Below are 144179 nucleotides of genomic sequence, written 5' to 3' on the forward strand. Positions count from 1 at the left end.
TGCTGGTGAGTTATACCTTTCAGGCTGCTCCAGGCTCTCCCCTGCACCATCAATCCACCTTAGTGCTTCCTCTGTGCATCTGAGGGGAGCAGGCTGCCAAGTCCTTTCTCCCTGACTGGGGCCACCCATTGTACCAGGCAGACTATCATGCAGCTGTCACACTCTTCTGGCTGCCCTAGATAAAAGAGTTGCACATAGACGAGAGGCAGTGATAGCTCCATCTGAAGGATTACACCCAGATTAGGAAAAATTGGTCCTGTGTTTGATCAAATTAGCAAAAGTATGAGCTGGCAGCTGATAGGGGCACATACCACACACATGGGAACAAGTTATTGCCGGGGAATATCATGTGGGTTATAGTGCATCCGTTCCTGTGGCTGCCCAAGGCGGAGGACAGGATGCTGCCCATTTACCATGAGTAAGAAGAGGTGCACGTGGTACACCCTTCTGAGGGCTCGCCTGTGCTCTCCTGGCTGCTTTGATGCACTGCGTTAGCCACTTGTGGATTTACCCAGCTGTTAAACTGACTCTCCAGTTGTAATCCCACACTAAAAACCTCATCGTGTCATTATCTACATAGAACAGGAGGGAGAGAGAAACACAGCACAAGAGGGCCAGGGTTGAATTAGTGCTGTTTCCAAACTCACTAGAGAGCACCTCTCCAAAGAGCAAATCATTCTATTGACATCCGTCACTGATCCTAGAGTGAGGTGTCACTTTGGAAGACCCCAGGTTTCCCCACTAACTTTGGCCCTGTTCAAAGGCCTAAACTTTTCAGTAAGCTACAGTTAGGGGCAGTGAATTGAACAAAAACTTGTCTTGGCTCAGCTCTTTAGAAAGATCATGGTGAAGATCTGCCCATATTCTGATTAGGATCACACTGTTCCAGGCAAACCTGAAAGCCCAGCCGCTGTTTAGCGGGATATATCATCTGCTCTTCACCAGATGTTGATGGTTCTTTTCTGTGTTCTTCTGGCACTGGCTGCTTTTGGGCAAATGCAGATTTACTTTCATGATACACACATGTGTACCAGGACCTTAACGCTGTATTACCAGCACCTGAAATTGCGGTAAATCTGCTGACTTGGAGCTTGGGTTTTCCCCTGATGAAGTGCGAGATGTCTCTCCGTGCGCTTTGCTCCAGGCGCTCTCTTGTTGTCCTCTTTGTTCTTTCCCACAGGCTGCTGGAGAAGCAGCATTCCCTGGGGCCACAGCGTTAACATCTAGCGCTCCGAGAGGCAATTACAGTGGAGACGGCAGAGCGGGGGAGCAGCTCTGAGGAATCGCGTGTCCCAGGAGGACGTGCTTCGCTCCTCCAATGACACTGCTCCGCACAGCGCACAGGTATCTGCCAAGAACATGCAGTACAGCAGCCCAGTTCCCCATCCCCCGGTGTGGTTTTTTTAATGATTATATGGTATTTAGATACATTTAGACCTTGGCTTGCCGGCACATAGCTATTGTCTGCATGGGCATGTCCTCAAGAAACGATGCAAAAAGCCCATTATGGTTAGAGATAGACCTGGGCTGGATAATTGAGATCCACCCTTAAGCCTCAGGATCTTCTGATCTAGCGCTCAAATCCAGCAGATTCCTCTCTTGCAGATAAAGGAAAAAAAAAAAAAAAAACCAAACCCCCAACCACACCCAGCATTTTCTAAGCTGAATTTTCTCACTTCTAAAATGCCTGAGGAATTTATTTTCGTTTGAGGGCTGTGTCAGAGTTCAGATCTTGCTCCCATATATATGAATGTTCCGATGGACTGCTGGATGCACTATCTTGTTTCAAGCTTGGTCTCCACTCAAATTGAAAGTGCTTATGGGAGAGGATAATCATGAGTTCAGTGAATATCTGGGAAAATTAATTTTGAGGCATGTCTGTGACAGTCTTTTTTGTGCCAGAATAACAATATTGTTAAGGAACAGCTTTTTTTTTTTTTTACTTCATCTTTTTTTTTTTCCTTTGGCAGAGAAGTTGAAAATCCCATAATGACAAGAACCTTAGTGCAATGCAGTTGAATCCACTTAAAAGTCTTTTTGCCAATATGTAATTATTTTTGTTTCACTTATCGAAATCAGCTAAACCAAGAGAACTCTTGTTACAGCAAAAGCAGTACTCCCACAAGGAAGGAAGGTTTGCTTGGATAGCTCCTCTGGAATACCTACACCTGGAAATTTTAAGAGTAAGACATCATTGAAGTAAACACATAGAAATATATATATATATATATATATATTTTGCAGAGAGGTGGTGAAGAAAACAGCCTGAGTAATCTCCAGTCTATCCCAATGGACAGATACAAAAGCTTCCAGTTCCTACATAAACAGAGGGAGCTTCCTGTCTCTTATTTATGCCCCAGTGTGTAGGAAGACAACAGTAACAAGCACTGCCAGTCTTGTCTTCATTCTTTGAAGCTTATTACCCTTACACTGTGCACACAAACCTCTCCAAGGGCATTGCCTAACTCACCAGACAGCCTCCCCGAGGTATGTTCTGAAGAGCTAATGCATGTCACACCCATACAATCCTCTTTTCCTGCATCTCCAGGCAAGGGCACTCACCGCCCATAAATGTATGCAAATCATTCACTAAGTGTTGTACCAACTGGTAAAAGAAAGCATTTCCTTGCCCTGAGGAAGTCACCAGCCATAAAGAGATGGAAAAGAGTGGGGAAGAACTAGAGGGGGTCAGCTCTTCCCTAGCTGAAATAACAGGGGGCTGACCTTGAACAGTGTCTGCAGTTTTCGTCACTGCAATAAAGGAATACTGATCTCTTCTCTGTGGTGACAGGGCCCGAGGGAATGGCCTGAAGTTGTGTCAGGGGAGGTTTAGGTTGGATATTAGAAAAAGGTTCTTCCCTCAGAGGGTGGCTGGGCACTGGAACAGGCTCCCAGGGAAGTGGTCACAGCACCAAGCCTGACAGAGTTCAAAAAGCGTTTGGACAATGCTCTCAGGCTCAGGGTGTGACTCTTGGGGATGCTCCTGTGCAGGGCCAGGGGCTGGACTCGATGATCCCTGTGGGTCCCCTCCAACTCAGTATATCCTGTGATTCCATGAAGCTGTGTGATGGAGAAGCCAAAACCACCATGCTGGCCAGGAGGACCGGGCAATGGGGCAGAGGGCTCCCCTTGTGGCTCAGTCCACCCCCAGCTGAGCAGCTCTGGTGGCCTCTGGAGGAGCTCAGGGTGCTGCTGACTGGCAGGAGTGGGATGGCTCAGGCCCTGCACCTGCACAGCACCGGCCACCCAGCTTGAGCTCATCTGGTTCTCTTGGCCATCGTGGAGGGCTTAGAGAAATCTTTGACTTCTGGGGGCTGACGTAGTGCCCAGGGCACTGCAGAAAAATATTACTTCTGCTGACTGACCAAAGGAGCTGTGATGGACATGGAAGAGATTGCTTGCAAGTGGTTGGTGCTCTGCTGCTGGCCTCTATAGGCTGGAGCTATTGCGGAAAGGACCTCTCAAATGTTACAGGTATTTTTTAAATCTTGCTTAGCCGCTTGAAGAAATAGCCTTTATCCTCTTACTTAATTTTTGGGGCAACATTTTCCAGCTATAATTCCAAACTCAAAACAGGCTTCCTAATATAGGCTGCGCATATAGAGCAAGAAGCTGGCATTAAAAAAATTGGAGCAGTACCATCTCCCAGAGAACCAGAGTGGAGAAGTTTTTGCAAACCTAATCACCTAGTCCTGAAGGAAGTCACGCGACCAGCTCCTCTCAAGCCCAAGCACCGAATGCTTAAACAACAAATTGAGATGTTGACTGAAATAGAAAAAGCCTTTTAAATCTATATTGACCAATGCAGTTCAAAAGGGAGGTTTATTGTTGCAAGTGTATATACTATAAATAAGGGGGTTATTTGATGTTCTGAGAGTTGCGTAACAGATTGTTTTATGTGATCTTTCAAGAAATGGTTTTAGCATGAGTGAGGTGGGTGGTTCTCTGAGGTATAGGATTTCACCAGCATGCTGAGGCTTTTGGGAGAGCTTCCACCTTAAGAAAGATGGATTTGTCATGCTGGGGTTTTTACCTCTCCCAGGAGACAGAGAACAGACATGGTGATGAAAGGGCAGAACCCCCTGAGAAGTAGGAGGGGGAAAAAAAAAGGAAAAAAAATTGTGTGGGTAAAAGAGGAGGTGAGATTTGTTTTATTGCTCTTCCAATCAGGGAGTTGGCTCTGCATTTCAGTTTTGGAAATAACTTTTTGTTAATATTGCCAACACAGGCAGCAGTGGGGGGTCAGCTAGATTCTAGCAGCACTTCCAGAGTCCTTGACAGCAAAACACAGGTGCCTTCATGCTCCGTGGACATCTAGCAATCCTGAAATCAGCCTAAAATATGGCAAGGGAAAAAAAAATCACAGGACAAGGAAGGGTGTGTGATCAGATATGGGGACGGTGCCACCAGGCAGGGTGCCATGAGGCAGGTGTGGCAAGCTGGAGCACAGATAAAAGATGTCAGCTCCCTTTTTTCACCTGAAGGTCTTCAGGACTGCAGAGGGACCTGGCCATGACTTGTATTCAATCTTGTGCGGTTAACTCTTTCAATTTCCACTCTCCTGTTGCCATGTGGAGCCTCATTTCTCTGCTCAGGAACAGGGCAGTAGATTGCAAAGTGTCTCTTGCAGATGCAATGCCATTAGCAAATGTAATGATCAGGGAAGGCTGGGGTGGAAAACCACCATGCAAGTGGATGCAGGTTACACCTCTGGTTCCTGTTGGCATGTAGTGCTTGTGTCTCTGTTGATGTAGGATTGTTTTTTGTTTGTTTGATGTGGTTGGGGCAGGAAAGCCAAGCTCCTTGCTGTCAGTCCATCTGAGTTAATGAGTATGAACTGGGTTTGCCTCTATAAAAGGGAATGCCTTGAAGGAACATTGTAGTGTAATAAAAAAGATAATCCAAGTACTGCACCTAATTCTGTTCTTAGCACTTGTGTAGCTGCAACGTAGTAGCTTGCTCTTACTAGACCTTTACACCAGTCTGATTGCAAGACTAGATTTCTACCCGAAGTCTTGAAAGAAAAGTTTGATCCAAAGGGTAGGGTTTAGGCCTGAACCATGAAGGAGATCAAGCTGTAAACTTCATAGGCATTGCCCTGCTTCTAGCCATACTTAAGTCTCAAACACCATGTACTAATTGGTGAGGATTCATCACGGAGCCTAGGAAACTCCAGCTATATCCTAAGTGGAACACTGTAGTTCCCCACTGCACCATGCACTTGAATACAAGGTGCCCTCACATTTTCTCCTGCAGTTTAGCAGTGCGATCTCTGGCTCTTGTCACCCAGCCCCACCCAGCTGAATGAAGGGGATGCTGACTGAATGCATTCCTAAAAGCCTTCTTCCAAAAAGGCCACGGGCCATGCCCAGTTGCCTCACTGATCAGCTCATGGTGATCTAAGCCTCCTGTTGCTCTCGGACAGGATCCAGGATACCTCACCCTCCCCCAGCTGTGGAGACAGGTTTTTAAGGACCGATGGGTGGTAGCCCAGCAGCACTGTCTCTGGGTACTTGCTGGAAGACTAGCAATCCTTAAAACTTGAAAATATTCCCCCTATGCCTACCATAAATCATCCTTATTGTAAATCAAGTCAGGCCTGCCTTGCATCCATGGACATGGGGAATAATGCATTGCAACTTTTACAGTTGTTGTGTCTAGAAGAAAACACACCAGAGTCTACCACATCTTCCTCAGAGGCTGTGTTTTCTGAGCCCTCTGCCCAGCTTGCTGCTTTCTCTTAAAATTTTTGCTCACCTCTCCAAGCCTTTATCCTGATACAGTGCAAACATAAGTCTGAATCCTGGCCCCTACATAAAACTCACTGTGGCCCTAAGTGAACAATTTCCCTGATGAGAGAATAGAAACAAAATCAAAGAGGATACTTGTCATTGCGTCATTATTTCATAGAGTCTTTTTTTAAAAAAGACTGGGCCAAAATCCTGCTTTTAGCCATCTCTGAACCCTGAATAAGCTGACACTTGAAATGCACACATAGGCCCATAAACAGTGCCTGACCCACATTAATTCCTGAGCAAGATATTAATAATGCAGGAGAATTAGAAACTTGGGACAGTCAGCTTGATTTACCAAAAGGTCACATCCACAGATTGAGTTGCAGGTCTCAGCACCAAGGCCTGCGTGACTTCTCTATGACAGTAGAGGTGGAGGAGCCTTTCCAGGTGGCATTCCTTCTCCCTGTCCCACCAGCATGGACAGCAGAAGGCACGGTGTGCATTACTGCTCGGGGATTCAGCACATCTACCTGTGGTAACCAGAGAAGCCATGGCAGAGCCATGGGGAAGGCAAGCTGAAATCGATCCAAGAAACATGCAGTCCACCAGCCTATCCTGTTGCAAATTGCACTGAGAGGATGTCAGTACTGTTGCATCAGAGATTATTGAAGAACAGGCCTTTCACATTTTATAATTATAAATACCAAAATAAATGCAAATGAAATAAGTTTCCATATTCTGTGTCCCTGTCTTAGTCACTGAGAACCTGAGAGGGCATGTGTAAGAAAGTGACAGCAAGAGCTGAATCACACAGGTAGCAGCTTGACATCTGAAGTTTAGCATCCAGGAGGAGGACTGACACATCTGGAGTGCCAGGTAATACACAGAGGAGGCCACTCCTGTCAAGCAGCCAGTCTGGATCTCAGCTGCCAGGAGGCTTTGCCTGGGTGGAATGCATCTGTGCATTTATCTCTCGGGACAGGGAGGAGGGCGTTAACAGTCTTGTAGCTTCCTACCCCAGCCTGAAGGCACAGGAAGTGCCCAGGCAGAGAGGAGGGTGGATCGATGGGCCCTCAGGCTGCATACAGAAAGGGAGGGTTGCAGGGTGTCTGGGGTGACCTGGGGAAGCAAAGGGCTCTCAGGCTGCACACATTTTGTACCACTGCAGTAAAGCCACCCCGGGTGCGCAGGCAAGGCAGACTGGGCTGGCAATGTTTGGAGAAAGCAATACCTGCCAGGCATCCTGCTTGTCTGAGGTCTGTGTGTCCTTCCACCTCTGGCTGAGCTGGCTAAGGGCATGGAGCCACCAGGAACTTGTGATACCTTGCAACTGTGCACCTGCTCCAGGAGCTGGGGCACTTGGTGCTTCACCCAGCATGCAGGAAGATACTGAATCACTACCTTCGTCAGAGGACTTCTGGCCAGCCTGCCACATCCCCAGGTGCTCAGGGCTCAACTGCATCATCCAGAGCTGAGTGTGCCTCAGACCTTGTATAGGGCTTGTGAAATCCACATCTCTGCACTCATCTGTTTCTCCAACTGTGCTAGAGGGCTGTCAGAACTACTCCCAGTGCTGGAACTTATCTTTAATTCCCAGTGCCTCTCAGCTGGGTGCCCCTTAATCAGAAAAAGCCACAGGTGCTCAGAAAGAGTCTGCTGCCAGGGCTGATGTTGGGCCCATCCCACAGTGAACTCGCTGGAGGAGAGGGAAAGGTGGACCCTGAACAGTGATCTGACACAAGGTGATGGATTGAGGAGCTGCCCCTCATGCTTGCTAGCAATGAGGTTTCACTGAGGGGCTACTCTGCTTGTAAAATCCATCACTGGCAGAGCTGCTCTGGGAGCTCTGGTTTTCTAATTGCCTGTCATATGGGCTGCATCCTCTGAAAACATGCCTCCTGACTCCTTTGCAACACACCAAAGCAAGGAGGTGAGAAACAGATGAGGCTGAGACTCCTCAAGTCCCTCATCTGGGGTATCTGAAAAGCAGTACCTAGATGGCAAGTCCTGCTGCTGAGGTGGGAGTTTTCTGTCTGACTTCTGTATTTGCTCCCATTCTCCTCTGCTTTACCTGTTCTTTGCCTCTTCAAATGACAAGATTCAGTCTCCTTATTCTCCCTAAATCGGGCAAATGTCCAGCTGAGCATGGAGAGGGAGAAAGGAAAAGAGATTGTTAGCAGCCTTAGAATATAAGAAATAATGGGCTGTATCCATCGCTCCACTCCACCACGGGGATTTGGAATGGATTGACACTGTTCTACCACTTGTAAAAGAGAGATAGTCTTCCTAAAACTGTTGCTGGGAGAAAGTTTGGCTTTGCTCGTTATGCCCTTTGAGGTTGTTAAAGAGCAGGCTAGCCGGTCTATCACCCTGCTGGAAGGCACTCTGTGACTTGAAATACAACAGCTCTTTGCAGGGGGGAGGATCATAAATTCCACAGGGCACCAGATAAACTGGAGGAGGTGAAAAGACAAAGGGGCTGTTGAAGTTTCAAATCTCTTCCCTCCCCACATCCCCTTTCTCCTTCCTCCCACCTTTGCCATGCCAACACAACAATAACGTTGACAGCCCCCTCCATCACCGCTGGGGGCTAAAGCAGCTCTGCTGCACCAGGTCCTGCTGCCCATGGATCGTGTCTCTCCTTAATCCCTGTTCCTCCTCCTTGGTCAGCAGGTGGACAGCTTGAGCGGCCTCTCACCTGGGAAAAACAAAAGAGGAATGGTGATAGAGAGGAGGACAAGGTTGGAGGAAGGCAGGGGGAATGGAGGGTTGCTGCAGGGGGTGGGATGGAAATTCTGGAGCTGAACAGAAGGACAAAATGGAGGTCCTGAGGTAAAAGCTGGAAGGGGAGAAAGGAGCACAGACATGCTTGCAAAAGAAAGGCTACACGTGGAAGCATGGAGGAGGGCCTGTCAGTAGGAGCTGGTATTGCACACATTTCCTGGCAAGTGGGAAAAGATGAGAGGTCACAGAGAGCCTTTTTTCCAGCACACACATCTCCAGGCAAGTGCCTGGTAGCACTGATGCACACAGTTAGCAACCTTCTTCACCTGACACCACTGGAACAGTTTTGGGACCAGGCCAGAGATCCACAAGGGTAACACCACCTTCATTTGGTGCAAACAGTGCCCACTTTGCCCAGCTCCAGCCCCAGCTGTTTGTCTTCCCCACGGCAGGGTGGTGTTCAGTCACACAGTGGTCACCCAACTTGTTTTGCTGCTTTGGTTGGACAACAGGGAACAGTTACAGGAGAGTTCCTCCTCTGATGAAGACAAGGAAAACAAGGCTGTATTTAAAAGTGTTACCAGTGTAATCATTTTGGAAGGGGGTTGGGAAGGGGAGGGAAGACAGCACTCTGCCAGAGCAGTAACAACCCAAGTATGGGTACAGTTACACTGCAAAGGAGCACTTTTAATACGAAAGCTTATTTCACGTGGAAATTCCTGTAAACAACACCAACAACTGTCTTGTGTGGAAATGTATACAAGAGCCTAGATATGCACCCAGGTCACTGTGGTATGGCAAACTCCTGCTCATCAGCTGCATGTTGCCTGGGGTGGAACATCTGAGTTCACAACACACGCAGGGTCATTGCAGATAGACAAACAAGGTACAATCATTATTTATTAGTAGTGTGTTACCATACCTAGACAGTGTGTCTAAGCACTCAAACATGTGCTGTGCAAGGAAAATGAGGGGGGAGGCTATATGCAACTTTGGGAATAGCATGCAACTATTGACAAACCTCTTTGGGGGAGGACAGAACCTTCACTGGCTGTTTTTCACTGCACAGAGGAATAACTGCAGTAGCTACGCAGAATAAGACGTGTCCACGTCTCCCCACTGCTGGGAGACTTCTCTGCTACAAATTCCCAGGGCAGGTACAGCCACAGAAAGGGGACAAAGCCAGAGAGGCTACGACAGCAAGATTGACTAACTTCAGCCTGGCTCCTTATGCTCTTGGACTCACCTCCAAACTCTCCTTCATCCAGAAACATTAACCCCAAGCCCTCGCTGACTGCATCTATTTTTCAGCAGTGATGCACGCTCAGGCTTGGAAAAACACCGGTCATTAATGGATCCTGCACAGAAAGGGATTGCAGGGTACTTGCAGCCCTTAGGCTGAAAAACACATTCCCCCAAATGAAGGGTAAAAGAATTTGCCTCTTTGTTTTAGGGATTGTTCTCCCCAACCCTAAGCACAAGCTGAATATTCATGAACCTCCTATATGAATTGGTTATCTTCTAAAAGCAAATACAAAGTCCCCATTCTGCAGGAGGTGCCCAGGCACCGGACAAAGCCAAGTGTCTGCTCTAGCCATGGGTTTCCCAGGGACTCTGTGTGCTGCTTTAAACCAGTTACTCTTGCCTATTAAAACAGGATCAAAACTGAACAAAGAGAAAAAGATCCTTCCAGAGCTGTTTGAGGCAGCTGCAGCTAGTTCAGACTTCTACATCTCTTGACCTAACATGACTCCCAGGCTGCCACATTGTCTGGATGGGAAGCCAGAAGGGAAGGTAACGTGATTTTTATTGTAAGAGCTGCTCACCAGTGCAGTCAGCCTAATTTATGCTAAGAGTTCACGTTGCTAAGTAGCTTGCCAGCACAGAGGTTCAGCTTCACATCCGAGTTGTACTTGTGGTAGGAACAAATGGGTGTGGATGAGCACAGAGCTGTGTGATGGCCCATTTGCAGGTGTTTGTGGTAACATGCACAACAGCAATGGGTATTTGTGGATGGGAGTGCTCCTGAGGTTGTTGAGGATGTCAGAGGATGGTTCATTTCTTGAATAGATGATGGAGCTGACGTGATGGCATTTAAGAACTGGGTATCACTTGGGAAGCAGATCCAGGTCCAAGTGATATAGCAAGAGTGTGAAAAATTAAAAGGTGAGCAGTTGCAAGCGTGTGTACAAAAGAGACAAGACATGTCTACTGTCTGTGCTGGGTCTGTGAGGAATGGAGTTAGGAAATTAACTTTTTTCACAGCAGCCTGTGTAGTGCATCTGCCTCCCAAAGAGAGTGAATGAATTCCTCGTTTTGCTTTGCTTCTATTGCTTCTTTTTGGTAAACTGCAATTATTTTGACCACAAGGGGATTTTTTTCATCTAACTTTCTCCCCCTGACCTGTTGGGGTGGGGGGAATGAGAGTGGCTGAGTTGGCATCTGGCAGCTGGTCATGGTCAGCGCACCACTGACCTGTCGTTCAGGTGGCCTGTATCCTCCCCAAGACCCTGTGTGCAGACAGTGGAGATTTTTAGGGACTTGTTAGGGATTTTTTAGATTCTTTGGAGGCTGGTAAGCAATTCAGAGAGCCTGTGTGGGGAACTGCCTGGGGCTGGGCAATAGGAAGTAGTACCAGGGTCAGACTGACCTTGTGTCTGAGTGCCTGGGAACACAGCTGTCATTGCCCCTGAAAATACCACCCAGTACTGGTGCTATATCCCAGTACAGCAAGTGCCTTTGGGCTGGCCTTGAGAAAGATCCAGACTGGGATTTCTGAGTTGCCAGGAACCACTGCTTCTCTGTGTGGTGAGGAGAGGTGGCTGCTGAGAGGGGGACTTGGAGGTGCTGCTCCTGGCATGTAGTAAAGAGCAGACCTGGGGCGTGTGGAGACCTCCAGGGCAGCCTCTCCTGCACACATCAGTGCAGCTCAGAGCACCAGCCACGTGTGTCCCTTTGCCTATGCTCTGTGTTATCCCAGGACACCAGGGTGCCCAGGACTGTCTCTGCTACTGATTTGTTTCCAGCTCAGAGCAACCAGGTCTCCTGCAACCACCAAGGGGCAGAGGGGGGATGCCCTTGATCAGTCCCCACTGTGTATCCTCCACATCTTGTGTGCAGGTGGCAGAGAGACTCAAGTGCTCCAGAGAACAGTCCTGGCAGGTGTCACCAAAATTGGAGCTTTTCTGAGCTACGGGTGATTAGACTCCACTAGCTTCATTTTTCCAACCCCTAAGGGGAATAAACCCTTACCCTCAGAAGATGTTGAAGGACACCAGCGGGACTGATAGTTCCATGGGCCAACTTCACACCCCCAGAAGGAGCAGGCACAGGCATGGTCACAGCATGGTTTATGGGGTTCCTGGACACAAATCCCTTCTGCAGCATGAGAGAGAACCTGGCACACGTGCACCTGGCATGCCCCAGCACCTCTCCCATCTTCCCCAAGGGCTGAGTGTTTTTCTCACTGCCTTTCTACCAGCACCTTCTCCACCTCCAGGCCCACTATACCACAGGACCTTGGCAGCCTCCTCTTTGTCCTGGTCAGACTGACCACCTACAGCCCCAGGAGGAGGAGGATGAAGAGAGGGGACCATAGTGGCTGTTTCTCTCCCTGCACTTTGGATGCTTGTAGGGAGAGGTGGGCAGAAGTGGTGGGGTTCTGCTCTGTGTCCCCTCCTGGCTCCCTAGTCTTGCACTTTTAACCTCTGACCTTCACCCATTTTCTCCCAAGAATTGTTCCCATTTCTGTTGTTTTCCTTTATGCCCTCTCCCCGCTCCAAGAGCCATATATTTCAGCTAGGATCAGCTGACACCCAAACTAAGGGGTAGGGTTTTCCCCAGCAGTCCTTGGCTGGTGGCCACATAATTAAAAGCAGCAGGGGAGCGGCAGCAGGAACCCAATCTGGCATTAATGAGAGTGAGAGGTTGTTGCGTGACCGGCTGAGCTGCAGGAGCCTGGCCAAACAGCGGCACAACAAATGGCACCGTGTGTGCAGAGCTCTGTGCTAGCGTAACGTGGATCTCCATTACACCTGGGCTGCTCAGCCTCCCAGCTTTGCCCTTTCCTAATCATCCCTCTTGCATAAGCAAATGATAAAGACTGGAGTCTACTTGTTCGCTGCAGAAAAAAAGAGATGTCTGACATTTCTACTTTAGGTGTTTCTGTCTTGCCCATCTCCAGAGCTATCGGGATCCAGATGGGGCTGGTCAGGCTAAGTGACCTGGGACTGAGCAGGGTGGAAGAGGATTATCAATTCTCTTTGCTGGGAGCCTTCCCCCAGCAGGTAGTGAAGCTGGCAAGGTGTCCATAGGCAGGGAGGACCAGGCAGGATACAAAGAGTTGTTAGGCTTTGCTGTCATCACTGCATGGATCTGAGCACTGCTTGTATTCGTGGAATGCTGTTGCTTTGGGACCTACTGCCCTTCAGACCCCCAAACTCTTGTCCTTTGTTCATGCAGACTGATTACAGGCTGCCAGCTTCAAAATTCTCTTGGCTGGCCACTCTCTCGCCAAGTCTGTCCTAAGAAACTCCTTCTCAATGTAGCTCACTGCTGTGTTGTACAGCAAAACATGGGGGGCTTTACAGCAACTACCAGTTGCAGTTTATTTCAGCTCCTCCACGTACAGCACAGCAGGGGCTTGCTGACAGCTCAGTAACCAAAAGATCCTGCTTTTGCACAGCCCTAACTGGTAGCAGATGTAGCGAAGGTCCTGAAGTCCCGGAAGTGAATGCGATCAGATGTAATTATATAGTTTAGATATTACTGTACCCCTGCACACAGCAGTGGTCCCAAACTGGAAGTTTGGAGGCAGTCCATAACCTTTGTGCAATCTTGGGATTTGATTGCAGTCTGAGGAAGCCACAGTCTGTGCAGACCAGAGACATCAAAACAGGGTATTGCCCACAACGGGCAATCTTTGCATGGTATTAGCTAAGGAATGACATGTCATAGGTGGTCAGGTCTATCATCTGTTTAGCTACACCAGCATAATTCACGCAGTCAAAGAAGTTATGTCCCTAAAATTTCACAAGTGGGCAATCCTCATCATGGTTTTCTGACATCCACATAATACAACATTTTAATGCTGCTCAAAGCAGCTAAGCAAGCACCAAACCTGGCTTTCAGTGTAAGAAACCCTTTGAACAAAAGCAGCACCTTGAAGGCTAGGTCAGCATCCAAGAGTTTTTCAGCCTTTTCTGGAATAAGAGAATGCATGAACAGTTTCTGCCCTTTTAGAATATGAATTCAGAATAAATTCTGCCAGGAGCTTCAAAATCCATCATTTGGGGCTGGAAACCTAACAAGACAATGTTTGGTCTGTGTGCATCAGGAGAGTTTGTAGTAGCATTTGCATTTCTGCAGTAGAGGTGTGACTTACAAGATGTGGCTTTTTCCACCCCATGTAGAAAGCAAACCCAGTACAGACCCTATCTCTTTGCACTGATCTCCACTGGAAAACTCCCATATCAGGGACTCTGAGTCATGCCCTCGACAGAAGGAATATATGATCATTTATGATTTTGCACGTTTCCTTTGCATGCAGCCTGAGTGGGGACCTGTGAGTTTGACTTGACCAATCTCCAAGGTCAGTGAAAGAGCTGCTCTGGGGATAGTGGTGAAGCCATTCAGTGCTGAGCACAGTGAGGCTGAGCTGCCAGAGGCACTGCCGTGCTGGTTGGTGAGGTCATGGGGTGGTCCCCATGTCAGTGAACAACCAAAAACTCTCATTGGGAGATGGCTCCCAGCACCAACATGAAGTGCACCCTGGTCTGCAGCACTCACTTGTTGTGGTAGTGAAAAGTGCTCACCTGCTCTCGAAAGCCTCTATGAGCACATTCACTGGGGTGAATCACAAAGTTCTCCTGTGCAATGACATCTGTATCCCAGCAAAAGCTCCAGTGCAGGGACCTCATACTGGTGGAACCTCCCCGGCACCTAAAAATGCCCCAGGCTTCAGCTCTTAGGAGAGCTGTTGAAATATTACTTGCAAACATGATTTTGTCTTGCTGAATACAGCAAGACAATATTGCACTCCAGTGCAATATTGTTGAGGTGACCTGGGTTTTAAGTGTAAGAGAGTTAGACAATAACACTAAAGATAGGAAGTGTGCCCATGCAATAGGTTAGATATGGAGCAATGTCCTGTCATAAACAGTTTGGCCTCACCAACACAAAAGGGATCAGCCTAAGTTTACCATATCGCAGCCTCACAGAAATCATGGACCAAATCCTGATATTTCACTAGCTTCAAGAGTGGTGCTGAAGCAGAAAATAGTTAAATGCAGTTCTAGTTCTCTGTGGATGAAAAGGATTGATTTTCCAGTACCATGAGGGGAATACTGTACCTGGCTGCTTCAGAGCTGCGGTGTTTCCAACAGGGATGGGACTTGGGCAGGCCAAGGAGTAGGAGGCAAGAACAAGCCATGAACTGTATCTGTGAGGCCACAACAACAGATGGGGCTGGAGGAAAACCATCCAAATGAAAATAGTCCATGGGTGAAGCAAAGACTGGCTTGCAAAAACCTGCCTGTGAACTTGCTCACGCAGAATGGGTGTTTGGGTCTCAGTCCAAGCCTTCCCGGAAGCTCAGTGGTGCAAGAAGTTGAGTCAGAGCAGAAGAGATCCCAGGGTTCATATCAGCAGCGGGTTCAGGCCAGGTAACAGAGTCCAAATCCAGCAGCTCCTTTGTCCAGTGACTCATGAGAACAAGGGCAGTTTTGCAGAATGACAGCTTCAGGCCTTTGGGTGGTTCGAAGAAGGCACCTCAGTGCTGATGCACGAGAACTGCTCTCAGCTGAGCTCTGTGAGTACAGAGCACAGATGGCATTTGACCAGTCCGAATTTTATCCACTCCCTCTCTATCACCACCATCACAGACACTGAAAGAATTGCACAAAGGGTTGCTCAGTTGCCTCCCCCACTCTGACTGTGGCAGGAGGTGAGAAAGCATGGGCTGTGTTTTCATCCAGCCTGGAGGAGACTGTGAGGAGCCACTGCAACAGGCTTCAATCAGGTGGAAGGTCACTGCAAAAGCCAAGGGGAAAAAAAAGAACCTGTTCTCTTTTCCCACTGGGGAAAAATCAAACTTAGGTGCCTTAAACACAGTAAGAAGACCCACATCAATACCATCAACATTCTCTAAATAATAAGGTGAGTGAATCACTTCCTGAGTAGGCTGGAAGGTTGCAGGGCTGTTAAATACATGTCAAAAAGCATCTGTCAGGCATGGGCTAGGTTTAGTTAATCCTGCCTTGGAGAGGAGGATGGGTTAGCTGATCCCAAGGTCTTATTCTGCGTTCAGTGATTTCCCTGTTCCTCATGGTACCAAGGGACCAAATACAGCTATTAAAAGCTTTGTAAGATCCCTATTGGTTTGTGTTTCTTCCATTAAAAAAATCAACAACAACAACAAAACAAAAACTTTAAAAAACCCAAACAGACTCACGCATGGTTTATTTAGGAAGGAAATAGATATTCAGGGAAGGAAAACATCCTCTATTTATTCCGTAGTCAATGCTTAAGGAAGGACTGTAAGAGGAACCAGGTCCTGCAGTGCTTTCTAAATGCAGGCAAAACTTGTCCTGTGGGAACAAAAAGATAAACCACAGCCAGCACAGCAATCTCTCCTGTAAGTGCCTCCAGTTTCTTGGACTGGTGGCTTTCAACTTCTCTGACTATAGATCTTCCCATGATTTTCTCCCTTTGAAGATGCAGGCCCCATACAGTGAATTTAAAGTGGCCAGCAAAAGGCTTGCTCTCCCTAATTGCCTTTCAGAATAGAGGGTCTGCAGGCCACAGGTCAAAGGGCACTTTGCTGAAGAGAATTCCAATTTAGTCTCTTCAAAACCAAGTGCAAGGGATCAGGCATCTGAACATGATATTGCCTGGGGCTCTGCCTTGGATTATGCTCCCAGGGAGCATTTTGTATTTTGGAGCTCTTCTTTGGGACAGACCTGAAAACAAGCAGTTCCGTGTCAAGGGGGCTGTGGACAGGTGGAGAGAAAAAAAAATCTTTTTGATTAACAATGACAGACTGGTCTACAACCCTCCTGGGGCTTGTCAAAAACCTCATCACAGGCTGCCCTGCCATTCTCCACGCACTCAGGGAGGTAGCTGGGCCTTAGTTCAGACACGGGACATGGTGTCTTCCTAGGCCATTTGCAACCCTCAGAAAATTCCCTGACACATATCTCAGGACAGTGACACTGCACAGCTTTTGTGTCAGGGTAGGAGCCTTGTGGAGGTTATATGAGTTCCTCACTGCAGCATTTCCTGGGGGCTGCCAGGAGTTTCTCTTTCAGTTCATGCCCCAGAGGGCTGGGACACACCATAGTGCAGCACGGAGCATTGTCAGCAGAGACCGAAATGGGTTGTGCTTGGCAAGCACAGTGGAAAGGAAAAAGAGGGTGACCTGGGAGGATTGCTGTTCTCACTTCATTTTTCCATTGCATCTGCTGGCTTTTTTTTTTTTTTTTTCTATCAAGCCCAAAGAGAGAAACAGAATAGAAACAAAATATAAATGGGTTCTCTCACCATAAGTGCTACAGGAGGTGAGCACTGTTGAAAAGACAAAAGCAAGAAGGTCTGGGTTATAGCCTCCACCCTTCCACTCACCTTTTTCTCTGTCTTTTCCCTCTCTGCTTTCCCTCCAGCATCCCACCATCACTGCCTCTCAGGATGCTGGGCTGATGTTTGTGCTGGTGCTTTGACAGGGTACCGAGGAATTATATCACTCACAGGCTGGCCCTGAAGAGACATTTTTGGAAGCACCTCAGCTCTCCCCACAGCATATTGTCAACAGATACAATGGCTCAAATACAACAGCAATTGAAGGTGACAGGAATATTACTGTCATCTGAGCTGCTGGGAGCAGCCTCTGGCTGCTCAGAGGGGCCAAGTGTCCTGGTGAGGTATTGACCTCAAAGCTCAAACTGGGTAGAAGGTGTTGGCCTCCTGCAGTACCACCTCCAAACCACTTCTGGCAGAAGCTGAATCTTATTGGCACCTCCCTCCCCTAGAGAAACACAGCCCTTGCCACCCAGTCAAACGTAGCCCCTCTTCTGGCTGGCTCAGCTGAATGTCCAAGGAGTGAGTGGTCCAGACAGGTCCTGTCCTGCAAAGGAACTGGCACGGGGAAGGGTTGTTCTGCCACCCTCTGGGCTGTGCCCTACCTGCCCAAGGCAATGCATGCAGTGTTGGGCTCAGGGACACCATGTGCTTCACCCTTCCCTACTGGCATGTCTCCTGCAGCACCTGCCTCCATCCATCCCTGGGCAGCAGGAGAGCCAGAGGACAGGGGTTATCCGTGCTCCACACCAACAGTCTGGCAACTTCAATTGCCCATTTCCATGACAGTGTCACGGGCTGCAGAGAAAGGTTTACAGAGGGCAGAATGCCAGGAAAGTCCCTGGAGGTCTACGTAGAGAAGATTCCCTTTTAAACCACAATCTCACCCACAGGACCCATGACAACTGTTCTGGCCTAGAACTGAATACATGGAAGAGGTATTTATTTTTATACATTTGACTGGCAATGGGCACAAGGTAGACCTCTGAACCTGGCTCCCCCTTCACTGGCAGAGCTGCAAGGGCTGAGGGAATTGCAGCTCCCAAAGCCTCACAGCAATCATAAGCTTGCTTGCAAGAAAAGTTTTGAAGCTGAAGGACCCTTTACTCAGACGTGGAAACAGAAAAGCCAACATTTCTTCACTCCATAGCATGTCTCTGAGAACCACAGTTACCATGAACTGCCTTGAAACCAGGCTGCAGCCAAAAGCAGGCTCCCAAAGTTAGGATACTCTTCCTAGTGCCAGGGAGGAGGCTGTGTGTACACCCTGCCTCTGAGTGTAGCCTCAGGCAACTGCCTTGGTTGCCTGCACCTCAAACCTGCTAAAAGTAACCTTTCCTGGTCTTGCTGTAACTCTCCAAGAACACGAATTCCTCTGCAAGCCCAGCACATACCAGGCTCCACATTTAGCTGGCCAAGTAGACCCTCTGGAGCTGTGTCCTGGGCCCTTTAAATGCTGCTCCTGTATTTCAAATGGCTCTTGCAAACCTCCTGTAACCTGAGCAGACAAAATTGATGCTGGCACTGGAAAGCAGTTAAGCAATATGCAGGAGGTAAAACCCTTTTGGCAGGGGTATGTGAAAAGAGATACCAGTGGGAGGCTCCAATTGCTGAGGTGAACACCACATCCCACGAGAAGCCTGGGAGAGAGGAGATACAGGTGTCATAGAATCATAGAATGGTTTGGATTGGAAGGGACCTTGAAGATCATCTAGTTCCAACTCCTCACTCCCATCCATGACTGTCTCCCTCCTTGCTGTTGTTCTCCCAGACCATCTCTGCCATGAAGGGTGGACAGATCTGGACAACAAGGTGAAGACACTGCTGGAAAAAGAGACGAGCCAGACTGCCTTAATCTGAAAAGCCAATAGAAAGCAGGCCTGTGCAGATGCTGTTCACCCTTGTGAACATGTTTCAAGTATCACCCTTTTGTGTCCACAGCTGTCAAGTCAGCCAGGTGTTCACTGAATTGCATCCTGTCTTTCCTCTCCCAGTGCTACCCTGGAGCGTGCAAACACAGGAGGCTCCTGAGGCAGAGCTGGGAGGGTGCCAGGCACCCTCACAGGGTGCAGCCTGCCACTCGTGGCCCTGGTAAGTGTGCCATGTCATGCTGTGCCTGGTTAGTGTGCAGTGCCATGCCATGCCATGCCATGCCTGGCTCCTCCGCCAGCCGGGCCCCGCTGCTCCCCAAGGGCAGGGTTTGGCTGAGGCAGGCTGGCTCTGGCACATGTGAGCAGCAGGGCACGGATCCTGTTTCCTTGCACTGGCATGTGCTGCACTGTGTGGTGGGACTGTACAGCCTCGAGCCATCCTGTCTCCTCAGCTGAAGTCTGAGGCTGCTCCCACCCCGGCTGCCAGGGCAGCTGCTCCAACCTGTAAAGGCAGGATTTTGCCCACAGCATGTTTTTCTCCAGCCATGCAAATTATTTGCTGGTAACCAAGAAGTCTAACCAGTGCTCTGCACCACCTACCTGTGCTGGAGCTGCTGGTATTCCTGTCCTCCTTTTCTCCCTGCTGAAAACCCCCCAATTGGCAGGTCCATGTAGCTGCCCTGCCACCCTCAGACAGAGAGACCTGGCTTCCAACATTGCCAGTTCAGCTGTGAACAAATGTCCACCAGTTTCTTGCTGCATTCTCCTGCATGAGCCATGCAAAATATTTGGATCTTGGCTGCAGAAGGTCCTGCACCATGCTCCTTTCTAGCCCTTGCAAGAAGCTGTCTTGCTTTCCCCTGCCTGATTATGCACATTCCTTCCTCTCTTGCTTCTTCACTCTGCCCTGCAGCAATTTCCAAAGCATTTTTGTGGCATGCAAGACCTGGAGACAAATTCATGAGCTGTGGAGATGTGGTTTCTGTCATGTGCTCTTAGCTCTGAGTCCTGGCTAGTGCAGGGGCAGTGGGTCCACAAGTGCTCCTTTCCTGAGGGTCAAGGGGTACTTACTGTTTCATAGCTGGGTCCTTCTAAGTGAAATCAAATTGCTCACCATGAGCTGATTGGGAAAATACTGTGTCTGTGCATTCTCTCCCAGGTCCCTGACTCTCAAAATAATAGTAATTATATGGCCTGGAAAAAATTATTATTAACCATAAGCCTGGGAACTGCTTCTATTATTCAGCTTTATGGGAATCCATACAGCTCCCATGGAAAGGGATTATTTACCTAGGCCCTGAGAAAAAGTGGAGGAGCCTGCATGCTCCTTCTGGCTATTGTATTGCCAAATCCCACAGCAAGGCGTCCGGAGAGCGGTTTCCTCTAGCTGTCATTAATCCTTGTGGGCTTGGCGACCTCAGCACACGGCATCCTTTGGGTCAGTGACTGCTGGGAAGCCAGACTATTGTTTCAGGGCTTTGGTCCCAGACAGAGGAGCTGAGGAACCAGGCTTTTCAGGTGTCCCCATCACAAAGTGACTGGCTTGCATCCTGGCAGTTGCTCAGGCCTTTCCTAGCTCTGCTGTCAGGAAGCCAGCTGGATTTGGACTCATTTTGATGAGGCCAAGGGAAGGACTGGCCCTGGGATGTCCCAGTATGAGCCGTGCTCACCCTGCAGGAGGGAGCTTCCCTGCACACCTGTGGCTGCAAGGGGATGGCTCCACCACAGCCACCATGGATAGGATGGAACACCCAGGATCCCGCACTTCCTCCTGGTCCCTAACCCCCAGCCTGATCTTCTAGTCCCTGCAGGGGAGAAGAAGGAAGGCCCAGTTTCAATTCAGTGCATGAATTGAAGCAAAGGAAATGTTCTCTTTCTCTAAGAGCTAAAAGAAATCTTGTGGGGAGGCTTTCTAATAGGGATGTTGCCCATGGCATGTATGTGCACAAATGTGCATGGAAGGAACTGTGGCATGGAGGGAAATCCAAACAGGTCCTTCATTCTTGCCATGGGCTTGTGGAGCCCATGTGGTTCTTTCTATGGTGACAACCTTAGAGGAAGAAACAGAAATCTGGGTGTTTTTCAAGCCAGGGTTCGAAGGGGGCTTATAGTTCTGATGGGAAAGTCTCTGTTCAAGGTTGCATCTGTCTCAGCACAAACTACACTTTAGAGACAGCTCAGAAGGAAGCAAGCTGTGATTGCAGCTTGCTGGCAGCTTGGAAAGAGCTGCCTTTTCTTTCTCTAGGTGCGGCATATAGCAGTGCCTTCATGTGGGCATTGCTCCCCACTCCTGTCCCTCTCAGGGCTTCGGGAAGGCATAGAGCAAAGCAGCCAGCCCCTACTGCCACCACGTTGTGACTAAAAACTTTCCTTTCTGGCTTGCAGCTGGAGCTCCCTCTTCCTGCCCTCTTCAGGGGTGCTATGTGCCACCACAGCTTTGCCAGTGGCAGCAATATTGTTTTGATGCTGCAATCGCTCCTTTTTGATAACTCATTGCTTTGTGAGGTGCTGCTGATGGATTACAACAGGGATGAGAAAGTCACTTTTTACAGCAGCCCAGCAGTGGTGCCAGAAGTGCATCCAGAATCTGAAGGTCTGTCTGGTGGCCCCCAAAAGCAGAGCTGTGCTGCTTTCCCCTCCACTGCCACCTGGGCAAGGGACACAGGGATAGTCTGTGGGTCTTCCTAACCCACACAGCAGGGCGCTGCCTCAGAGACCCCTGAACTGGTGCATCTCATGGCCCTGTGTGCAGTGCTGGTCCGGGGCTTTGGGCACACCATGTGGCTCCATGCCTGGACTCCCAGCCCACGCCTCGAGCATGGAGCTGCAGGGACCCAGCTGTGCAGCTGGCCTGAGCAGCGTCCATGCCTTGCAGGGATCACAAAGCACCAGCATGGCCCAAAGGACCTGCCCAAGGTTCCCCTGAGGGGCTGCAGCAGAGCAAATGTCCGAGCTCTGTGTGACCCAGCCAGTGCCTGGCAAATGCAGAGCCACCCTATTCCCTGCATCAGCCTTCACACTGTGTGGGGGAGCGGGGTGACGCTGCTCTCAGGCATCAATCCCTCCATCTTCTCCCTGATTTTGCCCAGCAAGTGGCATGCAGGGGCACGGAGTGACACCCTTCCCCTCCCCTGTGCTCAGTGGATGCGGACCACGGTGGCAGCCGGACAGAGCTGCTTTCTCTGGCACAGTGCTGCCATTGTCCAGCTGGGCTCTGGGCCCTCTCATCCCCACAAGGCAGGCACAGCCAGGACCTCTGTAGCCCAGCAGCACAGACAACAAGGTGAAGGAGATGGGTGCAAGCCTCTGGAGCAGGCAGTCCACCTTCGTGTCCCCATGGTGCAGCCCCACTGCTTTTTGGACTTCTGTGCAAAAGATGGTATAAGGGAGTACAGTAAGGTGGTGGCTAAAAAAAGGAAAACTGAATGAATAGGAGGGGGAAGGGAGAGCAGATGACACTGAGATGCGAAGGGCAAGACAGAGCCAGTGAGACAGAGCTGGGCTGCGAGCCGGAGAGGAAAAGCCGTGAGCCCCGTGGGAGCTGGACTGTGGGAAGAGACAATGCGATGGAGGGGAAGGAGCCAGCTCCCACTCTGGGACACGCACAAGGCTGCAATTAGAGAGAGGAGACAGCGTGTCTGTCCAGGCTGGGAAGTCTCCTTCTGCCATGGACGCAGGGTCGTGCAAGGGCTGGGGCAGAAACCCACTGCCTGCTCTGTGCCCCTACACACAGCTCCCCTTTGACTTGCACCCCTGACAGGGGCAGAAGCCCCAAGGGCAGACACTGGCAGTACCGGTGCCTCCAAGGGGCAGGGGCTTTGCCCTCCAGTGCTGGCATGAGACGTCTGCGTTGCTTTGTGCTTGCATTGCAGCAGCACGGTCATACCAGGCCCCCTTTCCTGGGTCAGTCCTCCTCCCCTGGCTGCCCTGGGCAGCCCCCTCCTGCTTCTTCAACCAACTGATCAAATACCAATGTCCTCCAGGCAAGCAGGTTGCTTGACCGCCCACCTCTCACAGCTAGCACCCTTCAGTAGGCTTCTGGAATTTTCCTGGGTGAAGGATGCTATGGAAATATGCAACTCCAGAGCACAAGCTCTGGTTTTAGTGTCCTCCTCTGCACTGTGATTATCTAGCTCCCAATGGAAAATTCAAGTTTGTTTGGAAACAAAGTCTCTGGGTTTGGCTTGGAAAGGCTCAGAAAATACCATGCAAGGGTCACAAACTTTTAACACAAGCCATGTTTGGCTGGGACTGTAAAAGAGGAGGGAGGTAGAGAAGGATATGAGCACACACCATTTTTGCTACCGCAAACTTGGCTGGGAAACTCTGCGATTCGCTCTGTGTGGACATAAAGGTCCAAGAAAAGAGTTAGGTGCTCTAAAAAGAAAACAAACTAATCATGTAGCCAGAGAAACTGATTTCCAAATTTGCTTTTTATGGCTCATTTTCACTACCCAGCCAAGAGGCAGATGAAGCAGAGCTCCTGCAAACTTCTCCTGGAGTGACGGCAAAGGGAGATGCTTGAAAAAAGCCAGCAACTCCTGGCAGGGCCAGAAGAAAGAGGAGAGCCCTGGTGAACCAACAGTGGTTTTTTAAAAATATAAATAATATACTTCAGACTTGCAGTGGTTTTTGCTTCCTGATCAACAGTTTTAAGCCAACCCAACTGCTTTCCTCTTTTTCTGGTCATTTCAAGTTCTTTTCACTGAGGTGAAATTAAATACAAAGCGCGGGAGGAGACCTGACTGTTTTCCTGTCATTCTCACCTGCGTGGGAGCAGCAGGAGCTGGGAGTTAAGGCAGTCCCGTGTATTCACCGACCAGGCATTCACAGAGAAGTGTAGAAGATCACCACAGCGTATTTAGAGCTGTGCAGCAATAACAGCTAATTTGTTTTTGCCTAAAGAGCGGGTAGGGTTGGTGTTGTTTCATTTTAAATAAATACGTTTGGACTCCAAAGGTCATTTCCGTGGAATAACAATGCTCCTTTCAGAAAGGGGCACCGGCAGGGTCTCCGTTACTCCCAGTGCTCCCAGTCTGGTTTGAAAGCCCAGCTGCAGCTCAGCCGGGCGAGCATCCCCTGGGCTGCCCTCTACATGTTGCAGCAGCTGCTGGCCCAGTGCCCCTGCCATGGGAAGCGCAGGAGCTCAGGAAGGAGTGTCAGCTTCTCTGCTGGGGTGTGCACAAGTACCCAGTGCCTATTTGACAGTAAAATGAGGATGGTGTCCAGTCCCTCTCCCCCCTTGCCCCAACCTCAGCGGCACCCCTGCACCTTCTGGCAGAGGATGGTGCATCCCCAGCAGGCAACATATGGCAGTAGGTTTTCCTCATCCTCATCAGGTATGGCATGAGGATCAGATACGATCAAAAATTCTGATTTTAAAATAGGTCATTTACACTGTGGGAAGGTTTTCCACGAGCTGCTGCCTTTAAATGGCAGGTGAATGTGCCTTGCTGACTTCAGTGATATTGGTACCGTGATCTGTATCCATGCAAGTCCATCAAAGCTAGGTAATGCAGGAAGCATTCAGCAGAGCTGGGTGAAAAAGCAGGCAACTTGATTCCCAGATCCAGTTACATCATATACTTGTTTTCCTACACGCTTCCTAAATAGCTACTCTCTCAGGCTTTAAGAAGGCAGAAAGCATTGGAGCCGTGAAAAAGTAAACTTGAGGCTCAGGCTGTTCTCTGCCTTGCAGGCATGTATTTGCCAAAAATTTACTCTCTGCTTCAGTGCAGCCCCCAGCACCACTTCCTATCAGTCAGTCTTCAAGTTACGGGGCACTTTGTTTTAAAAGTACCTTATCTTTTATTCTGTGTGGGGAAAGGATCTTCAGAAAGAAAAAGCCCCTGAGTTAAAAAGAGCTCCCCTCCTTAGCGAGCACTGCTGTTTGTCACCCTCTCGGAAATTTGTAAACCCTTTTCTCTGTATTTATCTAACTCCTCTATTTTGGGATTTGCTGTAACTGTCTGAACCAATGAGGTGTGTGTGGAAGGGAGAGCGTCTGTGCTGCTTGGCTGATATTTTTGGCCAGTGCAGTGCTCGTTTCTGGGAACCTGGGCACCGCAGGAAGATGCAGTTCTGATCCCCTCATCTCTCTGCTTCCTCTTCCTCTTCTGAGAGCACTGATGTCCACAGTGGCTCAGCAGTCCCCAGCGCAGATCCCTCTGGGTGTGCTGAGGGCAGGTGAAGAGGGGAGAAGGAGACTGGGATGGATGGCGCAACTGGCTGCAGTTCGACCTCTTCTCCCATGCCAGTACTCTTGTAGCTGCAGGAAAATTCATGGAAGCTGAAGGAGGTCTGCACAATTTTGCCTCCCAGGGCATGGTGAGACTATGATGGTCCATAGAAGAAGGCAGTTTACTTCCTCTGCTCTTCCCAAAGCTGCACTGGCAACTCCCAGACAGCCAGCTCCTGTGTGGGAAAGAGCAGCATGGGCCAAACGTGGCCAACCATGAACAGAAAGGAAAGGACTTCATCAGCCCACACTCCTCCCCAGGGAGGTGTGAGTGCACACATATTGTATGTGTACAAATGTGTGTATGTACCTTAATACCCTACAGCTTACAAGACACTTGTAATTTTAATTTTCTTGTCAGGCAACAGCCTTTCCAAACCATCTCCAGACACAGTTAACCCTGTCTGCCCTATGCTGCTCTCTTGTGCTGTCAACAGAGAGATCTGTCCTAGCCTAACTGAAGTTGTGTTCAGAGCCATTGTACATCTACTGATCACACACAAAGGTCTTCCAGATTTCTTGGAAGCTTGCACAGAAATTTTTTTTCAGTTCCAGAATTTTGATTAGGGTTTGTCTTCCAGTAGCCAGGAGGTCACAGTGTCTGCAAAGATCACAACCTGAACATCTGCATCCTATTACACAGCATAGTGATTATTTTTCAACATTCCCCACATCTTCTAGCAGTGACAGTGGTGATTAAAGCCTGGAGTGGATTCCTGAGTAGCATTTCAGCTTCCTTTACTTTTGCATCCTCCATAAACAGGAGAAGAGGGCTTTCCTTGGGCACTAGGTCAGGAAGCCTGTGTGCCTTAGGGTGATGCTGACGCACTGATGAAAGCCCGGAGATGTCAACGGGTACAAAGCAGCTGAACAAACCTGCCAAGGGGTGCCAACAATAGCAGGATGTCACTGCAGCTTGAAGGGAGGAGATTTCCATTCACTGATTTGGCTCCCTTGCCAAAAGCCATCCAGTGGTCCAAGAAATAAAGCCATTGTCTCCAGGAAGTGACCTGCAGCAGACTCTGGTGGCTCAGAACGAGTGACAGGGATTTAGTTTCCCATCTGCAATGCCAGAGCAGCAAGAGGAGGAGGAGGAGGTGTGTGAGGCAGGCTCTGGGCAGGACATCTCTGGGGAGCCCCTCTCGCACCTCTCACATAGTCTGGAGCCCCTGCTACAAGGGGGCTCCATAAACCATCTTGTTGAAGACTGGGACTTTATTGTTCTCCTTGGTGGAGGGAGGGGAGACAGGTCAGGGAGATCAAGGAGCCAAGAGGAAAAGGATTATTCGTGTCAAGTCTGTATCAAGAGGCTGGAGCTGCCAAGCAAGTATTCCAGCCAGGAAACAGTCTCAAAATTTCCTGACGGAGAAAGGATTTTACTTTCTCTGCTCATTATGCACAGTGGCATTAATAAGCCCACATTTCTGGGCTGTTGGGTTTGGCCTTGTGCAGGTCAGCATTCAACATTCAAAAAACTTCCTTCACCATAATTTTCCCTACAAGTCTGTAAGGCAGCCAAGGGCATGCAACTGTCTATAAACGAGGATAACTGCTCCAGGTGGGGTCCCAGCAGTGAAAGCAGCTGCTGTCTACGGTCTGGATCCAGCCAGAGAGGAGAGAGAAGGCCAGATTCATCCAGCCGCTCACCCCTTCTCCTGGGAAGAGGGGCTGTGGCACACACTAGGGCGCACACCCCGCACAGCAGCTCCTGCTGCTTCCCCTCACCACAGGCCTCTGCAGCTCCTCCTGCCCTGCTCCCTCATTACCTGCCTGGTTTTTCTCTGCTTGTCTGTCTGTCCTTCTGTGTCATCCTCAGCCAGTGTGCCAGTGTCCCGTCCCCATGTGCCTGCCTGCACGTGAAGCCCTGTCTGCGTGTCTCCCGTAGCCCCAGTGCTGTCTTGCTCTCAGGAACGGCTCAGGTTGCCCGGGGCTGCCTGCACATCTACATCCATCTGTGTTTTTCTACTCAGTTACGCTCGTGTACCTCTCCCTGCGTCCGCCTTCCAGCGCCTGCCTTCGTCTTTGCTTGCATTTGCACATCTGCCTCCAGTGGCCCTTTTTATCCCGGTAAACAGGACAGGCACGTGCATCCAGGCCCCGTGCGCCCAAGTCGGCTTGAACTGCGCTGGTTGAGAGCCAAGACCAAGGACAGGGAAGAGGAGGAGGGGCGCGGGAAGTGAAGGGGGTCGAAAGGACTACTGGAAAAGGCCTAGGGGACAACCAAGCCTCTTGTTGCCTTTGCATTGCTCTCATGGAAAAGATCCTCAGATAAGCCTGCTTGTTAAGATAACGACCTAGTGCCTGCAAGCCACCAAGCTGGAGGTGAAGAGAAGCTCTCCTTCATTCTCCAAGACAAGAAAGGACAAGGATGAACCAAGGCAGCCTCTTGGGCTAACGGGGATCAAGGGTGGGGGCACAGATGCACATCAGAGCTCAGGCAAAAGGGGAGGGCTACAAGGGGGTTGGAAAATGCAGACTCAAAGCAAAAATCCTCCAATTTCTGAAAAATGCAGGTTGTGCAATTAAGCCTGTTTAAAATAGGAGTAACATTACACAGGCAGAGGGCAGCCAGCACAGCTTGGAAATACCTGCTGAGCCTTGTTTAAAAATCTGTCCCCTACACACTGGCCACCACATCACACACCAGATGAACTGCCACCTGCATGAGGAGCTTCTGTGCTGTGCCCACAGGTGTGGTGGTGCAGGGGGAGGATGCTGCAGCAAAGGCATTTTGGGACTTTCCAAAACAGTTTGCAAAGGGCAGGGGAGCTGTGGCTGCTGTGGGCTTTGAAGAGTGCAGAGGACCCTCATGGGCCAGATTGCAAGAAGCAGAGAGGTCAGGTGAGAAACCCTGAAGAGGAGGGACTGGCAAGGTTTCTGGAGATACAGCTGGGAGGAGGGATGGAGCAGGTTGGTTCTTGCTTCTTGCATGGCATGTGCCACACAAGTGGCCAGAGCCACCCTGGAGCACCAGCAATGCCGGCAGTGTACACATGTGCAGGGAGACAGGAAGAGGCACAGAGGCAGGCACACGATGAGTCAGCTGTACCACTAATGACTAGGGGAGGTCCTGGAAGATGTCAACATTTCTGTCTCACTTTCTGGAAAATACCCAGCCTCGATGGAAAACTACTGCAGCAGAAGTTACCACGCAAGTCCTGCTTTGAATACCGGGCCAAAACCAACACAGCAGTGCTTGCTTTCCGAAATTTTAATACTACTCCTTTAGTCCTATATGGAGCCAAAGAAGCCTTAATGAAGCAGTTGACACAATGGAAGCAAGGGATGCCATCCAGACAACCTGGGCAAACTTAAGAACGGGGCAAATCCAAGGTCAAGTTGTTGCGCCTTGGGCGATTGCGCTTATAAGTACTTAATCCAATTTCAATCTCAGCGATGTCTTCTGGGAGATCAGGACAGAAGACTGTAAGCGATTGAGGAGATGCCTGAAGCTTCCTTCTTCGCCTGGCCTGCCAGCAGATGACAGCAAGCACGACCAGGGCAACTACAGCGGTCCAAAACAGCCACCCAGAAAAGAGCCTGGCTTCCTCTGCATCCTTGCTATTCTCAATCTCCTGCAGCAGATGAACCAACTCCTGGTGCAGATGCAGCTCACGCTCCAGCATCTCTTTGGCTGTGGCTCTGCTGATGTGGTGATGCTGCTTCTGGCCAGGCTGGATGATGTTTCTGGCCAGCGAAGCTAGGAAGAGAGCAGATGCAGCCATGGCCTGGAGGAGGTAGGAGGAAAGGGGGCTCATCAGGTCTGAGTGGGAGAGAGTAGGGAGCTGGGGGCACCCAGTACATTCCCAAAGCCTCTCTGGGTACCTGCCATCTCTGGGAGCCCCGGGCCTCTCTCCCCCAGACCCAAGGGCAGGACTGTGCCCTCTCCTGAGGGGCTCAGCTCTCTCTCTGTTTCAGAACCCCCTGGCATCCACCCTGTCCTCCATCCAGCCTGGCCTTCCCCCTGCATGAGCACTCACCATCTCGTGAGTCCTACATGAGTCCAGCTGTGGTGGAATTGGGGCTGCCTACTGATGCCCCTGGTGACACATCCTCCATGACGTCACAGCCACCAGAGCCACATTACCCAGCCAGCAAGCCCAGGCTTTGTCCCCACCCCCCAGCTCAGCGAGGCCTGGCCACCACATCAAGAGCAAACCCCACAAGCAGAAGTGAGGTCCCAGGAATGCTCTTGACAAAGAGACTCCCCTCCAAAGCCATAACTGAAATGAAAATGGGGACTGCAGGTGGATGTCCCTGACATAGGGGTGTGATGTTTTCTGGGGCAGGTGGTCTGACTTCAGGTTACCTTGCAAAGAAGAGCTACGAGCCCTTGGGCAGAGACAGCTCTCCTCCCGCTCATCCTCTTGGCTTCCTTCTGCTGGGGCAGGGCATATGGATGCCAGTTAATTTAAGAGAAATTTTTTAAAAATCAGTGCAGCCACAGCTAAAGGTCTAGAGAGGGATGCCTGCAGCTGCCAGTGCTCTCAGGTACAGCAGCAAGAGGGGACATTTTCACTGCCCATGGGAGAAGGCTAAAAAAAAAAAACCAACCAACAAAACTCATCACTTTTCTTTCCTTCAACCACCCATTTAACTCCCGATGCCTTCCGCTTGTTCCTTGCTATCTAATTAAATTTCCTCAGATGACCATGTTTCAGGGCAGAAGGCTGGTGTGGGGGCTGTGCAGGTCTCCCAGTCCTTGGCCAGCTGCAGGGAAGGAGTGGGGGTGTGTGCTCCCTGTTTCCAGGCTCTGTCCCTGGCTGCTTTGTACAGTTGGATGGAGACATAAGAAAAGGGCACACTGCAATCGCCACTGCAGGTTAGGAGATAAGCAGCCCTCTCTTAATGAGGACATGATATACCTGGTAAGACTGTACCCCTTGTGGGGAACAACGGGCTCTTTCACTCCAGGCCCTGGCACAGCCAGGAGCAGCTGTGGGACACAGGGAACAACAGCTGATAAATCAGCTCAGCACCACCAGCCATAGGAAGCCCCAGCTAACGGCACAGCCCCACATCAGCTGTTGTTGGGAAGCCCTGGGATGTCCCATGTTGAATTCCACCAGCAATCACAGCAAGACAGCAATTCTGGAGGACTACAGCTTTGCTAAGATTGGCTTTTCCAGGAAGGCAGATGGGCATGGCAGCTCTCCAGTGCCAAGGGAAAGCTGCATTTCTGCTGCTGGTATCTGCTGAGGGAAGCCAATCCCAGAGGGAAAAGGGCAGCATTACACTGAGAGACCTCTGCTTGCTGCTTGGAAGGTAAAATCCCCACTGACAGGAGCTAAATTGTTACTGTGTATATCTAAGGACACTGAATTATTAAAGAGAAGAGAGCTCTTAAGGCTGCAGGTGAAGCAGAGCTTTACGAATGGATGATATTAAATGTAATGGACCTCTAATGGAAAACCACCTGATTGGTACAGAATGGTTTCTCAGCTGTGGAGCAAACCCAAGCAGCTGGAGTGAGTGTGGTACATTATTGCCCCAAGGAACGACTGGGTTTGGTAGTCCTTTGCAGCATTTTGGAGTATTACAGTGAGCCTGCAATGGAGAGATACTCCCTCCCACCCCATTCCATGAGAACACTCAAAACCCAGCCTTTGCTTTTTCTGGATAAGCCCAAAACAGCCTTTCCCTGTCTCACCACTGCATGCTTACATGTGATTAAGGTCATATAAGAGCTGGCTGTTGTTTCCAAGAGTCCTGAATTTGTCAAAATTAGGCTGGATTTGTGGAAACTGGCTTGGGCACTTCCTGCTTTGAATACCAGGCCAAACACAACACAGCAACACCTTCTCTCCCAAATTTTAATATGACTCTTTTAGTCTCACATGGAGCCACAAATTACAAAATTTGTTTATCTGAGTGTCAGAGAGGAACCATGAAACACCAACACTTTAGGTAAATCATCACCTGTAAATTAGGTAAATTTAGGTAAATTTACACCTGTAAATCATCCCAAGGGAGTTGGAGAAGGTTCTTCCCAAAAGGTAAGAAATGTGATAGCCCAGCTGAAGTGTCTCTACACCAATGCACACAGCATGGGAAACAAGCAAGAGGAGCTGGAAACCATGGTGCAGTCAGAAAACTATGACCTATTTGCTATCCCAGAAACCCAGTGGGATGAGTAGCACAACTGGAACACTACAGTTGAGGTCTACAAGCTTTCCAGAAGAGACAGGCTGGGAACGACGGAGGGTTGTTGTGCTCTAGATTAAGGAATGGATGGATTGTGGAGAGTTGCCTCTGAGAAACAGCCACAAACAGGTTGAGAACTTGTGGATGAAAATCAAGGATGGGACCACCAAAGGACAGCTTGTGGGTGGGGTCTGCTCCAGCTGCCTGATCAGTTGATAAGGCTTCTTGCTTCAGCTACAGAAGCCTCACACCCACATGATTTCATCCAGATGGAAGATTTCAACCATCCAGACTGGGAAAGCAGTACAGCTGGCTGAGAGCAATCCAGGAGACTCCTGGAGTAGCTAGAGGACAACCTACCGGTCCAGGTAGTGGACAAACCAGCCAGAGAACTGTTGCTGGACTTGGTGCTCACATGTGCTGATGAGCTCCTCAGAGAAGTTAAGTGGAGGCTGTCTGGGCTGTAGCAGTCAGGCCCTGGGTGAGTCCATGATCTTGAGGAGCACAGGTCAGGTGGGGAGCAAAGTGAACTTTGGAAGAGTGAACTTCTATCTGTTTAAAGAATTAGTGGATGAGATCCCCTGGGAAACTGCCCTGAGGGACAGAGGAGCTGACCAGAGCTGCTAAGTCTTTCAGGCCACTATTTTTAGCTCTCCATCAATGTGAGTCAGGAATCAAGCACTGAGTAGCTCTCTAAGTGACCTGGGGAGTAGAAAAGGCCATTACAGCTGCTTACTCTGCTCTGCTGCGACAAGGAAGCCTTTGCTCCAAGACCTCATAATCAAATGTAAGACAAACAAGAAAGGTGGAATAACCAGGGTGGAGAGGAAGTCAAGGGCTAGAGGAAAGTGTGATGTGTACCAGAGCTGCAGGGACTGAGGCTTTCTATTCCTAATTAACAGACTCACTTGTCTTATTTTCTGCTCTGACCATCATATGAGCCTTTTAAATATAGAAGGCTGCTCCCTGGCTATGTACACAGCCAGCCTGGCACCACCATCCATCTCAGCTACATGGCCACAGGTCACATTTTCAGAACCACTTGATGGGTGGATTAATGGCTGCCTTTTTATTGCCAGCTTTGGGGTGGGGTGGGGTAGAGGCAGGAAGGAGGAAAATAACTAATAAAAAACCCCCATATGTGAAGTTTGAAGTGTCATGAAGGTGGATAAAAAAAGTCGAGATTTTATTTTAAAATTAATCTGTAGGGGGTTTATTTGCTGCTTAGTATGAAAAATGTGAGGCTTGTAGGTTCATTTTTCACACTTTCCCCCACACACAGCCCAGGCCTGGAAAGTTACTTTATTATTTTTAAATGAAAATATGGAGCTTTACTGGAATAACTAGTAACTGTGGGTGTTCTTCAGTGCTGCCCAGTGCAGCCACCCACGCAGCAAAATCAAGGTTTCTATTAAATTTAAGATGAAGAGCAGGGTCTCTCATCTTCTCTTTCAGGCTTTGAGAGATAATATTTATTATGAAAACCCTAGAAGCAATTTACAAATAATTGTGATGGTTGATACAGGTTTGATGTACTAAACAGCTCAAATGGAAGAGTTTTGGGTTGGTTTGTCTTTTTAAACTATTACTATCAGAGGGAAACTACCCAGATTTAAAAGCTGCCCTGTATGTAATGCAAAGAAAACCCCAGCAGGATGCAGAAGAAGGTCTGGGTGCGGAGTAAGGGGAAGTCAGCAAATGGCATACACAGAGCCTGGGCTCAGAAGGGGGGGCTGGGAAATAAATCATCAATCATGACTCGCTCTCTCCATCGCCTATGGAACAGCGGCAAAGCAGCACTTCAGTCGGAAATCTCCTGTCCAAGCCGATGTTTCTCACAGGGGAATCAACCCCCCCGAAGGACAGGGAGGGATTGTTTTAACCTCTCGGGCAGAGCCAAGTCTCCAGCCGCGCTGCAACAGGCAGCACGCTGCTCCGATGCTGTTCCTGCTGTGGCGCAGCTGCAGCCCCTGCTCCTGCTCCCACCCAGCCCACGGCCGCAGGGATTTGACTGCAGCGGCACTCCTGCTGCGAACGGATCCGAGATGGCCTGGTGCACTTTGCATACAGCTGCTCTGGCCACAGTGATTCAGCCCCACCCTGGCTGGCCAATGCCGCCTGTTGTTCTTCAGAACACCAGGGGGACATGAGTCATCTGGTCACACCAGGATAAGGCCAAACACTTTGGGCTCCCCACAGCTGGCTCAGCTGCATGGACCATCCTCAGCCCGCTGGCTGCAATGGGGCCATGCTTATCCTCTGTGGTCCTCACGGCTGCAGCCAAAAGCACCTGCCCATGACATGAGGACAGAGACAATCATAAAATGGTTTGGTTTGGTTGCTGTTCCAACCCCCCTGCCATGGCTAGGGACACCTTCCACTAGACCAGTTTGCCCAAAACCCTGTCCAGCCTGGTTTTGAACATTCCAGGGATGGGGCATCCACAACTTCTCTGGGCAACCTGTTCCAGTGCCCCACCACCATCAGAGTAAAGAATTTCTTCCTAGTATCTAATCTCAACCTACCCTGTTTCAGATTGAAGCCATTTCCTCTTGTCCTATCACTATGTGCCCTTGCAAATAGTCTCTCTTCCTCTTTCCTGTAGGCCTCCTTTAGGTACTGGAAATCTGCCTTATGGGACAGAAGACGTGTGTACCAGCAGCACACCATCATGCTCACAAGAGGTCCTCTCTGAAGCAGGGGAACATGATTTTTACTGTGACTCTTTTCATTGGGAGGCACTTGGAGGGGCCAGACCCCCTTGGCATCCTATTTCCCACACCCCATCACCTTACACACTGGGCAGGGCTGGCTGCTGTGCTGCAAGGGTGCGCAGGAGCAGAGGTATCCCTGCAGGGACCACCCCTCTCCAGCTGCACCCAGGGGCTGCTGCAGGTTTGGGAATGGTGGCAGGATGAGGGATTGCTGACAGGGCACAGGTGCTGTCCCCAGGGCTGAGCCAAGCTGTGCTGACTGCCAGAAGGGAGTCACACCAACAGCCCAATGCTCTTTGTGCCCTGGCTGCCTGTCCCAGGAAGCACTATCTTCAAAAATCATGTAACCCAGGGTAGGGCTGACTTACTGACACAGGGCATGCCCTTGCCCAGCAATTTATTTGGATGCAAGTAGTATTTGCATGATAATTACTCTGCCTGAGTAACACCACATGTAGCAAAAAGTGTGAGTGCTTTTCCTCTACTCTGAAATAACTCCATTTAGAGACAAGCTTTTTGAGATGGATGAAGCTCAAAGCAGATCCAAGGTACTGCCTACAGTTTCCACACAACATCATCCTGACTTTGTTGGACTGCTCTGTGTGACCACGGGAGCCATGAGGTGCTCCAAATCAGAGCAGGAGGGTAGAAGCACCATGCTAAGCAATTAAAGGACACCCCCATCCCCCTACGCCAGCTACCTGTGTGCCTGGACTTTCCTTTGGACTGCACAGCACCCACTGCCTTCCTGAGCTGGTATCTGGGCGGGTGGGAAGGAATTTGGACCCAGTGGATCTGATTGCAAGCACTCTTAAGGAGGCACATACAGCCATCACAGGCTGAAAGTCTGGCTTTAGGACTAGCGACTGCATCCAAAGTGCCTGGCTGCATCTGGACCCCATGCTGCCTCAGGGCACCTTGATCCCAGCACGGGCAGCTGCTGTGCTCAGCAGCCTGGAGTCTGCACCATGGTCTGGTGAAGCAGGGGGCAGTGAGTGGTCTCAGTTCATCTGTGGGTTTAAAAGCCCTTCCAGAGAGAAGGAATGTGAGGGAGCTGTGTAAAGGACTGATGAGAAATATTTAAATGTTTCGGTTTCCAGTGTAACTCGAGTCATTTGGAATGGAAAGTTTCCATTACTCAATAAATCTAGTGCATTCATTTAAAAGGAAAAAAAAAAAAAAAGAAAGAAAAGAAAATGGACAACTTTTGGTGTTGGCTTGAGGAACATAACAGTGCAGCAGAATCACTGATGAGTACCACCCACCAGCAGGTACATGATGTTCTTGGCCCAGGCTAGGGCCAAGGAGGGACACGGGGCAGGCATGGAGCAATGGGCACATTTGCTGCCCAGGGAGGGCCTGCTCAGTCATCCTGGCAAAGCTAACGCAGAGAAAAATTTAGGCTTGGATCAGAGCAGGTGGGAAAAAAAAGCCCAAACCTGTGCACCTTCAGATGAAATTAAATTGTGCGAGAAACTGTTTAGGAAGATTCATGTGGAGGTACCCGTGTCTGAAGCAATGCTCTGCACTACCTGACTGTGTGAGCAAGGTCTGCCCAGGGGTGCAGACATGATCACCCCTGGCTTCTGCCCAGGAAGGGCAAGTGCCTACTGCCTTGCCAGGTGCTGGACTGTCCCAAATCCAGGACCCCCCTCCTTAAAACGGGATGGAGGATTAGCTCTACCTGCCCCAGCCCCTTCTGCCACTCCCCACGAGCGGGGCTTGTTCCTAAGGCACACTTCACAGAGGACCACTGTCCCCACATCATGTTTTGGGGTGAAAGGAGGAGGTTTATATGTGCCCGGACTGCTATTCTCAAGCAGCCCTCGGCCACCCCGATGCCTTCAGAGGGGAACCCGAGCCGGGAAGTGCCGCGGGCACTCGCGGCCCCAGGCGGTGCCGGAGCCCAGCCGCGGGCGGAGGGCGGATGGCGGGGCTGCACTGCACCCCAGCGGCCGCCGAGCTCCCGCAAACAGAATCCCCGCCGGGAAAAGGGATCCTCGGGGCTGCCCCCACATCCCCCAGACCGTCCTCAGCCTTCCCACTGCGACAGCTCCTGGCCCTCCCCAGCGCCTCTCTGTCACAAAGCCACTTTAGTGCCTCCCGTTATCGTGCTTCCCCCTCTGTCCCAGTCTTCCTCCAGTAACACTGCAGCCGGAGGAAAAGCTTGCACAAGGACTGCGGCACAGGGTTTGGGGAGCTGCTTGCAGCAGATACAGGAACACACGAGTAAAGTAAGGAAACAGAGCAGGACCCTTGGCGGCACCTTCTTCCCTACACACCAGAGAGACATGGAGCACACGGGAGGACACAACCAAGGCAACCTGCAGCGTCCCAGCCCCCTCTCCCCAGTGCCTGCAGCTCATCCGGGGGAAGAAGCGGGGGGATGGCACTGTGACACTCTAGACGGGACCAGCTGACATGCGTTCGATGTAGGGCATGACCTGCGCCCTCGCCAGCTCGCACACACCAGACCCTGCAAGCTCAGGAGCACGGAAGGAGAGCAAGAAGGGCTCTCCCTGGAAGGCTGTGAACAGAGCTTGAAGCTGCACACCTACTGTCACCCTGAGGGCACCAGAGCACCCAGCTGCCAGCAGCGGGGCCGGAGTGATGCCCTGCCCCAGATGGGGGAGAAATAAATACCCCCTTCACCTGGAGGTGTGGCTGCAGTGCAGAAACTGTCCCCAAATACAGCTGGTGTTTTTCTGGAGCTGAGACACAGACAACACATGGCAGGGTTCCCACCTGAGCTGGCTGGATCAGGCAGCAGAAGGGAGGGCAGAGAAGTGTCGCCTCCCCGCAGCAGGATAGTGTGATAGCATCCACTGACAACCTGCCCCTGTGTTTCTGGGCAGATAGTGACAGTAGTCCAGACACTTGCACAGCTTCCTGCCCAAGCCAGAGGAATAGAATTACTGCAAATACTGCTATTTCTGATCAGTCTGAGGAATACAACCTTGTCAGTCAGTACTGCCCTGTTGCAGGGACCATTTTTGAAACAGAGGCCGAGGCAGTGGCATAAAAAATGCTTTCCTCATGACACTCCTGCATTTACAGCCAGAAACTATTCTAAATAATATTTACATCCAAGGCACAAAAAATGTGCAGACAGAGCACTGCAATTTGGCAAGAGATGGCTCTATAATCACCAAGAAGGATTTAAACAAGCAAACAAACAGAAAGGAAACCATACCATTAACGGTATCAAATATCCACAGAGAGAAAAACAACACAGCCTCACAAGCAGCAGCAGCAGCTTTTCTGCCTACAGAGCAGCCAGGCAGTCACAGATGACTTTCACAGCTCAGCACACGTTAAGGAGTCAGGCCAGAAGGCTGGGAGAGCTGGGTCCAGGTCTGTGTACCACCTTTTTCCCTATGCGCCAATAAAAGTAAGGAGAAGCCTGGAATATGCAACACCACAATTACACCTCCCTCCCTCCTCCCAAAATGGTGCGCACTTCTACCTGTGCCAAATAGTCATGCTTGGAAGGAAGAACTACAGATCCCTCACCTTAAATCCAGCTCAAGTTTTACCCAGTTCTTCCAAGTTCTCAAGATGGGCTGATATGGGTTCAGTTCCTGTCTTGCCCAGGCCAGGGAGAGGGTCTGAAGATCCCTTTGAGGATGTTGCAGTGATAAATTGAAGGAAGAAAAAGAGGGAGTCCTGTTGATTTTAATGGTCATCTTTCAAAGCACTACCATGTGTCTGTTTTACAAGTGTTTCAAATGAGACCCCAGCCCCTGCACTTCATTTGACCAGGCCTTGTTATATGGCTTTTCCAGCTTGTAAGAGCAGACCACCGGAAAAAAAAAATCAATAAAAGTTAAGTTTGAACTGCAGCCTCTAATAGAATGAGGTCTAGATTGAGCTGTTGTCCAGTGTACGTAGGTAAGAATCATTGTATTGTTCCCACATAGCCCTGCTGTCAGCATTACAAGATGCTTGCTGGGCTGACATTGGTGCTTCTGCCTGCTAAGGCCTAGACTCTGGCACATATTACACTTTTCCTTTATTACTGGTCACAGACCAGATCAGTCTCTCTGTGAACTGAGAAAGGGATGTACCTGTTCACACCCTTGAGTTTCGTGTGAAATTCCAGTGAAGGTTTAGCACAGCAAGTTTGTGGGTACCTGACCAGCCTCTCAAGGAGGTATGCCTGAAGGGCCCTGGGTAAAACAGAAATTAGTATTAGGGCTTTCCCTGACTGCCTTAGGCTGTATTTCAACAACTACTGAGTGTTGCCAAAACTTCTATTTGTTTTCTGAGATGTTTCCTGTTTAGAGAAACACCCCAAGCCCCCAGTGCCCTCCTATTCACTAACCAGGTGCTACACAGAGCTCAGGAAGCAAACACTGGGTTTGGATGCTAGCATGCTTTTCATAAATTACATGTATTTTGGATGTAAACAGTGACTATTTGTTGAAATGTCATTTTCTATTTTCTTGTTTTGACTGTAGGTTGAAGGTTCAGAGATTAAATTTAAGGACACCAGGAGCAGCCTTGGCTGTGGTTTCCTAAGCAAAAGGGGAATGTTAAGTACTGGAACACAAACAGGGAAGTGGTCCTCCACTTTGAATGGAAAAACTTTGCTCTTGTTAAATCCCAGCAAATGAAAGCAACCAGTTGCTACAGCCTCTCTATGCTGGGATCACATTAATGGCTTTGCCCAGGCTGCATGATGAGGCTGCTGCCACCTCCAAACCCCAGCCATCCCCACATCCTGACCTCTGTCACATCCCAACCTCCATCAGTCCAGTTTGCCATGTGGCTGTTTCATATGCAACAGGAAGACCAGTGATCATCTTAGGTCTTTGATCATGTTTTGGGGTTTCTTTAACAGCTCTTGAAGTATTTCAATTTGCCAGAGCGTTGGTACCCGTGTTTTTAGGTGTTCCCTTGCCATAGGTCCCAAATCCATGTGTATCATGTGGTTTGACTTTGTCAGCTCTGATGTCTCACCACTGTGTCTCAGATTCCCCTCTCTCAGTGCCTGGAGGAACCTAAATGAAAACACTTCCACATAAGTTCTTGTTTTGCAGCAGTTCCAAGAGGCACAGTAAGGACCAGGGCCTCTCCGCGTGGGGGCTCGAGCAGCATCACTGCATTTAGGAGCCTTTAACACAAGGACAGCACCTGAGCACAGGCTACCTTAGCTGACAAAGTCACCAGGGCAACAGGAAGACAACATTTGACTGGTCTGCTCCTCTGGGCACTTTATTTTGCACTGTACTTACAGGGGCGGCTGCCTTCAGTTCCAGCTGGAAGCACAGGCAGAGAGAGCTTGGGCTCTGCCCCAAATTCATGCTGCCTGTGTACCTCTAGAGAGCGATGAAGGAAAACACAGTCCAGGTCGGGCTGGATTGGTGCATACATTATAGAACACCTATCATATGCATATTGCATATGATCATCACCACTTATTAAAATCTTCATCAAGACTCGAGGTGCCATTGCTGGAAGCAGCCTCGTTCATCATCAGGGATACTTTTGGGAGCATGTGGTGCCAGAGCGGGAGCAGCTCCTGGGAGCACACAGTTGCTGTCATCCTGTACAACACTTCTCAGGCTTCCACTACACCCGGGGTGGGCTTGGCCAGTCAGAGCAGGATTTCTGCTCCTACCTCACTCCCACCATGGCTGTAGGCTGAGCAGAAAAACCTCCAAGTATTGTCAAAAGGCTCTGCCTCCTGAGCAGCTCCCCTGGCTCCTCCTGGGTCCAGGAGCTTGCCCAAAGTCACCATGCTGTGCATTAGTCCCGGGAACAGCCCAGGACTATGTCTGTCCCGGAGGAAGCAGAGAGAATCACTCCACCCTGCTGCAAGGCTGAGGAGTGTCACAGCTAGGTGTGTGCTTTCCAACTGTGCGAGTGCCCTTCTGTCAGGCACCAGGAGGGGACGACAGTCTGCTGCCGTCTTTTTTTGGTTGTTAATGTCGGGTGTGATTTCCCCGAAGCCATATAGAGCATCTGGCACTGCCATCCCCTGCATGCTGCCACTTCATCATCCTAAACCAGGGGATGTCATTAGCGATCTGCATGGCTGTGGCACTCGCAAGGAGCACTCATCCATCTGCTCCTCCCCAGGTACCTCCTTATCACCCCAGGAGTTATCTTGGGTGGCTGGAAAGGCTCTGTTGTCTTTCCAGCTGTTCAGATCAGGATCTCCTTTGTTACTCTGAGGTTTTGCTAAGGGTTTGCATTGTGTTAAGTTTCAGGAAGCACAATGAAACTGAAGATCTTTGTATGCCAGGCTCCTGCCCTTAAGTACTTAGTCTCTGGGGAGTGGAGAGCAGACAAAAGAGAAGAAAGAGGGTACAATATCTGAGCAAAAGATCAAGCCAGTGAGATAATATATTATTCATTAAGTATATCTCCAGAACAAGTAACAGAGGGAGTGCAGGAACAGAACTTACAATGGTCTTAGCTACAGTTCTAAAAAATTTATATACCCACCTTTTTCTCCTTTTTTTTGACATCTGTTTACTTCATTTGGGATAGGACTCTGCCTAGACACCATTTTTGAAAATGTGAATATTTATATATTCCCACTGTTTTCACTGGTGATGATGGGATGTCCATGGATAGAACTGCAGAGGTCTGAGTTTGATTCTAAAGCTGGTGGTAGCTGGGGTCTTTCCTGAGACCTGTCTGTTAAATGGGCTCACAACAGAGACTGAGCTGCTCTGACCTGTGGTCATTTCTCTCTGGTGGCACAGATGCCAGAAATCCACCTATATGCTGCCTTTCCCAACCTGCCAACTTTTCTCTTACTGCTATTTCTAATACTAGCCAAACTAGCTCAGAGGAGATCACAAGAAGACCTCCTAGATGTATATTCTTACTGTGGGGCTCCTGCTGACTTCTGGATAGTGTCTCCTGTCCCCACATTGCTGGAGTCTCATAGGATGCTGTGCTAAATGCACTGGAACAGGAAGGAACTGGGGAACAGCAGTTCAAGTCAAGGACCTGGGCCTCCAGCACAGAGATAATGATAATTAAGTGCATTGCATCCCAAGGGCAACCCCCTCCCAGAAGTACCACGCTTCTGTGCACACGAAGCTTTGGCTTCTGGCATCATTTACACCTTCTGAACTTTCCTTCCCCATGCAAGCCCCCTATTCAGGCCCTCATTTGGGAAGGAAAGCAGTGAGGGGCTAGTGGCTGCAGAGCTACTCCCTATTTCAAAGTGGGTGCTAAAACCGTTCTGCTCAAAACTGAGTAGGGAGGCATCAAAAAAAATCCCCTCAGGCTTGAGCCTCCACAATCACTTTTTACCCTCCTTACCACCCCAAGCAGAGGCAACTCTGCACTGTCAAATGAAATTAAACTTTCTCTTTTTTCTCCAGTCTAATCTCTGTCTCCACAATATGATCCTGAGGTTTAATCTGATTATGATCCTTCATATCACACTATAACAAATGGCCCCAGCTGCCAAGCTAAGCAGTTTAATGAGATACTGTGTCGGCTATCAAATGAAAGGCAGAAGACACACTGCAAACAAAGGCATTACTTGTTCAGTCCCATCCCCAGGACGTGGGGCATGGGCTACAAGGAAACTCTGATGTAACTAAAGTTGTGTCTCTTCTCTAAGAGAAGACCTGCCTTTCTGCAAGAGTTTTGATGGAGAACTGTGTTCTGTCAGGCAGGGTGGCAGATGCTCGGTGACTGGCAGCTGTGAGACGTGACCACAACGTTGTCTGGCCATGAGGGTCTGAATACAAGATAGAGAAAATACAGTTTGTCTTTGGCCAGATGTTATTACATCTGATCTAAACATAAAAGCCCAAGATGTATCACATGGCAAATCAATATAGTTGTTTGTTAATCCAAATGTAATCAGACACTTTTTTTCTTCCTGCCTAGATAAGACCCACCCTTCCCCCTCAGAACTGCAGCCAAAACATAATTCCCTGTCAGTGGCTAATGGCATTCATAAATTACACTCAAGATCTATTGTTCATTTAATCCTTTTTGCTGCTATTAGCTCTGGTCACTGATCTGTTGCCTCTCCAGTCTATGGCATTTTAATGACACAGCTAGAAAACAGCCAAACTCCTCAGCTTAGTGGTAAAAGCTGGGTATGTGTTACAAGGATGAATGGTGTCTACCACTAACTCAAGGGGAAGAAATGTGGGAGAATTACAGGCCAGAGCCGGTTGTTGCCTGGGGAAGGCAGAGAGGAACAGGCTGGAGCAGACTCATTGATTCTGGCCTGAGCTCAGGTCTTATGGAGATGATGAAGCTGTTGGCCCATAACCCCAGGAATATGGTTCACTTCCAAGACAACCAGGCCACAGCAAGCCTTTCAACCAGCTTAACCTGGTTTGCCAAAGGAAATAATTGATGATACTTGCTCCTCCTTTGAAGTTGCAGTTATTTTTTAAGGGAACTTGACCTTTGTGTTTCTTTCCTCTTCAGCACAGGGGATATACTGCAGGGATTAGTATTATCAACGTGACATGCCATTACAGCAGATACTGGTGAGGCTCCATCTGGAAGGCTGCAAACCACCCTGGTTATCTGTGCAGAGATGAATTACACTCAGTATAGAGCAGCACTGGAACAGAGGTTTTATCTGAGAAAAAGAGACCACAGAGTTTGGCACATCGGGTCACGCTCAGCTGAAGGCAGGGGAGCTTATGGTTACCCTTGTGATGGTTGCACAGACAGCAAACCCTATGGAAGGTGAGCAGCAGCTTGATCTGTACAAGCCAGACTGCACTGGCTGCGAACACATCTAGGCTGGAAGTTCAAAGAAGGCTCCTAATGATCTGTGTGGGTCTGAAATAATCTGCCTGCCTCAGGAGCCAGGGCCAAAGTATTTACCTACCTTTGAAACAGCTCTTGGTTAATTTGGGGGAAAGGACCAGGAAGAGCAGCAGATGAATTCAGTGGCTGATGACATTCCTCCCAGCTACATGTCCTCACCCTTTTAAAATGGGATCCCAGGAATTCAACAGTGATGTTCATTTCCTTAGCAATTTCTACCATGGATTTTTAAAGATTTCCTCTGAGCTGCATTCTTGTTTTGGTTCGCTACTAGCTTGGAACTGGACTTTCTTAAGCTCTCCTGAATTAACCAAACTTCTTCCCTGGTTGCATGCAGGCTTGCCCTTCATGTCCCCTGCCTGTGTTGTGACAATACTGGCACCAGAAGGGGCTATGGCCTGCCCTCTGCTGCTAGGATGTGCTGCAGAAGCAGATGGGTGTAAGGCTGCCTGCAGCTGGGGCAGAAGAGGTTTGGCTGTTCACGTTGCTGGGTAACAAATGGTATCCATCTCCTCCAAGGCAACAGGAAAAATGTGCTGGGCCAGATGCAACTGAACCATGGTTGAGGATCAGGCTCTGGACCACCCTGCATGTAAAGTGGTGCCCTCCCAGGCTGAAGGAGGCTCAGTTCATGCTTCTCGGAGCTCTTGGCCTGTGTTGCTGCCTGATTCCAACAGTGGTTTCTCTAAGAATGGAAACTAAAAGATACTAAGATTTTTAGTCCAGAAATCTTTTAAGTGGCACGAACCACAGTTGTGTAGCTGGTAATTACCACCACCCAGGGGAGCCTATGAAGATGCCATTCTTTTTTCTAATTACTACAAAGCCTTTCAATCTGATTAATTCTTCCTTAATGCGTTTCCTTGTAATTTGTATTTGTGAAGATGCTAATGGTAAATTAGAGAATCTTTCCTGTGAAAAATACATTCTGCACTCTCCATAGGTTTGGTGTCTGGTGGCATCTCTGCATTCTTCATCACCTATCCAGGAGATGCTTTCAAAGCCAGGTGCTGATCCTGTCCTTTCTTTCAGTTCAAAGATGTTGCTTGGAGCAGAACTGACAAGTACCTGTAACACAGTGGAAGCGTTGTCCATTTCTTTGTGCTGCAATGGCTTGGGTCAGAACAGGCTAAAACACATTTGCTATCTGGTGCTGTTTAATTTGCTTTGAAATTGTGCTTATTATTCCAGCCAGAGAAGTCAGATCCCACAGAGGTCAAGGGCACCTCCTACAGTAATGGCACAGGTTGGCCTTATAGGGTGAGTGGGATCTCTTACCATGATTTGAGCACTGGCTGCTGTGTCACTATCTCATGCAACATTGCAAGGACCTCAGATGAGTGGGGGTGGGGTATAATAAAAAATATGTTTCTCCTCAAAACCAGAAATCCTAGCATTGGTAAGCAGAAAAATATTTAGTGTGAAGGCCGAATTATCCTGTTATCTATCACTGTCTATGTCCCAGCTTTGGTCAGAGAAGCCAGACTGCTTCCACTGGGAACATAGTTTGCAAGGCGCCCTAACTTCATTGCTGGGCATCATTTCAAACTAAAGATGGAGTATAAGTGAGGATGAATAGATGGTCTGTAATGGTCTCTGGGTATACCTGGGTTCCATGAACTAAAAGAGAGTTGATGTGCACTGAGGAATGACCATTCCCACCAGAGCCAAAGGGATGGCAGCAGAAAACTTGTTCAGAGAAAATATCTTTTTCTTTCTTTCTTTCTTTTTTTTTTTTTTCCTGGAGGAGGGCGTAAAAAGGAGGGAGACAGAGCCTGAGGGGTAGGCACACATGGGAGTCATGGCCTACCTCCATAGAGAGAGGGCAGGACCTTAAAGGAGCAGGGCAGTGGCTATTCCTGCAAATTCCCTCCTTCCCAGAACCCTGCCTGCACTTTGCTTGTTAGTGCTTTCCCAATCGAAGGCTGTTGGGAATTACTGCAAGACCATCAGAGACAGTAAGTCCATATTCCGGCTCTTAGAGTGACTTCCAGAGTTTAGAGACTTTTTACCGAAGTCTTCTTATTTATTAGAAACCTCTCCCATGGTCTCTTCTCTCCTTTTTGGCAACAGAATTCAGCATTAAATTAATCGAGCTCATTTGTCTCAGCTCGATGATAGTAAGACACTGATTTTAACACTGATTTGTGCTTCAGAGAGACATTGCCCTCTAGTGACTAGAAGGCAGGCTGTGTAGAAAGACTAAAACATCAGGAGTTTTGTATGGTTTTATATGGAAGAGCAACATATTCAATTGAAATTTCTGACAGACAGAGCGATGCTGACTGTGATGGGGGCTGAGAATGCTGCAAATACTCATGAAAGCAATGAAAAAGAGAGGGAGAGAAAATGGTCATCACATTCCTTCCAGATGCTCTGAACAAAGACAAAACTTTTGATTAAACCTATTTCAAGAAAGTCTGTATTTGTCCAGATGCTCACCTTTTAAAAAGAAAAATTGTAAATATGAAACTACTTATTCTGTAGCCAAAACACAATGTGGTATCTCTTTTTGGAGGAAAATCTTGGGATGAGGCCATGATTTTGCAATCAGGCTTGGTGTGTAAGTGAAAAGCTATCTGCAGAAAGTTTACTATGGTAAGAAATGTGATAAATGTATTTGGCAAGTTTGGTTTTTTAAATAAGAGGCCTCCTGCACAACTCTCCCACAACCACAAAAAACTGCCTCACAACAAAACCCCCACACACCCAGGCAGACCTGCACAAGATGATACAAGGTAGTAATCTCAAAGAATGTCTCTGAGAGGAAATAATTATTGTATTCAGCTACTTCCATGAACACGTTAGTCCTTTCCTCAAAGCCCTTTGCCTTTGCTAGTGGCCAGCTGTATCACATCTTGCTGTTCTGGAGAAAAAGCTGGGGGATTGTTCCTGTGTCTTTGTGGTCAATAGTAATGTACCATCCATGTCTCAGTGGTGACAAGGATATTCTCTGCAGCAGCATATGCTAGCTGATGCACTTGCTTGTGTAAACAAGAAAATAGAGCACAAACTGATCAGACTTGGCTCAAAGCAGGGGCCCATCACATTCTGTGCTTATTTCCTGGCTTTGCTTTGTCATTCCTGGCTGTAAGAGGCTGCCACTCTGGCAGAGCAGCAGAACATTCCATGTCATGCCTGTGCGGCACACGGTGCATGCCCATGATTTTGCTTCACAGCAGGCTGTGAACCACAGCAGCTGAGGACTCTGATACACAGCTGCATCCAAGTTAAGGTATCACCACTGAAACACTTTTTTCACCCAGCTATAAAGGGAGATAAATTCTTCAATAGCTACAACTAAATCCCAAAAGGATCATGCATCAGAGCAGTAAAATATCAAATTTGGGATTAATAGCTCTGAATGTTTTTCACTGTCCTTGAACAGTCTGAATTGTTTTTGCCCTCCTCTAACGTCAGAAGCTAGCCCTTCAACCACAAGACAAAACCAAGACGAAAACAGGAGACATTACTTCATTGCCACAGATGCCTGACTCTGCCTGGCAGACTGGCATCTCCTTGCACTTTACCAAAACAGCTCAGCTCACAGGAAACAGGAAAGCCACACTTTAACAGGAGGTGTCATCATGAAACTGACACTTGTGTCCCATTTAGGGAGCCTGGAAAACAAAGGCTTAGCAAGAGAAGTTAACTGTTCAAAACAGTTCCACGTGGAAAGCAGTTACCCACGTGGAAAGGTGACTTGGAGAGTATTCTGAGGATCTGAGCAAAGAGGGTGCCGGTTTACATGGTAGGATCAGGTCTGTACATGGTGGATCTGGTGCAGGAGACCAGGACCACACAGTTGGGATCCTTCCTGATCCATATCTACTCTGCTCAAGAATTGTAGAAGAAAGCCTGCTCTTATACTTGGGTGAAGGAAAAGACAGCATAGAATAGACATTAGGACAGAACAGACTCTTTGAGTTGGAAGGGACCTACAATGTTCACCTAGTCCAGCTGCCCTTCTGAGCTGACCAAAGTTAAAATACGTTGTCCAAATGCCTCTTAAACATGCTTGGAACATAGACTACCTTCCTAGGAAGCGTTGAGTCATTTCCATGTGTTCTATCACTGGATCCCACGGAGATGGGATTAGGCATCTCACTCTTCTCTCCTCCTCAGGGTGCTGTAGCGGGCCATGAGGTCCCCACTCACCTTCCATCTCTCTGAACTTGGCAAGCCCAAAGTTCTCAGCTGCTCCTCACAGGACACGCCTGCCAGTGCTTCCACCAGCTTTGCTACGCCCTGGACTCCTTGCAGGACGCTCCCGTCCCCGGGGAGCGGCGAGGCCCAGCGCTGCCCGCGGCAGGGAACAATCCAGAGGCTGCGCTGGAGACCTGTGGTTGTACCGCAGTCTGCCACGAGGGGGAGACGCCGCGCCGCGGATGCGCCTCGCGCAGCTCCCGGCAGCGCGGGATGCAAATCCCACCTCCGCCGCCCCTCTTGGCAAAGGACGTCTTTACTTTCCTGCACAGGTGTGACAAAAAAACCCCACCAAACCAAACCAAACCCCCAAAACCACCCTATTTTGGTTTCGTTTCAGTGATTTAATAACATTAAAAGCAGCATTCTTTATATTAATTCTACAGCTCTGTTCTTTTGAAATACTAAAATTCATTTTCTTTTGAAACATCCACAAAATTAAAAGTACTGGGGGTCTTGAAGCTAAGAGCCTTTGAAAAATATTCTCCTTCTGCATGGCACCCAAAAATACGGGGGTGCTAACAACTATGGAAAGACCTGCTCCTCCTCCAGCCTGCTGGATGGAGCCAGGGATGGGAGTGAAATGAGCCCTGCCAAAGTCCCCTGTTTGTATGGCACTAACACAACTGGCAAAGGCAAACATGAAAAAGACTTGTTTGAAGAAATTGGAAGAAAAATATAAATGGAGGAGAGAAAAATGAAGAGGCAAAACCCACTGTTCCTCCTCTTGCTTCCATTGAGCTCTTCAACACTAGCAGCATGGTTACATTCCTACTGGATCCTACTGGAGCAGGATCTCATTGAATTGCAGATGGAGGCATCAAAGTGCCTCTGAGAAAGCTTCCAGCTTCAGAATACCTCAGAAATGTTCCTCTGCCCTTCTGCAGAGCTGACCTGTGAGGTAAGAGGGCAAATAAACCCGCTGTCCTTGTGAGAAAGGCGATCCCAGCAACAATACATGTGCTAGGTTACAGAGGCAGCAGAGCGAGACTCCTTCGCGCTGCCTTTCAGCTTAGGTGCCACAAGACTGGAGACACAGAACCAGGCGGTTGCCTGCTCTGACTGACACAGAAAGTTGGGTTTCACTGGCTGTAGCTTCCAGGCAGGCTGTCACTGTTGAAAGCAAATTAGATCAGCTGGGCATCAAGTGATACCTCCCATCACTTTTCACCGCCCACTGCTGCCAGCTCGACACTTCTCTTTCGCGCTGCATGTGCCAACTGTCTTACAAAACCAGCTGCAACAGTACTGGAAGGACACGGAGAACAACCACAGGTGGGGAGAGGAGTTGGGGGATCGACTCGGGGTTGGGGTGAGACCTTTGCATGCCTTAGTCCAGGCAGAAAACGGGGTTCTCCAAGAAGACTGCGAGCTTGCTGGCCACCAGATCCAGGTCACTGGTGTTGGCATATTTGAGCAGATTGGTGTTCTTGAGAAAGTAATGCTTGAGGAAGTGCTGGCTTACACACTTGTGCAGCTTCTGTACCAGCCTCAGAAAGGCTTCAGGGAAGCAGCGCCAATCCTTGGTGCGTGGGTATTTTTCACACGTCCAGAATAGCACTGTCTGCAAGAAGCAGATGGGAGAGAAGATGTGTTAGAGGTTCTGTCGAGGGCTCACACAGCTTACTAAGGCAGTTTTAGTGCGGGTGAATGGCTGACAGCCTTGGAAATCACAGAGACTCACGCTGCTACCTCCCTGTGTTAACATTTCTGCAATGGAGGGATCCCAGCTAAAGTCTCTTCAGGGGACCAGGCAGAGCAGCTTGGAGGTTCCTGGTTAGGATCTCTCCCCAGAGGAGCCACTCTCCACTGACTGAGCCAGAAGCCCAAGGAAAATGATCTTGCTAAAATAATCTCAGCCTATTTGCCATCCTTCAGGAGCCTCTGTAGATGTGCCAGGCATTTTAGGCTGTAGAAAATGGCCTATTATTCAAGTGTAGAAGCCAGTAGGTGCAAGGAGGGACAGAGCATAATGAGATTAACATAATTATTTGTTAGCTTCAGCTGTATTTGTGCTGAAGACACACAAAGATCTGCATCCTAAACAGACTGAGATTCCAAGAAGCTATTGCAGGTGCAAGGCTTGCCTTCTGGTCAGATGCTGCCTGTTTTTTTCTGACATGTGATACCTACTGCATGCCTTATGTTCTATTCCCCCAAGAGTATTTTATGCAATTTAAGGTTTGAGAAATACATAGTTAAAATAACAAAATACATACGGTTATTGCTCTTATAGTATTATTTTTACACTGCCCATGTGGAATATTCTCAGACTTTCCCATAACTGAGAAGAATTTTCTGAAGGAACCTAGACTTATTGTACCAAAAAAGCCATACTGACTGCCTTGGTCAGCCTGAAATAATTTTTTTTAAGTACAAAATCACCTATCCTGGGTTCAGTAATTCTGCTAAGTCCCTTAACTGTCCTCTGAATCCCAATTTTATTTTACAAATTCAGCTACGCAGAAAGAGACTCACAGACATTGCGAGAGGTGGTGGAACCACAGCCTTCAACTTGTCTGTTTCTACAGAGGCAGAATTTCATCTATAGTTGTACTGCTGACAAATTTCTTCTCAAACAGTTTTTCAAATGTGAAAATTTTTTTGTTCACACCTGAAATAACCACAAAGCCTTTTTTTGAATGTCACCAGGGAACAAAGACATAGTGAGGAATTCAAGCTGTAACTCTCTGAGAGCTGCTCCTTGAAGACTTGCAGAGCAGTTACCTTCTGACACACTAGAACTACTTCAGCAGGATCCATGAGCAGCAGTTGCAGTGAAGTTTCTGGAGGCAAGGAAAACAGCACTGCTTTTTCAGTCAGGTGCCAAACAGGTGATTTATCCCCAGCACTTATGTCCCTAACTGCCAGCTGCCTACCAACAGCATAGAGCTGGCTTTCAGCATGTACCTAGGTATTTCTGAACTTCCGGATCTTGAACTTCATTACTATGGAGGTAAGCAGAAGAAGTGCAGTTACTTGCTCCTCTCTGGCTCTCTCAGCTTCTGGGAGGCAGAGTTCCTCTGTCACAGAGAGTCTTTCTCATACGGAGTCTTGTTTAATCCTAATTGTTGGATACCTCTGACAGGAGGAACCTGAGAACATGAAGAAACCTAACACTAGGCCTCTGCTCAACTGGTGGTTTATCCACTGTTTCTTTCATTTTTCTTTTCTTTTTTCCTGTTTTTCTTTTTAATGAGAGTAATTTTGAAAAATTCTTTCTGTCTGATAAACCAATCCTCTCTTGCAATAAAAGCCTGAAGTACAGTTACAGTAAAGAACTGAAGAGCTTCCAAATAATTTTTTACTTTGATCAAGGGTCCAAGCAACAGCACTTCCTGCACATCTGCTCCTTCAGCCAGGGGAAAAAAAAAAGTTACTAATGGTTAAATGGTTTTCCACTTTGTCTTACATATGACAGTTTTCCTGCCAGGTTGTTCTTACAGGCACTGAGGAGTTTTGCATTTAGCTGAGCTATAATCAGCCTCATCATTTCTTTTTGACTCCATCTTGACTTAAGAGTAGTGCCATGACTGTAACAAGATTTGATGGTCACCAGCTTTTTCTTTAGGAGGAATCTTAGCACTGCATCTGGCTTTGGACACCAAAAGATCAGTAACTACTGTGGGAACCTAGTGGCTTGAGGCTTCAAGGCAGGAAAAGTACACCCTCTCCCCTGGCAACTCCAGGAGGATGAAGTCCCAGAAAACAGGATTGCTTAATAGTCTGATAAATGGTGCTGCCTGTGGCCCGTCAGTGTCTGCAGCTGTCAGATGTGGCGACACAAGTCAGAGCAGAGTCTTCTCTCTCTTCTTCACAAATCTTGTTTGAAGCCATCTTGAACCCTGAAGTAGGTGCAGGGAGAATCCCACCACCCCTTTGCCTGTTTCTTCCCTTCCTACCCCAGGTGAAACACCACCAGAACTGTAGTTTGCACCTAATTCATTAATAATGCTCACCTAAGACAGTTTTGTTTGGTGCATATCCACAAAGAAAAAAAGCCCCATCTTCCACCAGAGAGACAGGTGGATATAGATGGCTGGGATAGTCAAGAAGCAGGAAGTAAATGTGCAATTACAGACAACAGTACAACATGAAGACGCTAAAATTATTTATGTTGCTGCAATCATAATGTTCCCACACACCTTAGTTTCTTAGTGAAGTTTGGAACACATATTTAGTGCACTCCTTGCCACCATAAAGCAGTGAAAAGGTACAGCAGTTTTGACAGTTACCTTAGAAGTGACACAGATGCTACAGTGATTTACACCACAACATTCTGACATTACTGGATGGAAGCCACTGCAACAGATCCCGCGACTGCACGTTGGTATCAGGGTGATGCCTACCTGAAGGTGATAAGCTGTGATGACAGGCTTATTTCCAGCACACCAGACATCTTCCTTCATCTGCCTCATGACTCTGAAGCACTTCATGCGACAACCACCATCTTCATCAAGTCCCTCCATGAGGATGTGCTCAGCACGGGAGAAGCACAGCTGCCAGTGATAATTAGAGCGGGCCAAGAGGTCAAAACCCAGCGACTGTGAACAACAGGGGAACCGTGACAGCAGATCAGAGAAAAACTTCTCCCAGCAATGCAGAGAGAGGTTACAAAAGCATGTGTGACATCTCTCAAAGCCTATTCTAAACAGGGCTAGCAGAGACAGCAAACATGAGGCATGCTCCCATCTTAATTCTTAGTTGAATAAACACACATTTTGCATTGTTTCCTTGTGTGCTGGTATCAGTTACTGCTGGGAGATCCTGCTCTAGAGCCATCAGGCACAGTACCAGCAGTGCCACTAAAGCGGAGGTGCAGCTCTGCAGGCACTTTGCTGTGCAGCAGCAGGTTGTGCAGCAGGACTGGAAGGCAGAATGGGTCCTGCAGGAACATGGCAACTGGGGCTGAGCTGAAGTGCCAGAATCCAGCCACGAGTGTTGTAGGGAAAGACTGGATTGAGCTGAAGGGAAAACTGCAAGACAGCAGCCCATTTGCTGGAGGCAGAGCAGAACAGCAACAATGATGCACGTCAGAGCTGTGTGACACACGCAGAACTGTTTGCTAGAGACTCGTGCAATAAAAAGTTAACTCAGATTTTTTCTATAGAATGCACCACTGTAAGGGGGGGAAAACAAAATCCAAATAAAATCTGACAGAATATTTTGAAACATTGCTTCTCTCTTTAGAGAATACATCTTCTAACCCATCACCATGCAGTTCTTCCTTTGGGAAAACACTGTCAGACACCTGACAGGTAAATTCCATCCCAGAGTTAAGGGTGTTTTTTACACTTTTTACCTTGATGCATTGCACTTTTTCCTGAGAAGGCCAACGCTTAAGGCAACGAGGCCACCGGGCTTTCTCGGGCCAGCAAGTTGGAATCTCCACAGCCGGGACCAGCTCCACCTCAACCTGGGATTCTGATGTCTCCACAGCCACCCGGACCACTGAGCTGAAGCTCTCCAGCACTGTCACTTTATCTGTGAAAGAACAACAAGAGAAGATAATACAGATAAAAAGGTCCTTTTCCACAAGCCAGGCAAGAGGCTGTCTAGGATCTTGCAGTTCTATTGGTCTGCCTTAACACTTCCTCTTCAATGCCACATGCGGAATATAAGAAAAACCTAAATCCACCTAAATCTACCCCAGGGAATGGGAACAGGAAGAAGATGAAAGAACAACTAAGTTCTCAACTTTATACTCAATTACCATGCTTTTTTCTTCCTTTGTAGGTCCTCTTAAATCCTAGGATCAGCTTCTTAAATATAAAGCAAGACAAGTGGTGCAACCTAACATTTCTAACGGTACAGCACAAAATCACTGCAGGTTAGAGAGGACCAGATTAACGCTTCCTATCTAAAGATGTTCTTCTTCCTTCAGAGAACCTGAGATCAGACCCTTGCCAGATCACACTGACCACTGCCAGTCATTCAGAATATTTTGTGGGGTATCTGTAAGTTTTGTTTCTGGAGATGCACAGATGACAATACCAGAAATTATGGTCTGCTGTGCCGAGCAGTCACACAGAAAAGGCTAACTGCTACATCACTGTGAGTGCTGAGTGTTAAGAAGAGTTAGTTCCAAGATGATTTGGAGGAAAGAAGTTTCCTCAGTGTAAAAGAAGAGTGACTCATCTCCAGGAACAACACAATCTAAGAGTACAGAAAGGAAAGAAAGCTGCAACTAATGGACTTTGTGAGATATTTCTTGTTGGTCCAGTTATGTTCATGGAAGAAGTTTCTGTCCCTGTCACTCTGGCAGGATCACTGTCCCTTCAGCTCTGCCATCTGAGCATGTTCATCCTCTAACCCACTGAAGTAACAGCCTGAGCAGATGAACATAAGCAGTTTAAAGAGCAGTGTGTTATCCCACCTCATGTTGACTGGCATGGGCTAAGGAACAATTCATGGGGTGAATTACCTTGCCAAGAGTAGAGTCCAACCCAACCAGAACTTCATAAGCCTCAGAAAATCTACATGCTATTTCCCTGCTGAGCCAAGCCTGGCATCAAAACAGGAACTGTCCTGCTCCCAAGTTCCCAACAAGGATCCCTAGCAGCTGAAAAATGTTACAGCAACCACTGTGTCAGCACGCAAATATGTTCACGGCATTTCTGAAAGTATTGCAATGCTTATACCTATTTTTCCACTAATGAAAAGTGAGACACCTCAAAAACTGATTTTGCTGGTGCTCAAAGAATTAAAAAACAGGGAAGCAATGAAATCAGTGCAGTTTTTCTGTAACTTTAGCCATACTGTGGGAGATGAAGGAAGTCTGTTCCTCACAGAAACTACAAAAATGGTAACTGCTTCTCCTGACTCATCTCCTCTCCTCCCAGCTCATCTCCTCCCTGCGGACATTACAAAAAAGGCATCAGAATCATCAACCCAAACATCACTCTTGGGGTCCTTGCAAGTACCCTTCCTGACTCAACAGCTTGATGTGACTGCTGCTCAACACAGTAACTTTCACATAAGTAAAGCCTCAGAAGCAAGCACATTCCAGCTGGTCTTGTAAGCCTCAATGGTGAAATTTCATTCCTATCCACCTTTCCATTGCTATGATAACAAGTATTTTCTGAAAAAATGCCATTATCTAGCAGAGCTTGACTTTAACACATTTTTTTTTCCCGTGACTACAATTCAGAGTACGATCAGATGAGTGGACATGGCTTCTATTGCTCTGAAATACAGAAGACTCATTAGGCTGCTGATAAGTAAAGTCATCCTGGAAACATACTATGGGAACAGGCACCACAGGAGTAGCCTGGACACTAGGGAAAAGAGCACTTGTCCAACACACTTTGCTTCAGCAGAAGTCCTTCTACTTAGTTCCTACCATCCCATGCTGGAAAGCTGTGAGCAGCTAAGGTTTCCCCAGAACATTATCTGCCCTATAAATATCTTCAAACACATTCTCCTCAGATGTACATATCTTTCTGGTATCAAATTTTCCTATACTACCTTCCTTGATAATCTAAATGTATTGCAGGTGCTGTAGCAGAGAAAGATTTTTTCCCGAAACAAACTCTTAAATGTTCTAAAAATCAGGGCTGCCTCTTAGTTGAACTGTGAGGGTGATGTTGCTGGAGACCCTACCCAAATCCCTAAGAAAGGAGTAACATCTTGGGTACGAAGAAGCCAGGAACTACTGAATTCTATCTTCAATGCAGGTCTATGTAAATCACTGCAATCACTTGAAGGCTTCCTCATTTTGGAGGGTTTTGCTCAGATTCTGAGCATGCAAGCCAAACACTTTGTGTGTGTGATGGTTTCCTTTACAAGTGTCCCCACCAAACTCACTGGAGAGGTTACAGGAGACAATCGACTTCTCCACCAGCTCCCGGAAGACGATAAGGACTTTGGCTGGAACCAGATCACCTTCGATGTTCACATCCTCTTCATGCCACTGCTGAAGGCTTTTTGAGAACTGCTCCACCTCTAGCCACTGATGCAGTTCCTCAGGGTCCCGCACGGAGGAGAGGAGCTTGGTCCCATTCACAGTGTAATAGCGCCAGTGCCGTACCTGGCACTCCCTGTACCCGGACAGGCCACGCAGAGGAACTGTGATGAGAAACTGGCTGGGTGCTAAGACCTAGGAGAGTTCAGAGAGATTGAGAGAGGACACAAGGACAGATCCATGAGCTAAAGTAAGGAAAACAGGGTTGAGAAAGTAATATGTAGAACTGGGGGCTTTGAAAAGAAGGAAAAACCATGGTATGATGGGACCAATTCAACACAGCCAAGACCTGTCTAAGGGCTACCTTGGAGGCATGCAGACTAAAGGGAAATTGTCTTAGAAGGAGTCTGATGTGAAGCTCTTCAAAGACAAGAGCTCACTGGCCGATTTGCCACCACGCCTGCCATGGTTTCCCCCTTTGCTTGTTATTTTTAGCCTGCAATTGCATGAGATGTAATAACCAGCAGCTTCCAAGGTGCAGGAAGGCATGAGAGAGTATGTTCTGGGATCCAGCCAAGGGAAACCCAAATAGCGCTAGTTATTATCACAGAATTGTTACTTGAGATAAGCCTGGAGTCCGATACTAGTAATAACTATAACCTTTCTGATCTGTTTCGAAGTCCACTACAGACAGTAGCAAAATAAGGCTATGGCCCATTAATTTTACAAGTGTTTCACTCTGTTTGACTGGCCCTTAAAGGGACAGAGACACAAGGCAAGTGACATGCCTGAGCCTACTCAGGCAGTGGCACTCTCAGAAATAAGCCCAGCTCTTGGCCAGCTGTAATGTATGGAACTGCATCTCCTTTTGAGCATGACAAAAACAGTGTAAGGATAGAAGGAGCAACCAATGGACAAGGAAGCCTTAAACAGGCTTGTTTGCAAGCCAGTTAATTTGCCTCACTTGGGGAACAACCATTTTCCAATAAAAACCAGTTCTGAGACAGTGCTTGCAAGGAAAGAATAAGGTGACTCAAATACCACAAAACATCACACTGGCCCAGGGCATAGCCAGATATGTCCAGGTGCTACTTTGGAAGCATCTGGCAGTTGTGGCTCTAGAAGGGGTGTTCAAATTCCTTCAGATTTTTACCATGTTGGCTTAGGAGCTTTTCAAGGCCACTTACTACCAAGCCTAACTTACTCTGGCATAAGTAAGGTGAAGCTGCTGCATGAGCAGGATGTGAAGTGACTGCTGCTGCTGCGAGGTGGTTACACCCAGAGTGAATGAAACACTCTTGTCACTCTCCTGTGATAATCCAAAACACTCTGGTAGCCTTCCTCGTAGCTCAGCTGATTGAAAGTATTACCACAGAGGTGCCAGGGCCCCGAGGGCAGTAACAGGCTGCAGTGTCCCGAAGCAGCCTTTCTGGGACTTTTACGCACACCTTCTGCCCACAGGTCTGGGATGCCCCTTTTCAGGTCAGTCCTGGGCTATACCATAGGAGTGCTGGTCTCGAACTCTGTGACAGCTGTGCCTGTGCCTGGCCATAGACCTTGTTGTCCTAACTGCAGAATGCCTTCCCAGCCTGGCCTCAGACCTATCTGACCACTCTGGACTTGCCTGGAATCAATAGATCATGTCTGGCCCTGGTTACTGTTGAGGCTGATTCTGACCCCAGTGAGTGGGGGAGTGGCTTGACCTCAGACCTGACTTCTCAGTGGACTTGCCTGATGATCCAGACTCTTGGCTGACCCAGCTGCCCTCCCTGTGTCTGTCTCACTCAGGGACCATAGGGCAGGGGGGCTGCCTTGCTACGCTCACCTCCTGTCTCTCCCACATGGAGCAGCTGGTCTTCTCTGCTCCCTGGGAAGAGATTTGGAACACAAAAGATGGCCAGCAAGAAGCACAGAAATGGCAAACAAAACACCAGGAAGCTGCTCTTTTGTCAAATATAAACCATAAAGGCAGGAGCATGCTGAAAGGATGACATTGCAGATCAAGCTGACCTGCATACACCAGGTTTGGTGGGGCTGAGAAATCCTGTGAGCAGCTCAGAAACAGAGTACTGGGCTCCATAAGGAAAAAATACAATGGCTGTCATGCAGTTATGGCTCCTCTCACTGCCTCAGCCACATTTGCAGGTAAACAACCATTCCCACCCATACCAAAATGCTGTCTTGTATGCACTGGCACCCAACAGACTGCAAAGGGAAGAGCTGAAGGTGTTATGTGAGTGCCTGCAAATCCAAGCCACAAGGGTCCTCCTCCTGGGGCTTACCAGAAAACAACAGGATACACAAGGCTGGGAATAGCACTGTAAAGCTGGGCAGTTGGTGCCTTCTTGCCCTAAACAAATCCCAGTCCCACACCTATGCTCTGTCACACGATGGTCTCACATGCTAAGTGCAGACCATGGGCCCCAGCAAGTCACAGGCTTGAGCAAGAGCCTCCAGTTCTGGGGGTATAAATTACGGCCGATTCTGCTGTATTAAAATCCTGTCTAAAGTATCCTGGGCAAATTAAATACAACCTCATTATTGTGAACCTGGCCAGGCTGTTCCAGGGAGGCAGAAATATTAGGTTAGAAAGAAAATAATTGTGCTTTGAGAAAAAAAAAGCAAGTCTCTTGTGCAGAGGATGAAATAGTCATGGAAGGATCAGTTTGGTGGGTGAAGTTGTCTGGAGAAGATGGTGGGTGAGGAGGAAGCAAGCGCAGGGATTGTCAGGCACCAGGTGGCAGGAGGGCTTTGTACCTGGATGGATGGGTGGAATGGGCGCTTCCTCCGAAGCATAGCTGACCACTTGGCCAGTAAAGCTGGCTGATCCTGAGAGAAGCAGAAAGGAAAACAAGAAGTACGCAGAACAGAGAGAAAGCATGTGCTAGGTCATTCATTCATTCATTCATTCATTCACAGAGCAAAGCTGCAAGCTTCCTTGGATACTTGGAGTTTGTTAAAGGAAAATCCCCTCCTTGCCCTCACCTTGATTAAACACTTGGCAATGCCATTGGGCAGTACAGTACCAGTGATTAGTCTGGACCTCTTCATTATAACTTTACTGCAGCCTCCACAGCTCTTGCATCAGCCCTGCACAGTTGACAGCTCCAAAAATGGTAGGCCACAACAAAAACAAACACTTAAAACTTTTAAAAATTAAATAATCTGATTTGTTCATCTGAATTTTAATTCAAGTTTTTTATCAAAGCGTGACTTTTTGTTACGTGGGTTACAGGAAAACATTGAATACCTAAAGACTTTTCTTAACTATTCTCCACTCAGCCCTTCATATTTAGAAAGGAGCTTGAGGCTTCTCAACAAATCTGGATCTCTCACCATGGTAAATTAATTCCTTTTAACCGGAAGCTGAAAGTTCTGAAAAATTACTGTAGATTTAACTGACAGAAAAAAAGATTTTGCAAAATTAAACACATTGAATACATTCACTTCCCCTTGACACAAGTCTACTCTATGTTGAATTATGTCAGCAGTGATATTAAAGTTTCCAGTTTTTGAAAGCAGACAGCCCAAACCAAAATAATTTCTCATCAACTCATTCTTTGATGCCCCATACATACAGGACAATTAGTCCTCCTAGTGTTACTTCCACAGATTTATAACACTGGGTTCTGTTAAGCATGAACAACAAATCTGCCACTTTTAAGGAAATGTACTTTGAGGATTTCTTTCAAGCAGAATTTGTTCATATCAGCCTACTGTAACTCCAAGTCACTGCTCATAATAGATTGCCTTGGTGGTTTTGTTCTGCTTTGCTTTCCAGAGCAACAATTTTACCCTGACCCTGGTCCTGTCAGACTTCATTAGCCAAGCAGGTTTGTTCCAGCACAAGAGGTGGCTGGCAGACTGGCTCTAAGGAAAACATGGACCAGGATGTGGCACTGTTTTATGTCACTGTGGCCATACTTATTGGCAAGACCACATGCTCTGGGATACACAAAATTCCAGACAAGCTATGAATCTGAATGTTCCCAGGACAATAGCCACATTTCAGACTGGGTGATTATATTTTGCCTCCACATCCATACCCCTCCAGCAGCTTGATACAAAGACTTCTTCCCTTTCAGTCCTAGAGAGCTGCAAAAGGTGCCTCATGCTTTTACATATTTGCTGTGTTTTGATCTGTAACTGGCTGTGGTTTAGTATAATGGTTGACATTAGAGTATTTAAACTAGTGCAGATGAAAAAGATTGTTTTCATCTGAAGCTGCCATTGCTGTGATTGTTTCTTGTGTCTTTACACACTAGCTACTTTTGTGTTATGGAGTCACAAGAATTAAGCAGCCTTCTGTCACAGCTGGGACAGGACATGATTATTTTCATGTTTGAAGGTCTAAAATGGGGAGGCATTTCACTTCTCCCACAATTCTGATCCATGATGAAGAAAAAACAAATTTTTCCTGAAGGAGCTTTCTAATGTTCATAGCAGAAGAAAGACGTTAGATTTTCTTTTTTTTTTTTAGTGAGTTGACTGCTTTTCCACCTGTGAAAAATATGAGTCATAGCTCATGAAGGCATGAGCATTTTTTCTTATGTTACTGCTGCATAAGTTTTTCTTTCTGTCTCCCAAAGAGCTTTGGCTTCTGCTTGCAGATTGACAGCTCTGGCTATAGATGCTCTTCGTAAACAGAGCAGCTGTAAAGAGAGGCTCTGCCTGATTTATCCATCTCTCTTCGATGCTCCTCTGGCTGTGAGATGTCCACGAGTAAGTGCCAATGACCCAGTCACTAGAACTCCACAGTGAAGTGTCAGCACATTGTCTGCGGTGTATTGGGCGAGGTACCTGCCCATACAAACACTTACATAATGGAGAAATCACTTACTGGTTGCCTACAGGCTGCCAGAGAGTACATTAGAGCTCTTGTCCATACCTTAATGTTCTCATTGTGAATGCCAGAGTTGGAGATAGCCTGGAATCTCACAGCCTTGTAGCTGATTTCGGTGGTCAGCTGCTGGATGATTTTCTGCACCTCCTCCACTGCTTTGGAAACCAGGTAATGTCGCTGTTCCACCTGTCAGTTCCAGGAAAGACACTTCATGTTACAGGTAATTGCAGTCTTTGTCTCCAGTGAGAAGCAGACAAATCAGCTTAAAGCATCCTGAAACATTTGTGCCTGTGCTGCACTGGGAATAAAAATTGTTCCCTGTGTGTTGCAACCAATTTACCATGAGACAGAGCTGTGAACACCAAAGGGTCAATATTCAAACTACTGAGCATTAATTGGTATTTCCATGCCAACACCACTGGATGGAAGGAAAAGGGTTCATTACATGGATAAATGTGTTATCAACTACAGCTACAGTCTCAATTCTTTATCCATTTGATGCAGAATACCAGCTACTCCCCTGCATACAGTAGCCATTATCAAAGCCAGGATATGTTTCATTCCAAGAACTGACAGGACATCAAGAGTTACAGATCTGTTCATCAGTCAGGTGGTAGATGATGTGACATCATTTAGATGCCTGCCTTATACACTGAAAGTATCCACACCATCTTTATGGCTGAAGTACAGATGAGAGTCTACTCCTAGACAGTGAGAAAGCATCTTTCCAAAGCTGGTCTCGTTGGGAACTAGGTGTTTGTGTGGCTTAAAGGATAGTTCTTCAATTCAAGTAGTAGTAGCATAATTACTTAATGAAAATTATTTCAGTGAAATGTCTGAGTCTTGGAAGGACTGAGGTGAGGGGTGGACAACTCAGAAGAATATAAAATGGACCTTAACCTTCATTTATGACTAAAAATGAAGGGGGCATAAGGAGATGGTCACAATCTGAACAAGGAGATTCAACAGGAGGAGCATGAAGGAACCATGTTAGTAAGGGACATTTAATATTTCCCAAATATCCTTACACACTTACCAAAGTGAGGAGATTCAGCTACTGTTAATGAAGTTCATTAACATATTTGTCATTACTTATACAACCAGAATTACTTATGTGGAGTGAAATATTAAGACTGTTTACTGTTCTTTTTTGGATCCTATGCTTCATCTCATTTGCTTGCAGCTTTTGCTTTCTTATTGATTTTTCTTTTTCCTCACCATATTCTACTAAATCTTATTGCTTGAAGGCAAGAAAAAAAAATCAGAAACAGAGATCATCACATGGCTAAAGTGAATGATAAAGCATAATTGCCACAGTCAAACATAATTGTTACAGTCTTTTGTTATTATCGAAGACCAAAAGGAAGCAAAAGCATAATTTAAAAATTCCGTACTGTGAAGGTGGTGAGTCACTGGCACAGGTTGCCCAGAGAAGCTGTGGATGCCCCATTCCTGGAAGAGTTCAAGGCCAGGCTGGATGGGGCTTGGTCTAGTGGAAGGTGTCACTGTCCACAGCAGGGAGATTGCACTATATGATCTTTAAAGGTGCCTTCCAACTCAAACCAGCCTATGACTTTCTAAAATTCCTATGTCCTGTTTACTCAGCATCTTCTTCAGCATCTAAACAACTCTCTTTTCTCTTAAAAAATATCATTGACAAGAACTTCTTTATAAGTCCTTCTGGACACCTTTATTATGTCAAATGTTCAACCATCAGCCAAAAACACTCAAGTGTGTTGAAATGTGTCCCCAGGCCCTGGCAGGGACAAATAGATTCACTTCTTCACAACAAGGGACCATTCAATTGACTAAAGTGGACTAGTGCTTGCCTCACATCCATTAACCAATGAACAGCAATTGCCTAATACTGAACATGAAGATCAGCAGAGTTTGAATACCTGCCTCCCTCAGACAACAAAGTTAACAGTACTTTTACTAAGGCTGAATAACTTTTGGAAGTGGGAAATACATCAGATTAGCAGCACCACATTCCCTTCACTGGGCTCTCATCCACCTTTGACATCTTGTTTTTTGGCTATCTTAACACCACATAGTCCTTTATGTTTATGTAATACCCTTTAATTTCCCTGGTAAGTCACCCTCCTCCTCATTCCAATTCATCCTTTTCTCTAAGAACAGTTTTAGCTAGCTTACATGTACTTAAAATAAAAAATAAATCAGCACTGAAAGATTTTAGCCCATATTCATTTTCACCTCCTCAGCTTTCATTTACGGCACTTCTCCATCTGTATCTATAGCTAGTTTCTCCACCTTATTTTTGTTCATCCAGAACAACTCCTTAGAACAGTCCAATAAGCTTGTCTTGCTCAACAAGATACCTAATGGTTTCTCCAGCAAGCGAATGGTGAGTGGCAGAGAAAGTTGTCCATCTCTAAGAGCTTTTAGACAAAAAAAAAGACTTTTTTTTACTGAAAAGTGTAGAAAGTATACAATCTCACAGTAGGTCATCTCAAATGGAGACCTACAGTGCCCTCTGTATGCACTGCTCATGCTCTGTTCTCTCTAAGGAGCACCTGCTGGAAACATTTTTTGCTACCTCCAGTATCCTGGGAGAGGCCATCCAATCCAGCCTGGCCTCATTTAATTCTGCCTTCATCACCTATTGGCTAGGCTACAGCAGTCGTCATGAATTCTTTATAAGAGTACACACTCAAAAAACCAATTGAGGGAGTACCACTAATTAAAAAAAAAATGCCCTATGGTATATTACCGTGTCCCTCAGCCGTAGGGAGGAGAAGATCCAGCAGGCAGGAATTGTGCAGCAACATTGATTTATTTAATTATTTTACAAACTCTTTTATAGACTTTTTTCTTCATAGTCTAATTGGACAAAGGATCAGCCACCCCTTGGGTGGCTTGGCTAAAATCCTAAAACACCCACTGTCAAAATATTTTTCTACTATATCATAAACAAGACTTTTCAAGGCTGCAGGTGTTTGGTTGTTTACATAACTCTGCTACCTCTTCTGTGAGAGAGAAAAGTCTCTCATGGGCTTAGAAAATAGCAAGAAAATCCTTGCTAGCAGCATTTTTGTATCCACATACCACTAAACACCTCTTTCGATGTAAAGTCCTCATCACTGGAGCAGGGATAGAAGAACAACGGGCATGTGATTGACAGAGGGTGCTCACTATAATTAGCTAACCATAATTAGCTCCCTAATCATGCTGTTGGAAAATACAACCTTCCTACAGAAGGGAGGGCAAAAAATCAGAAAACAGATCATAATTCTGAAGAGCCAAGACATTTATCTCAGATGCCTCTAGCACCAGCACAGACACAGTGGGAGAAGAGACATCATAAGGTCTTTGCTGGACAGTCACTTCTATGATTTACTGGCATTCCCCTTAACAGGTCTTAACTTGGAGAATCAAGCCAAAACAAATGCACAAACCCTGAACAACAAAGTAAACTAAGGTTTTATTAAGGAGGAAAGAAGTAGGATTGGGATTTATTAGGAACTGTTAAGAATATTTGGGTTTTCTCTTATTTACCCAGCCACATCCGCTCCATATGCATTTGAATTTTTCCTTTGATGAGTGGCTTAAGGATGAAATCTCTGGTATTATAGAGATTCATTGCACCAGGTGATTGACCTATTTCCAAAAACAGGCAGCATTTGACAAGCTGAACTGCTTGAAGGTTAGGCAGCCTCACTTGGACAAGAGACTCAGGAGCAGGCAGAAACTAGGAATCCACCAGAGCTGGAGAGCTGCTAGAAAACAGCCTTTCAGTATAACCTAAAATATTGGCAACTATAAGCCTCACTTAACTACACTCTGCTTCTGTTCCTTGTACTTATGGCTGTCATATGAGCATCTTCCTGTGCATGGCTTCCCTCTGTTCCCTCCTTTGTAGCTCTGCTTTTTAAATCTTCAGAGAAGCATTCGCTGTTATAGCTCACTGAACAGATTCTCATGGAATAATTTTCCTGTGCACAACACTGCACGGCTGAAGAAGGTGTATTTCTGTGAGAACTTTCATACTTGTCACCAAAACATTTCCATAGAGAAAACAAACCTTTCTGACCAGCCCCTTCATTGTACTAGAATATGTAATCCTTTACGTAAAGCCTTAAACTTTTCCATTTTGAAACTATTTGTCACTTTGGTATCTTGCATTTTGTTGGGGAAAGCAGACTATAAAACAGGATTTAGCTAAGTACTGCCATGAAACATGTCAGCGTTAAAAAATGTTATGGCTCACTTAGAGGTTTTATTAAACAGTATTGTTTCACAGAGGATTTTATTCTGGTTTATTTCATTTCATAATGGGGGAAAAATTGAGTGCTGGAGTATCTCATAAAAGAGAAAATGTGATTCCAGTTTGCATGTGCTAATGAGACATGTTATTTTAATCACGGTATATAGAGGAGTATCCTAAGCTGAGGTGGCAGACTGATGACTGAATTCTAACAATATCTGTCTGTCTTTGCAGTTCCTACATGAATCTTTCTTAGAGGCAATGCCTGGTGTTGGTCTTGCTTCGGTCAAGCCAAGACCACCAAACAGGGAGAGAGGCAAGGACCTTTCCTTAGATTTAAACGCTGGCAATTACAGCTAGTCTCACATCTGAAATTCCAGATCAGGAACAAAAATTCAGGACACCAAGAAGAAGAGGACAAGAACCTTGAAAAATTAGGCTACCAGCTGATTAGATTTTGCAACGGAAACCTAGAAATCTCATTAGAAATACAGTTCTCATGAAACTTCACCCAATCTTGTCTCAAAAAGGAAGACAGCAGGCGAGCAACTAACTGTCAAATTTGGCACCCTTCAGAATCAACACCTAGTGTGGGAGACAGAAAATCTGGTCAGATAAAGTCTTACCTTGCTCTGGATGTAGATTTCTACATCTTCATCTGTGAATGGTTTCATGGCAAGATGGTCTTTGCTGCTCTTTAAAGTGTGAATTCACTCTTCACTTGTTCACCTGCCTCTGGAAGTAGAGGAACACTCAGAGAAAGCTGCTCAGAACCTTCTTGCCCTGTGAAGCTCAGGTCACCTAATACCTCTGTGGATGAATAAGAGGAGAGAGAAGCAAGGAAGTATGTCTATTTTTAATAATTTTCTTCTTGCGGTCTGAGCTACAATGGTGACATCCAGCTGCTTTGGAAAACTAGCTCCAAATATTATTCTCCAAGTTCAATTGTTATTATTCATCTTATTACTTTAAAATGGTGGATCTTGCATGCAGGCGTACACAAAAATATCCCAGCTACTGCTCTGTCTCAGGGCAGATCTGAAAGTGCTTTTCAGATTGCAGTGCAGGTTCAGTACACTCATGCACAGCATTACTACTCTGCATGCATGCCACTGGTATGTTCCTGCCTCGCTAGACCTTCACTACACCCTTCCTTAAACGCTCTCAGTTATCCCTTGCTGACTTTAATCCACTCTCTTTCCATCTGAAAATGCATGGGTATTTTTACATTCAGATCATTTGCTGGGGTTGCAGTCTGCAGCCCCTGCTCCCCTCTCCTCCCCTCCTCTCCTTATATGTCCTCTCTCTCTCCGGCTGTATTGACAGTAAATATTGTGCAGCCTGTCCCCTCCCGTAGCTTGCTTCACTTTCTTTACAGTAAACAGACAGAAAGCTGCCTCTCGTTTTCTGCCAGCAGCTCAGCTAACAACCCCATATGGATGATTCAGAGGCAAAAACAATTGATCAGGCTTCATTGATCCAGTGAGGCTTGGTGGTGTTTAGAAAGAAGGGTACATCAGCACATGGAAGGGAGTGACAGAGTATAGAGATGAGATCCCATGCTGCTAAGCATTCCTTATTAAGGAAGGCACACTCCACTTCTGAGTAAAATCAGTTTCCCCCTTGAAAATGAACTTTCACATCCCTTGACTGATTTATTGCCTCTGCAGCAGCTGGCAAAAGACAGCACTTGGGTGGGCACTAGATGCTACCTCAGGACAGGCACTGCTGTTGCTAGTTATCCTTCATGATGTCCTTCATTAACAAATACTAAGTACATTAATTTAAGTAATTAATTGGAGCACCAATACCTGCAGGACATCTGCTTCCCCAGCACCTACAAAGCAAACCTTTCTCTGCCAGACATCTGCCATTGTCTTTTTGCTGAGGGACTTGAGGACTCCTTCACAAAGACATGCAGGCATTTACTTCCCAAACCAGCTTCCATGAGAGTTGGGCACTAAAAAGATTTTCTTGGTTCCCCAGTGTTTAGAGACTCATACCACATTCTTGCCCACTTCAAGACTTACTGGCTGTCTTTCCCCTGAGAGGCCAGCAGTTTATGTGAGCTCTGCTAGGGAAGCCAGATAAAAGGCAGGGTCTGAAAGAAGTCGAGTGGAACAATAGGTTGAGAAGGACTTATTAGGAGCAGGTTGGATGGGATCATACCCAAGCAGGGCGTACAAAGGAGGAGAATTAAGCCTTTTAAATGGTCAGATTCCATTAAAAGCATGCCCCTAAAACATTAACTCCCTTGTGCCCCCTCAGACAGCCAGTTGCACAGACAGCAGACAACTTCCCTAACGCTCTTGACACCATCACACATTACTTTAATACCCAGAACATCTCAGACATGTATTATGAAGCAAGGAGACATTAAGGGTCTTTCTTGCACTTATAAGGTCTCTCCTCACGACAGTTGTCCAGAGACATGGTACTGGGAGAGAAATGAAGTAGTTTTGGTCATTTTTCTTTTATATAATAACATACCTTATGTTTATAATACTTACTATTATAATCCATCATTTCCATCCTGTAAGTAGCACATATTACACTACTTATAGGATGGGAAGAGTGCTATTTGGCTGACAGAAAATACTACAACTGATAAAGGCCCTTATACCACCAGCAAAATACAGATTAGAGTGGTAAGGGAGGCAGCAGCCAGTCATGACCTCACTGAGGAAAACAGACATCACAAGAACTTGGGTTTGTCACATGAGGACCAGATAGCACAGAACACAGCAGAAAAGTAGCAGCAGATGGCCATGTGTGAGGAGGGAATATTACTTGGGAAAAACCTGCATCAGAGGGAAAGAGAAAAGACAAAGGAGAGTGCAGAAATCCAAACATCTGCATAGATAAAAGAGGACGTAGACACACAGTGGGAAGAATCCAGGCTTCTCCAGTGAGGCCTACTGAGCTGATGTAGTGTTACTGCAGTGAAACCTCCATCAGATTGGTCCCTCTCAGGAACCTTCTATCATGACAGTGCTTGTATAAAGTAAGACTAAGATGGAGAAGACCTGAGATGGATCCAATCTCTAAAGGCTGATAAACACAATTTCCTGAGAAAACATTTCCTCTGAGCCTACAACAACTTAATTCCCTGGGCACACCAGCAAGAGGGAGTGAAGAATGGCTATTTCTTCCTCACTCTAAGAAGCACAGAAGTAAAGAAGGAGGGTGTCAAGAGGATGAAGCCAGGCTCTTCTCAGTGGTTTCAAGCAACAGGACAAGAGACAATGGGTAGAAACTGATGCACAGGAAGTGCCACCTGAATGAGAAAGAACTTAAATGCAGGAGTGACCGAGCATGGGAACAGGTTGCCCAGAGAGGTTGTGGAGTCCCCCTCACTGGGAATATTCCAGAACTGTCTGGATGCAATCTGTGCAATGTGCTCTAGGAGGACCCTGCTTGAGCAGGGAGGTTGGAAAGATGACCCAACTGTGGTGTCTTGCAACCTGACCCATTGTTTTGTGAAAAGCTCAAAACAGCTTCATGGAGACAAAAAGCACTCAGCCGAAGCCATGCAACCATGTGAAGACAAAACCACAAAAGGTCTCTTCAGTTCTAGTTAGCTCACAATCCATCAGATATCATGGATGTGAGCACTGTTGAGAGCTTTTGAACTTTGCTGATTTGGCAAATTAAACTCTAAAGTATACTTGTTTCTAAGGAAATTCCCATTCACACTGATAATGCCTGTCTTTTAGACACCTCTGAATCCCTTTCTTTTCTATTGATTGTTAGAAGTGCCTTAAGCCCCCACTGGAGTCTGGGCATATTTCTGAGAGACAGTTTCTCCAGGCAGTTCTTGCTGAAGCACTGCAACCTTCCCTCCCTCTTTGGTGGTGTCCCTGAGGAGGTTTTCAGCATCAGTTACGTAATTAGCCAACCACAGACATCCAAATTCTGCTTGATTAGCATCCATTGATTTATCTGGTTTCTCTCAAGCATTTTCAAGCCACACTAATACTTCGGTCTTCTCAAGTCACAGTTCCCTGCCTGCTGATCTGCATACGGTCATCGGAAATGATTCAGCTATATTACATCCCCCCGTTAATATTATTTCAGTTCCCACTTCATAGTACCTTGTAACAGAGTTCACATCGTGGCTGATTTCCTTTGTACCTGCAGATACATTTACTCATCAGTACTCTTTGAAGAGAATTTAGAAATTTCCTAGTATCTGCAAAAACTCTGAATCTGTGATATATCATTTTCATTCATGCTGTTGGCAATATGCAGGACTGAATATGATTGTGGATCTGTGAAACCCTTGTAAAAGTATTCTGTGAATACATGCCTTGAATGGTATTAGATTGGCTCTTATATCTTCTGAAGATGCCAATTACTGATGCTTTCCATGCTTGCTTGGCTTTCCTTTCTTCACTCTTCAGTTTCACAGATATGACAAAGACATTGCAAACCTACAATCAAAAGTAATCTGAACTGTGAACTGCACAACAATAAAGAAATCACCAACATCTTATAAGTAAGAGCAGTAGTATTAACTGCACAGGATTGTCCAATATTGTGCCTTTTTCTGTTGGGGAACTATTTAGAAAAACTATTCATACGGAACAGTGAGCAAGTATTAAAAAGCCCCTACTAAATCACACAAATGAGTCAGTCCAATGTACCACTCGTGACTCACCGATGATCTGCAGTGGCAACAAATAAGCCCTGTTGAAAATGCTGCCTTCCAGATGAAATACAACTCTGAATTTCTAGTTGCTAATGATGACCCATCTCTTCTTGCTCTAATTACCAGAGGCATTAAGTCTGTTGCATTAGCTGAAGCATGTACTTGGGTCAAGACAGACTACTAAACCAAATGATCCCAACAGATTTAATAATCTCTGACAGTTCTCTTGCCTTCTTAAACTGCTGTCCCATTTCTCCCCATTAGTGGATTAAGTGACTGTACAAAATGAGTAATTGTAGCTTGAATCCCCTACAACATTTATGTGTGACAGTTGTTAGTACTGTTCAGCCTCCATTCAGAGGACAGTAGCATAACATAATCAGGCTTTTTGGGGGCAAAAGTTCTGGGAATTTATTTGGGTTTTTTTCCACTTTGTCTTTTAATAAGTTGATATGAGCAAAGGGGATACTTCAACGATAAAAGCCTGCGATGGACTAAAGGGAAAAGAAAGTGCTGCTAATTCACTGTGACAGCATCAAAATCACATATGGGTGCCAAATTGAAATGCTTCTCCACTCATTCCCTCCTGTTACCAATCAATACCTGGCAGGCTCAAAAATGCTCCGAATGCCTATGCTGCTCGTTCTCACTGCCACACATTCTCACATTAGCCTTGGGCCTGCACTTCATATCAAGCAAGTTAAAGGTTTATATCCTTTCCAAACTAAGCACAGCATTGGATCAGGTCCAGTGGTTTATAAAACCTGATATCCTTTTTTCATTCGTGGTCATACCAGACGTGTCAGAAAAAGGCAGATAGCTTTTGCTAGAAGTGAGTTCTCTTAACCTGGGAAGAGATTTGAAACCCAGAATTATTTACAAACTGAACCTTTTCATGCTGCAGTGTAGTATTTCCAAAGAAATTGATCACTCCAGGATCGCTGTCTGAGGATATGGGAAATTCTGAAAAATGCTGAGATTATAATGCTGCTACCCACCACTGACCAGCCTCAACTAGGAAATTTGTAAGAATCCAGTCCATTTTGTAGCTGCTGTTAAACATCAAGCCACTGGGCAGCAAACATAAATCATACAGCAGTGCTTCTAGTATTGCCAAGATCACTGAGACCCAGTCTGGTGATGTGTTCAGGGTCTGGAAATTTCCAAGTTTAAAATGGATAGCTCAGAGGATGGCAGGAGAGGCAGGAAGCTGGGAGCCCTGGCTGCATCAGCTCTGAGGCTTCCAGGAGAGTCTACTGAGATGTCGGGCAGGGAAATTGGCATTTTGAGTTCTGAATCCATGTACTGTCCTCTGAAAGTTGACTGAAATAGTCTAAGTTCAGTGCATCGTAATTTAAACATAAAATATTCTACTAGCCCATTTCCAGGCATTTCTAAGGATATTTTTCCTCTCCATGTTTTATCCATCACTAAACTACAACTACTGTTCTACTGTTTCAATCATGATGTCCAACCATCTTGAAAACCTACCTGCAGCCAACATCCACAAAAACAGGAGCCTTCCAGCACTTTTATTTATATGCCTAGGTAAACAGCCAGCATGCCAGAAAGGAAATACTCAATACCACCGATTTAAACACATGGTTAGAAAAACAGCATCTGGAAAAAATGTGTTTGGCAGAGCACAGTGCAACCGGGAAAACTTTTAGCAGTGGAAGTCTTTTCAGGTGAGAAAAAGCTGCCTCATTTTTGATCTCAGCATAGGTTTGCTGGTTATTTTCAGGTGTCAAGAAAAGGATTTTAAATCTAGAGGCACAGTAACTTTGGGACAGACAGACCAAGCCCAAGATTTAAAAGAGCCAGACCAAGAAGCATGCTTGCAACGATGTTCTGTCAACATGAATGGCTGAATGAGACTGGATGACTGCATTTCCAGGAGCTGGTATTTTTTTTTCATGACTGCTCTCCAGAGCACAATGTTAGCTCGTATTATTTTTACACTTTGCTGGTATGTCCAAATTGACCCGATTCAGAACTTACTGCTTGAGTCTATGGCAGTTTGAAGCAAATTGAGTAAATTACCAGTGCTAAGTGAGAATGGTCACTCCAATACAAACTCACTTGGGATAGAGAAGACTCAGACTGGCATCCCTGTTTATGTGCTTCATCCAGTCACTGACTAATAAAAATGTGCAAGAATTTACTGGAGCCAGAGCTTGAAACTAGGTCTCATCTATCACAGTTACGCACCCATAAGATCTATTGCTTTCTCTTGATCAAAATACAACTATTGCAGAACAAACAGGTCAGTGTCAGCAAGCAAACTGAGAAGGGTCTCCACACCCAAGAAAGCCTGGTCCCCAGGAGCTATTTCAGAGTGCTGGAAGAAATACTGGTGTGGGAGGAGAGTGAGATTAAAAAAAACAAAGCTAAACCAAACAAACCCAACAAACAAAACAACAAAATACCCCCAACAACAAAGCAAACATTCCCATCCCCTCCCACCCAAAACAAAAACCCACAAAAAGCCCCCAACAGAGTGAAGACAGCTGACAACCACATTCTGTCTGAACCACTCTAAAAGCAGATGTATCTTTGTATGATCTTGGTTAGCAGTATGGTCAATCTACTATAAAAGCTGTCTGACCTACAGCTTGCCACCCTATACACAAAGGTCAGAGATACCAAACTTCCTAGGTGATCCTTAGGATATGCCAACTTGGACACTGTGTTGTGTCCTGGGTCTACCATGGCATGGTGGAGAGGCTGGAAAGAAGCTGAAGAAGCAATCAGGATAAAGGAATATTTTGCCAATGTACCTGTAGAAGTGTCTAAAGAAAAGCAGGGGAAGGCCCAGACACCTGCATGCTCTGTGTGGGAAGAAGGGAGGGGAGGACAGTCACTGAGACTCAGCAATGCATGGGCCCAGAGTGAAACAATCGCCATGAGGGAACAATTACTATACAATAAGAGCACCAGCAGAAGTGAGAAAAAATTTGCTTTTTATTAATTGCATGATGTATGTACCACAAAGCAGAGCAAGATAATCAGCACACTAGTGAGAACAAGCCTTGACTGAGAAAGAATCTCTACAGAGGCTTCAGTCAAGTCTTTTCACAGAATTTCTAGGCAGATCAGATAATGACCGGCATAGCTACACACTCCAGCTTCAGTCACTGGAAAATGAGCTAACAGCCTCCAGTCCAAGCTGTGTCTGGCTAATATATATGCTATTCTTTTATTCTGTAACTTCTGAAATTTGTCATCTATGGGGAATTATAAGATAGAATTGGGTTGTGAGCTGTAAAACCTGCCTACAGAGGCACATGGCAGAACAAAAGAGCACATGGTGGCACAGAGAGGCTTGTCGCCACCGGACCCTGGGGGAGGAGGTGTCACACGGCAGACCCCTACAGAGAGGAGCCGGAGGCTGACAGGCGGGTGAACAGCGAGTGACCACCCCATAGAAAGATATTTAGGAAGTGTGTTGCTGATGTGGCAACACGAGATAGGGCACGCCACATAAGGAAATACGGTGCCTTAGAAAAGTGTGTGAAACCAACTCACTCATTTGAGCAAACGATTGAGATTCCCTGCCAGTGTGTGCCCGTCATTCAATCGCCGACAGTCATCCTCAAGAGGAGGCAGCAGGAGAAAGAAAGAATGCAATTTCATTCTTAAGCGAACACTTCCTCCTCCATCTCAGACCCATAAAACTATACAGCTTCAAGCTAATTCCCATAATCAGCTGCCCAGCCCTTTCCAGTTTATTGGCTGTTTTGTGCAGTCAAGACCAAACTGCCAAAGGGAGAGGGTCAATCGTTTGTGCTGCATCTGCTCCAGGCAGTGACAGGCCACGGGATAGATGTTCAGGGCCAGAACTAGTTAAATGCAGATTAAGGGCACTGAAAACAGGAGTGGCGGAGGAGAAACAATAGTGGACTAAAACCACTGGGAACATGCAGAACAAGTCGTTTGGCCAGGCTAGTGCATGAAGGAGCAAGCCATCTCTCTGCTCCTTTTTCTGAAGGGAGGGAAATGGGCAGATGTGCTTCAAATGGAAAATGAGGTGAATAATGCTACCAGCTGTCTGGTAGGAGAGGGGCAGTTTGGGTCAGGAGGGAAGAACAGCATTCATAGGAACAGAGAATTATTCAGTTTCTTCTACCAGGGACTCCATGAACTGCTCTCAAACAAAGCAAAGGCTGCCAGAGAAAACAATCAAATGGCAGTTTAAAACAGAGCACTGATCCCTATTTCCCACAGTGACTTTTCCCAGATTCTGACAATGTTTTCTTTGCCACTGGACAGGGGACAGGAAACGCACTCAATCTATTTATCACCTGATTGCCACGTAATGAAGACAAATGTTCAAATTCCGCCATTCCCCAACAAGATGTTTTGGCAGGAGCACTGAGGACAGGGACTATGGCCTTGTACATTTGCATCCCATTTTAAAGAAGTGGTGTTTAAGTGACAACTAGCGCTTGTGGGAACTCCCCCAGTACATGTTAGTAACACCACCACAGACATTTTGCTATGCTAAACCCCCCAAAGTGTTTCCAGTCTCTCAACATCAATCAGCATAACTGAAGCCAGTAGTAAATTGATTCTCACATTCCACTGGTGCCAGTTTTTGTTAGAAATGACTTGTGATAGATATGGTGGAATATATTGATTAGTACTGACAGTCCCAGTCTCCCAGGCGCTTTGTAGCACTGCCTTTCCAAAATGACCTGCTTTCCACCTTGTCAATTTTCTTCTGTAGAGTCCATTATAAATATCTATTCTATTCTGAGAGCTTCATGCCCCTCCAGACAACAAAACAAAAGGGTCAGGCAAGTAAAAAAATCAGTACAGTAAGATAGGTTTGGAGTGTTGCAAAATAAGTTGTTTTTATTGAGACATTTTGTGTCAGGGGAAGAAAAGGCACAAAATAAGTTACAAAGACATTGGATGAACTGTACGAGTCAGAGGCAGTATCAGAGCTGTTACAAATCACCTAAAAGTTGGCTTACTAACATAGGTCAGCCTCTACAAAATTCCTAAAAGAAAAGATGTATTTAAAATTATCAAAGTAATTCAGAAATTAAAAGAGAATGCAAAGACCACCAATATTAACTTTTGACTAAATTCACCTGGGCTTACCCACCATCACCCTCTCTTGATAGACAGAGATCACTGGAAAATATTTAGTATTACAGAATTATTTTAAAAACTCATTAACATATTGTAAATTAAAAACCTGGTATTTACTTTTGTGTCTCCGGTGAAGTACAATACATACAGGTAAGGCAGTATGCATACGAAATACATTAAGAAAACAGAATAGATAAGTGCAATTATTTTGAATATTTCAACATTTGTTATGGCCCCTCACCTATGGCAAAGAACATCTTAAAAAGATGGATCCAACAGCTGTTCACAGAACATATGATTATATCACCATAAAAGGTCTACTGTGGAAAAGCTTATGCTGTCTTCAGTTGTGACTTCTCAGATGAAGTATTCTACCAACAGAGTTTTCAGCAGTACAGCTCTGAGTTAACAATAGCACACCAATACAGTTAAAGAAGAGAAAGTACTTCTGAAATATATCAGTCGTCATTTTAACATGGGAAGGCTCATAACACTCAGTATTCCATTAATCCAAATTAAATATTCAACAATACACACATCAACTATATACAAACTTCATTTTTGAACTGAATCTGCTCCCCCTGCCCCCGCCACCAATTTCCTGTTACTCAGCTCTCAAGTGGCAAGGACTTTAGATTGTTAGATCAAATTAAATGGGAGTAAAAAAACAATGCAAAGTCTACAGGATATAGAGACTATACAAAGATTTGTTTTCATTATGATGAAGGGTGGAGCAGTAAAAAAGTGAGTTACTCCTTTGGCTGGTCCTCTGGTCAAGAGGAGGTCCAAGTTCTGTCTTCTGAAATTAGCAAGGATGTAAATGCAAACAGACACAGAACTTGGCTATAAATGTCTGATTATATCCTTAGGAGTTTAAGTTACTTGACCTAAGACAACAGCAACACAGAAAGGCAATACAGTACCAACCACCACTCTCAAACTGTCAGCCCAAGCTAAGGACTTGATTTGCAAGAAAACCCTGTAGAGCAGTGTACGAGCACAGCTGTCAGGGCCTTGGCAGTGAGGGGGCTGCAGGGCGTCTTGTAAGGGAAGATGCCAGGGACTGCCTGTGCTGGTCCCAGACAGCTCAGCAGCAGCCAGCATAGGAATCACAAAATGGCTGAGGATGGAAGGGACCTCTGGAGGTCACCGGGTCCAACCTCCCTGCTCAAGCAGAACCAACTACTAAAGCAGACTGCTTAGGACCATGTCCAGATGACTCCTGAGTATCTGCACAAATGGAGACTCCACAACCTCTCCAGCCAACCTGTGCCAGTGCTCCATCTCCCTGACATTAAAAAAGTGCTTCCTTACGTTCAGATGGATCCTCCCGTGTTTCACATAGTGCCCACTGCCTCTTGGGCCCAGTGAGCACTGACCCACTGCACTCCAACACTGCCAGAGGAGCAGCTGGCACTTTGACAAAAGCATGTTTAAGACAGGGCTGTAAATGCCAAGAAAAAGAGATTACAGTGCTGCAACACAAAGAGGAAAAAAGGATAAGCCCACGCCAGCACAAGAGAAACTGAGAGACAGCTGAGCAGGAGAAACACCAAAGGAAAATCATAGCCTGAGCAGAGGCCGAGAGCAGACTCAAAAGGAGCTACAACTCTAAAGGGACTGTGCCTGGTGCTGAAACCCACAAGAGAGCAGCGGAACAAGAAACGAAGAGCAGCAAATAAAGAGAAGCCCAACAGACTGATCCCAGTCTCCTGTGCTGCCTGTTGCCTTGCTGAAGGGATTGAGCATGACAAGCAGTCAAGGAATTTGAGGATGGCATGGGGAGAGAGAAGGAAGACCAGTGTCTGGAGAAAAGCAGCAGTGTTTTTCTTAAGTGTTTTAATTATTTTTAATTCAAATACCAAAGCAGAAACTAAAAACTCGAATTGGCAATAAATTAAATTGATTAAAGCCCCCCAATTCAAAACTTACTGCCCCTGAAAAGTCATGTCCTCAACTGACATTAGTAAAAAATTAAGGGCTTTCTGGCCCTTTTAGAGGCAAACAGTATATACAGAAAAGCCATGTTCTAACCGTGTAATTATTATGCTCCTTGAAAGTCATAAGTCTTTTAACTAAATTTAAAAGGCCTTTGAGAAAAACTTTAAAGAGAAGGATGACTTGAGGACTTTAAGCCATGGATTCCCACACAAATAAAAAAGGAAATATTTTGTAGTTTCCCAAAAATCAATAAAATACAAAAGTGACAAAAAAAGCTCAACATAAAGAGGTAGCTTAAAAAAATCAAACTATTATTTGACTCAGGAGGCAAAGGTAGTGCAAAAAAAGTATCCATATGAAAAATATACTTCCCTTTCCCACATTACTCAAATTTTAACAAGAACAAAATAAAACTTGGTTTGGATTTTGAGGAGTGAAAGGGATCAAATATTAGAAACCAGTATTTTAGAGGCATACTTGAAATCACAGCATGCACAACTCTCATCACAAATCACCTAGCAGTTGTTTGTTCTATAACAGTTCTCATCAGTATCTGCAAAACTGATTTTTCCTACAAACTAACATCAGAAATGCCTGTCTCCCAATCAGGTTTCCATAATTTAAAAACATTTTGTTTCAAAACAGATGTACCAGATCTCTCTCCCAGGATAGGTTTAAGTAAATACAACTTTCAATAATGGCAAAGGTTTTCTTACTGCCATACTTTCTGCCTGGTTCCTGACAAGGTAGGTATAATATGAGCACCTCAGATCTGTTGGTGGGAAGCAGTAACAGCATGATAAAGACAGATTTCCTCTAGAAACCTTTAGTAAATGAGGGTGGGCAAGTACTTGAACATACTCCAACCTACAATCTTGCTACACATGAGAATACCCTGACACCCCATGGTCCCCCTTCATTCTGTACACACAGTAGAGAATGGTTTAAAAGAAATAATCTTTCTTCTGGGGGTAATCAGCCCTTGCTGCACAAAGTTTTATCCACCTGCTTTTTTACTGACAAATATGCAGGCATGACAAGGCTGACTTGCAGTCAATATTAGTTGTAATAGGGATTTAAAATTTATACATTATTATTTACAAATGCCTCAGAGTGTGCATTTTATAAAAATATGCTAGATTCCATGAAGCTGCAGGCAAGCTGTTTACTAGCAATGTTAATTTTTAAGATTGATGAATGAACAAACAAATTCCAGTGTGTAGTTTTTAACCAGGTTTTATCAGTCTTTAAGTAAACTTCGACATTTGCAACTCAGAATCAAACAGGCTTGGCAGATTTCCCTGTAATAGCTCCATGGTATAAATTCTGAACGTCCTACAAAATGAACACTTTAATCCTTCATTTAATTTCTTTGGTTTCTCAGAAACAAAAGCTACTTAAGTGAACTGAGCAATGAAAGACAAGCAAACAAAGGTAACTCTCTGTCCCTATAGTTTCAGGGATGCTTGTAAATACCAGTTCTGGCAGGCTGCATGGAAGAATTCTAAATGAAGGCAGCTAGAACTAGTTTTGGGCTATTGCTTTCCAGCAAAAACTGTCTTTGGCACTTAAATAATCCAATTCTATGATGCTACTTTACACATAGTCCCATATAAAGTTTACTGAGGAAATTAAAGACTGCTTTTATAAAACAGGCACTTCAAATTAGAACAAAGAACCCCGTTCCCTATTAGGCACATATAGGAGCACTTTTCAGAATGACAGAAACAGAAAGTAGTACTAAAATTAAGATAAGAAAGTTCAGTAAATTCAGACTGTTGGGGTAAAAGTTTTACCCAGCTCCTCTAGCCTTAAATAACAGTAGCACCTGGAAAATCTGAAGGCTACAACAGACTAGACAAGGCATTAAAAATACACAGCATGGAAAAATTATGTATAAATTTGTTTGCCCTCCAATTCTACATTTAGATCTGCCAGAGAGGTTTTCTTATGTAGGTGTCTTTCTTCCATATAACAATCTCTCAGTAAGATAAAATGAATGAGACTCAAAATACAGCTATACCCTAAGTCTCCTGTTTGGTAAACAGCTGAATATAGACATTTCTGACACAGACACTGTGTCAGGCCAGACTAACTTCCACCATCAAATGACAGCACCGCTCTTGGGCTTTTCTGACATCTTTACTGCAAGGCTCACAGTTTGCAGTCACAGTTTCAGCTGGGTCAAAGAGCATGACCAGGGAAACTCTAACAGGGTGGGAAAAGGGATACATAGCTTCAGTTAAAACAAACTACTACTTAACAAATCTGCATTCCGTGATTATGCAGAAGACTCAGGAACAAGAGTTTTAGCTCAGATGTTTCTTTTAACACACTCCAGGAAAAATTCCTCACTTTCCCCTTTACCTCAGTACAAAAAACACATTCTGTTGCAAAGTGCTTTTATATGCTTAGCTGAAATACACTGGAAAATACATGGCTCAACTGCATTCCCCATGGTTCTGTAAATAATACCCTACTAACCTCAGTACGTCCACACAGTTTGGAAACCCTGGCATGGATTGCACACTGTGAGCTGATGAGCATGTGGATCCCATCCTTAAAGCCTTGACTGTAACTATGGTGGAAACAAGCTACAACCTGCTCCACATTAATTAGGTGTCTCAGGAGGGGTGCGGGCATCTTCTCCACTCAGCATCCTGACCTGAACAGAGAGTCATCTCTGGCCCTCCTTTAACACAGAGCTTCTAAGTTTCTGGCATGTCAGGGGTCTCTGAGCAGCACTTTCCCAATTCCTATAGAGAAAGCACTAGCTTTGTTTTCAGGGGACGTTTGAAAAAATAAACTTGTCTAATCACTTGTATTGTATTCTCTTCAGCCTATCAAAAACAGCCAGGTAGTAAAATCCTTTTAGAAGGCTGAAGTATAATTTCACAAGAGGTTGCATGACAAACACATCAAATAATTCCAACATTCCTGTCCTAAAGGAAAGCTGGCAAATTAAGCCATAATGACCAGTTATTCAACACTCTCCAAAAAATTATTTTGGTGCCATGCCATTTCATAAAGAAGCTGAGTCCAAAAGAAAACAGGCAGGCCACATTTTATATTGATCCAAAGAAACGTTTCATCACTAAAGAGGCAGTGCTGGACACAGCTGACATTAAAAAGGAAATTATGAAACTGATATGCCCAGTATGACCTCCTGGAACCAATACTAGCTCTGAAAGCAGAAGCTTAAAGTGAAGACAAGGAGCAAGAAGGCTATTTCTACCCACCAGCTGCTATTTTGTGTTTTCACTTACCCCTGCCCTAAAGTGTTTCAGCTGAATCCTCCACTGTTTTTTACTTCTTCCAGCTCATTCTCTTCCATGCTGCCTCACATGACCTGTCACTCTCCTTCACTCTTAGCTGTATTCACTCATCACTTGAGGTCCCCAGCTAGGTGAGGTATGTTTGGGATTCTGCTGAGACAGTATTAAGACCTGACTAATCAGCACCAAGGGAAAGGCTCTCTCCTCTCTAACATAATCCTACTAAGTGAGTTACCTGAAAAAAAAAAAAAACCAACAAAAAACCACAGCCAAAGGAATCCAGAGAAGAAATTCCATCTTGGGAAAAGGTATCTTAGTGCTTGCACAACACAAAACTAGCCAACAGTGCCAGCTACTCTAGCAAAAAACATGGGAGAAGATTATCATATTGCACTGAAGCATAGAAGGGCCTTGGGCCTCAGACTCTTAGCACTACAACATGTAGTAAACTGATGTATCCAGTGCTGTATCATCCTCTGCTTTCCAGGAGCTCCTCATGGCAAACTTACTATCCAGACACTGAAATTCAATTGAAGTCTGAGCCTGCTCAGACTTCAAAATCACAAGTTCTCTCCGACCTTCTGACTTGGGCTTTAAAGTACCATGGTTGTGAGACCCACAACAACAGGCACTGTTCAGTGAGGAACAGCTGCTCAGCAGTGGTGCTCCACCTAGACACAGGAAATACACACGGGCTACACAACACTGTGTTGCACCTCTCACCAGTGAATGCTACACAGAGCATGACTATCTCAATATTGTAAAGCATTACATATTATGGGTAAGGAAAAAAGTGATCCTGCAGGTTTCTGTACCAGAAGGCCAGCTCATATTAAAAATGAACGGCCTCAGAAAAGAAACTTAATGCGCCTAATGGATGTGAACTTCAGAACACAAAGCTGGAGAGCAAAGTCTGATGCTACATTGCTGAGCTCCTCCTGCAGGGATTCTCTCCTCTAAGCTTTCTGATGTAACTGATACAGGAAAGTAACAATGGAAGATGTAATATTCCTTTTTAAATATTCACTTTAAAATTCCAATGGTGAAAACATGGGACAGATTCAAGGTTAAAAAAAGAGCAGCAATTCCTATGCAAAAAAATTGCTAATTTTGTCTTCACTCATTTTTTTGCAATTTTACATATGTATACCAATGATATAAAAGTACATGAGTGGAGAGGTAAATTTAATTTTAAACTGTAACAAAATCTAGCTCAGGTCCTCTAAAGAGTGATCTTCTCCACCCGAACCATTACAGGATCCTACTGCTAATGAAAATTATATTGAGGTGTCTTGTGGCATTACACAGGGTTGCCAGGAGTAGATAATGACAGTTCCTGACTTATACCACCCACCACCCGAGGAGGAACAGAGGCAAGAAACACCTAAAAACAACTGTTGGCTCTTGGCAACATGTTAATACTGCCAGGCTTGCTGCTGTTTGCCATCAGCAACAAAAAGTCATTTTCCCAGCTGTCCATAAATTAAAATGTGAATAAAAGATTTAAAAATATTTGAATAGATTCAACATTTTCAACTACTGAGTACCTTATTTGGTGAAATTTTCTTATATACAAAAGGGCCAAGTAAGGCAGGAAGACCACCCAGTTGGGTTAAAAAGTGCCACACCTACAACAACTACTCAACATTCTGGGGCGGAAAAAAAAGTGAAGAGCATGGGTGAGAATTCTTCTAGTAAAGCTTGTAATACAGGCAAAAATCACAACAATATTGATACACTGTCCATAGGGACTGAAGTTCCCAACTTTCTTTAGTCAACACCTGGATCAAGTTCAGACCCAGTGGGAACCCTGCATGTGCAGACTCTGGGCTGCCCTCTGCACCAGCCAGGGTAGTTGCACTTGGCTCAGCTTTACAGTTCCCAGTGAACAAAGTTCAAGCAGCTAGCTGCAAACTTTAGGTGCTGTTTACTTGCACTTCCTTGCAGAGTAAAGGAACTTCCCAGTTTAACCAGGAAGTATTCAGCAGACAGCTTTTTGATTTTTTACACACCCTTTTTTAATTCTAAGATTTGCAAAAATGGCTAGTGAGCCTGAAAATATATTTGCTGCCATTGTGTGGCACTTTGCTAGGGACTCCAAGTAGGAAGACTAACAAACATTTTATGGAAACCAATCTTAACAAAGAGAAAGCCGCAGGTTAGAGGATGAAGATGACAATGTCCTCAAGAAAACTGAATCTTTGTAAAGCCTCATTTTTGTAGTTGGAATTTCAAATGTTCATGTTTCATATTTCATGATTCCATATCCCTCGAATGAAGCATGTACAGAAAGTTCAGTGGAAACAGGGAAGTGAAGTTGTTTTCCTTAACAAGGCCAAGTAACCAAGTGCTTGAGCAAGCACTAGTTAAAAAACATCAAATAACCAAAAAAGTCCAAAGAGATTTGCTTTCCTTTTAAATAAGAACCTTATCTACACACAAGATTATTTAAAAATAAACACTAGCAGCTTCCTGACAATAATGCCCAAAATATAACAGCACCCCACAGCTCCTCTCACCACTTCAGAGTTAAGTCTTTTCCAGAAATAAAGACCCAGATAGGTCCAAAAAAGTGAGCTATACATTCTAACACACCACACACACGGTATGCGATAAATACCTCACCTTTGTCACACCCAGGAAATGATATCTGTCACGGAATTATTTCACTCCACAGAGAAGTTGCTGAGCTTCAATATTTATAGCAAAAGTGAAGACAAGGTAAAACTAGGCAAAGCTATGAACAGCAGTGCTGAGATGTGGGGAACACGTGGCAAACATATGCACAAGACAGACCAAGAAAAAGCTTTCGTGTATGAAAAGAAAGAAAAAAGTGAGTAACATTCCTTACATTTGCAGGCTTTGTGATTGATCTTTTGTGTAGTCCTTCCTCCCAGCCTTCCATTATCACTAAGTTAAAGCCCAGCTCATGACTAACCAGCTGCACCTGTAACTCTGCACAGGTGTGCACACAAAGAAACCTTATGTTCATAGCGGCCTCTCCTCTACTGAATATGCAAAAGCCATTTTAACATACAATTTCGGCAATTTGTTCCCAGTGGAGTAGCACACAGCACTCTCTCTGACCACTTTCACCCTATGGAAAAATACAGTGGTTGTTTTCAAGTTTATCAATTTGTACTGGAACAAAATCCACCACTTTGAAAATAAAATACCAACATGTGCACTGATGATCTGTCCAAATCTGTCTAAGCCTAGGTTACTTCCTGGGCTTCTGAAATACATCATCCCACTCTTGCTGTCTCACCTGGCTTCAAATGCAGTCCATGCACTGTCATTCTGAACCACAAGATTTGGAATGGCTGCCTCGTATGGAGCGCATCAGTGACATCATCAGTCTGAACAGTACTCAAATCCCTCTCCTAATAAGGAAAAACACAGGCACTTGTCCAACTACATTCCCTGACAAGCAAGGTCCCCAGTACTTGTCATATAGCTGAACTGACTGGACAAGAAGAACCATAAAATAAGCCAGTGTTTCTTCTTTGCATTACTTGATCATATGAGTCTCTTCATCAGCATCATAGAACTCCTCATCTTCACTTCCACTCCCTGTAGAACTGTCTTTGTCTCCAGACTAGAAGCAAAAAGGAAGTCATTAGTTAGACTGAAGACTAAACTGTTAGACTAGACTAGACTGTTAGACTAAATCAATCTCAACATACATGAACCATTATACTTCTGTGGAATGCTGGTAGAGAAAAAGTAAGAAAACACAGGTCAGACCACTGTATTAAAACTTTGTAAAAGACATTACATGAATTAAGATTTCTTTAAGTCCTTGGCTCTTCAAAGTATCTTTAAAAGAGAGGGGGGTTTAGTGGATGGACTTCCTCTGCTCCACCAGTACACTAGGGAATATATGCAGGAGAGACTGGCTAGAGTGGTTCTGAAGTGATAATCTACTAAACTTTCTTAAATTTATTCTAAGGTGCCTACTCTGTGGAGAGCTACTGGAAACACAGTAGCTCACACCACAGCTCAGAACATGCAGATTACTTGATGAGGTAAAAGCCTCTCCATCCAGAATTAATACTTTTCCCTGGGTAGCACGGACATTTTACTGTGCAAGTTTTAATAAAAGATCCCCCTGCAATACTAAGTGAAAGTGTTATGGAAAAGGGAAAAACCACTACCATGCTGTATTTTCAGACAGTGAAGTCCCTATTACAGGCATACCTACTGTGTCCTTTTCACAACACAATTTATACCACATACCCAAAAATAAAACCAGCTATTACAGCTAATTGATTTTTATTTGGCCAGTGAAGCATTTTTCCATGGAACTGGCACAAATGATTCCAGTTTAAAAAGATTCTCCTGCTAGTATAAACTCCATCTAGTTTGATTATTTAGGATTTTTTCCCCAGTATGCTTGTATCTGTCGTAAGACTTCTGCCTGCCTAGTCATATGCTAAGAAGGTTGAGAGAGAAGGTGAAAAATAGAGAAATGGAAATAGTGTTCCTGACTGACAGTACCATGCAAGCAAAATCTGTAGCTTTAGATCTCTCTGCAGAGGAGCTTTGCTACAGCAGTGTGCGTTAACTGCAAAGGAATTTCAAGCAGTTTGAGCACTACGACCTGTCAGAAGATGTAAAGGGAACCATGTTAGGCTTTTTTCTAGACTTCTAAAACTATTTGAGGAAAGTCAGGCTATCACTGGATGCTGTCCAACTTGAATATCACATTCATGTATGTTAACAGGAACAAAACCCTCCATTCTGGGCAATCAGAACACATGTTATCTTGAAAATGGTACAAAAGGACAATGGATTCCACAGGGGGAATTCAGGGTATGCCAAATAAATTCTAAATCTTTCTCACAACAGCTTAGTAAGACCTCTCGCGGCCTTGTCAAATAGGGTTAATGTTTAACAGCTTTTTTATCAGCACTTTGTGAGCTTTAAAATAAATCCCTAATGTGTCACAGACATTCCAGATATAACTTCACTGAAGTTACAGGATTAGTTAAGGCCCGAACCAATGACTTTTTCATTTGGATTCAGTAATTTTAATCCATCTGGGCAAAATGTTTCTGAAGAACATTCAATTTTTTTTTCCTTTCGTGGGTCCTGTTCAGTTGGAATTTTTAAGAAGCCTAGAGAAGCACAAAGAAGATTTAAACCTGAGAAGACTGACTAACGTAAGTGAACCAATTTGTGGGAATACTAACAGACAATATTTGTCACCTCAAAGGGTAATAAAAATGTGACTTCCCATCTCTAAGTTGTAACACCTGCACTGCTTGCAAGAATTGCTTTTGTTGGTAAACCATCTGCACAATTAAGACGTAATAATCATGTCATTACCAAAATAACGGCTCACGTAAACGTGTATGATGGATTTGTGTAGTCAGCAAGAATGTGGTGCCATAACACATTATCCAGTATGGTTGAAAATGTTTATAAAATACACATGTAAAGTAGCTAAAGTACAAAATTAATGGTTACAGGGCTGCCTCTTTCAACCTTTCTTCAAGGGTGCTGTCCTGTCAACAACTATTACAGCTAAACTTTGTAAACAAGGCAACATATTGAAATTTCTGATAGGAAGCAAATGTCCCCATTCTAGAAATATGTGATGGCTGTGAAAATAAGTATGACTACCTGTGAATCTCGTAGGGCTTGCCAGAAACTATTCAAATGAAAGTAAAAGGTGTTAAAAGGATCCTGTTTCATCTCAGCCTAATGGGGCAACTAACATTTTTTGTTATGAGTTTCCCTTCAAGTCTTCTGACTACTTATTCTATTTCTGTAAGTCCCTCGATACTTAAAAGTTTTGGGACCAGGATTTAAACTTTAAAACTTTACCCAAATTCAAACACCCCCCTTCCATCTCTCTAGCTACTTCTTTCTAATCCCACTTAATTCACAGAGGAACAACCATGTCAAAAAACCTCCACATGACTGGAAGATACAGACACCTGAAGAGGTGTCCAGGAGTTTAACAAAATAAAGCGATATGAAAAACACAATTCAAGGAAACTTCATTGAAAAACATCCTGCTTTTATTTATGCTTATACCTGGAAGTTTTGTAGTTCCAGTGTTTTCAATTCATCTCATTTCCCAGAGTCAATAGTGGGAGAGATCTCAGAGGCTAGGCTGGCTTTAACCCATTTAGAGCCTCTGCAGGACAGACCTGATAACTGGGGCAGCTCAGAAGCAGTGTGCTGCCTTTGAGAGCAGCCCTTCACGAACAGGCTTCTGGTTCTGTTAACATCTAAGGCTTCTCAAGCTTCTGTGTCCAGCTCTGGATGAAGCAAACTGCAGCAATCAGTCTTAGAGATTAGAGACGCACAGACATCATTTTATCCTAAAGGGAAATGTTGTAAGCTTGTGGCCTTGAAGGGATGAATTAATCCAGCTATATTTCAGCCTGCATTTCCAGAAAACATTTCAGACATGACGGTAGGGTTGCTACACCATCTTCTCCTTGGGGCCTATACTCCACAGGCCAAGAATCACTATCCTAATCTATTTAGAGTGGCAGATTCAAGCTGACAGCTGAAATAAACACAACAGAAAAGTACTAGGAAAAGAATTAGTATACCTGTGAGCCATCTAGGGCTTGTAATGACATGGCTTCATCACCCAGCCTCCAGTATGAGCACACTTGCAGGTCTGATACAGTTTCTAGCAAAGGGCTGTTTAAGGTCTCTGGCAACAATAAGCTTAAGAGCCCAGACAACAGACCAGTTGCTCCAAACACAATGTAAGGCAGAGACCACTGTACAGATTTCTGGAAAAAATAACAGAGTTAGGTTGAGATTGGTTCCTTGTAGTTCATATTGCATATTAAAGGAGCTAGCCTTTACAACCATTCCATCTGGCAGTGTTTGTGTTCCTGTTTAGTACAAAAGTCACCAATCCTTCTGCTGTGGGCTTTTTTGGTTGGTTGGTTGGGCTTTTTACCAGTATTGTCAATTGTATCTTGTCAATACTATTACAACTCCACAGATTTTGTCATGAACTTTAAAAGAAATACCTGCTAAATTTGAGCTCAATTCTTGCCTCTAACATACGTACTTTTTAACAAATGCAACATCCCTTTGTAGAAAGGAATAGATATCACAGGAACACAGGCATGCTGCGTGGAAATCTCTTGAGGTCATCTAGGCCAACCACCTACTCTAAGCACAACTACAGCCACAATTAGACCAGGTTAGTCACCACTCCACACAATCAAATATCAACAAAATGCCAAGGACAGCAATTTCCCCTCCAAGTAGATTGTTCCAGGCTGCATTAAGCCTCTCAAGAACATTATTTTCCAAATTTCCTACCTAACCCCCAAGCCAAAACTTGTGATAAACATACGCTAACAATGGTGGTGAGTGTCAAAAGCCTTACAAAAGCCTTCCCTGTACTCCTCCCTTTCCTCATCCATATTGCCTTCTGTGATGAAATGGCTGACTATCAAATCAAACTGGCTGAGAAGGAATTGTCCTTAATAAATCCATGTTCAGTGATCCTAGTTACCTTCCTTGCCTTCACATGCTTATAAACAGACTCTGGGAGGTCACGTCTCAATCTTCCCACAGACTGAATCAGAGGTTCCTGGTGCCACTATCTGATATTTAAGACACACATAGGATTAGCCTTTTTCCTCCCACAGCTACCAGTGATACTTCACTACAATAGTTATCACAGATGGACACTTGCTTCACTATCCCAACCATTCTTACAGAATCTTATCCCATGGAATGGAAAGCTTTCAGCTCTAAGTGTTCTTGAACCTATTGCTCCTCCTACTGTTTGGTGGCCTTCTGCTTCCTCAACTGCGCTGACAGGCAGAGAATCTTGGAGGCAAGCTTTGTCTTTCAAAACTGAAGTACAAGTATTTCAGCTAATTCCATGTCACCCACCAATGGCATGGATGCCCATCCCATTCATCAACAGGCATTTTCACTGACAGAAAGCTTTCCTTTAGCTGACAGAATTCCTATTTATGTTCCTTGCTAGTTTTAGCTTCAACTGAGCTTTGGCATTCCTGGCATCACCTCTGACAGCCTAAGCAATGTTTATACTCTTCTTCTGATGACTACCCCTGTTTTCACAGCAAAGAAGGCTTATTTTTAAAAAGGGAGAGTTTAGCAATTTGTTTCAAAAATTCACCTTGTAAAGAGCAATTCTAAGCTGAGCAAAATAACAGGCTATGATCAACTAAAAGACCAACATTTTATCTCTTATCTCAGCAGTTAACTTTTCCTATTCTTACTATTAAGATAGAGCTCCAGACAAAAGACACTGAAAATGTATTAAAATACTGGAAGGAATTGCAAAACACAAAAATAATTGATTGTTTTCTCAAATCAATGTTCATTTGTTATTTAACCAGAACTATTTTCATTTTCATGGAACCTTTTCAAACATTATGATCCAAGATTTGTGTCTCATGCAGTATCAAATCTCTGACACAATATAATGGATGCCCCAACTGCTACATAAAAGCTGCCTATTAAATCCACCTGGTAGACTGGCAGCAGTCTTGGCTTTGCCTGTTGTTCCCTAGAGGTGCTCACGCTCTCACCTGCCCAGTGCTTCATTCTGCAGATTAAAAGGCTCCCTGTGCTCACCTGCCCTTTTGCTAACCTTCTGCCTCACATGTAAGATGGCAAATGGCAGAGAGGAAAATTATCTGAGATGAAATCTGTCACATTAAAGGAATTGTCACTGGGCCTCAGCAAACAGCTGGGAAAAACTGGCACACTTTTACCTGCATACACTTAACACTCTAAGCTGAGGAAAGTAACAGTATCATCCCCACGTTTTGTTCTTCAGAATCCTTCTTTGTCTTGCCAGTGTATCAGATCTCCACATCATCTTCATTTACTGAAAGATGAACTGCTTGGCTGATATTTAATAATCCATGGATATTTAATGAAGTGCACTGACAGTAAAACTCGTTTTTTCTCAAAAATATGAGTTATTGAGCCCATATGCTTAATTTTGATGTAGTAATTCTTTTAACCACATGGGTCTTTTGCTATCGCCTACGTAGCATTTGAAATTGGTATCACCATCTTGGTGATTTGAAATTATTGTATTTTAAGGTCCCCTAGCTAGGTCCCAAAATTCTAACTGAGCTAAAATACCTTCTAAATTAAATAATGCTGAGATTTTGTCTAATCACACAGATGATACTGCAATGCCTTTGGCCTACCATGATACTGTTAAGATAGGCAATTTATGTATCTTAGTTCATATATATCATTTATCCCAAACATTCCCATCTCTATAAGCCTCTGATGCACCAGAACCACAAAACAAAAATATACATAACAGAAGTTCAGACAAACCAATGAAGGGACAAAAGGCGCAATGATTCCACCAACACGGGAAAACATGGAGCAGGCACCCATTCCAACATTCCTATGAAAAAAACCAAAAATAATTAATCTTTTGCAAAGTGTTATTGAGCAAGGAAAAAGACTCATCAGTCATCACCTCGAGCACATTAACTGGCAAAGAAAAGTCAAATGCAACTGAAAGCATCTGAGGACAGGAATGAAACATGTTTTTGTGATTAAAATGAAGCAAAAATCCCCTTTACATTCAGAATTTTTACATACACACATAGTGAGGCAGAACAAGTGTGATTTCAATTCGTGCATCTTGCCTCTGTCTGAAACTCTGGCAGAATGTATTTATACAAATCCTATTTATCAGCAGATTTACCCACTCGTGAAAAACACTACAGTACAGTTTCACTGGTGGCTGACCATCATATGCACCCACATGGCAGAAGCTTCTGTCTGCTCTGTCAGCACAAGCACAGGGTACTTTTGCCTCTAGTGAATGAAACCTTACTGTTGCTTACACACAGCTTATGAAGCATCAAGTTACTTTTACAAAGCTTACTGACCAGTCATCTTCGATGTTCCTGGTTTAGCAAGTGTGATGATAGAGTTGTCTGGTTTTATAAAGCACTAATTAAAAGAAATATCAGCAGTGCTATTGTTATCCTCATTACTAGAAGGGGAGTTGTAAGCAGGCCAAGCAGCTAGAGGTCTATTTTACTGTTACATAAACACATGGTTAGTGTGAAGAGAACACTGCAAATTTGATGGAAGAAGAAGTGAGAAGAGGATAAGGGAAGAATTCTCAGATGTAAAACTACATATAATCATTATACGTAACTGAAAAATTCAAGTTAAAAATTACAGTTAATAGAAAAAAATTAAGACAAATAAAAGATGATCATGTAAGAGAACCAGAAAAATGAAGACTTAAAATTAACTTGTGTTACCTGATGACTGTAGGATAAAGTTCTGATGTGTAGATGTAGACAATGTTAAAAGCAGCACTGATTGTCAGTTTTCCCAGCAAAGACAGAGAGTGACTATTCACCACTGCAAACACTCCAGTATCTGAGAGAGAAAATGTGACCCTTGTAACGCTTTTGAGCACTCAAATACACCTCTAATCATTTCAATCACACAACAGTATGGTGTGAAAAGGAATTTAGTGAAGAATCTAAAAGCTGAAACTACAACTCAGTATTTTCAGAGTCTACCACTACTTAGATACTAAATTAATTCTATCAGAAAGTTGAAGAAAAGTATAACAGATACATTTTCCAAAAGTTATCCCTTTTTTTTTTAACAAGAGTCCTGTTCACTGTCATTTCTATAGGATGACAGCATGTTTCTAACATTTTTACATTGAAAGGAAGATGCTGTAAAGAACCATACCAAATTTCCCACCCAGCTTAGTTTGTCAGAACAGCCAGTGCTTATTTGCTTGTATCAGGCAAATCGGAGCTCATGCCCAGTGAAGACAAGTGCCTCCTTCCGGCCAGTGAGCCATTCCACTTCCTAAGGCACTTCACCCTTGCCTGACTTAGGCAGTCCAGTATACAGCTGATTTCCTGGGGTCTCACAGTTCTGTCCCCTCTTTTCACATGTTAAGTTTGGAACTAAATGCAAAAACTACTTGATGACTGGTACCAGCCAAACCAGAATATCTCCAAGTGTCCACGCTCTAGCATCTGGAATATCTCTGAAAACTTGAGTTGTACTGCTTTAAAAAAGCTTTACCTGTTAGACCCACTGCCATCTAGAGCAACTTCTGTACTCTGTCATAGATGTTTAATTTCTTGAATCACTCTTCAAGTGTTTGAAAGATTCTCTCACTTTATGAAAGGTAATATACATCCACAAATCTTACAAGCAAGGTGAATTTATCTATCTGGTCTTAAAAAGAAAAATTGCTACATAATCTGAAAATTAACATTAGTGCATCTTTAAACAATTTGAGTTTAACTTCACATTTCTTAAAGAACCCCCCCAATTCAGAAGTTTATCAGAATGTTCTCTGAGCTGTAAGTTATGTGGTCACATTACTATTACAACAATCACACTACTCTTGAACATTACAGAGCAGTGAGGGAAAGGTGGAGACTTGCCCCATCACTCAATTCTTCTGATCTTCTGACATTGATCTTCCATTTGGAGAGATACATCCAAGTTGCATGGGTACTACTTACACTAAGATATCACCTGGCTAATGGAGATACCACACAAAACATCGTTCATTGCGATTACATCAGAAACACTCGAAATAAGCAACTGATGTGAACAGAAGTAAAGGGCAGAATCCAAAGGCAAAAATTCAAATCCAAGCCTTTCTAATACAAGTTTTATCTAAGGTCTTAAGAAGGTTTACTGCTTATTCTTTTTTTGAGTTGGCTTCTCAGGCTTCAAAAATTGAGACTCGCATGTGGTGTGAGCCTAATCTTCCAGCAACCATCAAACTCTTAGGCTGTAGGATGCTGCCTTTACCAATTGTTACCACATACTCCAGAAACGAAACAATACTTACCTTTCTTCTTAGGCAGAAACATGACAATAAGACAAGCCAATCCTCCCAGGAACAGAAACGCACTCAATGTTCGCTTCCGACCAAACCTGATACGCAAAGATAACAAAGGTTTATATTCTGCATTGGGTTTGTGCGTTGCAAAGTAATGAATCCTCTAAATTCACACTGACTCTTTATTTGCAGTTGGGAATTCTGAATACCATCTTCCACCAACACTTCCTCTCACACCGTTTTTAAACAAGCTTCTGCTGCACACTTAACAAAATGAGTGCCAACTTTATACAGCGACTGACAATTTCTAGGATTTGGAGTTGCCTCCCGCTGTGTGTGACATTTGTAAACCTCCTCAGGAGACACAGAAGAGAGGTTGGGAGGAAAAAACTGAGAGACGTTGTCCAGAGTATCGTGGTTCAGGAAAAAGCTGAGTGTCTGCTCTCCTCACACAGTAGTTCACACAGGTACTGCTATTGCAGGAGACCACACACAGCTCCAGCAGAGTGGAGTCGCGTAGCTCTGTCCCAGCAGAGAGGACGGGATCACGGGGCAGCGGTGGGAAGGACGCTATCTAGTGTTAGCCTGCAGTCAGCGCAGCTTCCACCGAGCTACATCAACCCCGTCTGAGCCAGGGACATGCCTCACCATTAGATGAGCGACTGAAAACAAGTTGAACTGCTATCTGAAATAGAGATAAATCAATGGCACTTTCACATTGAAGTGGGAAGCCCCACACAACAGATATAAGCTAGGAGGTGTGATACACAGGAAACCTATCTTTGAGAAAAGTTATAACGAAATCCTGAATGGGTTAATAAATTCCACACTTACCACTTTTGGTTAATCAAGTAAATACAGATTGGGTACGCTGGGATTTCTATCAAGCCTGACAGGGCTAAATTGGCATAAATACTTCCACCTAAGTCACCCACATTAAGGGTAAGACCATAGTAAACCAAGCTGCACACAAACCTGCAAAAGACAGGAAAAAAAAAGTAAAATCAAAGCTGACACTGCCTGCCAAATTGAAGCACTGGTCTGGCAGAATATATGACAAACTATATTTAGTGTTCAGCAGATAGGTCTAAAATGTTTCTCTGTATGATGCTTTCTAGGCAAATAAACCATTATGTCTCAGCACAGACCCAATTCCTGACTTACTACTGAGTAAAACTTAAGACTACACTTATGAAGAATGTGCATAAACCAGAATACAGTTAAAACACAATCACAACTGTATTATTTGACTTCAGAAATGTCTTTGTCCCTTTTGTTTTTATCAGGTTACACTTTCATCCACACTTTTTCCAATTGTGTGTAAACCAAATTTCTCAAGCAGTTCAAGTAACACTTCACCCTTCTTTTAATTTCTACACCCTGATCCAGTTTTACTCATTCTCCAACTGTTTAACTTTTCTTTTGTAACCCTATTGTCACGTTAGCCCCCATGTCAGTAAAGGCAGTTGTCTTTACAGAGAGGAAAGAAACTGGTCACTAATTCATTCTGCAGTAAATCAGCAATTCTCATTTAAGGAAGAGAACAATCAGCTATTTATTCTGTAGTAAGCATTTGGAAAAGCAACAGGAAAACAGCTCAGTGTTGTATGCTGGCAAAATAATTTTATTCTTAATACGTCTTTCCCAAATATATGCATTATAAAAGCAACTATATGAGCAGTAATGCCTGAGGACCTGCATACCATGTACCACATAAGATTTCTTTAAAGTACTACCAAAAGACCTCAGGGCTAGCGAGGTATCTGAAAAAAACCAGGCCCTTTCGGAGTTAAATTTCTGCTAGTGACTAGAGGGAGCATCACAGGCTCCTGCTCCTCACTACACCAACTGCCAGCACTGGCAGCACTTTCTCTTAAGAAAACAAACATGCTCATTAGACAAGGTAGGCCACCCACCTGCTAATGGGCTCCTTACTCACAAAACAAGGAATAATCCATGTGACAAGATACTGACAACACTGAGCCTAAGAGGAGGACAGTGTGACTAATCTCAGCAGCCTTGAGGGTCACAACAGAAGAGGTAGTTCTCAACTATTTTGATACTCAAAAAGCAAGATAGAAATGCAGACACAAAACACCTCAGAACTGGACTGTAAAAACAGCTTTGTGTTAGGATCCTTTTTAGGTACGTTGCCCCTAACAATCTGTAGGACGAGCCAATTCTCAGCACCATATTCTCTCAAAGACTTAAAGAGGTCGCAGTAGCACAGCTGGGCCTACAAAGTATTTCAAGTACCAGGTGAACATCATGATCAAGGTGCGTCCCAAGAGAATCCTGTATCGGAACAGGTCCAGAAAGCTGCCAGCCTCTCTGGAGCTCCTCTCTGCTGGGAGTTTTAATGAGAAAGTGCATTTCTGCTTGCGGTTCCTCTTTGCAATGAGGTAGAGGGCATCTTCTGCCTCGTTCAGACGGCCCTGGGAATAGAGCCAGCGGGGGGACTCGGGAATGAATCTGAAACACACACACACACACAGACACCTTTAGGGATTTTCTTCTCTATGAAGCTGAACTTGTCTAAAGGAATAAGGCTGAAATACACTTCAGTATAACAGAGAGTTTTTCAAACAACCCTTCAGGTATAAAATTCACTTATTGAAACAGAAGCAAAGCATGTTGAAAGGAAACATATGTCATACATAATTTAGATACCAAGAAATTACATTGAGTGCATACACATATACACACATAGCACAATATTACAAGTTATAGTATGATTAGGATCCTGTCTTTGGAGAATTCAGAATTAAGGAGGGACACATTACTACAAGTAACACAGGATGTTTTTGTAAGACCTATTTCTCATTTTCCATAAGACCAGCTTTCATTTCCCATTTTCCAGCTTTTTCCCAAATTCTCTCCCGTAGACAAGAAGGCAGAAACTCTGCAAAGGTCAAGCTCCTCATGTGCAGTGTTCACTTGACAGGTCTGTAACTCCAACATTGTCTACTAAACAGATCTTCTATTACTTTCAGACTTCCAGGACTAATTTAAACTTTAGCCTTTTGCCAGAAGCTTTTTAAGATTTTTGCCTCTGATCTAAAATTATATTTTTCCTCTAAGTTTAAAAGAATGTGATTCTGTGTTTTCACCAAAGAAAAAGGCTTAGAAAGGAACGTATTTTCTTCCCCAGGATAAAAATCTGATAGTATTTTCTACATAGAGTAATTTTTAAGCAATATGGCAGGGAGGCAGTGTGAAATTTGGAATTGAAAAAACCTTTTTCTTAGAGGAAAGATAGGCCTCTGAGCACAGCTTTGAAGTTGCAAGCATAACTCACTTTAAAAAGTTGAACATATCAATCTGAAAGTTAATTTTTTTCCCCAAGGGTCCCAAGCACCACAAGGTTTTGAAATATCTAATGTGTCATCTCTGCCTTTGACCTCAAGAACAGCCTCAAAGACCTTTCCCTGAGTTCTGATGCTTCCTTTGAAAGGGTGTGAGGACTTTTTGAGAAGCAAAAAAAGCTTTATTCAAAGAGTTACTGAAGTGAAGTAGATACTGGAAAGGAAAAATCCTCTAGTTTAAACAGCAGCTAAAGTAATTTCATTCTTTCAGTTACTGAGATTTAGATGTCAGGAAGTATGTAAGAAAAGAGCACACCGCATCACAAAGCTTTCAGTGTTGAAATTGACAAACACGAAGTCCCTACTATCTTCAAAAAGATCACATTTGAAAAATTAAAGGGAGCTTCCCATTTTTTTTTTTGCATGCCACCTTTAAGACTGAAAAGGCAAGCAATTTTGATGCTGTTCCTTCTGTGTGAACACAAGCATCACATTATCACAAAACCATGAAACCATTCCTGTATCTTTTCCCATGTATTTATAGTGCCTTGGAGCACATCAGTTTAGATCATCTACATACACCAGCTGAAGAATAGGATGTGCTTCTCTCCTACTCTAGAGACTGTTCCCATCTACAGTAATACAGCACATACAGTACAATGTAGACTTACAAGCTCAAACATTGCAGCACTACTATTTGAAGAAACCACAGACCATTGGGGGAGGGGAGGGAGAGGGCTACAAGTTGAGAGAAATACCTTATTTACATAATTTCATGCCATCCTAGAAAGGCACTTGACTTAATAGTATGGTTACTCCGTTTTGTTGTTTTGGGGGTTTTTTTGACATCTTTCTTTATGAAACTCAGTTTGAAAAACAACTTACAGAGAGAGAAGAAAGACGAGTGTTCCTTCCAGGTTAACCACAACAGCCAGAGTCCTCCAGGAACGAATGAAGTACCCTAATAAAGCATACTGGGCAATTCCCACTGCAAAGAACAAGCCACCAATAGAACCTAACGTACAATTAAAAACAAAACAGAACATTATCACTTCTGTAAGAAACATTAGCAAATCCCAACACATGCGATCAGACAAGAACTAAGTCTTCATTAACAAAAATTCATTCAGCAATTCAGGCAAAGCCATGGCTCTTTGATCAAAGAATACCCTGTCCTTCACTCATGCAGAGCAGAGGTACATGTCTAATTGGAAAGATCAATAAAAGCTCAAAAAGTGCTCTTCTACATCCTCCACACCCAACAAAGCCCTGTGAACAATTAAGTCTTCTAATTCCAAATATGAGTACGTGTGTGTATGCAGCATAAGTATGCAGCTTTCTATGTGTAAACCTAAATACTACAAAACATTGAAAAACTGCTAGTTTTAGGAATATGTAGTATTCATTTGTAGATCCCATGATTTGTAAGATACCCTGTTTAAAACAGTCTCAGCACAGCACTTCTTGGGCTTTGTAAGTCAGGCCCTGGAGCTGTAGCAGTACAGGTTACACACACCATATGTGAAGGACAGGTCCAACATTAGCAACCGAAACAGTTAAGGGTGTCTGCACCTTCTAAATTCAAAGGGCAATTACTGCCTGGGACAACTTTTTTTTTTTTTTTTTTAACATATAAGCAAGAGTTGTCTCATCCTCCTATGATATAAAAACACTTTGATTTCTTTTTAAGAACTGCCAGGAAGGAAAGAATTGATATTTAGCATACGAACACTTAGTTCTAGCAGAGTCCAACAGTCTGATACAGCTCAACTGTGGCAAACTTCGGATGAGTATTTAGCTGGGTGACATTCATGGGAGATATTTCAGCTGGATCTCTGTCAGCTTGAGTGATGCAGATATCGGAATGGCCCCACGTCATCTACTCTGCTTGTCCATGGTTCATATTAAACAAGCAGAGTTCAAAGACTGTGATCACAGGTATGCTCCAGTGGAGCTGAATTTGCAACTGCTATGGTGTTAGCTTTGTGTGCCTCAAACGGTGTGTGAGACTGAAATCTATGAATTCTGACAATAAAGGCACTTTACCTGCTAATGCCCAGTAGGCTGTACCCACACACTCATTCAGTAGAACAAAGGCTACCAGTGACATCCCACCATTCATCACCCCTACCAAGAATCGAGAAATGGCAAAGAATTCATACGAGGGTGAGAATCCGTTTGCAATGGCAAACAAGATGTCAAGAGCAAAACCTGGAAAATAAGGCAAAAAGTTTCGTTTTAGAAGGGTACCTGAAGAAGCAGAAGCATTTACTGATATCTTTACTTGATCCCCACTGGCATCTGTCCTAAGCCATCACAGTCAACAATACTATTGCAGGCAGTATTTTTTCAAAAAAAATTTAAATACACAGGGTCAATATCAAAAAAGGAGGGACACAAAAGGAGTGGTTTTTTGATAAGCAGCTTGCAGTTTGAACCTTTAAATTCAGTTCATGGCAGACAATTTTTTTATACACTCAGAACCATTGTCTGACTCCTGTTAAAGATGGCTTTATATTTGTCCCCGATCCAGAAGCCACAGGTTAAATATATGACCAAATATCTCTCCTCAGAGAGAGAGAGATTTTCAGAGACCAGTGTATAGAAACCACAGAAGAGAAACATTGCCAGGGGACAATACATGGTGGGTTTGCACTGCACAGCAGGCCCACCTTTATGTGCTTTGAATGAAGGTTGTTCCTTAAAAGAAAAACAACAAACATAAAACATTTTTTAAACTCTACATGCTCATCCATTGACACACAACTTTATACATACACAAAACGTGCTGTTTCAAATGTTGTTTGATCCAGGGACAGTTAGAAAGCTTATGAGCTTCAAAACAGTATGAGGATCAAAAATACATAAAAAATAAATCATGCAGACAGGAAAGAAAAGGTGCAACAAATTCCTGACAGGTTATACATGTAAGGATGCTGTTAAAAAACTATTAAAAATAATAATTGCAACTTGCAGAGATCCCATGAGCACAAAGTTGCATGAGTGAAAGCCTTTATGGCATGACTCACAAAGCCAGAACACTTCGTGGATATTCAAACAGTAACTGAATAGTGAAATATTAATTTCTTGTCTCAACTTACACGGCACCAGTATATTGGAATGCCAAAAAAACCAAAATCATAGCACATGATTTACAGCTGCATATCAAACTCCCAGCAGAAACTGGGCTCTTGCCACTGATCTTCAGGGACATGACACCTCCACGTCATTCATTTTGTTGAGTGGCAGTGGTTACCTGTGAGATAGACTTTCTTCCTCCCGAAGCGATCGGAGAGCTGGCCAAAGGAGATGGCTCCAACAAACACACCACTGAAGTAGAAAGAACTGGCAGCACTGACTTTGTATGATGCATTGCCAATTAAAAACCACTGGATGGAGGGGGAAGAAAAAACCAGGAATAACAAAACAACAAAAAGGCAAATTAACCAGAATCCAAACAATTCACCAACAGCTAATAGCTGGAGGGGATGATACATATTTTAAAGAAGCTCAAACTCTGCATAAATCTCCTAAGCATCATATTCAGTAAATCACCAGTCCCCACTGTTGTCTCCCAAAGTCACTGCAGGATACTAACAACGGCACAGTTCTCCCAAATCAAATGCAGTCTTTGAATCTGAAATCAAGAACAGATTCCTCACAATACTCTAACTTTTGCAGCTTTCTCCCACTTTCCCTTTTTCTGCCTTCTTTCACATAAAGCTATTAATCTAAATAGACTCAGTTCTACCTATTGATGTGTCACTGCAGTGTGTAGGCACACAGTGTGAAAAAATAGTTGTGGTTTATGTCTGAAGATAATCCTGCACATGCTCCTCTTTATGAACTGTCTTGTCCCTGAGAAATACTTTGGTAGAATTAGACAGGTTAGTCATGTTTTCTGCACACACATCTTTTTTACAGTGTACTTTGTAATTTCCAGTTCTTTTCAATTCCAAATACAAAGCTGATCTTGAAATGTTTGATTCGTACAGGCTTAATGTCTCAAGTTGAACCTCACAAAATTCTTTGTCCCTCAGAAGTGTAGAATGAAAATATGCCATGCTTTCATTGTTCAAAAGTTATTTCCTTTTGTATTCTAAACACTCCACATCTTCTGTTCTTTTTCTATTCCTCTTGCACCTTGAGATAATGTTTCCTTTTAGTGACAACCAACTCTTCTTCCTGTGCTGGTAAGCTGGTGATTATGTCATTATCCCTGCAATAACACTCTAATCTTCTCTTCATAATCTCCTCTTCCGCTACCAAAATCCCATTAAATATCCTTTCTAGCAAAGCTTATATTATTTCAAAGCTCAGTTATAAACTACCTCATCAGGAGAACAGAGCGATGCAATTAAACCTCACAAAGATTAGGATGCTAACAAAACATCATTCATAAGCTTCAAGAAAATAACTTGCTTACTTTCTAAAACTGCTTCATTTTGAATTGTTACTTTAACAGGGAGGTGGTTACTAATACAGTAGGAAATGCATCCCTAAAGCACCAAAACTGACAAAATTCAACTGAAACCAACACAACAGAAGCTTTTGAAGCTTCTGCAGACTTTAAAAACAATTCTCAGAAAAATACATTTGTAAAATAATTGCATATGAGATTAATTTTATCCTGAAATAACACGGTCAGTTTGTTTTAGAACTGCTACAAGAATCATGCCCTAACTTTTGGTATAAAAATTTAAAAAGCTGGCAGCATGAAAATTGTTGACATGAGATGCTTTCTGAATCATTCAGGGATTAAGGGATAATTTGGTTGCAAAGCAAAATTTGTTCTGAAAATTTATCTCAACATCTAAGCCCTTTAGAGAGCTCAAGGCTTTTCTCTTCTACATAAAAACATACTGCATTTATGCTTATTCACAAATCAAGCTTTTTACATCAGAATATTTTTCAGTGTAAATTCGTAATGGTTACGTTATCAGTGATGCCACAAGGTTAAGCACTGACACGTCCTCCTCAAATGTAGGAAAAAACTTCTTTACAATCACTCATGAAGTCAGATTAATAACGAATTAGTGGTGAAATATTCCCCAAATATATATGTTCTCTCTCAAAATCTTGTTGTGCTTAGCACATAACTTCCAAATATACCAAATATTCAGCTAACAAATTAATAAAAGCTGTATTTTAATAGAGGGAAACAAAAGACATAAGAAGATTTTATTCAAATGGGCCTTTACTAAAACACATGCTAAAGAATTAGAAAGCAGAATCTATACAAGTTGCCTTGGGTTTGGGGGTTTTGGCTTGTTTTGGTTGGGGAGATTTTTTAGGTTTTTTTATTGCTCATGCAGGTTTTGTTCTTTACCTGCATTTCTTACTTATGCAACCAAAAAGTATAAAAATCTGTACAAAACCTATCTCATATGCTAGGGTCTACAAGCATGTCTGACTTGTCAAGTTTAAGAGAGTAAAAGATTCTTGGATAAGTTAAAAAAAACAAAAAAGAAAAACCGCAGAGAAAATTCAAAAACCTGACTGAATTTTAAATAATGCTTAAGAAATCCACCACCCATTAAAATTTTAATTTAAATGGTATCATAAGTACTCATCCTCTTTATTGCCAGAATACGAAGCAATGCCTTTTGTACACAATGGCTTGGTACTATTCCAAAGCTGGCCATTTTTATTAATATGGTCCTAACCAATAAAGTGCTTCACGGGAGTAATTTGGATAGCAGTAATACCTCTGCACAATAGCCACAAACTATCAAGTGGTACTACACTTGACTCCACAGTTCAGCTCTACATTCAGGCCTTGTAACCAGGGCTGTTGTACAGAACAATTTGACATTAACAGATACTGACAGCCCCAGGAAGGGCAGGTGCTACACACATCAACACAGAGTCTGGAATCATTCCTGTAGGGACTGTGGCTAGATCATGAGAGAAATTGCTTAAAACACACAGAGGCTGTGCCAACGAAGCTAAAGCTTGTTTTGGAATAGAATGTGAGGGAGCTGCTTTGTCCACCTGACTCCCCACTGCCAATGTTCTCATACCTGGAGTTGCAAAGACTGCAGGAGCCACTTCCTCCAGTGCTTGCTAACTCCATGATGGATGCAGTACATGCACTGGAGCTCAGCAGGGGAATTTCAAGAGGTGCCCAGAAAAAGCTCAGGGTCCATAAAGCATTTTAAACGTATTAGTAAAATGAATGCCATGATTCCAGCTCAAACGTGGAACCAGGCTGCAGGATGCAGTATGTAACTTCCACACAGAAAAGGTGGAAAGTTTCGGAGCACAATGCTGGTCAAGATCTGCACAGCTTTATAAAGCTAGCTTTTGTTGCCAGTAAAGACATGAGCACATTACCTGTTCTCTAACTGGAGGTAGCACGTGTTTCATTTGCTAATCAAAACATGCATTAGTATGCAAGACAAAAGCAGTACAACGAGTCCCCCAGAACCACCTCAGTAAGATTTACACACGAGGCTGCAAAACACATTTCAGACTTACCTCAGAGACTATGGATGTGAAGCTGCTGCCAAAGTGTACGTGCTTGCGCACCTCACTGCCATTGGCAATCAGAAGCCATTCCCCAAAAGCTCTCTGCTCCCTCACTGAACGGTTGCCATGGCTCTGATTAGCTGAGAGCTCTTGGAGATCCCAGTGGTAGGGAGGAGTTGCACCCACCAACGCAATGAGGATGGCTTCAGTGGCCACATAGAGCTGGCATGAAAGACAAAAAACATCACTGCTCAACTTACATCCAAGCAATGTCTCCTCCACTGGATCAAATTAGTATTAAAAATATTCCTACTTTTATATTTGCCTTCTACCACTACGAGATGTCTTGTATAGCCCCTGTCTTATCAAACAGCACACACTGAAGAACCACAGCTTTAACAAAGTGGTTCTTGCACGTTTTATGTGTTGGATATTTGAGAGAAGTTCCCCTACTGACACCTTTCACTCAGTCAGAGGGCCCCAGACTCCCACCCACAGCAGGTACAGATCCTGGATGGAGGAAGAGGCATTAGAAGTCCTAAGGAGGAAAAAACCCCTGTTCTTTAATGCAAGTACATTACTCTTATATCCTCTCCTTCCACCTGTGTTGTTCACTTCCCTCTAATTTGGTATTTGGAATAGATCTCCCCATGGTTTCATATCTAATCTTTCCCAGTTTTAACAAAATTCCTTGCTGGCTGTCTATCTTCTGTGGATCTGTTTTACTCTCAGAAGAGACAACCATGTGAACACACATATGCATTTTTTATATACCTACACATTTACAGATACACACAAGGTCTAAATAGTGATCAACAGCACCTTTTGTTTAGGAAAGAATAAATAAAACTGCTGGAAACCCAGACAGTTCAAGCCTGGTGTAGAGCTGGGTTACTGCTGCTTGCTCAGAAGAACATTCATAGGTCACATTACAGCTACAGTTTAAAATCTGGTGGTTTGAGACCTGTTTGAACATAGAAGTGGCACAAATTCTGCAACAGGAGACGGATCATTAAGTCTTCAGAGAGACGAAAGGAGCTGCTAGTAACAACGCCACACACTCTTCAAATAAAACTGCTTCATCTCAAGCCCTCACTGAGGAACTGTAACACGGCACAATGGTTCTTGACAAAACAAACAAACAAAAAAAACCACCCTTCCTCCATAAAAAACCCTCATTCCAACCCTCTCCATTCTATAAACCCTACTTAGGCACTGCCTGAACAGTCCCTGCTCTGCTCCCAGCATCTCCTCCCCATGTTCTTGGGAAGAATGTATCCACAAGAAGTGTGTTCTCTTTGAAGGCTGCTACACAAATAATTGCCAAAACTGGGAGGACCATAGGTACAAAAAAAGCAGCCTGAGGACCTCTAAATTCTGACGGAAGCAACACCAGATAATACTGCTCTGTTCTGTACAACAGCTGAGCAGCTGGAGTTACACGCAGATCTAAATGAGAACTATTATTAAACTGAAACAGAGCCCCCCTGAAAAGCATTTTTCCCCATCAGCCCCTTTTTGTATTCTACATGAGAAACTGCTACTTTAGTAACAGCAGGTAGATAAATATTTTTTTAAATAATTCTTCTTCCATTTTCCATTAAAATTATCAAATATCAGAAGAAATTGGGAAAAAACCAGTTAACTGCTATTTATTTAAGCTAAAGAACAACTTCTAAATCAACAACAATGAAAAGTAGAAGAACTCATCTGGGAAAGAAGGCAAGGACTAAGATCACATGGGAAAAGAGGTTTTAAAAAGCTGAGCGGCCATGTTGCTAGGGATGTGTGGATACGGTACTCTCAAGAACTGCTTGAAATTACTGAGAAATGAGAATTACAGGTCATGATGTGTGGTGCATCCCTCCTCTGACTCACTCAGACACTTATGTGTCAGGACTAAGGGAAAACATCCTTGCTTTTGTCTTGTGAAATAATAAACATACTTTTGAAGTAGATCAGGAAATGAAGTCCTCAAGGCGCTTGGTTTAAAGAAGGAAAACGTAACACTTTGCATTTTTACTCTAGGTGAAACCCATTCTAGCTACAGAAAACTGAATAGAAAAATAAGCGATTGCAGGCACATGAAGAAACACTACAGGGCTTTTTTCGATTAAAAAAAACCAACAATCAGCCTTAAGCATCCTAGTGGCTGCAGCAACCAAGGATATCACAAAGATAGAAATACTTTCAATTGGTTTGTGCAATCAGCAAACCATATGAAGATGGAGATGTGTTTTGATGTTATCAAATAGTACTGTTCTATACTCAAGTTCACTAAGTCACTGCTGACACAAAATTCTCCTTCCTAGTAAACACCTGCCTTGTATTTTGGGTAAGAGATACAGTAAACCCTATTAATTTCATTGTGGAAACAAACCAAAGCCCACAAAACACCCCCAAAAATTCATTTACAATTCTGAAGGTCAGAAATAGTTTCTAGATGTGATCTTAAAAACATGGTGAAGGAAACTTTAGGCTTAATTACAAAATAAAGTTTTCATTTAAGTAAGAGTTGTGCTAATGAATCTGAAGATTCCTCCTTTAAGAATTCTAAATGCTTGCACTTAACAGTAACATAGTTGTGCAGACTGGTGAACAACACAAAACACTAACAAATCAAATAGAAATGTTATATAACAGCTGTATAAAATATAAAATGGCTACATTATATGCACTGCGGCAAACAAAGCCCTTCATTTTTCATTTGTTCTGTAACCCAAGTCAAGCCAAATATATGTCATTTAGTCTATAGTTCCTATTCATAGAACATTTTAATTGGCTCTATATGGATGTTAACAGTTCCCTACCAAATTCCCTACACTGATCTGTATTAATCAAGATGAATACCAAGCACATGGGGACAAGGCACCCACTCACAGTCACTGATGATGCGATGCTTAGAGTTCTGTTAGTTGAGGTTTCTCCTGTTTGTTAAAATTCTCTTTAGGTTAAAATTTTATAGTCTGCCTAAATTAGAAGACTGTGGTGTTAGGGAATTTATTAAAAGGCAATGCCCTAATAACCTGTGAACTTTCACATTCCCCGTTAAGTAGAAGGGATTTTAGTTAGCCAGTCAAAGCTATTTCACTAACTGATTTTGAAATTAACTTAAAATTATTATTAATAGAAGTGGCTGACATGTCTTGACCAGCTTTCCTGATGTTCGTTTTCACAATAAATTATATGCAAGAAAGATGTAGAATCTCTAATAAGACTAGCAAGGAAGGGGGAGAATGAATTTAAAGCTTCACTTGTGTATAGTGAAAACGAACACAAAAATAATTTAAGAAAGTCTTTTAGTGCTCATAATTTACCCATTATGAAGCACAAATGAAAAAACAAAAGCAAGACTTCAATTCTAGGAAGAGGAGCTTTCAACGTTTTTAGTCAGCTCATCAGCAATTCCCAACTAGCCTGGTCATTCTAGACAAGTATCAGCTGAAGCATTCACTGCTGAACAAAAAAATGAGTAAGACAGTAACTTCTGACCTTTGGAATACAGAAACATTAAAACTGCACCCTGAGGAAAGACAAATTAAGGAAGAACAATGAATGACCTTGCTCTGGCCTTTGATAAAGACACGGTTACAGTTCAGGATTAGAGTAATTTCTTCTGAACCCATGACAAGCAGCTGAAAAGCTGGAGGGCAACCTAATTTCTGAAAATCTGATGATCTCATCTGCTCCAAGTCATTTCTAAAGGGTGATATGGCTTTAAATTCACATTATTTTTTCTCCTCAATAACTCCTATGTAGAAAAGCCCTAAAATGTCTTCTTACTGCAAAATTATTATTTGCTGCTGACAACATATTCCTCTACGAAACTATTCTTCCCTTCTTGGTGGCATGGTAAGAGAACACCATAAGAGAGAAGAAAAGGCTGTCATAGTTAAAGCAAAGAACCCCCATGTGCAGAAGAACATCACATCTCAGTTACTTACCAAGCCCAGACCCAGTCTGAGAGGGAATATTTCCCATGAAGAATGGAACCATTGCTGGTTATTACCTGTGACTTATCAATGACAGAGCAGACACAGATTTTGAAAGAATTTAGGGTTTCTGCAGAGCACAGATAAAACCTACACAGTTTAGAGTTTTTCAGCCTGAAATTGCTGGCCTCCAGAATCCACAGCAAAAAGTCCAAAGTCTGTCCAAAACCTTACGTAACTTCATTCTAGAAATTCTTTAACATCTACAATGAAGACAAACTCTGCACAGCAGATGCCAACTCTTAGAGCCTCCCCTCCTACAGGTTTGTGGAAAATATCCCTCTAGCTTCCCCTTCGTGTTCCAAATATCCAAACATACACCTCTCAGCTCTGTTTCACACTCAGTGTTATTTTGGTGGGCAGTGGCAGCAGCAGGGATTTGTTGCTCCTGCTCAGCCTGGCAGGAGCATGTGCCCATTAGTCAGGTGACTGCTGCCATACACAGACAAGGGCTGCTTTACTTTCCAGGGGCAAACACTGGCATCTGAAGAGCAAATACCTTCATTGCACAAGCTTTCTGCAACAGCAGTCCAAGTGACTCAGTCAGAGGTACACATCTCTGTCTGACAGAGCCAAGGGAACACAGCACCCTCACTCACATCACAGGTCGACAGGCCTCTGAACACGAACAATGAAGCTGGAAGTGTTATTTTTCTGCCTTTAAAAACACAAGGCAAAAAGAAAGCTCACAGACAGATAAGCTAGAGAAACAAGGCAACACATATGACCAAAATTACAAAAAGCACTATTAACGCTACCTCTGCTTCAATAGGAATATTCAAGGAAGTCAAACTACATTCATGTGCAATCAAGCGCCAAGGCTCTGCAGTCAAATACCAGCTATATGGTTTCACCAATATCACATCGAAAGTGCCACTCCCCTCTTCCTATGAGGAAAAGGACTTACAACAGGACAAAGTAAGGAAGCGCTGTAAGGTCCTATTCCAATTTATGTATTCAATGCAAAGCAGCCCAGGATTGGACTGTCCCAATGGCATTATAGGATAACAGGGAAAAAAAAAGTCAGCAACTGCTGGCAAAAAGAAAGCAGGAACTGTGGGCTGACAAGTATCAGGGTTTAGTCCTGTTTCCACAAGCATGATTATTCTTTTGTCTACATTTCATGTTTGACCCTCTTTCTTTCCATAATTTCCAGCCTGTGTTGGCTATGAACTTATCTGAGTCACAGGCAGTATTTTAAGAGATCAAAGTCCTCATCTTTGCATGCTGTTTCGGGACACTGCCAAGGAATACTGGGTGAGCATCCTGGTCCCACAGAGGCAGTTTTCCTAAGACTATAAGAGCATATTCTTGGCTAAAGCATTTAACTTGGTAATTTACTGAGTACTTCCAAAGTTTTTGTTTAAGTATCCAGACTAAAGGACAATGCTGCCATTTGCACAAGCTACTTGGATTTATTTATTAATTTTAAGGACATGTCTGAGGGTAAGCAATTAGATCTACTTGTGTTTTGTTTGTGGGTTTTTTAAAACCGAAAAATATCTTCTGTTTACTACTATTTCAGAACAACATGATGCTCCAGAGCTGAAAAGATATATTTTTCCAGATTCATCGTGGAACTTACTAAACCACTGATTTTAAGCTCAGAGCCTATAGGCCTCAGAATTCCCAGAATTATTTCTCAAAAGTGTTCAGAAAAATAATTAAGAATTACAAATTTCAGCATTCTTAAATTTACTGTAAAAGCTCTTAACTCCTTCAGTAGGAAGTCCTTCAGGGGTCTACAAATTAAAATACATTAAAGAACTCTGGTATTTATCTATTTTTAAGACACCAGTAACTAAACATCACACCACAAAGTCTGATAAGCTATACATACAACTCTTTCCATCTTCCCCTATATGAAGATCTCAAAAGTTTCACTGAGCCTTCCAAGGCAAATTCTTAACACTCTTTCATCCTGAGCCTGAAAATGACCAAGTGAACACAATGTTTAACCAGGTTAAATTGCAAACTTAGTCAGATATCAAACTGTAAACAGACGAGACCTAAAAAACAGATGTTATTGCTCCAGAGGGACTCCAGTCCCACTGGGCTAACATTTGGAAAAAGCAAACAGAGGTTTTGCTTAATGCAAACAATACACATGAAGCGCTATCTTGCAGAAGTAATTATATTAACTGCTCCAGTTAAAATAACAAAGATATTTGAGAACACAAAACTTTATCTATGTCAGAAATAAGGAGCAACTATCTCATTCAAGTTGGAAACAACTATTCTGAGTTCAGTTACACACCTATTAATTCTCTCACCCAAGAGGAAAGGAAATTAGAGCCTCTAAAATGGCGACGTGTCAGTGAGAAGTCCCTTGACATTCCTAGTGGAAAAACACAGGTAATTTATTGCCTATAAAACACGGGAAGTTAGAAACTGTGTGTACACAGAGGCAGGAAAGAAGGAATGGGAAATAATGTGTCATAATACAAATATTTTTAACCCACAGTGTTTGCTACCTAGTAGAATTATGCCTGTTAACTCCCAGGCTGCTCTTCCAAGGGCGCTCAGAGGACAGACTGGCTAGATGGATTGTAGTTTGCCGGGCTGAAAGGCAAATAGCAGAAGATGGGATTGCTTCAGCTCCCACTGAATCTAAATACCATCCCATTGCACCAAACATTATACCTAATAACTTTATTATTAATAATCTGAAAACATCTCCCCGTATGTTTTACCCACAGCCTACACAAAGATGACAATCACTATTGGCACAGTGCCTCCCAGGCACCTTCCCTTCCCCGTTGTTAAAAAGACTTTGCAAAAATCAAGGCATTCAGCCACAGCTCCAGTAAAGAGCCCAGAGCAATTTCCTTCTGACAACTTCACTCTACACAGTATGTAGCCACCTTCCTCTAAAAAAAAAGAAAGTTGGGTTTTGGTTTGCTTTTGGGGTTGCTTTTGTTTTTTTTTTTTTTTAAATAGGCAGAATACTCTGCTACCTTCCCTCTGTTGGTAAGCCTTCAGAATGCCTACTTTGTGCCTCTCCCAAAACTCATGCTTCTTGCTATGCCCATCAACAATAATTCTGTTAAGGTCTTCACAACAGCACATTGAACAGGCATCTTCTCGGTCTGAACTGCACAGAAGCTGATGTCGGCCTTCTAAGTTAAATCGCAAAAGCTGAGTAGAGGTGTTGATACAGATACCCATGCATAGAATGTCTGGTTTAGTGTCAGAGTGAATGTTGTGGTCATTAGAAGAGCAAGAACACCCAGCAACTGCAAATGACACTTAAAAACACTTAAATATGAGCTCAATTGCATGTGCTTTGCAGTTTGGATGCAGCTAAAGAAGGGAAGGTCTTAGAGTTATAACTAACATTTCTTCTCTACCCCAAGCTTGCTCTGTGGTTTGATTAAGACACAACATAACTTGGAGGGAAGATGAAGATGTCAGCAGCTGATTAGGTATTTTTACCTTCCCTCCACTAAGAATTATTTTGGAAAAAAACCAAACAAAAGCAAGTTAGCTATTTCAAAGTAATCGGTAAGGAAGCTGTTGTTAGCATCCAGACTTCTGTGCTGTATCTGAGAGTTAAGGACCCCATTCCTAATAAGGCATGTTACAGCCCAGCATTGTTAGTTCAGGTTTTCTGCAGAAAATAGCACAATGTCTGCATCAGCTGCATTCATGTTTTTAAAGGTTATAAATGTGGTATCATTAAAGGTAGGTGATTGTCTCTCTTAAGGGACAGTTAGTTATGGATATGAAAGAAGTAAAGGACTAAGAGACCAAGGATTGTTGGTTAGCACCACTGAAATCAAATGTCACACATGAACAAAGAACTACCTTTTTTTCTTGAAAGATTTCCCCCACCCAGTTGAAGTAAATGGTAGGATTTGTCTTCACTTAGAAGTTCCATCAACTTTCAGATGGAAATATTCTTAGCTAAATGAGTAGCAGCACATCTTTATGCATCAGTAGTTTACATACTCATACCCACCTCATTTATTTGTCCTCCCAAACAGAAGTATGCTATACCAGATCAAGGATTTATATGCAGTGATGCAAGTACTCTAAAAGCCTTCATCACATTTACAAGGAAAGCAACACCATCCTTCAGCATAAGCATGTTCTGAGTAAGATACAATGCACAAAAAGACGTGGGAATACAAAGCTTTCCTCAAGAAGAACATTTCGGTCCCTACTTCTTTTGTTTGTACTCATGCCACATTTGAAACCTCTCCCCCACAGAAGTGGCTGCACATGTCTGACACACATTCTGCATCTGCTTTATTGAGAATCAGAGGGACTTGAAACTCTTCTCCCACAGACATACAAAAAAACCCCTGAACACTGAGGTAATCAAACTCAAAAAAGGTTACACAGAAATTCTGAAAATCCTTTTTGTACCTGCCACTTTGCTCACTTACTTACAGACACTTGTAGCTGAATTGTGTCTAAGTTACAGCACAAGTAACTTTGGATAAACACCATACCTGTCATGATGCCCCTGTAACAACTGCAGCACAATATGCCATCAGTTGTAATGCAATTTGTGTAGTATGCCCCTCCTTCCTTAATTTTAAATTGTTCATTATATTTCCAATTTGTTTTGCTTTTCCTGCTCAGATAAAGTCTGAATAGCATACATCGTCAAGGACTGGGAATAAGCTCTTCAATGTCAGATCAAATCTGGCTAGTTCAAAGAACAGTTTAAGAGATTAATGCAAATGTAAATATTAAAAGAAGATTCACTGACAAAGTATTTCATGACTGTCATTGCAACTACAGCGTGATGTCTCATGCCATTAAAAGAGGTAGAGTATGTACAGGGTGTAGATAAGAAATGTCAAGAAACAATTAAGCAAGGCTACATAGGGGATCACATCTGCATCCTGTCTGAAGACACACACTATTTCTTCTGAATTATTTCTAGAGATCTGGAATGTGGAAGCCTGCCTTACTTAAGCCACATGCCCCAGAATGAGCTTTCCCTCAAAACATTTGTGCAGATGGGACGATTAAAGACCATCTTTCTGCACTGGAATATTGTAATGATAGAAGTCATACACGATATTGTTGTCAAAGGTAAAGTGATGCTAGCAACACCACTCATTACAGCTGCACTGCATCACAAATAGTTTGTTTCAAGGCAAAGGTATAATTCAAGCAACTTGATAAAACTATCTTAACTGTTTTTACATCCTCCTTTCTGTTAGTAAGGAGTTCCCAAGATGGATGGAACAGCCACCCTTGGTAATTATCCATATTGCTGGGCAATGCACATTACTCAAATTAAGGCAAAGCCTTTTTCAGCTGCGCAAACAAGAACTCCCTTTTAAACTTAAACATGTTTTTAAAAGCCTTTCAGTAGAAATACAGTAAGAGCACATTTCCATTCTCAGTTTGGACTTGGGCAATCCTGTGGCTCGGATTCACTGGCAAAGGGCAGACTCGTTCAACCACATATTTTGAATCACAAGAGACAAAGAAACTTTTCATTTTTAAATATGTTTGTGTGCTCTTAAGTGTCTGATCAAGGTGTGGGATTTTGTCTCACGTTGCTACACACTCTCAACAAACACCAAGACTATTCTTTAATAATACTTCAACATAATTTCTTCAAAAGATTGCGACAACCAGTAATCAACAGGTATCAAGTACTCACTTTTAGCTCAAAATAAACTCCTAAGTATTTTAAGTGTTGTCAGCTCCCTTTGTTTCTTCCTCATTTTCTTAAAGGTATACTAGAAATGCAGGATTAATCCAGCCTCAAATTCACATCATTAGTCAATCTTCACGTTCTTCAGGTAAGTCCGGTCTTTGTGTAATTCCAGATAATTTGGAAATTTTTTTCTCTACAGTAGCTGTTGTATATTATAAAGTTAGCAACCACTGCTACAGAATATACCTAAAGATCTTCCAAATTCCTGTTAAGCTGGTAGTGGATAAACCAGGCATACCTTAATACAGTAACAGCTCAGCAGGTTAACAAATAACAGCAGCAGGTAGCAGAGGAATAACAGAAATCAGGGAAGATGAAAGAAGGAGCCCGCAAGACTTATACTTATTCTAGTTTTACACTGATAACATAGAAGAACATTTTTCTAATTGCAAGCAACCTGGAGGTTTTTGTCAGAATTGTCAGTAAGCTCATTCCACATATTAAGAACTAGTTCACTCAAGCCCACGTGAAAATGGACTCATGTGCACCCCTATACACAGAATTGTTTGGTAGAGTTTGCCTCAAAGAAGCTAAACCATGTCTGTAATTAGAATTCAGAGACCAGATACATTGGCATATCAGTAAGACTACATGGTGGAAGTAGCTTACTGTAGAAATTTATATTTAAAAAAACCCCACTAAAATGAGGGGAAGTACTTATAAAGTATGAAACTCAAAGAGATTAGTAACACGCAGAGATGAAAAAGCACAAAAGCCCACAAAGAAAGCAAGTGCACCTGCTGGGAATCTTACTGGGAAGGGAAAGCGCAGAGTCTAAACTCTGGATATTGGCAACAAAGATGAAGGGACTTGACACAGCAGACAAATATTTTTCACACATCAGGTATTCTTATCTTTAAGAATGTAAAAATATGTTTTATACCTACAGGCCAATATGAAAATATAGGCCAACTGAGGGAGCACATGGAAAGGGACAAGGAAACTAGCAATAAAATGGAATAATCAGTCTGTGGCACAGCCAGTGACATAGACTACCAGGAGTTCTCATTCTGCTGCCATATGCTGCATCTAATCCACTAAAGGAGCCCACGACTACCTAGATCTACACCACACACACAAGATACATTACTTACCTTCGGGTCCATCCTCCTAAGGCTGGACCAGACAAAACACTAACACCAGTTGTGAAATCTGCCTTCAGTCTTGCTCTCACACATCCCAGTGACACATTACGTAACTTGGCACCAATAAAGGAACACAAAAAGCAATCAACCACCCAAGCAGAAACCAGTTGAAAAAGTCCACATCTATTCATGAACTGAAAGACAACAAGCTTCACATCTAAATTCTTTACAGACGCCTGTGCCTGCATGATCTGAAGAAAACCTACCAGTCAGAGGACTATCCTCATTGGTACAGTTCAAGAATTAAAGATAACATGAGAAGAAAAAAAAGCAGACCTGCAAACCTGCTATCTTTCCTTCTTTAGTTATTCTGAATTAGTTCCACGATTTGCAAAGATCCTTCTGTTTACTTCTCCCATGAGAAATGCAAGTTAATCCATTAAAAACAAAACAAACGAACACAAACATTACAGAACAGCTGACCCATACTACTTAAAATTCTGAAAACACAGAGCACTTGTCAGGGTTTGCAGTACATTCCAGAACACGACCAGCACTGGAAGAAAAAGTAACTATTGCTTCCTTGATTCCTAATCTTCAGTGAACATATACATTTTCTAGCTAGCCAGCCAGCCAGCAGAACAAGCTGTAAGCAATGTCTAATATTAAGGAATTAAATAGCTAAATCAGTAAAAAAAAAAAGAAAAAAAAAAGAAAAAAAAAAAAGAAAAAAAAAACAGTACAAGGAAATAGAACCCTACAAAGCTTTTGCTGATTATCATTGTAACTTTACAACCAAGTATAGAGTTCCCATCCAACAGGACTGGGCATCTGGAATTTCTTTGGTCATCTCATAAAGCTTCTTAATATTTCGGTCAGTCTAGGGGAACGAGGGTTTGCCAGGAGAAGACATCTTCAGTCTCACAGCTCATGACTGGAAGTTCTTGATTACCACAAAATATGGGTCAGCAGAGGTGGGAGGACAGTTAAGTTCCCCTCTTCCTTCCTGCAACCATTAAACTTCCACAGTGGAAATAACCCAGCACTTGTCAGCCTAGCTGAATTCATGACAATGAAGATTTTGATGCTAACATGGAGTAAACCAGACTTTTGCCACATTCAAACCATACTTCAGTCCTAGGCCTGACTGTGAAGGTGTACTTATTATTCTTGTCTTCCTTCCTTCCTTCTTGTCCTCACAAAGATGAAGCAAAACTGAAAGGCAACAAACATGGCTGCAGAGCACATCACTTGCTCATGCAATCTCTGAAACGCTCTCCAAAGAGAGTCTCTTCTAGAGCACTAGAAGAGTGCTCTCTTCTAGCACTCTACTGTTACTTTGGACTCCACTTTTATCACAAAATTTAAGAGAGTTCCAGATTTGTATCTCCCAAACCTGACTACCCAAAATGTAGGGCTTCATCCAAATAACTAATGGAGACACTGTCCCTGTATTCCAAGAGTTAAGTCGAGGCTAATCAAAGCACCATAAGCAATCAACACCTGTCAGCTGGTTACATGAGAGCTTCTGCACACAGAGGTCTCAGTGGCCACCTGTCACTTTATCAGTGACAATCAAACCACACGCAACCTAGAAATCCCCAGTCTAGGCCATTAACTCCAGGTTGCGCAGGATTCCCAGGAGAGCTTCTCACAGAAGTCAGTGTTGTCCAGTCCAGGTCATGGAAGCCTCGGTTGAACTTCACCCAGCCCTTCACCTGACCAGCTCCTAATATGTTCCACGAGTGACACAAGGTGTAACCACTCAGGCAATGCGGCACAGAGAGCATCAGCTGCTTGCCCCAAATACACTCTGCAGAACTGAGCACTGCCTTTGGGCAGAGCTAACCTGTGTCCCAGGAGCGCAGCACGATACTGCAGGACAGACCCAGAGGGGAAGACTTGTTACTGCCACCAGCAGCCCTCAGCAGAAGCCCTCCCACACCAGCCTTCGCACCAGGCAGCACTCACCGCATGGACATCCACCCAACACCTGGGGAACAGCTGTCCACTGCACCCAGAGCATTGCCCTCCCGGCACCGCTTCCCCCTCGGGACAAGAGCGGGCGGGAAGGGCGGCCTCTCACCTGGAGGAGCACGGCCAGCAGAACGCACAGGTACACTTGATAAGGGCCCATCTGCCCCACCAGCGGGAATGCCTCCTCCACCTCCATCCCGCTCCCCGCCCGCCGCGCAGCTCCTACGAGCGGCCGCCGAGCAGTGCATCCCCGGGGCGAGACGGGGCGCGGAGCGGCGGCCGGGCCCTCGCGGAGCTGGAGCAGAAGGAGAGGAAGGAGGAGGAGAAGAAAGAGGAGGGAAGGGCGGGAGGCGAGATGCGGTGCTCATGCGCAGGTTCCGGGGAGAGCAGCCGGGATGCGGCCGCCTCCCTCCTTCCCGGGCGGCCGCTGGGGAAGCGGAAACGCACTCGACCTTAGCGCAGGCGCACGGCCCGGGATTAAATTATTTGGGATGGGGTTGTGTGAGGAGCCGTGCGCAGAGCGGTTGGGATGGGGCTGTGTGAGAGCGCTGTCAGGGAGGCAGCGCCGAGGTGCCTCGGGCAGGGTCCCTTACAGTGAGCGGGCTGGGCACTGGGGAGGTGCGTGCCAGGTGCGCGGGGCGATGCGCCTGCTCAGGTCACACCTGGTCACAGTTCTTGGGAAGGGGAAAGGGCAGAGAGGTGCTATGTCTGGACCCTCGGTTAGACCAAGGCAGCACGCTGGCCCTGCGGGCTGGGCGAGAAGCCTGCGCTGGGTCCGTGCTGGCGAGGTGTTCGGGTTTTATGGCATTGTCCATGCAGCAGCTGGGCTCTCATCGTCAGGTTTCATCCATCAAGCACAGTGGAGTTACAGTGTGCGCTCAGCGGGTTTGCACCGTACTACTGAACAGGGTTATTAGCCCTGTGTCTGGGAAGCTGTACCCACATAGTGCACGCTGCTTAAGTTCTGTCAGTTCACAGAGGACGCCAAAATGCTGACACACCTCAGCTGTGGAATATTCTGTAATGATACTTCATCTCCTACCTGCCGATAGTTGGGGGGGGGGGGGAAGCCGAATCTGGTATAAGGCTATTGTGTAGGTGCCACTAGAGATCAGTTCTGGACCTACACAAATCTTACTGTTCTTGATTTGATGCCTGGTGAGGACATGCCTCTCTCCATTACACCAGTCTCCATGAAACTGTAGTTGTGTATTTTATGAAAAGAATTTGGAGAGCCTTCATTGTGAACATGGGGTAGAAGTTCTCACTTAGAAGTAATGGGACTGGTTTGGGAGGGAGCATGAACTCTACTGCACAGAGAAGGGAAGGGAGATAAATACATGTGAAATAGTAATCTTGCAAAATGGCAATGAGCTTTTCATGGTCCATTTTCGTTACACCTTTACAATAAAGCTCCAGGAACATGAAACAATTTAGATTGTTGAGATTTTTTTTTACCTAGTGATACCAAGAAGCAGCAGCAACATCTTTATGCTTGTAGCTTTTATTGTATGAACAATAGAAAGGAAGAGAGTTGTTGTGAGCTGTGACCTTTAGGACCATGCCAGGAGCCTGGGAAATAATACCATTTCTGGGCTGAAAAAATCTTGGCAAATTGACAATCATCAAAGCAATTTACTCTTAAAATTAAATTCACCTTTGCCCTAAGCACTTCTTTTCATATTTGAGGCTTAGTACAGATTGATTAAAGGCAAAACAGAAAAGGATTTTTGAAATGTCAGGACCTTTCTGCTGTTCACCCAACTGCGCTTGTCTCATTTTATTGCTCAGCTAAGATGTGGAGAAGATGTTCTAGCATTTGGGAGCTCTGCATTCATCTCCCCTGCATCATTCCCACTCTCCAAGCCAGTTCAGCCACACTCGATGGCAACCACAGCTTTATTCCAGCTTGCTCAGCAACAGGGAGGGCTGTTGCCTTTACCTTCAACACCCAGCTCCTCCTTGACTCTTGAGCAAAGGTGAGCAGACCCTGGGGAAGGAGGTGGTACATGGCTCCCTGTCGGGATGGTACTGCCTCCCGAATTGCTGTGTGCACCCTGAGTTCCCCAGGCTCTTCTCATCTCTGTCTCACTTGGGACCTCCAGCACTCCTGCCTGGGGCTTTCCTCCCTATGTTCCCTGCTTGCTTACAGCCACCCAAGCTCCAGGCTCTGCCTGCTATATGGGCAGCAATTAAGAACTGTCAGCTTTCTGTGTTCACCTCCATGGGGTGCTGCCTTCCAGATGATGCTTCTGCTCTGCTCCTGCCACGCCTCTGCTGAGATAACACCTCTGACTCCCGCAGCTTCCAGTCCTGACCATATGGAAGTTACAGCATTGGCCTTAAGCATATCAACCGTGCAACAATGCCCTGTGCCTGGGGAAGACAGCTGTCAGGGAGCTGTCTCCTCTTGTGGTGCTACTTCCCAAACTGAGTCCAGCAGAGAACCGTGAAGGTGATTAAGGGACTGGAAAGGCTAAGACTGGGACTGTCTAGCCTAAAGCTAAGAAGGTTCAGGGAAGAACTTCACAATGTGTGTAAATAACCTGATGGAAAGGAATGAAGAGGAGGAGCCCATGCTCTTCTCAGTGCTGCCTTCCAACAGGACAAGAGGCAATGGGGACCAGTTAAAAAAAACTCACTGGCAATAAAAGATGTCTGTCCCATGAGGCCAGTGGTTTTGGAGAGGATTGGATGCAATGTTTAGAGGTTTCAGTCAACATAACAACAGCACTCCACTTGGCCAATGATCTGTCCTTGCTGGAGCCCTCAGATCTTCTCAGAGTATTATTGTCTGTGAAGTTCATTAATGTACAATTTGCTCCCTCCTCCTCCTCATTAATAACCATGTCAAATAAGAATACTCTTAATAATCCTGTCTGTGGGGAATTTTTCTTTTAAAGAGAGCAAATCAGGCTTCTTACTCAGCCAGAAACACAGTGCCCCCTAGGTTTTTCCACGTCGCTCCCAACCCCCTCTCTGTTACTGCTGCTTCGTGGGTTTGTTGCCATTAGAGGCTTACACATCAAATTCATCTGGGCACCCCAAAACTGAGACAGCTGCATGGCTTCTTTTTCAGCCTTTCTGAAATAACTGTTCCAGATACATTCTGCCTTTTTCTGTCTGTATGTAATGATTACCCAGAGCATTCAAAGTACTAGATATATGTAAATGCAAAGGGATAATCCTAAGCTATGTTCCTCTCTGGGGAAAAAAGCAAAAAAAAAAAAAAAAAGAGGAAATTGGATATCTTAGAGCTAAAAACTCATTCTAGTTCATTGACATTGTCTTTCCAGATTTTCTATATTCATTAGTAGTAGATTCTGACAACAGCTGGTAATTTTTCTTTGGAAACATGAGCAATAGTAGTTTCAGAAAAGACCTTAAAAGGACTTTTGATGTTCCCACCTTCTGGCTGGGGATTTCTTATCCATTCAAAGGGTGTCCACACAAATTGTTGATTCAGCAGTTAGCACAGATGAGATCTAAAGAAGTTCTGTTCCTGATGGAGGAAATTTCAGGTCATCCATGAGTGGATATTTTGAGTTAGATATGAAACTCTGTAGCCCAGGCTGCTGTGGATGACAGAAGATAAGTGGGTTCAAGTGAAGGATCAACAAGTACCAACAAGTACAAAATTCCTCTGAGGTTTATCTAAAAGAGGAAACACCTCTGTCTCTGAAGAGTCCCCAGGACACAAAATGTGCAAAGCTGGTATCTGAAGGAAATACCCTCTGTTGTGATACTCCTGTGTAGGCATTAGCTTTTGGCCACAGCAAGAGATGGCATTTGGGCCAGAAAGGACATTGGCTGTCCTGTTGCACAGTCACTTTTGTGATCTTGCACTTCATCAGGTTCCCATCCCCTCGTGGCCTCCATCCCCCTACCTTACAGGAGGTTTCCACCACGTCAGCTGAGCTGAATGCTGAACACTGAATGGTAAAAGACTGAGCTCTGACTGCAGCAGTGAGAATGGCAGCTGTGGGAAGAGTGGTGGATATCTCTTTCACAATAATTTTAAAGGGTTATGGTTCATGAAACCCATTACTATTAAACAAGCCCAGGGCTAAGAGGAGGTCCCTCCTCTAGGATGAAAATAAAGCAGAGGTTCTCTTGACCTCTTATCTTCATCTGGTCCACAGCAAGATGACAGGAGCAGAGGGTTGACAGTATCTGCCACAATGCTTGCCTTTGCTGGCCCCCTGTTATGGAAAATGAAGATTTTTTCCAACCAGACTAATCAGCTGCACGTTGCAGCTGGCTTACCCCATAATACTATGCAAAGCTAGCATATGGCTCATTACAATATACCCTGACTAAGTATGCAGCCAAACAATCCACCAAGGCATTTTTGCTTCTCTGATGTGTTGTTTGCACTTTCTGCAAACAAAGCAACAAACAATTCCTTTGGAGGCGCTTTTCAATTTTAGATGAGGCTTGGGGATACTGAATTTCTGTCTGAACCGTGAATGGTGTGAAAAGCTGATTCCCTATCCCTTCCTAGATGGACAGTTGTCTGTTTCAAAACAGATCCAGTTCAGGTTCCTGAGAAATCTGAGCTTGCTCACATACCATGTATCTGTGGCAGTGAATAGTTTCTCTCAGGATGTCTCCCCTGGTCACACCCCAAAGTGCACATCTGTGGCCAACACCTTCTTGGCCAACAGCCTCTGTAACTCTCAATCCTGCTCAATCTCCCATCACTTAGACATTGCCTGCAGTGTCCATCCTGGGGTGGGAGCTCTGCTTTCATCACAAACACTGTCAGGGGTTTCAGGTTGAGCAAAGGAGTTTATGAAGCACACCTCTGTGCTTAAACATACTAAAATCTTAGACATTAAAAAAAACCTAGTGTAGTCTTAAGAAGCAGGATTGGCCTCTGTGGCCTCCCAGCAGTGACTGGGACAGGGATAACAACATTGAACATAAAGGTGAGTGCTTTTAACTCAAAATGGCTCTCTTGAGCAGTTGAGCCACACTGCCTTTGAGAGAACCCATGTGTTCTCTGTAGGCTCTTTTCTTTCCAAGCAGTCATCATTTGGCTGGAGTACTGCTCATAATCTTGACATTTATACCATTCATTCTCTGCCATATCACCAGCATACAAAAGACTTTTTGGACCATGTCTCTTGCTCTGGAGACTGATGAAGATCCCACAGAAGTAAGCAGAAGCCCTTACAGGTGGTTTGTCTGGCAGAAGCAACAGCACTTTGGATTTGGAGGCAGAGAGGGCATTTGGCAACTGATAGTTTTTTCACAATTCCCTCAAAATACAAAAAATAAGGACAACCTCATCTATTTCAGCAGCTATTTCTATCCCAGGTCTGCCATGTAATGCAGTACTGGTATTCTGCTCAGTATGTTTGACCCCCCATTAAATTTCTTAATCACCACTGCTGCAGGTTATCACAGGAGAATTTTGTCCTTCAACAGCAACTCCAAACTGAAAAATAAGGCGTTTGTTCCTGTCCTGCTCTTGCAAAAGAAGTGCGATAACTTAGGAACACCCCCTCAAAAAGGAAGGTGTAAAGACAGCCAGACACCAGGCAAGTGCTGCTGAGTATAAGGCAGAAGCACATAGTCAAAATTATCAGAAGTTTGGAGATCTAGGAGCACTGTGGCAGGACCATGGAAATTCTCATGAGGCCCTACTTGTGGGACCTGATGGGCAGGCACAGACTGCGCCATATGGACTGCCAGGCTCTGACTGGCACTAGCTCAGGGCTATGCTAAGTATGATCTAATGAACCATGTAGACGTACCTTAGGCTTCTGCACAAAACAGAGGAAGCATCCATGGATGATGGGATTCCGTATATTTAGCCCTAGACATGGGAGGTAGGGGATACTCGTTACGTGAATAACCAGAATTCCACAAAGAGGTTTTTTATAGGTAGTAGTAGTGCATTTCTCCAGCAAACAGATTTGCACCTTGGGAGAGCTCCAAAGACACAAAGGTCTTGTGGACTTTATTTCTCCAAGGAACTGTAGTTCTCAAAGTGATCTTGGAATCCTGTAGAGCATCTACAAAAGATGTCTGCAAGGGAAGACCCTCACTCAATAGTACCAGGAAGGGACAGTGACACAATCCATGTTTTGCAGCAAAGAACACTTTTGAAACTTGTGCAGCTAGGCAGTGGAAAAAGAGAATCCCAGATACTTCCCATTACCCAAGGAAAAAGGAGGTTTCAAGTTATCCTTGTGTTCCGACATCCCCGTTCATTTATGGGTAGAAAAAAGACACACAGGGCACAGTTTCATAGAATCATAGAATTGTTAAGGTTGGAAAAGACCTCTAAGATCATTGAGTCAAACTGTTAGCTCAGCACCGCCATCTTCACCACAAGGCCATGTCCCTAAGTGCCACTTCTAGATGGTTAGGAACACTTCCAGGTCCCTGGGCAGCCTGTTCCAATGCCTGACCATCCCTTCAGTGAAGAATTTTTTCCTAATATCCAATCTAAACCTGCCCTGGTGCCACGTTTCTCATGTTTCTGCTCGGCACCCTCAGCAACTGGCACTTAGGGAAAAAAAGCAGGGTAGGAAGAAGGCAAAGGCGAGCCCCTCTGTGGTCAGAGGCTCCCTCCCGGCCCCCAGCGCTGGCTCGACGCGGGTGAAACAAACGGGAGGGCGGAACCCTTCCACCAACAGAAGGCAGGAACCGAGGAAGATGCCTAAATCTCTTTTCAGGACGGGACAAAACCCATCAATAAATGAACAGCTGGCGGAGGTTCCCTCCGCGCCGGGAACAAAGAGCGGCTGCGGCGCCGGCGGGGGCCCGCAGGGGGCGGCCGAGCGCTGCCGCGCCGGGGGAAGCGGCGGAGAGGCGCGGAGGGGCCGCGATCCGCTGCGCGGGGCCTTGAACCGCTGCTAATTAGTTCCGCGGTCCGTGCAAGGCGCTTATCCAGGGCGGCACTCGAGCAGCAGCCCTCTTGGCGTGTCTCCTGAAGCATAGGGCATGACAGCAACTTGCACATCTTGCTGCTTAAATGCTATTTAAATAAGGCACGGCTGAAATCTGGGGTTGGATGCTATAGCCGGGATTAATCTTTGTCAGAATATGAAAGCGGTCTCGTCGGATGTTTCTGGCAAAAGATATGCAAATTTGCCATTCAGACTTGTAAAGATCTAGTTCTTAATTGCTCTGACTATTAGTCACTGTGCCCATCACTACATCACTCTATACCAGCATGGAGCTGTAATATACGACAAAAGCCAAAGAACATTTTTCTACCAGAGGTGGGAGCAGCAGCTGCTCTACAAAAGATTGACTTCCTCAACATGGCAATGATAAGTACCAGTCTTACCAGTATATTGTCACTTGGCCATGATGGTCACATTTTCCAGACTGCTGGGGAGTTTTAAATTGCCATAACAGGTACAGAGTAGCTGCAAAATTTGTGTATGTTGGCAAAACCTGGGAGAAGGGCAGAATGAGACCCTTCCCAAGTCTAAATCACATAGTTGAATTCCTGGAGGTAAGTGCGTGTGGCAGTTTTATATGTTTTTAAGTCTCTGGGTTACTGCACAGAAGCAAATTTGTCTTGAGTTAGCATAGGCTGAATGGGAAAAATCCTTTCAGAAAACTGAAAGGGAAGGATCCAAGTCTTCTGCAGCAAATTCAAAGACTTTTTAGAAAATCTGGATGATGTTAAAATCTGAGAGTCATCCTTGTCCTCCAAATAGAGAAGGATTTCTCCACGTTAAAAATACATGATCTTCTGAATCAATGCATTCTAGAGGAATTTAAAATACATTCAGCAACAGGCAACCACATTTCTGGTCTTTCTGGATTTGTATGATAAAGGAAAGAGAGATCTTATTTCCACCAATATTTCTATCCTGGAAAATTGTGGGTGATTCCGTGAACAAACTTGGTGACTCTGATGCACTCATTCCAAGACAGATTCTGTATTCTGTAGATCTGCTGGAAATGTGGATGTCTCTCCAAAACTTCATGTTGCTGTTCTGGGTGGATTTCAGTAAAAGTTATTGCACAGCTCTGTGGGGGTGGGTTTGGATGTCTTCCTCAATCCAGAGTCAAAGGCCATTAGTGCCTGCACTTCAGTTCCTGTAAGTGTCTTATGGCCACAGGGAAAGCCCACTCTACCTATGCTGGCCAGGGTGGGCTGTCTGACTTTGAAATGAGCTCATTCTAACACCTGACTAGTCCCATTAACCCTTGCCAGTATCATTAGTATGCACCTCATATAGAAGTAGCTGTAGTGTGTCTCAACAAAAATCAGTAATGTCTCTACGACTGTCGAGTTGCAGATATCAAGGGAAGACTATAGTGAAGGTGGAGAGTATACCCCAAGATTTCCCAGGCCCCTTTCCCAGGCTTCTTGCAATGTGTGGCTGGTTCAGCCCTAGCTGATGCCTTCATGCTTAGTAGGTCTGGAGAGGTTCTCTTCCATTGTCCAGTCCCCTTGGGAAGTGCTGCTCACTCTTTCATTCACTGTGTCTTGTAGCAAGGATTTCCACTGTGTAACTCGATGTTCTTTGAAAGAAGACCTCCTGTGGTTGTCCTGACGCCCATCACCTGCCAATGCCTTGTTCTTCATTTGGTGAAATGGATGAGAGTTTGCATCTTCCATACCACTTGTAGTTCTGTAAACTTTCACAGAATCATAGAATGGTTTGGGTTGGAAAGGACCTTAAAGATCACCCCACCATGGTCTTCCAGCAGACCAGGGTTCTCAGAGCTTCACCCAGCCTGATACTGAAAACTTCCAGGGATGGGGCATTCACCCTTCTCTAGGCAACCTGTTTGTTCCTGTGCCTCACCACCCTGACAGTAAAGAATTTCTTCCTAATATCCAATCTAAATCTCTCCTCTTTCAGTCTGAAGCCATTCTCCCTTGGCCTTTCACTACCTGCCCTGGTGAAAAGTCCCTCTCCAGCTGTCTTTTAGGCCCCCTTCATCAGGTACTGGAAAGTGCTCTAAGGTCTCCCCAAAGCATTTTCTTCTCCAGGCTGAACAGCCCCAACCCTCTGAGATCGTCTACTTTGTTAGATGTCCTGCTATTCTTCTGGGACAGTGCACCAAGGAAGAATTATCTGGGAAAGCTCCTCAGCTAGAAATGCAGGGAGAAAGTGTATAAAATGTTCTAGGATGTGTGATTTTCTGTAACCAGCTCCCAAAGCACTTCTTTCAGTCCACAGCTGGCCATTTGGAGCAATCTGATTTAGGACTGTTGATATAAATGAAGTAAAAGCTGGAGAGCAGTTTTGCTGCCAAAGGTGGTGGTGGTGCTGAATTCAGAGCCTTCATATGTACAGACTTCTCAGAAGAGGTTGCAGGCAATGCTCCTGCTCGATTTCCTCCCTCTGTGGGAGCTCTGGACTGTGAGAACAGTCCATCCAGCTGAGTCTGGTTTACCAGTCTAATTCTGGTAGTAACAAGCAGGCAGAGAAGGTAGGATACACATTAGTCCTCCCCAAAATCTCGTTATCCACAAAATGTACTTGTCAGCTGGCCTCAGACCCTGCAATTCTTGATGGTTTTGCTCTGCTGATTCACGCCCAGACCGATTTCCAGGAGACCTGTGTGGAGCCAAGGCAAGAAGTTTCCTGGGAAGGGGACAGTTCACACAAGCAACTATATTAGATTCTGGTGACGAACAGCATCAGTAGGCACTGACATCAACTCCAAGCCCCAGTAGGGAGCAGCAATAGAGAAATTCCCTTCTTCAGTTTCCATGACTGACATTCAGGGCCTGAGGCCTCCTCTTGGAAACTGGGTTCATTCTCCATCACTTAGCTCCTCATTGACTCAAACTGCCAAAGAGGACATCTGGTAGCAAAGGGAGCTGGTGCTTTTTCTGAGGTGGAAATACAGTGTCTTTATTAGCAGCTGCACTTAGACTTCTAACTAATTTCATCTAGGCCACTGAACAGTTGGAGAATGGCAGCAACTCCACTGAGTTTTGAGGGTACAAGTGTACCTAAAGGCTTCAGTTGTATTAACATGTTTGGCTACTGTGTGACAGATCTGCCGTGGGGTATGAATTCAGGGATGGCATTCTAAGAGGAGCTGGCATTTTTGATCGGTTCGTTGGTCATGACACCTGAGGCAGGAGTTTGCATAAGTCTCAGACCCTATTTCCAACGCCTTTAATGATTGCAGCCACTGAAGTGCATTGTGTCAAGGGGGCAAAGGCTCCATTTGGACAGATAAAGGAAGCACAAGTGTGAACAGCTGCGTTACTCCTCACTGGGGCTGGGATATACATCCTAACCCCAGGATGGGCAAGAGAAAGGGCTCCAAGCTTCTCAGCAGAGATTAACTTCCTCACTGCCTCACAGTTTATTTTTAAAACCCTCATGTGTGAGTATGGGGAACTGAATCCCACCCTAAATTACCAGATGTCCTAGGGGCTAGAATGGAGCAAGTACCTAAAAGTCAGTTTTAGGAGTCTTAGGGAAATGGAGGCCATGAGCAAAGCTGATTTTTGTAAGCTCTGTGAGATGCACAGGGAGTCAGCAGCAGTACTGAAAGATGTTATGAGGTCTTTTTCCAGATACAGCTGTGGACTGTCACTATCCCAGGTCTTTTTGCAAAGTCTGGGCTGGCAACCTTCCTGCAAGGAGGGGACCAAAGGTAGAAAACTCACAATAAGCACAGACACAGTAGGACGGCAGAGATCTAGGAGGATAAAATCCCTACAGGGATTTGGATTTTAAGTAATTTGCGAGATGCACAGGAAGCCAGATGGGTTTTAAACAAAGATTGTAGGGACAAGCTCATTTCTCAATCAAAAAGTATCCTGAGCCTGTTGATGCTTCAGATGTGTGCCACGTCTTTTATACCAAGTGGAAAAAGAAACCCAACTTCTTGGACTTGACTTGCTTTGTTTCCTGTGTAATGTGTTTTTAAGGATCAGTTTGTGGAGCTGAAAGAGATGTGTGGGACATGAATGGAACATGGTGCAGTGAAGCTAACACATCATAACATTTCCAGTACTCTGAACTGAGTATCTCTGCACAGCACAGTGTGGACCTGGCAGTTCATTCAAAACCAGCTTACAACTCTTAGACTTGATATGCACTTGCATAACAGACTCAGCCATTCTGGGCTTGCTAAGGGGGACTTTCCTTGTTGTTACTTCACTGAACATTTTTTCTTACTCAAAAACTTCATGTCAGTTCAGCCCTGTTCCATTCAAGTTACAGTGCTGGGAGAGGGAAAGCTACCAATGTTTGCTTTCTGTACCAAGAACAATAATGTTGGAAGCACTAATGAAGAGTAGGAAGGGTGTTTTCATAGAAAACATGTTGCCTACGTTTCATCTGAGAATGCGAAAAAACTGTGGTTGCCAGCTCTAAACTTGACAGGTTGCTGCCAAAACAGAAGCATTGCCAATAAAAGCAAGGAAAGATTTGCTAAGAATACAGGCAGAGCTGCTTTTTCTCTTCGTGAGTGGAGAACAGTTGGGAAGTGATTAGTCCACAGTGCCACTTGAAACAACTTTATCATATGTGCCATATGGACCTCAATACAAACTTCTCTATAGTTTAATACTTGCTAATAAAGAAATCAACAGAAAGAAGTTAGGTGAGAAAAGTTACATCTATGTCTATGGAGACTGAAAGGGAAAAGGCGAAAATGGAAATTGAGAGTCTTTTTTTGGCAGAGATGCACTGCTAAACTTACAAGCAAATAGTCAAGAGGTGAGAGCCACGGATTTGCCCATGGGAAGGAGAGGAAAACTAGCTATCAGCCAGCATGGATGAAACACCTCCCAGGAAAGGGAATGCAACACTTGAGGTAAAATGGAACACCCCCTTCTTCAAAACTTTCTGTGACTTTAGTCATCTGACCAGAGTCCTATGTTCTCCTCTGTCATGTTCTGGCCCATCATGACCACTTTAATTATATTACCAGTTACATTATACATGATCAGTTAAGTTATATTCCTAATACCAAAAGAAGGAACCACACTCCATAATTCAGGCAACGATCTATATTTTCAGCTATTTGAAAGTCAGTAAAGACTTGTCAATTGAGTCAATTGAGAGCTGTGATCAGAGGCAGGTCAATCTTATGCAGAAACTAAAACACTTGAGGAAGTCAGTTCCTAGATTTTAGGCCTGGGGATTTAGTTTTTCTCTAAGCCAGGAAAATCTGGGGCCAGATCTGGATAATCTAAAATATTTTCACCCTACATGTCAGAATGTACCTTTTACCACCCTGTCCATCCATCCATCCATCCATCCATCCATCCACCCATCCATCATTAATGCCTCTAAGCAAGACTATTTCAAATACATTCATTAATTGCTGATTTCTTTGGAGTTCCAGTTGGGCTCATTTATGTTCCATTCCCAATTATCTGTAAATAAAACATAACAGCTACAAAGACACCAAAGGAAGGGAAAGGCAGAAATGGAAGAGAGAATAGTCAAGAGAGCTTTTTAGATTCAATTAAAAGAAGTTTTTCCTTAATTCATGCTATACCAAATCCATATGAGACTTTGGGAATTTTTTAGATTGAAAAGTTTCTTGAAACAATTTGAATTTGCACTTTGAAGTTTATCTCATTTCACATCAACTGAACAGCCTCATGCCATGCTCAGTACTTCTAAGATATATGCATTTACCTAGTGTCAGTCTCAGATTATCCAAGCAGCACCAGACAAGCCATTTCATCTCTGTGCCTCCATTCCTCCCCCTATCCTCCAAGACGAAATAGAGTATTCTTCTTGCCTACATGCCAGGATTTTCTGGAACCTGCATATTTTGTTATTTTGTCACTGACCCAAAAGCTACTTAAGGTCAATGCAAAGATTTCAACTGATTTCCCTGAGCTTTACCTTACTTTATAAATATACTCACTCTGAAGCCTTTGGACAAATAGCACTGTAAAAATGCACTGTTGGTACCACTGCATCTTACACTGTCTTCCATCCCTTCTTTAGCTGGCGATAGTCCCACAGAAGACAGACTGAGTGAAAGCCAAGTGTCAAGCTCCAGATTTCACCCATTGTCTTCTAAAACAACTGAGTTGTAATGCAAATTGTTCTGCTTTGTTAGGAATGAAGTGCAGCAACTCAACAGAAGTGTTTATTCTCAGGGATATTTCTTGATAGACAAGCTGCATTGCATCCAGGCGGGGAGATTTAGCTTTTTGTTACATCCTAGGCAGTGCAAGCCGAAAGAGAGCTTCCCTAGCGAGCAGAAGTATCCATATTTCCTAAGCAGGGAAGGCAATGACAGTTTAAAGCCAAACTCCCATCAGACAACAGGAAACCTCCTGTTAGCCTCAGAAGCGCTCAGATTTATCTAATGAATCGGTAGCACAGGCAGGGAACTGACCCAAACTTCACATGAGCAAGAATAGCTCTGCAGATTAGCCCCATGACTCTGCTCCTTCTTTTAGCATTGTCTAAACTCCTTGCATTCATTTAGCTGTGTTGATGAATGGTTGTCGGCTTTTGCCATTCATCAGTGCTGAGGCAGGGAAACAGCGTGGAGGCGCTTCTGGCCTTTTCGGTCCTGTTTGGTTTAACAGTGATCTGCTGAGGTCTCTGTTTAGTGCATAAGACCCTGACAGGAATCTTTCTGTGGTGAAGATCCAGCACTAGTTAATTCTGGAAAGGAATCCTGCCAGACAGAGAAATCCTGCAATGCTTCTTCGGTGTCTCCCAGGCTATAAGGGTTTACCTCTTAACAAGATCGCTGAGATGAACAGATGTGCCCTGACCTGAAAATTCTCAGCATTTTGATCAGTGTATTAACACACAACACTTGAATTGTCAAAATCATTTACACCTCCAAACACATTCCTTTTGCCAGGCAGTTGGAAGAAGTGTGTTGAATGTTTAAACAAAGGCACTGACCTGTATGTGAGACTCAGCGAGCTCTTTGGATTGCACACCCTGTAATGTTGCTTGTCAAAGCGAGACAGAGGTAGCAGTTCCCAAGTCTGAATTGCCACTCTGGAGTCACACCATCCACAAGAGGCATTTCTTTCTGGCCTAGAAGTGGTGTCATGTGCAGAGAATCCCCTGCTCATGCAAGAGCACCATGTCAGGTGGATAAGCAGGGAAGGTCAATCAAGTCACTCCTCAAGATGTTTCCCAGGGCTGGGCAAGAGGGGCAGAATTTATGGTCAGACAAAGGTCAGGAATCAGTAGGGTTTAGGGCACATTTCTGTGATCTGTTAATAAGCAAGATCATCTTCAGATCCTGTTACAACAGTGTGCTGCAGCAGCATTCATCCTCAAGGATTGCCTTTGAGGGGCAGAGGTTGAAGATTTCAGTTTCTGTAGCCTGGGATATTTTGGAGAAACTGGAAATGTCTTATTTCTGTCTGTCAAGTGATCTTCGTCTTGGAGAGGATCCAGGGAATAAGAAAAAAATGGGTAACAATAACTCATTATTAAACCTGGGTTGTTGACTCCTTCCACCAGTGAATAGTTTAGATATCAGGGATCAAAGGCATTGCTTCCAGCAGGAGGCATTTGCACACACATCTGTTTGGCACTAATAAAATAGCTGCCAGACAAAGTGGAGACTCCAGCCTTTGAAACCTATCCATCTGTTGTTTGGGGCTGAGGGCTCACAGTTCCTTGGGCAGCATTTGGAGTGATTTTGAGGATCCAGAAAAAGACATCTTTTCTGATGTAGCAGTCTGTGTCAAAGTGGGAAGGAAATATTGGAGGAACTGATAAGTCAGTTTGCACATGTATTTTAATGCTATTTGTAAAAATACATCATCTTTATCCCTAAGGAGGCCTCTTTTATAGATGGAACCTTTCTGGTTCTTACCCAGTGAGCATGTGGCAATATAGAAGAGGATGACTGCCTGCAGTCCTGTGAGATCTACAGCAAGAATGAGGCTACATGGAAAGAAAGCAACTTGCAGAAATGGTGCAGGGGTACTCTGCTTCAAGTCTCGAAATTATGTGCCTGAGTCTGCAAGGAAGTGTTCCAGCTTTGATTTTTTTACCATCATTGGTTATGGGGCACATGGACACAGAAGTCAAAGCTATTCCTTTCACATCTCACTGGAGTAAAAGGTTAAGTAGTGAGTGAGATACACTTGTGTGTAGACCCACCCATACCCCCATTATGCCTGCAAAATACTTGGTGAGTACAGTAACCCCTGTGCAATTAGAACTGAGAGAGCTGCTTTTAGGGAAGTTACAATGTATTGGTGCTTATACAAACATACCATGCAGAATAAACATAGGTAGAGGAAGAAACATCAACAGCAACAAAACTCTCAGTGAGCCTCACTAAAGATCCGTGCAAGTAATCCTACCTGTGAACTGAGAGAACTCCAGCTTGCCCAGAGACACAAACCCAGGGAAAGCTCAGGGAAAGAGTAGCAAGGGCTGCTGAACTGAACCAAAAACAGCATCAAAACAATGGCTGATGCAGAAGAACAAGTGTATTTGCCAGAACTAACAGTTTTCATGAAGCAGGAAAGCCAAATAATAAATCACAATCCAGGACACATCCCACAGAAACAATTCAAGAGAAAAGGTGGATAACATACAGGTCATGAGCAGGTGTGGAAGATGCTGGAGAAACAGCACAATTTCACCTCCCAGCAGGATGTCTTCTGCAGAAGGAAAGCACAGCTGTGTAATGGATGGTAAGGTACATGACACAGACTTCCAGTGCAGAGGATTTCTGTAGTGTGATAACAGAGCCAGGGAGATCCATGCATGCGAGGCACATGTCTGAAGGCTGCCATTCAGCTACCATTGTAGTTACTTAGCTTTTAGATCAATGACCAATTTGATTTCTGCTGGACTGCTGACCCAGCTGCCATGCAATACTAGCAAAAATGATAAGCAGGAAAATGAGCTGGGAGAAATACATCTGTGTGCTGATTATGCATTGACCAGTGGAAGGTAAATGCAATTCATAGAAAATGCATTTTTCTGTACAGGAAACAGCAGCCTATTATGTGCTTGAAAAAGCTAAACACATCCCGATCTCAGGAAAGATTCAAAGGAAGCCACAAACATGCTTTAGAAGAGTCAGGACCAGAGCCACAACAGCAGGCAGAATTTCAGTATTGATGCGTGCAGTGTACTAAAGCAAGGTTACCTGGGTGCCAACATCTCCCTGAACGTTACAGATGGGATGACTTAATTGTCTCTCTGGATCTACCACAAAAATATTGGGCCGTTTCTCCTGATAACAACTGGATAGCTGGCTGCTTTTTATTGCTATGGAGTTGACCAAACAGGACGTGCCTGACAGCACCAACATGATACCTGTCCAGGAGCAGCATGATAAAGGCTGCTCTGCTAAAGAGGGCAGGCAGGAAGCTGAGGGTGACCTCAACATAGGCAGAACAGCACCTTCACCACCATGGTCTCACAGTTCTGGAGCGGGGCAGAGCAATGACAGTCCACTGACTGTCCTAGATAAGGTGAAGTGAGGTCAGAGAGATCAATGAGAAGCAGTAGGAGATGGGGTCAGAGCTAGGACAAAGCTGGTTACAAGACAGGTCTGGTGTCCAACCTTGAAAACCAGCCAGTAAGGCAGGATAAGGCAGAGGTACAGCTCAGTCTAGATCTGGGCATCTGTGCCCTGAGCTTATCTTGGGCCTGTGGTAGACAGCCTAAAAAAAGCTGAGATGCTAGTGCTCTGTTTATTGTATGGGATCATGGGGGAATGCCAGGACATTCTCATCATATGTGAGGATGAAGAGATTATTGTAGATCTTATCCAGCTCTGTACCAAAATACTTCCAGAAGGTGAAAGCCCTTCAAGACTAAGATAAAGTTAGATAGAAACCCCTTTGTGCCGTGAGACTAATGAAGCTAAGAGTTTTGCTGGCCTTGACTGTAAAGCCAGAAAACAATGAAGAACATCTATAGACGTTTTATGACAACATGAAGAGGAAAAGACAGTGGCAAGAAGACCCCTGGTTGTATAACAAAAATGAAGTATGCAGTCTGTTACGATTCATGATCATACACAGCATTAAAATGACAATTTCTGCAAATGACTGAACTTTTAGAAACTGAGATACATTAAGGATGCGATGGAAATCAAGTACCTTATGAGAAGACACAAGAATCAGGACTCACAGTGTGTTTCAAGTGCAAATCTGGGTATACAATTAAAATCAAAGGTACTTCATGTCATCAGCACAGACCTAAGTCTGCCTTCACTGCGGGCAATGGGAGACACACAGTTTCCAACCTGAGGCTGCCACCATGTTTCACATGTACCATCACAGTGGTGCCACATGGACAGTGTTGGGCAGATAGGAACTCTGTTTGGTCCTTACAGTGCCACACACCCCAAGGGTCCCTGGTAATTGTAATCAGAGAAATCACAGGCTGGTGATGTACATGGAGCAGGGTGAAGGGAACACACCACAGTTTTTGCTCATTTCTCAAAAGGGAAGACACCATCAAAGGCAATGCAAGAGAACCAGCAGACAGCACACCCAAAGAAACAAGAGCCATGTCCAGAAATGGGTGCACTTAAAAGTAGCCTCTGCCGTCAGCTTGGTTGACGGAGAGTTGGGAGGAAAAATCTGTGGGAACAGCAAGAAGGATCAGCTAAATGGATGCAGTAAGAGGAACGAAAACATCCATCTGAGAACAGGAACAGTGCAAACAATGAGTAGGAGAGGGATCCAAAGTCTGGCAGACTTGAGAGGCAGAAATAAATGTTCTTTCTAGATGGGTCTGTATGTTGGTGACTGCAGGGTTTGGCAAGTCAGCAAACATTCAAACAAAACACACCAACAAAAGCAGCTAAAAAGCAAGAAACAGCAAGTTGCGTGGGCCATGGAGCTGTGAGCGCAGGTTTGGAGGAGTCTGGGCTTTGGAGAATGCACTAGGAAGTTCGTCCAGCCACATACAGACACAATGACTGCTGTAGTTGCAGTGCCTCTGAAATAGCTGTTGCCAGTGAAGCACAGTTTAGTCTCAGAAACATTGCACTTTTCTTTGCTGTGGGTCCTACTAAGCAGTGCATGAAACCATATCTAAAGCTACACTCCAAGCTGAACACACTGCCAGTGGCCCCAGAGAGATTTATGGCTGTTCTCCTACCTCATACTCCATAAGCTCCAGGACAGCGGCTGTTTCTAGAAGAACCCCAGGTCCAAACTATATGAGGACCCCTGATTTTCCAATTGTTTTGGTGTTTAGGCTGCTGAGGGTGAGCAAAGTGGTGTGATAAGACACACTGGAACATCTGACATGAAGCCCGTCTCCAATTCTTTCAAAACAAATAGCATGCAAAAAAGGAGCAGGTTTTAACCAGCCTTGGTTTGCAGCCAACACGGGCACATGGTTAGCTTTAGCAGGACTGGACAGCATATGGCACAGCGACCTGGCTTGTTGTGAATAATGGAGTATAATAAAACCTGTCAAACTGCTATTGGCAGCTAGGGTGAGGAAAAGTCTCAGTGCACAGACAGTTTGAGAAAACCTACTTGTCACTGCCATGCAAAATATTTTATGGCAGTAAATATACATCATAAAGTGCCTCTTAGTCTTGGGTGTTTTATCCGCAGTCCCTGAATTTCTACAGGAGTCCAGCACAACTATGGGGATAGCAAAGTGGGGAATGCTAACAGCTGGGAGGAACAAAAAACAGGTGCATAAGAAGGTGAAGAAGATAAAGAGCCAAGGTCCAGAAGCAAGAACAGCAGGAGGAGTTAGAAGGGGTAGTAGGAAGACAGAGGAGTGTCATGGCCACCGGCAGGTGTGTTGGCTGAGAAACACAAGGGGGCTGCCTGTTGGCCCGGATGGCAGAGGAGGCAATGGTGTGTACTCAAGGCAGGCAAAGGGAGGGGGAGGCAGGATCCTGTCTGGCTCTCGGATGGAGGAGGACTTTGTGGGTGGTAGGAGGGCTGCATTTTGAGTGCTAAAGCTCAACAGGGGAATTTCTTTGTAATCCAACCACACAGCCAGAGTCAGCAGGGAAATGTGGGATGGGGAAAATGTAGCTCTTTACCTATAAAAGTCACTTCAGCCACTGCCTAGTCCCTGCAGCATCTCTGAGGAGCATGTGGGGCCATGAGCTGGGCTTGCAAGGACAACTCCAGCTGATATGCAAGGACTCCAAGTGCCAGTTCCACCCCCAGCCTCGGAAGACTGAACAGAATTCTGCCAGAGCAATGCAGGTCAGAATTAACCGTGAATTTTCATGTCTTGAGTCATCAGCCTGAGCTTAATTTTAGGCTGCATCTCTGGAGAAAAGTGAGTTGCAAGGTTTAATGGCAGCTCAGCCTGGGCTTCTTTGTGCCCTGCAGTGTTTTTCTCCCTCTGGCCTTGGATTTGTCTGGTTTCTGGAATTGTCCTGCTCTCCGAGAGCATAACAGGGAAGTAGAAGCACTGCTTAGTCATTACATCCTGCCATTTCAAGCATCAGTCTTGTTTTTGGTTTTTTTAAAGAAAACACTGAAAGTACTTCCCTTATAGACTTAAATGCCTTAAAATATTGCTACTGCTGCTTGGGGTGCCTGGTTTGTAATATCAATGGCCTACCTTAGCTGTGCTAAATGCACTTAGATGGGAGCAATAGCTACAATCTGGAATTCAGAAAGTCTACAAACAGGCAGGCCTGTTTTAATTAGTTGAGTACAGAGACTAATTAATATGCAAATGAGAAGCTTACCAATATTAATCATCTGTTTTACTAGGCTGCTTTACTAAAGAGTTCCTAACAAATTTGCAGATGAAGTTTCCATGACATTAAAAATCAGCTAAACACCTACCTGAGAAATAGTCTCCGACAATAAAAGGGAAAGAGAGGGAGAGTGAGGCTTTGGATTTTTGGAAGGAAAACATCAGTGACTGAAACTAATTTTGTCTTTGGCAAGTGTCACATAGGCTGACTGAGTCGAACATTTCCAAACCCTAATTGAAAGCATTTCAGCAAGCTAGACACCAAGAGGCACTTGGACAGTAGCAGCACACGCATGTCCTTGTGAGAATTGACTAAAATATTGCATGGTTGACTAAAAAATTACTGTCTACCTTTGACGTCTCCCAATAGCTGTCAACACCATGGAGCATAACCCCCAAGTAAGATCACACTGGGTTGTACCTTCTGTGTATTTTCCTATCTCCATTCCTGTTACCAATGCCTTAGAACATGGTAACCAAAATCCTGCCCCTGAGCTACACCACTCTTTACTCTGTTAGCTTTACATTTTGCACTTCACTGAGCTTCTTGGTGGGTTTGGTGGAGCTTCTTGTCAAATTCGCTCTCTGATTTTCATACTTTACTTCAATGCAATTGCATATGGGTTCCCCTCACTGTCCCAGGGAATGCAGAAATCAAATAAAGAATGTTTTCATCTCTAACAAATCTGTCAAAGCATTTCTGTACCTCCTGGTTTTCTTTTCATATACCTTTACCCTGTGTTCCCTCTCTTAAAAGCAGAACCTAAATTCTTAGTGTGATGTACCCCTTTAAATGACTGAAAATGTGAGAATGAGATTTGCAAATCTCTTCTTGAGTCACAGGTGAGACCAAAAATCTGCCAGCAAGATACTTCAAAAAAATTAAAGACAGCCTTAAAAATGAATCCAAATCCACTGGCTGATCTTCAGGGCCAGTGAATGGAGCTTGGCGGGTGGTTTGGATTAAAGAGGTTCCTGAGATTGCAGAGCTGGAAAATGGAAATAGCTCAGCAGCACCTGCCATCACTCCTGAGATAGGCTTCCTCCTCCCAGCTGAAAACACGGAAGATACACATTTCATTTATTCAGAAACGAGACTTGGGCTGAGGGTGCCCTTGCACTCCATTTACCTGCACTGAAGTCACAGCCAGGGGTATGTTTCCTTCCTGAACTGGGGGTACTCAGATGAGAAGAATAGCTGAGCCCCATCCTGACTCCCAGCACCTCCTGAAAATTCCTGCTGCTGCTAACTGGTAACGAGTTTTCCTGTCCAGACAGCTGTCTGTGACATGGAAAATTGCTTTAATTTCAGTGTTTGCATTTAATAGGGTAGCACTGCTCATTCTTCACCCTAGCATCAAGTCTTTTTATCACTCCTTCCATGATGCTTTTAGCTCCTGACCTCAGGAGCTCTTGGTGCAGTGCAGTAGTGCCAGGAGAGCATGGCAGATGGAGGTCCCACTGAGGTGTTGGCAGGACCTTGTGGGGCAAAGGAGGAAGGATGGGTTATGAGTGTATTTCTGAGGGATTTTGTTGTGTCTGGGAGTAAAGAAGGGAAGCAAAGATGGGGACGTGAGTAGTGGGAGAGGCCGTGTTAGTGTGGGGGGTTTTAGGCTTTAAATCCACCTCAGAATTAGGATTTAATACCAACTACCCCACCATTGTTTGTGCTTGAGCTCCAATATTCCTCATTGCCCTAACGATCCCAAATCTGGCTTTCATGGAAAGAACTGTGCACACCATGGAAAGAGGTGTGCTCTTGAAACAAGGACACTTCCGTGAATGGTTCAGCTCTTTTAAAGGAGCTGGGGTATTAGTCAGCTGCATAATCTCTCCCACTGTACTCTATGCAGCACAAAGGCATTTATTTTCTTCGCCTTCTTCTCTCACAATGTTTTTGGGTAAGGCTTCTCTTGTTTGCTCATGTCCCAACATTGCTTGGAGAAAACCCTCTTCCTGAGGGCAGAGAATGCTGGAGGGATTGTGCCCCTCTGGTCTCTCGGCCTACCCTGTCCCACCCTACACAACCCTTCCTTCTTGGTTAATGCCTTTCCCCTTCTCCAGCCAGAATCCCCATCCTGGACCCCATCCCCATGCTCCCACACACCTCCCACATGCATGAAGGTCTGAGCTTCATCTTTCAGGATATGTTTGTGGCATATCCCGTCTCATCTCCCTGGATGTGCTCCCTACTTCTCCCTGCCTTCTGCCCTCCAGAGCTAGAAACACTAGTCCTGGCACTCACAAGTCCTCAGTCTCAGCCTGGGGATGGAGAAAACATAGAGACACAGGGCTGGCAACCTCCCTGTGTTGGTTCAGGGTCCTCTTCTCTGTGCATGGTACCTCTGCAGGCACCTCAGCCTCATCATTGAGGTGATAAAAATGTCTCCTTCTACAGAACTGCTTTCCTAGAGAAATCCACCTTCAAGTGGTCATGAGGAACTGGCAGATTGCAGCCTCCAGAACGAACATTTTAGAAAGTTATGAGTGACTGAAGATTAGTGAACAGAACAAACTGTTTAGCTGACTTTAGCTGTAGCTGTCACTAGCACTACACCCACATCAGCAGGTGGAAAGGAGGTGAGTGCAAGAGTTGGAGAGGTGTGATAAATACAGCCAAGTAGCTGAAAAAGCAAGAGCTATCATTTTGCTGATACAAGCGATATAAAGTAGCCTCAAAATTTAGGATCTGTGAAACAAGCACTTTCCATATTTAAGGCTAATAGTACTATTCTCATGGGGGGGAAAAGACCCCATTGATTGGAGAGAATTTTAACAGGAAATGTTTTTTCTCGGTAGTAGCAATGCAAATAAGAACAGAGTGCTAGAGTTTGGTAATGGAAGGTTGAAATCATGTAGAAACTGACTGAGAAAAAAGCAGAAAGCATGACTTTTTTCCCCCCTTTTCCATGGAAAGGTAAGCAGAACTGAATGAGATTAAAAACCCAGGCAGGATGTTTCAGGCTATTTTATACAAGAAATTTCCATTGTGCCATTGGCCAAACTTCTGAGGTCATTTTGTTTTGGAGATTTTTAAAGGAAAATTTACAGTTTTTAACATGGTGTCATTATTTTTACAGCATATTAAAAGATTCCGGTGAAAATGAGCAATCTTCCTGTTCTTTGAAGTGAGCGAAAGGACAAGAGAAAAGACAGAAAGAAAAGAACTAATTTGGATAAACAGAAGCAGTGAAGTGTCTCATCTGTGATACAGAATCCTATAAAAAAGACCACTGAAATGGTCTTTCCAAGCCTTGATGCCCTGTCTCTGTATAATCCCTCCAAAGTAGTGTAAACCTCAGTGAGTATTAATATATTTTTGGTTGTTTATATGAACCTTGAGGGGGAAAGGAAGCTTCTGCCATTTTAATTCCTTTGTTAATGTCTTTATGAATGCAATTAGCACTTCATTCACGCTTCTTTGTTTCTGGATCCCATTACGATATGGCTTATGCCAACTTCTCTCTCCCAGGAGAGGTGAGGCATCATGCAGCACTCCACTCAGCTGTGTGGCTGAGCACTGACAAACTCAATTTGCTGGAGGAGAGCGTGAGATGACACGGTGCAGTCATTGCTGCTGTGATATGGACAAATGGCCTCTTTTGTTCCAAGCAAGACATCTCCTGTCCTGAGGAAGTGCATCTGTGCATAGGTAAGTGAAAGAAAAAAAAGGTTGATTTACCTGACAAGAAATTAACCTACTGCAGCTGGTTGTAAAATTGAAGCATCTAATTATTTGATCCCTTTTTTACAATTGCACCATGCCCATTCAACTACCCATACAGTAGTTTTTAATTTCTAAACATGATGCTAAAGTCACCCCTTTTATAACCCCATCAGTCTCAACAGTTCTAAACCAGGGATGGATTTGACCCCTCAGTTTTTTTCCTGACTGCTCCAAATGGCTTTGATGTGGGGTCAATGCCCTAAGCTGCAGCTCCTGAGGTTGCACAGCTGGACTCTTAGAATCATAGAATCATAGGAAGCAATCGTGAGTTGGAAGGATCCCACAAGGATCACTGAGTCTACCTCAAGGAAGCTGGGCCTTTACATTGGCAGGAGCTTGGGTTCATTTGGGGCTGATCCTGTCCTCAGTGTTCATCAGGGGAGGTTAAGAGGAAGCCCAGTGAGATGAGTGGGCTTGTAGTGGTGTAAAGTTGAAGCCAGAAGGAGCTGAAGCCTGTCAGTCTGTGAGGACAACTCTCCAGTGCTACACAGCCATTTACAGATGCAGGGACTTTGAGCATCAGGGGCTTAGGCACTGCAGCACCTCTGGGCAGTGAGGAGCCTGCGTGTTTCTGAATTTCCCACCAGGTACCAATTCACACCTAAATACTCTTGGAAATGCCATTCAGAACTTCTCTGAGGTGAGGAGCCAGCCCTGATTCAGGAGTGTGTTAACTGAGCACAGCCAAAGAAATCCAGAGAGATTTGAGCCTGTGGGAGCCCAGTAATGCTCCCAGCTGTAGGCTGATGAAATTTTTGCCACCTCCATCAGGGAGAAGATTGAGGTAGGTGCAGTTTACCCACAGGATTGATTCTTTAAAATAAAAAATATTCCATGAAGGGTGAAGAGTGTCTCTCCCCAGACAGGGATGAGCCAGTAAAGACCTAAGCTGTTCCTCCTGCCAAAAATTTCTGGTGAGGCAGTCAGGGAAATGCTGGTTTACAGTGTTGTAGACTCTTTCTCTCTCTTTTTATGTTGATCCCATGCACTCTGCCTTTCCCAGTGCAACCTGGCATACAAAGCACATCAGCAGACACTGAAGTCCAGACACTCCCTGTGGGCTCCAGGTCCCCTTTTACACCACCCCCACATCCCCAAGGAACCTACTGCCAGGTAAAGGGGATTGTTGTTTCCATCACAAGACAGAAGGGAGGGAAAAACTGCGGGCTGAAAGCCCAAGGAAAAGAGACAGGAATTCTTTATCGCTTATTAAATGTGCAATTCAAAACCTGGTGAATAGGGAGATGAAAAGCTCCTGCTGAGAAATGGAGAGAGAAATTGCATTTTGGCCTTGGGGAAACCTGTGCCTATAATATTAAAGATGTGCAAATAAATAAATAAAGGCAATAGCTAGATTTACGTGTCTAATATCCTTGCATGCCGTGATCAATGTCGATATTTTACTTTTTTATGAGGTTCTCCAAAAATCTATGGCGCTTTCCTTTATTAATTGTTATCCTCATTGCAAAGGTCTTTCACATGTCTCCAGCAACTAGGTCTTAGCTGTCAACTCCATTAAATTCTATTATAATGTGGCATGATTGAATGCTCCAGTGGGATTGGCCAGCCAGTGTGTATTAATATATTATGGAGCATGCAGAGGCAGGCACCAGCACCTTGCTGCATTCACAAAGATGCTGTTGTGTTTACATTTTTTTCCCCTCTCTGTGCACGTCTGCTGTTTCAGTGGAACTGGCTTTACCATAAATTATCCGTTGCAAAAAGAACAATGTAAACTGCGAGGGAGCTTTCCCTGGGACGTGGAAGCCAGTGGTCTTCCCTCAAGTGAGCAGATTCTCATCCTCTGCCTGGGATGTATTTGTACAACTTTAATTAGTTTGTGTTTGTACAGTATAAAAATCTAGGAGGCCCATGTTATTTAACATTAGGGAATATTGAAGAGCAGAGGATTTCCCACCCTGATTATAAACTGGGATGTTATGCTGATGGGAGGGAGCAGAATCAGAATTCAAATAGGTATGATCAGGGATTTTTTTTAAACAAAGGAGTTTGGCAGATCATACATAAGCATAGTTTAAGACCTGGGCCTTTTGGGGGTGGTGCATGTACACTGGATAGGATGTCACCTGCAATAACACCCCTTAGACAGCTTAATACCACCCTCAGTGCCTATCTGCAGCTTGAACTGAGCGACCCAACTTGGGCACCTTGTGCCTCTACCAGGACGGCAAAAAAGCAAAGCAAGGCCACAGGCTCCAACTAAAAGTCAGTTTAATTCAGAACTGGGGAAGAGAAAAGTAAAGGCATATCCAGCTCTCAAACCATGGGAGTTCTTTGCTTGTCCAGGGGTGCTCTGATCTGATACATTTCATAGTTAGCAGCATTAAGTCAGCACTTCTGGATCTCTGGAGAAATCTGAGGGGTCACCAGTCTCTCAGTCCATCACAGCCATGCTCATCCGTGCTATCATGCTTTGCTTGTGTTTACATTTGCCATTTCCAAAGCCCTGTGTGCTACCATGAGCAGGAACATGGCCAGGCAACAGCCCCAGCACTGCAGTGGGTGAGCTTTGATGAGCAGTAACACCTTGACTGCAGCCAGACAACAGATGATGTAACCTGATTGCCTTTTGGGGGCCATGCTGAGGTCAAATCAAACACAAATTTTTGTTGGACCAGGCAGAATATGGCTGTCAGGGAACCAGGCAGGGTGTACCTGGGTGGTCCACTGTTGGCAAACTTTGTGAAATTCTTGGATTATTGAGGAGTGTCTGCCACAACGAGATTGTTTGAAATGCAGCAATATCATTCTCCTCCCCAGATTCATGCAGGTTCATATTCTGCACTATGTGGTTTTAGTTCCCATGCTCCTGACACACTAATTGCCATGGCCAGAGATGTTGCCATGCCCAACTCAATCTGCTTTTAAAGACAAGAAACCCACCTAATTCCATAATTCATCCTTAGGAGCACACTCCACTTGCTTCCAAACACAGAATCATAGACAGATTGATTGATCTCTCATAACAAGAGCTGAAGATGGTCCAGTGTTAGGGGCTGAGGCCAGGCAGAAAAAGATACTGCTCATACTAATAAAAATTCTTTTCCCAGAGAATACCATTGCCTTTAGTCAATTCAAGAGACTAACCATCCAATTTAGAAGAATAAAAATAATCATTAAGGTTACAACAGTGACCAGGGAGGGATTAAAAAAAAAGTAAAAAATCAAATCTTTTGGAGAAGCAAAAGGGGAAAGGGAAGCTTCTCCTAAATATGTGGTTCACTTTAGTGCCTTTGCCATGCAGAAAGAAAAACAAGTCTGCATTGTTCCTCCTCGAGCCAAGTCAACGGGTGACAATGTAAAACAGAAGCGCAGGCTACATTTTCCTGGATCCAAGGAAGATATAAATGCGTAAAATGTGATGGAAGAGCTTTGATTTTTTTTTTTTTCTTTTTTTCTTTTTTTCTTTTTTTTTTATTATTTCTCTCAGGAATGGTCTGACAGCCCCAGGCTGGAGTATGTGTCTCTCCCAACTACTCTGTCACCCAGGTAACCATGGAGACCATGACGATCGATTAGATGCCATCTGATCTCAACCTCATAAAAAAAGCCCCACGTGCACCCGCGCGCACGCATACGCGCACGCACTCACACAAAAAACAACCCAGGCAGCAGATGGCAACCAGGCCACTAGACCTGTCTCCAGAGAGAGCGAGCTGGGGAGAGGGACTGAGACACACAGGCGGAGGGAGATCATGAGGGAACAGGGTAAAAAAAACAAAGACAGAAAAAGTGGGGAGGAGGGAGACAAAGAAGTGAAGAGATCAGGAGAAAGAAAGGGAAGAGGGAGAGGTGAGAAGAGGGTCCGCAGCTGCTGTGATTTCTGGGGGACTGTCTTGGGTGGAGCAGCAATCATTTACGCTGCCTGCTAGTCTGTCTTGTTCTGAGGGTGGAGATTGAGGCTGAGAGGCATCAGGGAAGAGAAGTATAAAAATAGCCAGTCAAATCCAAGGGAAAGCCCACAGAAGTGTGGTAAATGCACCTTTGTGCACTTCTGCCCCTGCAACAGCTGACCCCTCCTCGCAATCGGTCAGGCCAAACAGGGTCTCTCTGTAAGGATAAGAGAAGGGGTCCAAACAGAGATCAGAGCTCCTCAGCCCGCCCAGGCCAGAGTGGGTACAATCTGAGAACTCCAGCACCAGCTCCATGCCACCAAGAGGATTGCAGCTACTCTCTGGACATCCTGTGGGGATATGAGAGACAGAGCCAGAGGAGCTGCCTCACCTGCAGCTTACCTCTGAGGACCTGTGCATTGTCTGGACATTCTCACTAGCCCGGAAGTGACTGGCAGGAGTAAAACTGCTTGAAATCCTTCACAGCAGGAACTCCTATGTCTATACAACACTTTAAAAATCTGGGTCTCTCCATCTGCTGAAGGCCCCTGTGGAAATGCCAAATAACCAAATAAATCACAAAGGGATCTTGGAATTGTAGGACAAATGATTGGATTAAGATCCCAACAGCGTCTCATAAAAAAACCTGATGTTTGGACCATTGCTTTGGTAGGGAGATACCAAAATGAGACAGGTTAGAGCCTCTCTGAAATCTTACAGCAAGGGTGTCCATTTTTTCTGCTGCTGTCAGTTGTAGAAGAAATGGAAATCCTTTTCAATATGAACTGATTTGAAAATGAATAGGCCCAGCATGGAGAAGCAAGGTGCAGAATCTCAGCTCGGGAGAAGGCCGGACCTATGTATGTGACTTGGATGGGCCTCTTCTGGAAGCTGGGTCTGGGATATTTGTGATCAGTGCTGAGCATCTTCATCTCCAGTCATCAGTCTGAGCTACTCTTACTGGGGAGAAGCAGGTCTTTCTGGTGAGTATTTCACCTCACTCTACCACAAACATCTAAAACAGGCAAGATGTGTCACATCATCATCATGTCTTCTCCAGTGAGTGTAAAGGGAGTGAGGAGGAACTATCTCAGATGAAGTGGGGACATAAGAAGTTAAAAGAGAGAAATCCCACTCCAGGTGTGTCCGTGGCACCAAGATTCTGCTAAATAACTCATCTTTATCCCTTCCATCATTCTTTTACAGACACACATGCAATCACATCTCAGAAAACAGGAGCTGGTCCCTAGGGATCCCTTCCCAGGATGCTTGTCAATAATGATGAGGATGATACCTCCATTGTGAGGACATTGTCAGGTGAGGAAAATGACTCATGTTCAAAACGTGGTGACTCAGGTGAGCTTGAAAATCGCTCTCAGGAATGGTGGACAACTTGAAAATTCAGTAACTGCCAGTACCTAAAGTTAACCATATCTAGTTTAAATAGTGAAATGACAATCACCTTTTCCTGAACATAGTACCTGTCTGAGGTTGGGGGAGGCAAGAGAAGGCAGGGAACAGATGGTTGTCTGAAGTGGGGCTTCTTTAAGACCAGCTCTCAAGAAGGTGTTAATCTGCCTCTGCTTTAAGGAGTATCCATGCTCCATAGAGATTAGTCATGTGTGCGTTCTCCTTTTCCTGGAGTTTCGTGAAATGTTCCAAACAGGATATTGGCCACACTGGTATCTAAGGTTGCTTCATAGATTGACCCTTACTCTAGTTGACAGAACAATCCAAACTTGAGCGAAGAAAAATAACCATGAGCATTATCAAATTCAGAGAATAGTTCTGCAAATCCCAAGGGTGGCCTACAGCCCAAATCCTTATTTTCAGAAATGTCAGATTTCCTGGTTTCTTTTCTGAATAAGTCCTTTTAAAAGAAAGGTTTGTTTACCTATCCTCAAGGAAGCACAGAAAGGAAGCAAATCAGAAAGCCAAGAAGATGCTGGAGATGGTGAACTACAGCTCTGAAAGCATTTTTTTTTAGATGCTTTCAAGGAAGATGAAGACACAAAGTCATCTTCTGTTCTCAGCCACCCCTGTAAAAAGTCACATGGAATATTTCTGCAATTATAAAGTTGCTCTTGATTTGCAATGAAGAAACTGAAAAGGCAACATAACAAGTCATTTCATGGCAGTCTGATCAGGTGTAATGTAATTCCCCTGACCACGCTGGTTATTCCTCTGAACCTTAGTCATTCACTAGGAGTGTTCTGCATCTCTCTGAGTGTAAGGCAGTGACACTGGATTAGTGTCACTAGCTGAGGGACAAAATTGCTCTAAGGCAGCAAGAATCCAACTATCATGTGTGGGATTGTTGAAATGAATGAGAACTGGATCATGCATGCAGAAAGAGCTGAGTTCCAGGACTGTTAGAGCAGTGTCATGTCTAAAGGCAAGTATTGTTTCAGATCAAATCTGTTCTATTTACTCGATTAAAAGCAGAATGTTCTATGACCTTATTACACAGAATGAAAACCCTCCTAAACATCAGTGTCTCAGTCTGCTTTCCAGTCTTCCTGTTATCCTGCAAGTGTTTGAGTAGTGTTTGGTGTTTAAACAAGTTTGGTACTCATGGCCAGCCCCCGTGACATTTTTTTCTGGGATAACAGGTCCAATACCTATGAGAGAATTGATGGTTCTGGTTCTGTTAAGAGCCCACCAGGAGCTCATATCAAACTTCCTAGCTCTCCACTACCTTTCCCATATTGTATCAACTTAAGCAATTTATGTAGCTTAAGAGAAGTACCACAGCTTTACTGACATTGATCATACAGTAAGAGATGCTTAAGGGCTCCTCACCAGCAGCAAGAATAGATGTATGTCCTAATGGGAAGCGTAGCATCAAGTTGGGTATAGGCTGGCAGGGTGCAGCATGTTCAAACATTTGCTAATTACCAATGCATCTTTCTCCCATCAGAACTGGGTATTTGTTATCCTCAGGGCCAGAGGGTAACATTATTACTGCAGGGTTTTCTCACTGGGCTATCACACAGAGGGATGACAACATGTGAGATGGCATTTTGAAGCAAATGATCCTGAATCTCACTTGATTCGTGAACAAATCTGAAAACTCAATTCCACCTTAGAGATACTGCAAGAGGAACAGGAACTGGGCAGTGGGCTGAATGAATTTGGTCTGTTGGGTTGACAGGGTTTTGCTTGACAGGCAAGCTGTGTTTCTTTCTCCTGCCTGCCAAAAGATTACTGAGGTGCCCTGTTCGGCGCAAATCACCAGAGCATTACTCAGGGAATTTTCTGAAATACACAGTAATGGAAATCAATATCCCATAATGAGGTGACACAGGAGTACAAGAAAACTGGCATGTTTGGTGTCTGAGAGAAATTCTGAGTAGTTGATTTCCCTGTTTTGGCTAAATTGCTGTAGATTATGTGATTATATCCATAGGAACAGAGCACAAAACATTTTGGTTTGGGTGACCATAGTTAAGTTCCAAAAAATCAAGACACACTGAAACAAATAGGGCCTTATCTTCAGAGCTCCTGTACATCCATAAATTCTCTAGCCTTAGCTTCTCTGGGAGATAGATGACACTTTTATTTAGATGTTTAGATTTGAGAGATTAATTTCATTCAGTCAGGTATAAAAATATGAGCCACTGTGCTTGGATAGGTAATTAACAGTGCTTGTGAGGAGTCTTCTTGAAATGACACCCATGATGGCCCTCATCGAACAGAGCTCACTGTTCTTGCTCT

The 144179-nt window shown here is 44.5% G+C and overlaps 2 protein-coding genes and 1 long non-coding RNA gene across 9 annotated transcripts; all 3 read right to left on the reverse strand.

Annotated features, from left to right (window-relative positions):
• Positions 1–16941: 16941 nt before the first annotated feature.
• LOC121666306 lies at positions 16942–33666 on the reverse strand. The gene is made up of 2 exons (XR_006016638.1): positions 29449–33666; positions 16942–28867 (listed from the first exon to the last, which is right to left on the reverse strand). It is a non-coding gene; the product is annotated as an uncharacterized LOC121666306 (long non-coding RNA).
• Positions 33667–40317: 6651 nt separating this feature from the next.
• On the reverse strand, positions 40318–82266 carry MAB21L3 (mab-21 like 3). 3 transcript variants are annotated; one of them, XM_042031753.1, is made up of 8 exons: positions 82179–82266; positions 64570–64753; positions 59764–59904; positions 57633–57704; positions 54779–55070; positions 52275–52456; positions 51322–51516; positions 40318–48536 (listed from the first exon to the last, which is right to left on the reverse strand). In XM_042031753.1, exons 2-8 carry the CDS (start codon positions 64615–64617, stop codon positions 48303–48305), a joined length of 1164 nt encoding a protein of 387 aa, XP_041887687.1. In that variant the 5' UTR covers positions 64618–64753; positions 82179–82266; the 3' UTR covers positions 40318–48302. The 3 variants fall into 3 exon arrangements, with proteins under 3 accessions (XP_041887687.1, XP_041887688.1, XP_041887689.1); XM_042031754.1 differs by having other exon boundaries at positions 64570–64678; positions 82179–82264; XM_042031755.1 differs by lacking the exon at positions 57633–57704.
• On the reverse strand, positions 68258–113681 carry SLC22A15 (solute carrier family 22 member 15). 5 transcript variants are annotated; one of them, XM_042031747.1, is made up of 13 exons: positions 113372–113680; positions 100532–100744; positions 97308–97440; positions 96098–96262; positions 94937–95066; positions 93003–93218; positions 91581–91721; positions 90756–90841; positions 89182–89302; positions 88232–88304; positions 85483–85671; positions 82426–82508; positions 68258–68376 (listed from the first exon to the last, which is right to left on the reverse strand). In XM_042031747.1, the coding sequence occupies exons 1-13, from the start codon at positions 113456–113458 to the stop codon at positions 68349–68351; spliced, it is 1665 nt and encodes a 554-aa protein (XP_041887681.1). In that variant the 5' UTR covers positions 113459–113680; the 3' UTR covers positions 68258–68348. The 5 variants fall into 5 exon arrangements, with proteins under 5 accessions (XP_041887681.1, XP_041887685.1, XP_041887686.1 ...); XM_042031751.1 differs by lacking the exon at positions 113372–113680 and adding an exon at positions 111295–111398; XM_042031748.1 differs by lacking the exon at positions 68258–68376 and adding an exon at positions 73425–82293.
• Between the last annotated feature and the right edge of the window lie 30498 nt (positions 113682–144179).

Source organism: Corvus kubaryi, unplaced genomic scaffold (assembly GCF_017639235.1).
Source record: "Corvus kubaryi isolate FWS band 111438036 unplaced genomic scaffold, C.kubaryi_AGA036_p1.0 37341, whole genome shotgun sequence".
Lineage (NCBI taxonomy): Eukaryota > Metazoa > Chordata > Aves > Passeriformes > Corvidae > Corvus > Corvus kubaryi.

What these genes read in the sequence shown, in the direction of transcription:
- MAB21L3 (XM_042031753.1), bottom strand. Translation starts at nt 64,617, where the DNA reads ATGAAACCATTCACAGATGAAGATGTAGAAATCTACATCCAGAGCAAG. An exon ending in TTCACAATGAGAACATTAAG is followed by an intron (nt 57,705 to 59,763) that starts GTATGGACAAGA and finishes TGCTTCTCTCAG; the next exon opens with GATCAGCCAGCTTTACTGGC. An exon ending in CATTCCACCCATCCATCCAG is followed by an intron (nt 55,071 to 57,632) that starts GTACAAAGCCCT and finishes GAACTCTCCTAG; the next exon opens with GTCTTAGCACCCAGCCAGTT.
- SLC22A15 (XM_042031747.1), bottom strand. Translation starts at nt 113,458, where the DNA reads ATGGAGGTGGAGGAGGCATTCCCGCTGGTGGGGCAGATGGGCCCTTAT. An exon ending in GAAGAAAGTCTATCTCACAG is followed by an intron (nt 96,263 to 97,307) that starts GTAACCACTGCC and finishes CTTATTTTCCAG; the next exon opens with GTTTTGCTCTTGACATCTTG. An exon ending in GTTTCTGCCTAAGAAGAAAG is followed by an intron (nt 89,303 to 90,755) that starts GTAAGTATTGTT and finishes TTTCTCTCTCAG; the next exon opens with ATACTGGAGTGTTTGCAGTG.